This window comes from Vanessa cardui, chromosome 5, assembly GCF_905220365.1.
Source record: "Vanessa cardui chromosome 5, ilVanCard2.1, whole genome shotgun sequence".
Classification (NCBI taxonomy): domain Eukaryota; kingdom Metazoa; phylum Arthropoda; class Insecta; order Lepidoptera; family Nymphalidae; genus Vanessa; species Vanessa cardui.
In genome coordinates, this window is record NC_061127.1 from 6,825,351 (window position 1) to 6,946,035 (window position 120,685).

At 30.9% G+C, this 120,685-nt stretch overlaps 7 protein-coding genes across 9 annotated transcripts; 4 read left to right on the forward strand and 3 right to left on the reverse strand.

Moving 5' to 3' along the window:
- Nucleotides 1-37,188: 37,188 nt before the first annotated feature.
- On the forward strand, nucleotides 37,189-79,419 carry LOC124529637 (heme peroxidase 2). The gene is made up of 24 exons (XM_047103457.1): nucleotides 37,189-37,434; nucleotides 64,837-65,001; nucleotides 65,523-65,683; nucleotides 68,141-68,307; nucleotides 70,779-70,848; nucleotides 71,209-71,338; nucleotides 72,644-72,836; nucleotides 73,105-73,242; nucleotides 73,333-73,562; nucleotides 73,831-73,956; nucleotides 74,041-74,193; nucleotides 74,274-74,449; nucleotides 74,533-74,668; nucleotides 74,810-75,081; nucleotides 75,169-75,342; nucleotides 75,412-75,588; nucleotides 75,829-76,032; nucleotides 76,365-76,607; nucleotides 76,840-77,024; nucleotides 77,133-77,401; nucleotides 78,004-78,153; nucleotides 78,258-78,404; nucleotides 78,498-78,654; nucleotides 78,863-79,419. The coding sequence occupies exons 1-24, from the start codon at nucleotides 37,418-37,420 to the stop codon at nucleotides 79,046-79,048; spliced, it is 4,026 nt and encodes a 1,341-aa protein (XP_046959413.1). The 5' UTR covers nucleotides 37,189-37,417; the 3' UTR covers nucleotides 79,049-79,419.
- A 1,030-nt stretch (nucleotides 79,420-80,449) lies between these two features.
- Nucleotides 80,450-86,350, reverse strand: LOC124529638 (serine-threonine kinase receptor-associated protein). 2 transcript variants are annotated; one of them, XM_047103459.1, is made up of 8 exons: nucleotides 86,114-86,350; nucleotides 84,448-84,582; nucleotides 84,136-84,294; nucleotides 83,585-83,706; nucleotides 83,261-83,342; nucleotides 82,809-82,976; nucleotides 80,941-81,152; nucleotides 80,450-80,724 (listed from the first exon to the last, which is right to left on the reverse strand). In XM_047103459.1, the coding sequence occupies exons 1-7, from the start codon at nucleotides 86,226-86,228 to the stop codon at nucleotides 80,959-80,961; spliced, it is 975 nt and encodes a 324-aa protein (XP_046959415.1). In that variant the 5' UTR covers nucleotides 86,229-86,350; the 3' UTR covers nucleotides 80,450-80,724; nucleotides 80,941-80,958. The 2 variants fall into 2 exon arrangements, with proteins under 2 accessions (XP_046959415.1, XP_046959414.1); XM_047103458.1 differs by having other exon boundaries at nucleotides 80,450-80,727.
- A 607-nt stretch (nucleotides 86,351-86,957) lies between these two features.
- LOC124530104 (signal peptidase complex subunit 1) lies at nucleotides 86,958-87,402 on the forward strand. Its single transcript, XM_047104104.1, has one exon. It carries the CDS (start codon nucleotides 87,048-87,050, stop codon nucleotides 87,327-87,329), a length of 282 nt encoding a protein of 93 aa, XP_046960060.1. The 5' UTR covers nucleotides 86,958-87,047; the 3' UTR covers nucleotides 87,330-87,402.
- A 13-nt stretch (nucleotides 87,403-87,415) lies between these two features.
- On the reverse strand, nucleotides 87,416-107,015 carry LOC124530103 (GPI inositol-deacylase). Its single transcript, XM_047104103.1, has 17 exons — nucleotides 106,689-107,015; nucleotides 106,519-106,610; nucleotides 106,319-106,449; nucleotides 105,772-105,929; nucleotides 105,296-105,574; nucleotides 104,885-105,055; nucleotides 102,147-102,268; nucleotides 100,995-101,129; nucleotides 94,576-94,732; nucleotides 93,870-94,141; nucleotides 92,735-92,863; nucleotides 91,846-92,067; nucleotides 90,480-90,668; nucleotides 89,878-90,031; nucleotides 89,032-89,432; nucleotides 88,740-88,841; nucleotides 87,416-88,267 (listed from the first exon to the last, which is right to left on the reverse strand). Exons 1-17 carry the CDS (start codon nucleotides 106,839-106,841, stop codon nucleotides 87,841-87,843), a joined length of 3,294 nt encoding a protein of 1,097 aa, XP_046960059.1. The 5' UTR covers nucleotides 106,842-107,015; the 3' UTR covers nucleotides 87,416-87,840.
- A 424-nt stretch (nucleotides 107,016-107,439) lies between these two features.
- On the forward strand, nucleotides 107,440-109,802 carry LOC124530089 (UDP-N-acetylglucosamine transferase subunit ALG14 homolog). The gene has a single exon (XM_047104085.1). It carries the CDS (start codon nucleotides 107,799-107,801, stop codon nucleotides 108,432-108,434), a length of 636 nt encoding a protein of 211 aa, XP_046960041.1. The 5' UTR covers nucleotides 107,440-107,798; the 3' UTR covers nucleotides 108,435-109,802.
- A 79-nt stretch (nucleotides 109,803-109,881) lies between these two features.
- Nucleotides 109,882-111,674, reverse strand: LOC124530090. The gene is made up of 2 exons (XM_047104086.1): nucleotides 111,135-111,674; nucleotides 109,882-110,441 (listed from the first exon to the last, which is right to left on the reverse strand). Exons 1-2 carry the CDS (start codon nucleotides 111,468-111,470, stop codon nucleotides 110,166-110,168), a joined length of 612 nt encoding a protein of 203 aa, XP_046960042.1. The 5' UTR covers nucleotides 111,471-111,674; the 3' UTR covers nucleotides 109,882-110,165.
- A 411-nt stretch (nucleotides 111,675-112,085) lies between these two features.
- Nucleotides 112,086-119,222, forward strand: LOC124530088. Of its 2 annotated transcripts, none has more exons than XM_047104083.1 (7): nucleotides 112,086-112,329; nucleotides 112,457-112,605; nucleotides 112,804-112,957; nucleotides 115,340-115,930; nucleotides 116,589-116,879; nucleotides 117,129-117,234; nucleotides 118,368-119,222. In XM_047104083.1, the coding sequence occupies exons 1-7, from the start codon at nucleotides 112,281-112,283 to the stop codon at nucleotides 118,531-118,533; spliced, it is 1,506 nt and encodes a 501-aa protein (XP_046960039.1). In that variant the 5' UTR covers nucleotides 112,086-112,280; the 3' UTR covers nucleotides 118,534-119,222. The 2 variants fall into 2 exon arrangements, with proteins under 2 accessions (XP_046960039.1, XP_046960040.1); XM_047104084.1 differs by having other exon boundaries at nucleotides 112,087-112,329; nucleotides 112,460-112,605.
- Nucleotides 119,223-120,685: the final 1,463 nt, after the last annotated feature.

Sequence of the window (120,685 nt, forward strand, 5' to 3'; positions counted from 1 at the left end):
TTCTTTTCGTATATCTTTAAAATAAATTACATAAACACGTAGATAAGCGCACATTAGTCTTTCCAACGCTTAAAATTTTAAAGTTTCGAAACTATAGCAGTGAACAGACCGACATATACATCCTTATTGATGTAATAATAGTATTACTTGTAGTTTTTAATTTTAGATTCTTTACATTATTTACGTGGGCAAAACTAGTAAATGCATTTACGAATATAAATTTTATTTCTATAACGTATAATTTCCTGAAACTTTAAGAATACATTTGAATATTCTGCTGAAACCACTTAACTTATTTAAATTAATGCCTTTTGTCAAACGATTGACTAGTCGTAATATCTTAAATAAAATAAAGATTTATGATATTTATGTGAATAGTTCAAATGTGAACTGTCAATTAGTTGGCATACAGGTAATATTGACCAGCTTTATAATGATTAAACTGATTAAATATTATTGAAATAATTATATGGAATAATATGTATACAGACAAATCAAAAGAATAATAATTCAGTAAAATTTTGTAAAAATTAAATGATTTCCTGCCTGTCTTGCCTGTATAGTATATAAACTTTTTTGTAAAATTGTATTGAATTTCCAGTTACATAAAAAAATATTCTTAGGCAAATTAATTAATACAGTACTTCAGTATCTTTAAAAGGACATGCATGCTATGTGGAATATAATAAAAGAAAATAAACTCTTAAAAGTTTTATAATTCTGTAAAATGATGACTCAAAACCGCTGATATAAAGCCTACTTCAATCATTAAGTTTGATTTCGGTCGATGCACAGAAATCCAAATTTCATCGAACCTGATTATTTAACTAAACCAAAATTATCATATATAATAGATGTTAAACATAAAATAGCTATACATTAAGCATTTGATCGATTCAACAGGTTGATATCGCGATAGATTCTAAGCCGAGAAAGGTCTAAACCCGTTTTCGGTATTGTAGGCGGCTACAAATATTTGTATGCGGCTTGTGAATGGACCTCGAAGACTTTCTCTCGGACCGAGTCTAACACTCACACATGCAAACACTCCTGTAAACATTGTTAGTTGGTTGGTAAAATAAAAAAAGGTTTTATTTAAAATTTCCACATTGTAATAAAATAATATGGAATATAATTGATGTGAAATGTGGGTTAACGTCTCGTGCTCAAATAATTTGTATTAGATGTGGTAATTAAGCAGTTTCTGATAAACTTCATACATAATGATCACAGATTGTAATGCTCGTGTGTTCAGTTGGATACACGCCAGTGCACTGTGTATTAACAGTATTATTTCTGTTCAATCACGGTTCATTTGTTTAGTATTTCTTTGGAGTTAAATAAATCCTTTGTTGATATGGACATAATCTTTTTCCTTGAATTATTTTCAAAAGAGAAAGTTTTTTTTTTTATTTGAAGCATAGAATGTAATATTTTTTACCTTAACTTTTAGATTTAACTTGAAGGTAGTCAAATAAGAAAATACCTAATTTTCAAGTTGCACTACGTCGGTAAAGCGACGTCATATACCTACGTACAAAAGGAAACCGCGGATGCGTCGTAAGGTCAACGTATTTGCAATACGGTACGGTTACTCTAAATATTTGTGTTACTCATTAGACTTAGCTTGCCTTACACCTTTTCAAATTTACGTAAACTGTATTCATAATCATAGCTATTGAAATTATTTACATGGTGGTAGAGTTTTTTGCAATTCCGTCTGGTACCACTAAAACATCAGATAATAATCATAAACATCATGTATAAACGTGTACAAATAAACTGAAACTATAAAGATACTTGTTACGGTAAACAAATTTACTTTTTTTCTATTTCATTTTAGTCTTGTATTAGAAGTAAGTGGGAAAATACTCAGATCAAAAAACAATACAAAACCAGATGCCGACGCATTGGGTATTTTGTATGAAGTGCCTTGCGAATATCAACAAATTGAAATTTTATACGAATATTATGTTGCTTAAAAATATACTTAATTTCTTTAGAATATCGAATGAAATTTGCGGTTTTGAGATATTAAGGTACATTACGTTGATTTAACAGTGGTATCAACTATTAAATATACATTATCTAAAACAGCTTTCATAAACCCATTTGAAATAAAAGTCATTTCTGAGAAAGAAAGCCAACATAACATCGTCATACTTATGTAACCAAAAATATCTTAAAAGTAAAATTTCAAAAGACATAATATTCTCGATTCTTTCTTCGCGGATATTAAACGAAAGTCGTTCACGTTTCATTTATAATCTCGATGAAGAATTCGTTTTACTTTTTTTTTTTTTGATTTGAGACGCTTTTTCAATGTCAAAAAATATTTTCTTGAACAATCAGTTGAAGTTTTGAACTAAAGGAATGGTTGACGGACGAGCATATAGGCCACCTGATGGTAAGTGGTCACCATCACCCACAGCCAATGACGCTGTAAGAAATATTAACTATTCCTTACATCGTCAATGAGCCACCAACCTTGGGAACTAAGATGTTATGTCCTTGTGCCCGTAGTTACACTGGCTCACTGATGAATAGGTGTTACCTACCCAGACGGGCTTGCACGAAGCCCTACCACCAAGTAAACTGCTTAAAAATAAACTGCTTTATCTATAAATGTTGTTTAAGGGGTGATTATTTAAAAATGTCGTCTCATTCTTTGGAATATGAAATCAAGGATGTCAGAAAAGAGATAATTCAGTACTGATAAGCACCGTTTATGAATAATGTCTAATATAATACTAACTTTCATTGTAGCAATAAAACAGATGAGCATATGAGTCCTAGGGATAACGGTATCTTGTCTTGACATAGACTTTAGCGTATATTTCTTATACATTGTATGCTGCCGAGTTGCAAATCAAAATATACTAGAGATAATAAGCTTTTTAATGATTATTATCAAATGAAATAAAATATCAAGCTGCCAGTTGAATGAATATTACAATCAGATATTAGTAAATAATTTTTTTTCACTAGTCGAAATGCGTAGATATTATACAATTGAATTTACATATCATGCATGAAAATCTACGAATATGAGATTCGCCATCTATCATTCATGTATATATTTTATGTAATAATAAGCTTTGTCGGTTAATGTTTATGTATATATAAGCTTTCAATGTAAAATATTGCGAAATTTTTAAGAGATTTACTTGCTTTATTTTATTGTGTAGGTACTCAGTAATCAAAACAACCCAACTCTTGGATTCTTACATTCTATAGGACTTTTGGAGATTACAGCCAATGCTTGGTATTGAAAATCGAAAAAAACAATAATATCATAAGTAGGATTTTTTTTTTGTTTTTTTCAAGAACAATTTTATTGTAAATTGAATGATATCTATTGCAAGTGCCGTTTTCAGGCTAATGAGACCGATCTTTGCAGATTTGTTAACAATAAAGAATAATAAGTAGACATCAAATTATTGTATATTAAATGAATATAGTATATTATATGAATATAGTTTAGTTTATAGTATTGAAAATAATAAAACGATTTAATGAAATTGTTGTAATATAAATACAATTTTGTATAAAAAATATTATTTAATCAATATAAGAAAGATATACCGCTTTATTATTATTTATTCTCAGGAAATATAATGCATCTTTATGCATGTTAATTTATGATAAATTTATACAAAATATTATATTATCATTCCAATACACATATATGAATGTATTCAATGTACTTATGAGAAGCATGTATGCTGTATTCGAGTATATTTTGCATGCAAATCTTTAATGCTATTAAATAATAAAACACACACACACACACACAGAAATTATTTTTTCATAAATAAGTTAAAATTACATAAGCAAAAGCACGTTGAAAATCTAATATGATCATTCCAATATAAATATATGAATATATACTTGTGAGAAGCATGTAACATGTATTCGAGTATATTTTGCATGCAAATCTTAACAACAACAGCCTGTAAATTCCCACTGCTGGGCTAAAGGCCTCTTCTCCTTTTGAGGAGAAGGTTTGGAACATATTCCACCACGCTGTTCCAATGCGGGTTGGTGGAATACACATGTGGCTCAATTTCTATAAAATTTGTCACATGCTGGTTTCCTCACGATGTTTTCCTTCACCGCTGAGCACGAGATGAATTATAAAGACAAATTAAGCCCATGAAACAGCGGTGTTTGCCTGGGTTTGAACCCGCAATCATCGGTTAAGATGCACGCGTTCTAACCACTGGGCCATCTCGACTCTCGCAAATCTTAAATGCTATCATTATACAGTAAAACACACACAAAGAAATTACTATACACACAGATAAAATATTTTTTCATAAATAAGTTAAAATTACATAAGAAAAAGCACATTGAAAGTCAGTCTCTAATATGCGGTTATAAGTAGACCTCAAGTGAGACGTGTACTGTAATCTGTTATGTCAAACTAACGTCATGTATCATCAGAAACATGTGTCAGTTCAATTGTGGTCAAGTTAACTGTAACGCCGTCGACGCGACTCGATGTACCATCGCCGGTTGCAGTCACCCGGTTTAGTAATATGATTTCTAATATATATTCTCGTATAAAATACACGTTCTTGGTTTCTATTTAAAGAAAGCTTTCGCAAATTATGATTTGTGGCATATTCATCATTTTTGTTTATTTTATATAGCTGAATTGTTTCTGTCAAATTGTCTGTTCTAATAAATTAAATAAAAACTAACTCTAATAGGAAAAGCAATGTTGATATAACTTTGCTTGAGATTATTGTTTAGACAAAAAAGTACAAAATTAGAAATGCAGAATAGAATAGTTTATACTTTTTGGCTACTCCCAAAAGTAATGAAGTTGAGGATACTGTAAGTTAAAGAATAATATTGGATAATCGTGCAGATAGCGAATTCTCAACAGCATATCGAATACCAAAATAATAATCGTTAATACCAAATCATAATAAGTAATTCATCGTAATTAAAAAGATTGAAGACATTTTATATATAATAATTTTTTTATCAAATATTTCGATTTGCTTGGTTGATGATTTCTCAAAACTCTTAAAATATAAAATTAACCAACAGGAAAATCACATTTCAAGTTCCATGAAATCACAATGTTTTACTTTATTGAGGATTCAAAATAACAGATGTTTAGCACGTTATGAACTTATTCATAATTCTATATACTTAAGTCATTTTGATGTATATTCTGTTTCTCATTGTAAATATACATCATGAGTTATATATCTCATCATCAATATATACAAAATAGTATAAAGTTTGTTCGTTGGTATTTTGTACGACCTGATATTTCTGACTGACATGTATAAATGCGACCTTGATGTCAGGTACGTGAACTAACGGGGCCAAGAACTAGTATACCAAAGGCACAGACTATATGATGTGCATACTATATGGATATATGTTTTTTTTTTTCTATATAACATAAATGACTAAACTTTAATAAAAATTCTCTTGAGATTTTCTTAACTAAACCAGTTCTGGCATTATAAATAGTTTGAGGAAGGAGAAAATAATCAAGTTTTTTTCATACGATTTGATTTATTTATTTATGGTCCACAAAACAGATTATAACTAAAGACCCATTTAATATATAAGTAAACAATATAAGCAAGCTAAGTTATAACCCAACAACTATGTGAACACAGATTGTAGACGAAATATTTCATTTATAAAAATCAAATAACATCAGCACTTAAGAATACATTATATACATTACAAAAAAACGTTTACAATAAATGAAAAGAAAATATTATACAGAAAAATATGAACAAGTTATGACAGTGAAAAATAAAAGAAGTATAAAGTAATAAGTAAAAGTTTTAAAGAATAATTCATAATCAGAGGACTGAGGACTTTCAAAATCAAAAATTGATAAAATTTGTAAAAATTAAGACGTATGTTTACACAAATACACATTAAGTTCTCTTTTCATATTTCTACAGGATTTTTAATTTTAATGTTTTGCAAATATGTATATCCAAATCGGTTACATCTGTTTATATAAGTAAGTAATGATGACTTCGAAACAAAAAATAACAATAAACCGTTTAAAAATAAAATGGAAGTTATCGACACCAATTAGATATTTCTTCGGATCTTGAAGCATAATTAAAAAGTTTTCGAAATATTTTATACAATGAGTATTCGATTAAAGGTTTTCCTTCAGATATTTGATTTTTTTTTAAATAAATAAGCTGGATTTTTTAATCTGTGGTGACATTGGCGCGGACCTGCCGTTGGCCCACTAACGACCGGTTGTGAGTACTTTCTTTCTGGGCTTCTCACTTCCGCCTGCGCGCCTCCACGCGCAAGGACTTGACTCACACACCTATCATTTATATATGTTGGTAAAAATGTTAACTTCAGCTGACTGACTTTGTATGAACAAAAAAAAAATTTTGCGTAAATCTTTATTTACTACCATTTGACAAGCCTCAAGTCTTATCAAGACTAGATTTTATTATAAAAAATATTTAGATATACTTTTCAGATTATACTTTAAGAACATCACTATAAGTGATCATTTAAAAAAATACAAAACTTATACTTTTTCAATTCCAATGTTGGCCCAACATTAGACCCAATCTCAGTATACGGTAACTCCTAATACATTACGAGGTAAATAGGTTAATATGACATTGTTTCATACTTCTATGTTTGTCATTCACAGCCATACACAATTACAAGTTAACTGCACACATTATATTCATTGTTGAGTTACTTCTAAGCTAATAGCTATAAAGGATTAATATTATTAATCTATATACATAATGAACAATAATGCTTGTTATAATATAATTGAAAAAGTTTAATCATAAAAAGGAACCTAAAAATAATTTGAAAAATATCTTAATTTATTATTCACTAAATTTGTTAATTATGATTTTATCCAGAACTACCGCGTCTTTGAATTAATATAAAATTATAATAAGTTAAAGAATATTATAAGGTATTCATATTTTCATATTGTTTTATAAGATTTTAGAAAGAATAAGAAGATTATTATATAACTATCGAGATCGATTATTTTAAAATACATAATTTAAAAAGTTATAGGAAGAAATATAAATTCTAATTTCGAATTCTTATAAATATATATTTTACATCCAATATTTATAAGTATACCAACCTATAAATTCAATCTTAATATAAACGACATCTATCGGCATTTGTATGTAGCACTGTTAAAGCCTCCACTCAAGAATTTGGTAAGGTAAATCAATAATCTTTTACGGACTATCCAAAGGTAAAACGTCGTACGTAATTGTTTCGGTTGCCTATCACAGATGGCGCTGCACAGCTATGAATTATTTTAAGACAATTAAAAATTTAAATATAACTGATATATATTAAGTAATTAGTTTTAAATTGATATTCTATAATATCAAAAAATAATTAACATTATTTTTGGCACTGTTATTATTTTATCTCGATGTTCCATGATATCCGTAAGCTATTCGCCATAACCCGTAAAATATACAGGAAAGAATAATAAATTTAGAATACAAATATAAGAAACACACTCCATGTGCACTAGAACTAATTATATATTGAAAGTATAAGTATGTTAGTAACATTAGATGAAAATAAAGCAATAACAACTAGTTAATAAAAATAGGAACATAATCTGCAATAAAAATATCTAAATAAGTACGAATATGTGCTACAAGAAACGTAAATACAATCAAATTCCCTTATTTACACTTCGTGGGTGTACCAGTCACAATGATTGCAAAATTAAATAAAATTAATCCTTAAATATTTCTGAGAGCCTATTATCGAATACCATAAAAATCTTATGTACCTACATAATAAAATTTGAATTAATAATAATTATAACAAGGATATTTTTATGCCTATACTACTAAAACTTAAAATTTCAAAGACACAGGACCAACAGCAATAAGCAATCATTGCTAAAAAGTAAATATATCCAATAACTTAGATAGTAATTGGGCGCGTTTATTTAAAAAAATGTCTGTTAAACAAACGGTAAAATAGCCGAGACATACATATTTATACATATATTATTTACTCATCGGAAAACAATGACACCTCACGTAATAAAAACAAGGATGTGTGCCAATCTTTTTCATCGAGATTATCGGAATGTGGCGGTCGTTCCGAGTAATCGGAACAACATAAATATTTGTTAAGCGTCGCTAGGCTGAACTCATCCTTAATGTACCACTTGAATTGAACCTTATACCTTCCAAAATAAAACTGTTTAAATGGCCCATAGTATAGAGCGTGTGGTGTTTAACTAAACATCTTAAGTAATAAAAAATACGAATGACACAAAGAAAAACATACTGTTAACAGATATATAACTATTCAAAATACAAATACGGTATTAGTAGAAGTTTTCTTTGATAAAATAAAGTTGTAAGCCATGTACAGCAGTCGACCCGCCATTGGTAATACTGCATTGGATTAAAATGGATCAAGAGAGGGACCATTGCATGGCATATGACATTTACGGACTATTTCTTTTTTTTACTGCATCTGTACACAATACGCTCACTTCAATGAGTTCATAACATAAATAAAAGAAGTAACTCAAATCAATCAAAGAGTATTTCTTTGTATTTATGGCTATTTTACAATTACAAATGACTCAAGAAATAATACATATTTTTAATAAACTTTATATAATAGAATCGTAATTTATTAAGCTCTATCTCAAGTTAGACGAGGAAACATTAGCACACAGTAGCTTATCTAAATCTTTAATTATTGTTATAAGAATACAACGATTTGGAAGCATTCTAGCGGATCAAATCTGTATAAACCTCCAGCTCATGTGATTTAGTCATGTGACGGCGAGACAATGACAACCTTGACATTTTCAAAGAGGACGATACCGAGCTTAAAGTTATTGCTGAGCCTCATCAAAATAACTAGTAGCCCTTAACCATATAATAATAAAGTCTACGTTTGCATAAAACTTTAATTTATACGTACTTTAGAAAAAAGTGTTGGTTACCTGTTCGTAATATTAAGAAAATCTTTTGTTTCCAAGTGAAGCGCCTGTGGATAAATGGGCTTACCTAAACACCTTATACATTTAATACCGGATCTGCCTCAAATAAATAATAAATATTTTGCCGCACATACATAACATTTTATTCGATACAGGATGGGTATTTATTCGATCAAGGATTTATGTAATTTAAATACAGCTACAAAAAAATACATTAGGTAGTAATATCGAATATTACTGAATTGAATTATATATTACATCCAAACATTGAATTAATAAATTTTTTTTTTCAACTCATATGACCTATAGGATCAAAAACGTAAAAACTCCATTGAAGGTTGTATATATGCGGGCAAATACTTCTAAGTTTTTTAATTCCTACATTCCAATTTAGATTTTTATTTCCTGCAAAGCAAGATTGTTGTACCTAAATTGTCATATCCTCCTCAGAAATGGAATATACCTTTACCTGACAATGATACTTTACTGACTTATGCACTCTTAAGATTTACATATAATGAATGTCATCGTCAAATTGTAAATACCGTTAGATTATAATCTATCTCGAGAGATTGTAAACCGTCGAAAGATTGTGAACCGCATATACGTATAACATACTGTTTACAATTTAACCCATTATGAACGAATTTAACGAACTATCAAAATTATAAGTGTTTTATTGTATGTTGTTTAAACGTTCACAATCTTACATTACATTACAACCTCACGAGATAGATTGTCATCTAACGATGTTTGTAATCTTACGGTGACATATACATATATACTTGTTCGATCGGGGTACAGAAATAATGCAGTACAGTACAAAATGCTTTTTAATAAAGTAACTGAGACCAGACTGCCCTACGCAGGACTCCATCACTAGTATTCCTTGTGCAATCATTAATAAACTATGTCAATGAAACTATTGTAACTTGTTTTTACAAATGACTTAGAATATATGCAACTTTATGTTAACGACATAAATAAAACATTTATCTTATTTAAAATTTCCTATTAATTTGTATTCTTAATGCTAATTTTGACTCCGTTTTCGAATATGATGTCAAAATTTTAAATGGGAATTTTTAAAGTTACTTAATTATAATTAGTAAGAAGCACAGTGATGGTGATACCTTGAACGATTTCGACCACGGCAGTCTTACTCAAGAAAGGCTAATCATCTGTGTATATATTACAGTGAACAATGTAAGCAGAAAGTTCACTTTCTATTATCCTGTAACACCCTGACTCTCACAATCAGATATTGAAGCAATCCAAGTCGACTGGAAATAAATCAGGACCTTCCAAAATATCGCTGCATAAAACATTTACAAGTATAATAATATTTAACATCTGGTTGGAGGGACCGCCCACTTATAATTTATTATTAATATTCATTTCTGGATTAAATAATAATTTAGACACACTAATAACCAGTACGAGGCATTCGTTAGCGGGGTTAATAACAGGCACAAGGGATATGAAAGTTGATAACAAAATCGACAGCAATTAAATGAATGGACTGTCTGTAATTATTTTCTAAAAGGAGGATATACGGCGACGTTATCATTGCTTTGTTGGACATTACCGATATATGTGCCACGCGGAACCCTCAAACCCTCCGGGTCCTGGAATTACGGAGAAAGTTCCACAGATCCGTTTAGCGTTTCCTCCCGTACCGATTAATCTTGACTACAGAAGGGCTTCAGCGATTTGTGGGTATTGTAGTGTAAAAGGATATTTTGCAAAATCAGTATGGCTCCCTTAGTATTGCTTTAGTTACTTAACATTCTTATGTTACTAAAAAACGTGTAATTTTTGACTTTAGAAAAAAGCTAATAAATCAAAATTCCGAGATAACTTTGTATATTTGTTCACTTGATTTCAATTTTTTTTAAGATATGTTATATATAATTTTATACACGTTGGCCTACTAACGCATTTTTTAAAGTTTTTCCAGCAAGAAATGCCGAGAAGGAATTAACCCAACGGTAATGAAGCTGTTTTGAGTACATCCATACCACAGGAAGTAATTTTTCGTATTTTTAGATACCTTTTGCTAATCCCCAAGTAAAATTAAAATATTGATTAAAAGTGCACAATAATAATAATTGTAATAATATAAAAAAAATCCTTGACTGATTTTACGTAATCAAAAAAGCAAATATTTTAATAGTAATTAATTATAGAGCAAATTATTTTAAATTATCATATATGTTAAATTGTGTCCCAAAAAATTTATATTGAGTTAAAAAGCAAAACCATCTTCAGTATCCTATCATTCTCGTGCCTTCGATGAATATGATGAGTATTTATTTATTGCATAATACGGACTTATGTCAAATGACTTTAATATTATGATATATTATATCTGTAATAGTAGTGAAATGTATTAATATTTTTTAGTTTTTCTCTATTGCAAAATATAGTTACCATTTTCTCAAACTATTAAAATTAGATTATAAATTAAAATATTTAAGAACTCACTAGTGCTTGCGTTTAACCTAAAAAACTTTAAACTTTTAAGTTGATTTCTATGTATTTTATTTATAACACATGTTAACAGAACAAAGAATTCCAATAAAATGTTTGTTTTTTGTTTAATAGAATGAATAGTATAATAAAATGAATAAATTAATCGGTTTCATCTCTATATTGGCTCTATGATTTTTTAGTCCCTATCACCGCATAGCAACAGCGTTGCGTGATCAACGCCTTAAATATGAGCATTTACTTAAACCAATTATATACGGTTCGTATTTCGTTTTTTACGTCTTCGGTAATTAAGAAAAAAACAACACACATTTTTTTTAAATAATTTATTAAAAATATTTTCATATATTTAAGATAGCATTAAGTCTTGTACACGCTACGTTATATTTTTTAATCATAAACTCTTACTAAATTAGCTTAAATAATTCAATGGAAATATAACTATACGTATATATTCCCTTAATCGGTTTACAATATTTTAATAAACATTACATTTTCAAAATTTAATTCCTGAATCATTTATTTTTATATAGCACTTAGCTTAAGAACATTCAATTATGTATGGTTAATTTTTGTTCTTAATAATTGCTTGCATTATTCGATACTTGTACCAATTCCTACTAATAAAATATTGTCACATTTGAAAATCCTGATGTGAAGACGCAGCTTTATGTATCTGCTACTTACTGAAAGACCTACTCATCTGTTAAAAATAAAGTTTGGTTCAAGTCATGCGGAAATATCTTAAACGTAACGGATTTTCCTGCTACAGGCGACGAGCCTCCTTCATACTAGAATGATGCAATAACACATACATTTGCAATAAATCTAATTATAATCGCGCATTAAACATAACTTAAAAAACATTAAAAAAAAGTCTCATTTTTACATATTATCATAAAAATAACTTTTAGCAAAATAAATTTATTGTGATTAATATATTTACAAAAAAGTGGCCCATGTCACAAATAGAGTTGTGATGTCACTAAGAAAGTATTTCATGAAAAGAAATTGTGTTTTATGGATTATAACATATAGAATACAACTTTAGGTACAATTTTAGGCTTTGTACAAAACAGTCGATAGTGCCCACTCATCATGCTAAGTATATATAATATATGTGTTCCAATTCCAAGGAAGAGCGGATCAATGTAACAGTAACAAAAGATATTGCACTTTAGATACCAAATATGACGATGCATTGTCGATGTAATTGAGTGGATAACTTGACATCTTTATAGCTTTCCATATCATACTACATACTCATTTAATAAGCAATCTACTACTAACATTATACGTTTTAATCATTTTTTTTGTAAAACAATATCAATAGACGGCGCATATAATTATTACATATAAATAAAAATTTTAACAAAAAGAAAAACCGACTTCAAACAAAACACTATTTTAAAACAAATGAATATACACGAAAAAGTAATAAAAATAATTGCGTATTCAACATATTTTTTAGAGTCCTCCTAAGTAAAATGAAATGAAAATTATTAGACTACTTAAAAGTCGATTTACGATTATATAACGTAGTTATAGTTATTGGTATATTTGGAGCCGGTGTCAGCTACGATGCCCTTGCCCCAACAATCAAAAGAAAGAAGCGATACGAGCCCCTTGATTGATCCAGTATATTATTGTGTAAAAGGTAATTTGTAAAAAACATATTTGTTAAAGTATTCTCGTATTGTTTTTGATAGATATACTGTAGGGATTTATTTGCTGACACCGACTCCAAATATAACAATAATTATAACTACATACAATCTCAAATGTAAAGAAGAATTTTCTGTCTCTCAGATAGGGTTCTTTTTTTTAATTTTACGGAAGTTTCGAACAAAGGACGTTCGCGGTCTAATCTCAATACCGCAGTTGTAACTGTGAGTGTGTAATCGCCCGTTTAAATATTTTTTTGTTTAAATACGCGTGATGCGGGTTCGTATCGTCAATTACAACAGTACTTAACTTAAACTATATTCAACAATTATAAAGAAGAATTGTTAAAAAAATTACCTCTAGTTACATTCTATAAAATCCAATAATAAATACATAGTAGTGTCTGGATTATAAAGTAATATATTTTTTCTTAATAATAATCAGTTGTTAAAGTTATTTATTACATAAGAGTTATTTATTAAATATCTATACATAGAAATCATCATATGTAATATCTTGTTAAATCAATTGCATTACAACAAACATCGTAGAATAAATAATAAAATTTATAAATATGCATATGAAATATGAAAATAAGACGATGCGCTCCAATTTCGTACAAAAGAGTTCAACGCGATCTCTACGAATTAAGCCAAAAAAATATTTGAATAAAGAATATCAATCAATATATCCAAGTTGTTTAACCATACGTTAATATTTAAAATATTAATAACATAAGAGATTTTTTTTATTATTAAACGTTTAATGTACATCATATAAACGCAGAGTCCACTTATAAGAAAAAAAAAACGAAAATTACGAATTTATGTTCTACCGAACAACTTTTGACTAATCCGCCTCGTTTTATTCATGTCGCTGCCTTTAATTATTAGACTTTTATTTTTTAATTTGAATCCTCGATAAACAAAAACAACGATATCCTCGACTGTACCTAACAGATTGATCCGGCTCGATTTGCACGTGCAAGGTATCCTCGACATTAACAGCACATGACTATACTTATCCAACGTGTATAAGTAATACAAGTTTATATTATGTAAAATATGTAATGCGTAAAATGATTACTAGACATGTTTCATCATGAATACGATCCCGGAAGAAGACTTGTATGTTTTTTTATGAATGAATCAAACTCATATCGTACTCGTTCTGCCATTCTTTGCTGCCTAATTCATTGAGTTGCTAATGTCAATATAATCGAGAATCTATTATTGCAAATGCCACGAACCGAATGAATAAACTAAGGCTTTATATAAAATTTTACAATGACAATACTAACTCTTTGAGGTATATTGTTTTAAATATTTATATATTGATTGTTAAACCAGATTATCGAAACAATAATCAAATAATGAGAATGAGAGAGCCGAGATGGCCCAGTGGTTAGAACGCGTGCATCTTAACCGATGATTTCGGGTTCAAACCCAGGCAAGCACCACTATATGTACTTAATTTGTGTTTATAATTTATCTCGTACTTATTTATCTCGTATTTTTTTAAGATTAAAATGTGTATATGATTATATAACTGCACCTAATTATTTATATATATATATATAGGTGTAGTTATATAAGAACCAATATTACGAAGGCAATAAAATTGGTGTTGCGCCAAGTGACATCGCCCGTGCACGTTTAGCAGAGTTAAATATATTAACTACGTACGCCTCTTGCATCTTTCCTCTGTATTCTTTCAGACATTACTTCGGTTTTAAAGATAATTTACCTTTGATTTCTTATATAGCTTTTTAAGTAAAATAAATAAATAATAAAAGTTGTGGCAACATTTGTTAGGAAAACACAATTTTAATTAATACTTGATTGATATAACGACTTGTTTTAACATATATGGATGTATGTAAAATATATATAAAAAATATTACGCTAAGTTTACAATTAATAATATTATTATATAATAATTTTGTAACAGGATAAAAATTTAATAACGTGAATTTTACTCTATAAGAAAAAACGTTATTCCGTGTCTTTTTCGATACAGTATAAAGCAATCTATTGATATGGAGACTGAACTCATATATAAAACAAATGAATGCATATTATGTTTATATATGTAATTTCCATATATACGTATAAATATAATTATATTGGAAATATGTAATTGTATTATGAATGCAAAGGGCAGGTGGTCCACCTTCAACTCTATCCGTAAGAATTAGAATAATATTATAACTATTTGCTTATTATACGGTCTCATACCCTGCGAACTATGGCATCTAATATATCCCATTTGCCTGTCTATTAGTTCACTCTATTTATCTGACAAGAATTTGGTCATCATCCTACCCTTATCCCCGTAATATTTGGAGTCGGTGTAGTATGTCTTCTCCTTCCATACTTCTCTGTCTGACGTCATATCACAAGAAATATTCTTTTCAGCCATATTCTTCCAGTCACATAACACATCCTTCGTTTTTGGTTGCCTTCCTCTACATTTAGCCACATTCATGCTCAACACTTTCCTCAAAATATCGTCTTCATTCCTCCGCCAAACATGCCCGTACCATGACAGGAACAGGGCTATGATAAGTATTGATTTTTTGCGATGCAATAAGTATAATGTGAGTAGCTAAAGCACTTGTGTTATGAAAAATCAGAAGTAATGGCGGTACCACAAAGACCCAGACCTAAGAATATATATAAAACTAATGATAATCTACATTGACTTGGCCGGGAATCGCACCCGGGACCGCGGAGTGGCGTACCCATGAAAACCATTGTACACACCACTCGACCACGAAGGTGGTCAATAAGTAATAAGATAATCGATGAAATGATTCCTTCCCAGATAGGTACCTACCGAAATACATATGCTTAACGTATATTTAACAGTCTGTTACTGTTTTAATAAATTAATACAACATTAATTAAAAAATATAACTTATTTACACTAAAATTTAATTTAATTTAAATTTAATTAATAAACATAATAAAAAAATAATATTAATATTAATAATTGCATGCACTTACACTACAAAACATACTAACATTTATACATATACACACATATACCGGCTTAGGTAATTTATTGCAACATTATAAACTTAACTTCCATATGAACAATATCCATCAATGCCACTTCTGGTACTTATTAATCTATGAAGTTAATAATTGAAACATGCATGTATACGGTGTTAATTTTTAAGATCTGTCTACCCTCTTTTGTGTGATATTTTATTTTATCTTTACTTTGTTATCTCTGTACGCTTCTTTTATAATTGTTTTATTTTATGTAGTTTCTCAGTAAGTGAAATATATGTATTTCTTTTGAGGAATTAATAAAGTTCTTAAACCATAATTCACAACAGAACTGAACTCTTACTCAATAAGGTCCTACCTCGTAAATTCGAAGGGCGAATATTAGACAACGTTATGTAAAAACTAAATACGTTCCTAAGCTACATTATTCTCATGAATGTAAACACTTTAATTAGTATTGTGAAACCGTTTTGTATGTCAATAAAGCACATGTTAGAAATACAAAATAACACGTAACTCGAACGTAACGTTAGCCCAGTTTACGTATAGTTTTCGCAAGAGTATACTACACGGGCGTTGTTAAAAAAACATGAAGTACACAGGAAAACGACACCTATTGTATTCATCGTAGGTGAAGGAAATGCTTGTACGTATTCTCAGTTTTTAGTAATCCGCCGTGTATACATGAGAAGCATTGTGTACCTCTCGCCCGCAGTCACATGAGCGGAGTCACATGCTCCCGCGCCGGTTGCATTTGCGGAAGCGACGACTTTCTCCCGCCATTTTACATATTTGAAGGCCCCCCGCTCCACGTAAAGGGCAAACGATTACACTGACAAAAATAACAATCGAATATATTTTATTTAAATGTGTTAGAATGACATCAGTATCGTGGATTATGATATTAACTCCCACGGAAACTAGTATTATTATTTTCACATTTATAAGATTCTTTGTCCGTCAGATTGGATATCGATGTTGTAAGCGATTCCTTTCTTCAAACTAAATTAGATTTACAAAAAAATATTACTTCAATAAATTACATAATAAGTATAAACCAGGGTTATCTTAAAATTTAGTACATCACATCTATACATTCTCGACGTTTGGGTCGGTTTTAATAAATACTCCGTCCCGATCTCCAGGAAAAATAGAATTTATGTCCCCTTCTATTTTATATTTCGAACCTAATAGTTTTAATTTTATTTATTTTATTTTTTAAAATTTTACTTTAACTATTTATTTACATTTTTCTTTCTTTTTTGATATTTTTTTTGTGTCTAAATATATTTTTCTTAAATTCATCAAATCAAAATTAAAAATAAATGATTACAGACCACTTTTCAATGTTGAGTTCACAGCAAATAATAATGATATATTGTGTTTTTTTTTTCTTGTTCAGTTCAATAAAGTAAAACGATCAAAGATACATATAACGTTTTTTATTCTATTCTTTATTATTATTAAAAATATCATTCTAAACTAATACAGATCATATTTGAACAGAAGAAAATAATCATAATTTTAAATCAACTTGTGAATAGTTTTATTGAAAGCCAATATTACGAATAACCTTTGCCCATAGTCACATTGCGAGAATCATAAACCACTCCTTATGCTGTCAACAACCTCTTTATCTGAACTCATATATTTCTTGTTTCTGAAATAATAGCTCATTTTTAAAACCGGAACAAAACAATAAAGTAACTATAAAAATATTTACCATCCAAAAAAATACGTGTAATTTTAAATTCTTCATGATTTGTAAAAGGCAGAATTTGATGAAATTTAGTATGAAGCAACATATAAAACTAACTAGGACATAGGCTTCTTTTACTTTCATTAACAATCGTTCAATCCCTGAAACGCGAACGAACGGTTCGGGTGACTACAAGTGATTATAATTCTGTTAACTGATACTAAAAGAGCCTATATCAAAACTTAGTAATCAGCATAAAAATAATAAACAGATAGGTGATTGTTTCATATAACTTATGCCGTTTTGCATTTGAGAATTTATTAGTAAGATTAAGCATTAAAATTTTTAGTAGTACATAATATATTTTTATAATTTTAAATGATTTTCTAAATGCTAATAAAATTGCACTGTATCCCTTTTAGCACCAGACCACGGATTTATTTTTAATGTTATCCAAACAAATTCTATATTTTTAAGAATAAAAATTTCAATCTTCTAAAGTATAATTCAATTATACGTTTAACAAGAATCATTGAGTTTTAATGAGTTTAGACCGATAGCATCTCTAACAATTCACACATACATACATAGAATGTGTTAAGATTAATAATAAACCTACTTACTTACTCGTCCGCGTCTCTTAATTGGTGTCTTAGCTTACGTCGTCTCGAATAATTTTATTACATGAAATTTGCATAGTCATGTGACTCGTTAAAACATTGCAGTTATTCTGAACCGCGTGGTCGAAGTTACGTAAGATGTTTTTATCACCTGGGAACCGGTCGAAGTAGGACTCGTACACATCATATTTGAAATATAATCTGCTTATTATTTACATCGATCAATATATATTCCGATATATAATTTTAATGTGTGTATTTTATCTCTATATTATAATCTATAACAAGAAAAGTAGCCGAAAACAAAAATAAATAATGGCTGCCGGAAAACGCTCTAGCTCAAAATATCTCAAACTCGAATCAATCAATATTTTTCTTGAAATAATTAACACAAATATATATAAGATTCTACTTAAACCTTGGATAGGCACGGGATTAAAGAAACTTATGAGTACGACATTTAAAACAGAGCGATACATTAAAAATTAAATTACAAATTATGCTCTTTGACGGTAGATTAAAAATGTTAAGTTCGATTTTTTGGCTGTAAAATAATCAAAAGGAGATTATTTTTAATTTTTTATACTGAGTATTAATGATTTTTTGGCTGTAAAATAATCAAAAGGGGATTATTTTTAATTTTTTTATACTGAGTATTAAAATTATTAAAAGTATTAAAATAACCTAGTTATACATTTGAATGTAAAACCGAGATTGCGGGCACAATTACTTGCCACTGATGTTTCTTGATTTTCATTTGTTTTTATAAACGATCTCGGGTTCGGTCCTGAAAGAAACCAGATGTTTAACCACAAATCTACATTGAACAGCGTATTGGAATTAGCTTCTCATCTTCCAATTAAAAAAGGCCTTAATGTAGCCATAAGATATTACATCAATGACCATCCGTTCTTCTCAATTTCACTATTGCTACTTATTACATTTGTCTGCCACCTAAGAATATTCTGTAACAATTTTTTCATATTGTTTTTATCATTATGTTGACAATTTAATTTCGTCAAACATTACGAAAACTTTGCGTAATTATTGTTCTTGTTTAGTCTTACTAAAGCATGACATTGTGTAGGAGACCTTATCGCGGTTCATAATGGAATCACATGACTTTGGGAGAGCCGTTGCAAATTTTCTAGTTATGAGATTCCGAAAAATTCAACGAAATATATTGCTAATATAAAACTCGTATCGGTCATCGATCGCTAGTGATTTTTTACCCGCTTAACATTATTATTAATAAACACAAATACCAGTATCATCACATGACGGGTTTATTAATAATAAGTAAAAAATCAAGTTTTAAACAAAAATAAGATGTTGTTGTAGGCGAAACATTTATTGTGTAATAAGAATGAAAAACATGTTTCATTATAAGTTTTAATACCTAATAGATATTATATTTTTTAAACTAGCTACCTGACGTGAATTCGCTCGGGTGTAATAAGAGTTCACAGACTACATAAAAGTATTTATTAAAATAAATTTGTTAATAATTAAGAAAAATGTGTTTTTGGGCATTCGCGTGCGTGTATAGAACTATTAACCAAAGTTTTTTAGGTTACTGCAAAGAGGACAAACACACAAGCATTCATTTTTTTTTATATTAGTAGATTATAATTATCACCTATTATTACAGTATGGACTATATGCTTTGTGTACTGATGATACTCTTCACACAGGAAGAATAGTGCACAAACACAGCTATGGAACGATTTATTATTATTTATTAAAGCAGATGTGCTGGGTTCGGGCACAGCATTGTCACCTTTACTTTCTGAAAAATAAGGTAACTTTTACCGAAAATTCCCCGTCAGAAAAACCAAATGACTTAATTGCTTGCGACCGGTGGTTTGAAGCCAGGACCTCGTGTTATACAACATATAAATAAATAGGATAGCCAACAAAACAGAGACAGACAAAGTCGTAGTAAATGTTATGTATTTTAACACTAAAAGCGTGTGATATTTTTGCAAAATGAAGGATCGGATTTGATCTGTGTTGACACAGCCAAAGCCTATGATTATAATTAAACAGGTATTATTTTATCTTAATACGATGGAAGCTGGATTTGCATCAATAAAACCTATTAATAAAAGTACCCCATAAATTTGTTACGTAATAAAGACTTCATTGTCAATATAATAATAATTAATACTTTAATCATAATGTACATAATGTTTCTAACACGAGATTTAAATTTATTAATTTGCAAAGCTTAAGGTGGCTGCATAATTTTATTATAGAAGCGAATACCAAGGTAATCGCTTCGGATGGTTGTATGTTAGAAGTTAAGCCCGTCCCACTGCTGGGCTAAATCTCTTCTCCCTTAGAGATTCTTCTCAAATTATCTTCTTCCTTTGAGGTTTCGGAGCTTCCAATGCAAGTTGGTGTATGCACGTGTAGCTGAATTTCATTCAAATTGGAAACATGTAGGTTTTTTCACGACGTTTTCTTCCACCGATCATAAGATGAATTAAAAACACAATTTAAGTACATGAAAATTCAGTGGTATTATTAGCCGGGATTTGAACTAACAATAATCGGTTGAGATGCACCCGTTCCAACCACTGGAACATCTCGACAAAATAAACACTATTATCGTGTATCTATATATGTATGTATGTATAATATTGTTACATTATATCGCAAAGGTAGTCTAAATGTTACTATAACAAAAAAAAAACAATATAAAGATATAAAAATTGTAACTTGTATAATATACAAATTCACGGGAGCGAAACTGTAGGTATAAAGTGGTAATAAATATAGTAAGTAAAAAACTTAGGTGGAATTTACAAGGAGAATCTGTATGACCTCTTTTAAATCTCTTTTAAATAAAACAAATGTACCTATCATCTGGATTTACATATTTATGGCAAATGAACTTAGTAGTAAATTAATAGTAATGTACATTATTATTTCAAAGGCGGCAAAACATTTGACGACAAAATTCAAAACATTGAGTAAGCTAAGAGAAGCGTCCATCCCTGTATGCCTATAAAGGCTTTACATTCTGGGTTGAAACAAATCGTCTTATGTGGGGATAGGGATGGCGGGTATTGAGTAATACCTCTACCGGTACTCTACTCTACCGTGTAGTGTGTACCCAGTCTGCTCTAGGCCAGGCAGGAATTACCAACACACAAAATTTAATAGCATAGGGCATTATCCTATAGACAGCGGAAATCTTACATGACCGAAGATAGAATAATTAATAACCAAACCCTTTCATTACAAAATACGTTGAAATTAAAAATAAATATATGATATAAATGTTATTTATTTATTTATTAAAGACCACCAACAGTCACTACACTACACATTCTATACATAAAACATATTTATACATAATTTAAAGTGTACGACTCTTTAAGACGGCCACAGCCTGCATTTTAAGGTACAATGTACAAGTATATTTTTTACTAAAAATAATTTTATACTACTAAAATAATAGAGATTGTGAATTGTATATTTCAAACTAAAAGCTAGGGATGATATTATCAGTAGTAATACAATGTTTGTTTACGGCGCGTTGTGAGTAAAAAATTTAATAATCTCATATTTTAATTACTCATGTAGACTTCAAAGAATGCGGATTAAAATTCCGGCAAACTCCATTCGGTTATGATAAGTTATTCTTGTTAATTATTATTATGAATTGTCTTATAAATTATTTTGTATTCGAGAGTGAACGAAAACAAAGGAAATCTGAGATATTAGAAGACACATTCCTTTCAAACCGTATTAGATCAGCTTGGTGGAATACACTTATACTGTACGAGGAGAAAGGCCACCTACATCACTATACTTTTACTTAAAGGACGTTCTAAACCAGACTTATAAACCTTTTCTGCTTAGTATCAAAAGGCTTTTATTATGTTTACTTACTACTACTTCCCACCAATACATAAGGCTCAAGACTGGGTTGTATATAATTATAATCTGAATATTTATAAGTTGAAAAGTTAATTACAGTTACGTCAACAGACTTGAAGATAAATTTAGTCTAAAAGTGTTACATAAACGCAAAAAATATTGAAAATAACATAAATTGCATACTTTTTTAAATGACTCCAATAATCAATGAAAAATAATTATGACTAAATCGGAAGGTCCTATTGTTATATATTTCGCTTCTTTTTTAATGTCATTTAAATCGTTTTTAAAATAAAATATATAAATTATGTAATACATTTTATGTTACATAAAGTTATAAAACCAGCATAAACAGTTAAAAAAAACTCATACATAAATCTTGATATAAATAGTAATAGAAATGTATTTTTTTATTAAATTTGATGTTTTATAGAACAACCATCTCGAAAGAGAATAAAATTCCAACAAAGAAGCTACATATAATAATATTTTTAAACGTAATCCTTGAATTTTATTACTGAAGACGGAAGCCTAAACGATGCTATCTCAGCAGCTGATTTCAAGCATTCCTTATTTTGGTAATAGTAAACGAAAAACATGATAGAACTCAAAGGACGTAAAAGATCCGGGTTGATGAACCCGGTATGATCGCTATAGTGAATGTTGTAAAATCATCAAAACTGGAATGTTTACTGAAGTAAAGAGAGTATCGAGGCCGACGTTAAAAAAAAAATAACAACTTAAAACAGACTCGGTAGTTACAATGTCAACATATAACACATTTTTTAATTAATATTCGAAAAAGAAGTGTTCAAGTGTTTCTTTTTCCTATAGCGAGGCTTTATTAATAACCCAACAATATTGTTATACCAAACAAGAATACTTTGAAATATAATATGCCAGAAATATTAAAGGTAAGGGACCTAGCATAATTACAGCAATGCATTAGATACTTTAGTCAGCGGATTATTAAATTATAAAACATTTCTCAGGGAGTATTCGCTGCGTATTGATAAATTATCAACACATTACATTTTTAAGAATGATTTATAGGGCCAGTACTAATTGATATCAAGGTTCATTTTGAACGTTGACGTCCTCAAATAATTTATACTTTTTATATAAATGTTACTACTTACAAACGAACTAACAATTTAGCGAATATTTAATAACACCTAAATCTCTAAAATAATATATCATAAACATGGCCTCGTCACAGTTACATTACAATTACAAATAAATTGAATTCGATATTAAAGATTATCTCAAACAATACATCAAACCCTTTATAATATCTTCGCCCATTAACACATCCCACATAATTACAAAGATACCAAAATGTCTACACCGCAATGAGCATTTACTACTGAGTATACATCAGTAAATCATTTAAGAGCATTGATGCTGCGGTCACGAATGCACGCATATCCTTCGTTATATAGCCCATTCTCCTGTTGCCTGACCCTGAAGTATTACTTATTGCCACTTTGTTTTTATTGCTAGGTCACAGATAAAGTACAATACACGAGTTCATCAACTTGAGGCCCTAGAAGTCTTTCTTTGTTCACAACTACATAGAGACATAAAATAAATCTATAAAAACGTAAGTAATTTCACAAATTTTATATATGAAATACTTCGATTCATTTTTTTTTAAACAATGACAACAACAGCCTGTAAATTTCCCGATGCTGGGCTAAGGCCACCTCTCCCTTTGAGGAGAAGGTTTGGAACATATTTCACCTCGCTGTTCCAATGCAGGTTAGTGGAATACACATGTGGCTAAATTTCTATGAAATTAGACACATGCAGGTTTCCTCACGATTTTTTCCTTCACCGTCGAACACGAGTTGAATTTTAAACACAAATTATGTTTATTTGTATAAAAATAATCGCAGCTAATAAAGCATGTGAATAAATTTAATTGATTGTTTTAAATATAACATGACCAAGACCAGTAGTCTGACTACCTGAATTTAATTACCTAGAACATTGCTGCTGATTATAAACCGATCACTGTCTTTTTATTTATTATTAACATCCTATTAAGATCATTATATTTTGAGCGAGCGAAGGGCAAAGTTTTCGAATTTAAGGACATTGTGATTGAGAGGTAACATAGTACGCATTTCTGTAATAATATTATTCGTTTCAATAACCTGTAGGCGATGCTCTATTCCGATTTTCAAGACAGTTCGTTTCATTTTTATTAATAACTAGGTTTCTCCTCTATCCAGTCTTGAATTTAGGTACCTTTACCTTTATATAGGTTTTTACCTTTATATAGGTACAATAATGATTTAATACCAATATATTACTTAATCGTCGTGATTTAAACATGAACTAGTCGATTTAAAATATAACAAGGTATACCTAAGTAATATGCAACATATTAACCTCTAATACAGCCTGTCTTAGAGTTCTGTTTTTAGTGCCTTGTTGTCTAAATTTTGAATGAAACCAAAATAATAAAAAAAAAGGTTATGATTTTTGTAATAGGTACAAATATATATATATAAATTACAATTGGAGCGACTTTTAAATATAGTACTACAATAATGTCATAGTCTTAATATATAAAATTAAATATTTAATGAATTAATTCATAATTAAAAATAAAACTGCAATAAAATGTTAACGTGTTAATTCACTGACTCTTTTTTAAATAGGGCTACATATTTTTATACATTAATTGTTAATACCATTTTAGGAACAAACAAATAGTAGATATAATCGATGTAAATAATACAATTAATTACATTATCTTACAAGTTGTTGGCGTTCCGCATAGCCTCACTTACGAAATCCGTGCTCTCACTTTAAAATATTAGTATGATAAGAAGATATCGGAACCAATTAATATAACATTCAAAACAAAAGGAAACTCAAAAATACATTAATACCTGGGCAGAAAGAAATAATATTTATCTAGTAATAAGTACGTTTAGTTTAGTTTATACAAAAATATACACTGATAGCCCAGTGGTTAGAACGCGTGCATCTTAACCGGTGATTGAATATGCATGTGCTTAATTATTGTCTATTATTCCTCTCGTACTGGGCGGATAAGGAACATCGTGAGGAAACCTGCATGTGTCTAATTTAGTCATAATTCTGCCACATGTGTATTCCATCAACCATCATTGGAGCGGAAATAGAGTGGAATATGATATAAAACCTCCTCAAAGGGAGAGGAGGCCAGCAGTGGTAAATTTACAGGCTGTTTTTGTTATATATATGTTGAGGAGTTCCCTTGTCAAGAGACACTCCTAGATATAGACTCAGCTTGCGCTTAGAATACCAATGCATTGTTTTCCAAACTGAACCATAAGTATAATTTCAACTTAGTAACATAACAGGAAACGGTTTCAATCACCTTTCAATTTGTCACAAAAAACCTATCAACCAAATATTTAAATTGATATAAAAGTTCAATAATAATAACAATGATACATTCTTTGATTATTTATACGTCTAGATAGACTGTCGAAGCTGAGAACGCGAAAAATAACAATTGGTCACTATGTAAACGCACACCAGTAATATGACGTTTCTCAAGTGTGTCTGTCACGCACACTAAGATAATAAGGCTGGCTCGTTTAACACCTTTTGTTTTGCGAAGCCATCTAGATATGTATATAAATATCAGTATGAATAAAAAAAAAAAAAAAGTCTGTGTGAAAAATATAATATGCACTTTTGAATCGTTATTTAACAACTATATTTAGTGATGCTACCACCGGTTCGAAAAGTATATTCTACCGAGAAGAACCAACAAGAAACTCAGTAGTTACTCTTTTTTAACATTTAAAAATTCAGTCATGTTAGTGAAATACAATTACATATATATGTATACAATATATCCTGCCTGGTAGTCAACACGTATTAATTCCCAGCTTTTTTATCGTCTGTATAATTTGTATTGAATCATATGCCTTCTTTAACAATGTATTTTTTACAATTATGCTTAAAGTATATATTTATTAAATTAACATTTAAATTTTTATTCTCGTATACATCCTTCAAATAATCGGATATAACATTTTAAATGCGGAAATGGCTATAATCAAACACGATTTATTACAACACAACCAGTAAACTATAATGTTATAAATACAGCGTGTTCGTAACGAGTTGTTTGATAACAGCTATTTTTTGTTCACAATCAAAAATATAATCCGTTTAAATTTGATGATTTATTGTATGCAAAGGTATAATTTGATATCCAGATTGCTCACGAAGGCGTATTTCAAAGATAAAGGAGCCTTAATTCCCTTTCACCGACCACGAGATACCTCGTAACTATGGCGCTTCCAGTTTTGTTATTCTTTAAAGGTTTATGCTCCGTTCACCTGAAAAAATTATATTGCAGGAATATTTATATCTCCATATATTACTAATAGTATAAAAATCTACATTATGTCTGCTGTGTCTTTCACAGGGTAATCACTGAACCGAACTTGTTCACTTTCTGTATGAAGCAAGCTTGAAACTTAAGGAAAGACAAAGAACAAACATACTTTTTGTACTTAACAACCAACCTATAAAGCCGCAGGTCACAAATAGTTCTTTTCAAATACACCACGTTTAAGATATATATGTACGTTTCAAATGTATTTATTTATAGCATTAATCTGATTGTTTTGAAGTTTTTTTTACAAGTAATGTGCTTTATTTGATTGAAAATTATTATATGTTACTACTTGAGTAACATATAGAACAACAACGACAGTCTGTAAATTCCCACTGCTGGGCTAAAAGGCTCCTCTCCCTTTGATGAGAAGGTTTTGAAAATATTCCACCACGCTGTTCTAACCACTGGGCCATCTCGACTCTTCGACGACGAGTAACATATAATAATTATCAAATAAATTAAAAAATATGTTATATGTTATTTTAAACACTGTTCTTAAAATAAAATCAATGTGCAAATTTTCGAAAATAGAATTTTAAGATTACGAAATTAATGCAACAATATAGAATATAAGATTTTAAATTAACATGGTTATTTTTATTATTACAGTTATTAACTATGGAATATTTACCATGTTTTTTACTACGAGACTAATCTCGTGAACAAGACATTCGTAGATAATGTCGAAATATCGAGCTCTAAGGTAAGATAGGTAACTCTAAGGATTAAAGATAAAAAACATGTTAAATATCCCGTAATTAATAACTGTAATAATATAAAATAATAAGTAAATAAGTAAAAGTCATATAAAACTATATCATAAAAAAAAAATATTAAAAAAAGTACGGGGAATAAACCATAATATTATTTATAGGAGGGTCAAGAATTTTAAAGATAATTGACTTTGTAATTTACCTGCCCACTATATTCGGAATGGACTATATTTATATTACTAGTTTAATAATGAATACTTAAGATGATGCAATGACTGTGTCGCTTATGAATAGATTTTTGATAACAGCTTAGAGAAAGAGAGTTGTTTTTATTATATAGGTAGGCGGACGGACAAATAGGCTACTTAGTGGTATGGCTTTGTACGAGGTCTGGGTCGGTACCACCAAACAACAGTGCTTAGTATTGCTATGTTCCGATGAAAAAGCCAGTGTAACTACAGGCACAAGGGACATCTTAGTTCCCAAGGTCGATGGTGCATTGGCGATGTAAGGAATGGTTAATAATTCTTACAGCGTTGTTGCCTATGGGCGGTGGCGACCACTTACTATCAGGTGATCCATATGCTCATCCGCCAACCTATAGCATAAAAGTGTTAACTACCGTCCATAAACACTAGGGTTATAAGAAATATCAACCACTCCTCAGAACAAATTGAGCTTAGCTCTTGTGCCTGTAGCTCACTCACTCCAAGCCGAAACAATAATACTAAGAGTACGTACGAGGGATCAGTCTGTATTATGTTGAGTAAAAAGGCCAGTTATTACTTCAAATACCAGTCTCCTACTTTCGAAGAAATTTTCGTCTGGGGAGCGCTCCCTTTGTTTTCACACACTTGAAGAACACAATCCAAGGAATATGTGAAGTAATAGGTGATGTTATCTGTAGGAAAAGAGAAGGTAACTTTTAAACGCGGTGCACTCACGACATATTACACAGAAGGGTACCTACATCACACGTCAAAATCGTACCATGGACAATTGTCAACGTTTCAATTAATACATTATTTCTAAGTGAGTGTCTAAGTTCTGACTGCTTGGCAATTGAATATATGATGAGTGAATACGTACCCATCCATAAGGGCTTGCTCAAACGTATACCACCAAGTAAAGATTAGTTACAAGTTATATTCCCATACTTTCTGAAATCACGTAAAGCCGTTAGTCCTAATATCTCTCTTATCGTTCCATGATCAGATTGTGATAGTGTGAGAAAAGAGAGTGCAGCTGTTTTTGTGTGTTTGTCTTTCACATTTGGTCACTATTGCTCCTGCGATGTTAAGTTTTTGCCGCAATACCGTAACGAGGTACAGTCAAGAGTACTTCAACTCGTAGCATTATAATAGTATTATAATTAAAGTAAAGTGAAGATGGCCTGTCTTTAATGAACGGTTCTAAAAGATTTATTCCTGTAGCAACCTTAAATGTTAATTTTATTAGAAAATCGTATGCATTTGTATATATAGATTACTTTTTTGATATTTATTTGTATGATTTTGTTTTAATGTATATATATGTTAACTAGTGACCATTGCTAATAAAAGATTAGATGTGTTAATTCGAAAGATACGAAGGAAAAATGAGGCTCAAACAGATAGAAGACAGCTTGTCTCTACTACAGTAAAAATAAAAAAATTAAATGCCATGCTGTCATTGGCAGTTTTAATGAAAAGTATGAATATATATAATATTACATAAATATTAAATATTATGTCGATAAACGTTTATGTTTGGGTTTAACTCATCGTTATGTAACACATATGTTTTTCTTTTAATTATTTTTATGTATTTCTAATGCAAAATTCATAAAAAAATATTAATTTTCTGTACTCTTACTCCACATAAACTTCCTTCCGCGGAATATATAAATTAACGCGTCAACTGTTACAAACATATAACTGTAGTAGATCGTTACGAATAAAATTAAAAATTAATTTGTTGGAACATATTTAAATTGCAAATATTATACTAGCAATATTAGTTTTCTAGGCTCCCATTGTATGTGAGTACCGCACCATGCCAAGTGTGCATCACCTGCGACTCTCAAGTTCCAAATACCGTTGATACATTAAGAATTAAAGAATTACTACATTGTATTCATATTAATTACTACTTGTCACTTCATTCGCGTTTTATGGGGTTGGTTGTCATGAGATAGTAAAAAAGTAGCCTATGTCCTTCCTCGTAGTTCAAGCTTGCTTGACAACAAATTTCATCAAATTCGGTTCATTGGTTTGGTTGAGAAAGAGCGACAGCAAGACAGACAGACAGACAGACAGACAAAAGTTACTATCACCCTTATAATATTAGGACAGATCATCATCAGCCCGTTTCTGTCCACTACTGGACATAGGCGTCTCCAAGTGCACGCCACTGTGGTCTTTCTCCGGCTACTCGCATCCAGCTCCTGCCAACGCCTTGCGTATATCGTCACTCCACCGTGCCCGAGGACGTCCTACACGACGTTTGCCGAGACGCGGTCTCCACTCTAGAACACGTTTTCCCCAACGGACAGATAGTACCGATTAATGTTCCTCATTTATACAATTTCAAAAAGCATCGACATTGAAATATTTAAATGAAACATTGAAAATATTTGAATAGACAAACTCTTGTTACGACGGAACATGATAATTCTCTCAAGGATACATGTACATATTTAGCTTGGAACGTGAAAATTAATAAAATAAATAATAAATGAACATTTCGAAATATTTATTTTAATATCGTTCTTGTAATACTTGTCAAGATTTTAGCTTTTTGTTGGTTTTAGTAGCCAGTACATTTATAAATAGCACTTTATTTCATACCAACATCGTATATGAATCGAACTATTACTGGGATTTTAAAACATTATTACCAACGTCGGAAAATTTACCTAAAATACGTAAAATGTTAAGGCCAATTAATGCGTGAAAACTCTTTTATAAAGAATGAATCGCTCTTTTATAATTAAAAGTTACAATAACAATAGTTTTGTATTTACCCTTCGAATTATAATTTATGGATTTTTGTATTGGTTAGTCAAAGCCAGGTAATTAATTCTATGTAAACGAACGCTTACTATAAAAGTATTAAAGTTTATGTTTACATACAATCACGAAAACAAAAGAAGGCTCTCACCCAAGTCAGTATTTATGACCTAATAATAATTATAATAGAATTTCTTCTTCCGTCTTCAATAAAATAATTATTTAGATTATTAAGAACGTTTATCTTATTTTTACATAACTGTGCAGATACTTTATATACATGTAAATATATAAAGAATTCTCACATTTCAAGAACTTATGAATGATATTCACAATGTTTGTCTTAATAACGTATATCAAATAAAATATTACAAACAACACATACTGGAAAGCGTACATACGTACGTACGTACTTTAATATTCTTTTGTCATAACATAAACAGAAAAGCTTAACGAATTTCTGAATAAGACGGTTGAAAGTGAAATTTTTGGTCAATATTTGACTTTAGTCCATACAACGATAATTATTTATTGAATATTAGGTTTTATGCAAAACTAATAAGGTTCAAAGTGTTAAGGAACAAAAAGTAACAAATGTACTTTTATGTTAGGAAGAATTGCAAAACAGCTTGTAATATATTTACTTAAACTTTAAACTCATTATGCTTTGCAATAAGAAAGTGCACATATTATACATTATTATATAATAATTGGGTCATTACCCATTTAATTTAGTAAATAGTCCCTTTGCTATAATTAGGCCTCTTTACCATTTCAGATGATGGTTGTTGCAGATTTTCATCAGAAACATACAAGAATACTCGATTATCCATAATACGCGAGCAATCTTGGGAACTGCTATGTTATATTCCTTGTACTTTTAGTTACACTAGCTAACTAAACCTTCATACCGAAACATAACAAATATAATAAATATCAAGCATTGCTATGTGACGGTACAAATAAGATACAAAGGTTTTCCTTCAGCCCACCACTAGATAAATTCAAATTTTAACTTTTATTAATTAAAAAATATTCTAAAATTACTACTAAGATATATATACTCAATAATATCTAATCGTTTTAGATCTTATTAATAACAAAAAAACATTTTAAAGCACATCGTAGGATCCACAAAAAGAATCACAAACAAAATAAATAAAAATCAAATATATACCCCACTTGTACATCTGGCAAGTGACAAGTGCACTTGCGTTGCCTACACGTGTGTGACAGGCATTATCGAAACGTCTTAATCACGTTTAGTATAAATTAAAAAAAAAAAATCATTACTATAAATCTCGTTAATAAATGACACATTGAATATCCCCATGCTTGAAATACCATAAGTAATTGACTTCGAGATTATATAATTTCGTAATTGTTATAAGCTAGTTGAGATGATACGATGTCGCCGGACTGGTTTGGAAGCAATCTCTACTTTCACTAGATGTTCATGTCACTTCGGTACTTGATTGTCTCAGGAACCTCATTATGGTATCCAGATTATCATTACTTAAGCTAAACTAAGGGCTCCCACAAACAAAAGACACTCTGTCTAATTAATAGTAATAGTCATTTAAGGTATTTTATGTGCTCCACATTATGTTGGTTTATTATGTCATATAACGAAAATTTAAGTTTACACACACAATTATGGTTACAATGAATTATTCAGATTTAAATATTGTATTATTTATAATAAGATTTGCAAGTTATTTTTATTTATTTTTTTCCTTTGAAGAGAAATCATTATAAATATTTTAAGCGTCTAAATTTCATACGCACAAAACTAATAATAGAAAAAATTATCGATATTCAATGGACTTACATACACATGACTAATTACGAAATAATCAAATAAAACATTGTTTTATACGTTAACAAATAGACACTCAAATATAATTAACAAAATAAATAGATAATATTTATTTAAAGTCTGTGTTTTGTCCTCGTCCTAATTCTTAAAGAATATTTGGAATAAGTTGACGTTGATACATTTTATAACACGTTTATGCATAAGTATGTCTGGTAATTTTAAGCTCAGTTGAAATCTTACCATCTGGAAGAACTTATCCATTTGAAGTCTTTTTTTATACTATTGCTAGTATCCGGATATGTCTTCGTGTGTTATCTCTACAAGTCCATTAAGGTAATTTGTGTGGTTGGATATTAGACATACCTTCAATAATATTAATGGTATGAATGGTATGTATTGGGTTTATATCAAGAAATACTCAATAAAAGGATGAGTTAAGAAAATAGAACTGTTTACAACGGCCTTCGGAAAATACGCAAAGCCATATAAGTGCATTTGTGTTTGCACTCCTACTTTGAACATCAGATCTATTTTATAATATAATATCGTCTGCATTCGTTTCAGGCGCTGTTGAGAATGTCTGACATAGTCGGACAGTCAAAATATATTTAAATTATAGATAGAAAAAATTAAACTCGACCACGTAGCCAGTTTTTTCAATGAATTGACGTAATGTGTTACTAAATGTTATTTAATGTATTAGAAAAGCAAAGCAAAAACGGGACTTAAACATTTTATAATATGATGTATGAGTAAGTCTTTTTTACGTAATACTATTTTTTATTGAATGTCAATAAAACCCGACACATTATCGTACACATGTCCTGCTACTGAGAACAGACAATCAGCTGACTTTTTTATTCTGTAATATATTAATGTATAGATAAGAATGTGCCCATGTGTGCGTGGGTGTATTATCACACATTTTCGCCATAGTTAATGTTATCATACCCGCGAAAGTGAAAGCGGACACCGTTCACAATCCAATAATATTTAACCCACGTGTTGCGTAATCGACGATCAACTTAATGACCGCTCTTTCTCCGATCCAATGTTTATATTTATAACGGACATGAGAACAATCTTTTTATTTTGTAACTTGATATTGAGCTATTCTGTATACTAGCTGTAACCCGACTTACATCGGAAGAGATAAAATGTTAGTAGAATTATGAATTACTGACATTATCCTTTATGTTATGGTTATATAATCGTGTAAGTGTGTGCGTGTGTGTGTTTGTATGTGTGTGTAATTGACATTTGTCAAGTTGTTTGTGAAGATTGAGTAAAATAGAGAAAAACAAAATTTCTGTTTATATTGGCTGTTTCGAGGGATTGTAGGACGGTTGTTGTAGTTGGCGGACGAGCATATAGGCCACCTGATGGTAAGTGGTCACCATCACCTATAGACAATGACGCTGTAAGAAATATTAACTATTCCTGACATCGTCAATGTGCCACCAGCCTTGGGAACTAAGATGTTATGTTCCTTGTACCTGTAGCTACACTGGCTCACTCACCCTTCAAACCGGAACAAAACAACACTGAGTACTGTTATTTGGCGGTAGAATTGATGAGTGGGTGGTACCTACCCAGACGGGCTTGCACAAAGCCCTACCACCAATTAGTCAAGCATATTCGATATTTATAATTTTAAATAAACGTTTTTGATAACAGCTGCATTGTGTCCTAGCGTTAAGTTATACAGCCTTAAAACTTCCTCAATAAACTGAATAAATTAAATAATTATTCAAATCAACCGAGTATTTCCGGAGATTAACGCGAGCAAACATTCAAACTCTCTATCTTTATAATATAAATATAAAGATAATTATTAATAATAATTTTCTGTAATTAAACGTGGCACAAATTAACTATTTAGTTAAAATATAACTATATATTTATAGAATATCGTGTTCAAAAATAAAAAAGGACTTCATATTTTTAAATTTAGAATTTCATTTAGTTACGTGATAATACGATCGACCCGAACCGTATAAGCGACCCGTTCTCAATTGGTAAAATTAAGGCTTTATCATTTGTAATGAATATTAGTAGCATACGGGCTTATGTAATTTCGTCTGATTAAATCGCACTCGAATTATATGTTCCTCTAGTTGAACGAGTGAGCCATTGTAACTACAGACGCAAGGGTCACAACATCTAAGTTCTAATGTTAAAGGCTTGGTGAAAATATGAGGAATTGTCGATAGTGATTCTCTATTAGCCAGTGCAGTTTTTTTATGGAATAGGTTGGTGGTCGAGATTATGGGCCACCTGATGGAAAGTGGTCACTATCACCCGTAGACAATGACGCTGTAAGAAATATTAACTATTCCTTACATCGTCAATGTGCCACCAACTTTGGGAACTAAGATGTTATGTCCCTTGTGCCTGTAGTTACACTGGCTCACTCACCCTTCAAACCGGAACACAACAATACTGATTACTGTTATTTGGCGGTAGAATAACTGATGAGTGGGTGGGACCTACCCAGACGGGCTTGCACTAAGCCCTACCATCAAGTGCAGCAGTTAGTCAAAATGTCAACTTTTACGCGTCTCAACCATACAATTAGTAAACATTTATAATTACACATAAGAAAAGAAGACGTCTGCTTCAATATAACTTAGACAGTAATCATTTACAAAGCACTCACTTCAAAAATTATCAAATCTTTTGTTGAAATTAAAAATTGAAAAATATGTCATATGTAATAGGTATGTATACTTTCTTTAATATAAACATAGGTATATATTTTTATCCTGAAACAATCGTACATGGAAGTTCCATATCAATTTGAATCTGGAAAAACTAATTTCTATAATCTCTATATCTCTATAAAAATTAGTTATGAGTCAAGGGACTTACTAATAATATTAGTTACGAATACATTCTGTTTCCTCTGGTTTACCCCCACGTGGTATTAATCTTATCTACTAATAATATAATCTATATGAATATATTGGTAAAAATAGGGAAGCCCCATAACAATCATTCGGTTATTAAGAATAACGGAAAATACAAATAAATATAAATTACATAGTATAAGTCAATTGTAAAACATACCTACATTTTATTAAAAATAGATCATATTAAATAATGTTAAGAAACTCTTATAATCTAATCCAACCATAAGACAACAAAATCTAAACAACATTTTACATCGAAGTGACGCCTCATTGCTGGTTTAGCTTGAATAATGTATTATATTAACTATGAAACGTTGACGAAACTGTTATCGAAAATTTTGAAATAAAATGAAAATAAAAGTCAGTATATAAGTGGAAACATTTTCTTATATACACTAATAAAGATACGTATATCACTTAAGACCTTTTTGCTAAGCTATTAACAAATCGCCTATAGGTAATACATTTTCAGATTTGGTTGTCTTCATTCATTTTTCGATTTCAGTAGCAAAATTTAAAATGTTGCGATTTATTCAATACAACAAAGTAAATTTTTAACATACTTATATTATATACAAAAAAAACAACAAATAATGTATTTAAAATTTTACTAGTAAAAATAATGATTCATAGCGGTTTTACCAACATTGGCATGAATAGTTTTAGTATTTATTAGGAGATTTAAGATTCTAAATAAATACAAATTCATTAAATTTAATAAAACTTTGTAAACATGACGAAAGCATGTTTTTGAAGGTTTAATTATCACGCATTCATAAAAAGGATTTTATTTAACAAACTGACACATTTATAAAATGTTACAAAACTAAGTTAAGTTTAGTAAAGTTAACAAAAAAAACTTGTATGTGTCCAATTTCAGAAAAATTTTGTCATATGTAAATCCACCAACCCGCATTAGAGCAGCGTGGTGAAATATGCTCTCTAAAACCTTTTCCTCCAAAGAAAAGGAGGCCTTACCTTAATGGAGAAATTTACAGGCCAGAATGTTTCAAAAAACATATACATTATGGCCTGATTTGCTATACACTTCTCCCAGTCCTTAAACAATTGCCAGGCAGACTATTAATAAGATTACAAACATACTACGCATTATATGCTGGTTATAGAAGAAAACCTACAGTCCTAAAATCTATTAAAATTTCATCTTGTTTAGTTTGCATACTTAAACCTAATACCGAAACCTAGTTAGACCTATACAAGCTGTAGTCTAATATTAATAATCTATAAATAATAAAATTAATAATCATCAAGTTATTTTTAAAATTTATTTTTACTAATACTTTTGGTTCTTAATACTTATCAATGGTTCGTAATGTCAGATGCCTTCTCAATTGTCTTTCTATTTTAATAGACACAAAATACGAATACGTATTGATTTCAAACGAATAGTTAACAGTTTTAAAACAACTAAATGTAATTCCATTTATTACCAAGGTGCAATAAATAACAATAATAAGCCTATTTCCAAACAAATAATTGAAAGTTGCTAAGATATCTCGAACAGGCTTACGTGCAATTATTCACGATGTCAATAAGTGTGGCTACCAATAACCGTATAATAAAATCAATACATCTAACTACATAATAAACAGACGTTTAAGGCTAACACAAGAACTAACATTTAATTGTTAATTGATATACCTTCTTTCCTCAATCAAGCAAAACATCCTGTTATTAATAAGATCACATGATCGTTCTCTTGCAATTTATTAATAACATCTATAGAATTTATTGAAATATAAAGTGAATTTTATATAGATTAGAGGTGAGATAATAGTAAACAAAACTAAAGTAGGGCTGTAAACGGCGTCAGTTCACCGTGTCAGTAGCGCGTAAATCTCTGGGACGCGAAAATTTAATTTGTCACCGAATACGCAATCGGTGAAGATAGCGTCATCGTTGAACGTAACCGCGAAGTTTGATAACTGCTAACTTTCTCTCTCAGCGGCTGTACAGTCGAAGGAAGGCTGCATCCAGCCTCACTCCGCGATAGTCGACGAGCCAGCACGTTCGTCGAGAGCGGCGCGCGCTCGCACCGAACGGAACGCGTTCTAAAATTCAAAATTAGGACATTGGTTCAAAAAAAAATAGTGACACATATTTTAAGCCAGTTTTGTTTTGTTTCTCATGATTCAATTTTAATATTTTAGTGAATGTTTATCGTTTTTTAAAGCGACATGGGATCCTTTAAAACGTAAGTATTTTTATATAATCGTATTTATAAAGTAAACATAATATTAGATATTTAAGATCGTCGTTTAATACACCTTTGTCGACACATAATATATCCTCTCATTTATAAATCTAGGACAATGCCAGATGCAAGTTCAAGTCATGTCAAGCTTTGTCTGAATAGCGTTTGATTATTTTAAACACATTACGAAACTTACAAAAGGAACGTTTTAAATATATTTTAACAATTGAGTTAAGTAGTCGCGGAAAGCAATCGACCTCGATGGAGTAACCTTCTAGACAAATATTCGTTTATTTTAGACACAGCAGGTAAAAGTTGAAGAGTTAAAATATGTGAAAACTTGAGGTCCTTGTTCATTTGCATTACACAGACAATATTGACCCAGTTTCTAAATTACATAATATTGCAACTTAAATCATGAGGTATTGCCTAAAATACAGGTTCTTGTTACGTCTTATCAGTGAGTTTATACATTCTTTTGTTTCGTTTCTCATTAATATATTTATTATTAATGTCCTATTTCGTCTCTATTGCTTTTCGGAACAAATTTAATTTTAAATTATGACCAAAAAAATACACAGCATAAAAATATGCAAATTCGTTTTATGTATATATAAGCGTCCAGTATAAAGCGTTATTATTTATTCAATTATTTTAACTACCTAATAACTATAATAACAATAATAAATAATGTTATTCCTCACAGTGGAATCAAAACAGGTTAAGGCTGTCAGTATAGAGAAAGAAAAATGCAAAGAACGTTCTTATCATCAAAAAAGTGATTTTCCAGACAACGCAGTTTTAATAAACAAATTTAATATCTAGAATTTTTTTTCGTTGAAACATTTAGAAGTAAGTACTAATTTCATTTTAAGATTATGTAAAGCCATTACTGCATAATTGTAATTCAACATAACAGACACGTCTAAACTATGATTATATCATCAACCGGACATTTCATGTTTCAGTGACAATTGACTCTTTTTGAGACGATTCAAATTAGGAAATTAAGAAATTGTATTCAAAAACTATAATTTGATGATAAATAAAAACTTTAACAAGGAACATTTTGATTGATTTTTTAATTTCAATTTGATATATCGTTATAATTTTAAATTTATTTGACAAGATCCTCGATTTTACTAATGTTCATTTTGGGAAAGAAATGATCGCCTACTGACTTCCTTATCATATAGAAAATTTAAAGAAATACTAAAGTCAAGTGGGGAATAGGTATCTCCAATTAGTATTTAGTACCTCTATTATATAAATACAAATCATAAAGACATGCTTCTACTTCTATTCAATAATACAGGTATTAATATTATAATTCCTATTTGTTGCATACGATAGTCATAAATAGTAGATTTTAAATAGATTAAAAAAAGCAATATAAGCAATTAGCATTAATAGTAAAGGTGTACTATGAAGTAAAAAGCAAAATCCTCTTGAAATAATATAACTTTGTAAGCGTAACGATTTAATTAATCACCTGTTATTAATTCAATAAACTCGAGGAATGACTAAGGAAAATGATTTTTCCGGTAACCTAACCGGCTAATGATACAAGTATTCTGCATATATATGCAATCGACTCTTAGTTTATATATAGAATTGCTTTTGATAACATCAATAGTATAAAGTATACATAACATAACTTAAGGTCATATTATAGATTAAGTTTTAACTATTAAGAACTATATTAGGCATACATATATGTTTGTTATCACAATAAGGGACTATTCTAGTTAATATTTTACGTATATACTCTATAGACTTAATATTAATATCGATATCTAAATTGTAATTGTACAGAAATAATAATACGTAATGTTTGGTATTTGTGACGAGGTCATATTTTAAAATTACCCCTTACATACGTAATATTATATACAATGTACCTCCAAGCTGTACCTTAACATAGAAGTACAATAAGTTACTATATTTAGAACAAAACAAGTCAAACTATTTTCTTAACTATATTTTTATTAATGATGGATGTTTGTCTCTTAGACAATCCAAGCTTGTTAATGGCAGCATTTGAAATTTCATATTACGTATATTCGCTGTCTCGACCAATATTAATCAATTGTCTAATTATTTATCATGTAATCAATCATGGAATGAACAAAGACAAATTCAAATTTCGTAATTACCTAAGCTAATGGATAAAGCGCTTGACCTGCGTTTTAAATCTAAGCGTTTTAGAGATAACTATTTGATTTAAATGACTCTGTGATATTTACAAATTTAAATTAACCATATCTTACATTCCATTGCCAAGCGATTTTAATCTATATCTGTACTTAAATGCTGTGCTTATTATTTCTATAACAGTGTGATGTCAATTTCGTTTACAAGATTTTATATACAACATGAATAATAATCACAAATTTTAATCCGAGTACTTATCATAAACCATCTCGTGCAATGTAATAAAAAACATCATGAGTGAAACTGCACGATTTCGATGCCTAAACATTCCCCGTAAGAGAAGACTTTTTGTCAGCAATAAAACTGAGATATGTACATATGATACTAAGATTACATTATTTGTTGTTACGACATTGTGCAAGGCGTCTGGGTAGGCACCCACTCTCAGAGGGTCACGGTAGCATGCGAAAGCGATCTGTGGCGCTCGCCAAAGATACGGTTAGGATGTCGCTTATTTTTAGTGGTTATTCCTGTATACCTGGGCACACTGGACGAATCCCACATACCCCACTACCACGTGGGAACGTTTTTCCAGCGATATAAATCACGTATTCTAACGACAAATGACAATACATAAGTTATCTGTGTTACGGTTTAATGCCAGTATAACCATAAGCACAAGGGATGTAGCATGTCAGTTTCCAAGGTTGGTAGTGCATTGTGGATGTACGAAGTGTTTAAGATTTCCTACACCGCCAATGTCAATGAACGTTGACCCAAACCGTTAATCAATTTTAAAATTCATATATATCTATAACTATATCCAAGTGTTATCTTTATCTTTTAATATGGTATACCACCTTTACTATCCATGGACTTTCCGAATACAGAGATTGTAATCTTCTATTATTTTCTATAGATAATAACAAAATAACCTTACAAGGAAATACTCGGAAATACAGATATGGATAAACCTGATATTATATATAACGCATCTATTCTATATTTATTTCTGATAAGTAAAAAGGAAATTTCATGAGAAGTTCATCTCTTCTATTTAGGATTTTCCATATGAGTAATAAATTTTAATTCCAATACAGTATACAATGTAGCATTACATTTTCTTATATAAAGAAATTTTATTAGATTTGACATAAATAAAATTTAACCACAAACATTAAGTTACATTCTACACGTTAAGTATCAATATTACTTAACGCCTAAATATGACTATCATATATAGGCTAATGCCCTGCTATGTCGAGCAAAATTTTTGGAGCTCATTTTATTAGGTGATGAGCGTGTTAGAACTTAGTTCGACACGTGAAGGTCTCCTCACGATGTTATCCTTAACCTTGACCACGTGATTAATAATAAACACCAATTAAGCACACGAAAACTCAATAATTTGAAAAATAATCACCGGATTTGAACCTGTAATCTTCAGCTAATAGGATTGTTTTATTTCCTTATGTGAGATGAATATGGTAAGAAGCCACTTGATGGTAAATGATCACCAATCATTAACATTGGCTCTATTTGAAATTTTGACCGTTCCAAACCTTGGCAATGTATTACCAACTTTGGGAGAGATTGGTGAACTGAGGTGTTAAATCTCTTGTATCGCTAATTACACTAGCTTACTTATCGTTGGAAGCCAACATTACTAAGAATTGAAATGATGTGATAAGTGGTTGTGTTACCCAGATGGTCTTGCCCTTCGACCAACTTCTGTCCAATGCACAATCTTGGCTCTTCTATCTATGGCTGTTCATCTCTCTCATTATTATCTATCATAAGTGAAATCCCTTGTATTAATAATTATACTGCTTTAAACTTCAACATGGAGTCCAACATTACTAAGTATTGCTGCGAGACGGTAATTATGTTACAAGTGTGTGTTACCCAGATAGTCTAGCAAAAGCCCTTCAAGCAAGTTCTATCCAACACACAATATTAGCTCTTCCATCTATATAGCTGCACATATAACCATAAATACCGTATAAGGAGGTACCAAATATTAAGTGAAAAAATGATTGAATAATATCATCCGATATCCGTATCCAATAGTTTCTTAGTAACACATTTTCAAATTAACTTGAAAAACAATGAGATAATATCAAAAAACAATAAAACGACTTAGTAATAATTAATCGTTGTTTATTGCATTACTATTACAAGAATTTGTGATTAAATTATGCAGATGTATAATTAGATGTGCAATTGATAAACTTCCTCATCGCTTCTTGCATAAACAATTATATAGATATAGGCATACATTATACATGAAAATCTGATAACGTATAATTATATGATGCTTATAATGTATTTATACAAGACTAGATACCCATCTCACTTCGTAAGCAAGAAATCTAAAATCTAAACGTAAACATGTTGATAGTGACGCGATTTTGATATCTTCAAAATTCGTAAAGAAATTGAATGAGTATTCATTAACCTGAATGAATTATTTTTTAGTATTTCACATATTTACCTATTGAATATGTCAGGTGTTTTTATTAATAATAATGATTTTGTAAGCGACGCGAACGTCCTTCTGTTTCTCAAATCATTAACCTAAAAAAAAACGAATATAATTGCTAATCTTATTAGGAAATTTCTCCTAAAATCCTATTTATTTTTTACAACAGTATTATGGCATCGCTAATCATTAATGAAATGCCACTATGGTATACTGTAAAAACATTCAATAATTATTAATACATTAGAGCATAGAAGCTAAAACACGTGAGTCCTAACCGGAGATTAATGTTCTAACCCAGACGAGCACCGCTGACTTTTCATGATAATTTCTGTTTATAATAATATTTAATTAATCTTTGGCGCGACGGCGATGAAAGATAAAGCAATTAAACTATATCCATCTCATTCTTGCACAGTCATTACTAAAATAGTAGTTATGACATTTAACATAGTAACATTTCATACATTATTTTAAATAGCAACACTAAAAATTAAAAAAAAAAAACAATAATAGAACATAACAAGAAAAAAATATTTGTATATACTAAACTGTAACATGTAGTTGAATGTCGCTAATTAAAGTATCGTTAAAATTTTAATGCAACTGCATTCAATTATCAGACAATTATAATTAATTTTGAATGCTAATTTTATCTTCTTGACGCTATTTTAATTCTGTATACGACTTGCAGAAATATTAAATTAAATTAACGTACGATGTTATTAACATTCATTAATAGCAAAATCATATTTAAATTAAAAGATGACTACATTGGATTCATTAATACCTGATGTTGCTTAAGACGAAATCGCTTTACTGGATACGTTAACCCTAATATGATGATTTAGTAATCCTGATGGACGAAAAGCTCTTCTCGTGTTAAAGAAAAATTCAAGAGCCTATTTCACACTGTGTAGCTAAACACATGTATAATAGCTGACTTTCATCCAACACGTTGTTGTCCTAAGTACTTGTTTATTTATTAAATCAAATCAAATCGGACTAATCACGACATTTCAGAAACTATAACACATACAAACTTGAAACTTGTCAGGTAAATCCTTAATAGCATATATACATCCAATAAGATGGGGATTTAAGAAACTTCTCTCCTAAGGCGGTAAATCCGCAAGTTTAGTTGTCAAAAGTTGAATTACAAACATAAATAAATCACTTGCAAACTCAACAATAATGAAATATTTATCTATTAGATTATCACTATGATTTTAATCAAAATCAAAATATACTTTATTCAAGTAGGCTTTTACAAGCACTTTTGAATTGTCATTTAACAACTATATTAAGTGAAGCTACCACCGATTCGGAAAGAAGATTCTACCAAGAAGAACCGGCAGGAAACTCAGGAGAAAAACAGGAGTACAGTCATGCTAATTACAATTATATATGCATGTAATTTATCCTGTCTTAAGCTATAATACAATTTTATAGAGTTCATATGATTGGAAATGACATAATATTTATGATCATCCATTGAATGAACTAATATTAATAGACCTAGATATCAGTGTCCAAACAGAACTGATGCAATAGCACTAAATTGGAATACAGGTCACCATTAAAACTTGAGGCACGTACCGGCGCCATCTTCGATGCGTCAAATCGCTTATTGCGTAAACGGTGGCTATTTGAATGGATTTTGCGTGACTTTATTTTTACTTTCCATGACCAAATGTAGCAATATTGTCATTTGTTATTTGTTAAGGTATACCTTAAGCCCAAATTCGAAGTACTTTAAGTCTTCACTGAACAAAAATAAGTGAAAAAGGGAACATAAAAAAAAATAATGTATTGTTCAAATCAAATCGGTTTTATTATAAATTGACTTTTTATCTCGAATTGAGATATATACATATGTAAGAGAGCAGCTTACATGCATTATCAGAATGTCAATCTTAAATAGTTTTTTAAACTGATTAAATAATGTCCATATATACCCACCCAGTTCATAGGAAAATAGACCTAACAGTTACTTTTACGGCCTATTATTTACATAGTCTTACTTAGCTATGCTTCTTTTAAGCGTAAATATAATACTTAATGTTGTATATGACTCTTTATCTACCTTCTCAGCTGATTCTTCCTTAAGTATATCTAAGACTGGCGAGAGAAGTTTCTTCTTAGGACAATTCTGCCTGAATACATTTTCATACATTTTCAGTTGTAATTATAATAAAATATAATACAATCGTTTATTATTATTTTATAAAACCTGTACTAAATACCTATTTCAAAAACTTTAATTAGTAAAAATTCAGTTGCTGTTACTATTTTTTTTATTCAGATAAATTAAATAATAATCAATACAGTAATTTAAATTATACATGTAAGATTTTCTTTTTTTTTAAATAAATTTAACAAATATAAAAACATAAAAATATTCCAAGTATTGAAATTAAATTGCATTCCTTAAATGTAAGTTTATTTACATATATAATATTTAGCATATAATATAAGTAAGGCTTACCGGTATATATATGAATTCGATTTCTTTTCTCTCTATACAAAACAAAAGGCATAAATACTTACGTTTTTAATAAAATCGAACCTCTAACTGCTATAAATAACTAATACATTTTATTTACGACGAAAATAATTTAACTTCTTATGTTACAACACAAGAATAACATGTTTAACATATTCAGATAATACTCATATAACTATAATGTATTGTTGGACTATAAAGTTTTTATATTTCACGTTCCAAAATTAAATTTCTTAGCAAACGGTGGGAAAATAGAAATCACTTCCGTCACGTGTACTTAGCGTTACGTTGCACGCGTTCTTTTTTTAAAATAATTGATTATCTGTTATGCTAAAACTAGAACGTGGTAGAATTAAATGTTTATACGAGCAAAGGACAATACCGAATATTATAATCTATAGTACAGGCTAGTCATTTATACTAATTTTATTAATGCAAATATAATTTTGTTAGTATGCTTGCTGCCCATACTCGACAAAAACAAGGGAAATGTATTTGCAAGAAAATTTGTTATGAAGTAATGAACTCTAAGAAAGGAAAGAGGCTATTTTTAATCGACTTCTAAAAAAGATGTATAGAATATTTATGCTTCCCAACACGTGTGCTTAATTTTGTAAGTGTATGTTTGTCCATGAATTTTTCTAAAACTAAATCGTATTGAGATGATCATTTTTATTTTCAACTAGGTACACTTAAACTTAGGGAGCAGTGTAAGTTTCATTAAAATCGTTCTAGCAATTTCATAGAATATATTTTTATTTTTCGTTCAAATTCAAAAGTCGGTTTTATTTTTTATAAATTATTATGTCTAAAACGCGAGCGTAGCCGCGGGCGACTACTAGTTTCCAAAGTCCATAAATAAATCAGATATGATTTCTTGTTTATGAACCGTTGAGGACGATTTTTTACCATCTTATATAAAGCTAAATAAATATGAACGCAATTATTGTAATTATAATCACAAGTCTGCCTTAAAACAGCAATAAATAATTTAGAATAATCTAAATAAAAACTCTATGTTAACCTTAGCGCATTTTTAATTAAACCTTAAGCACTAATTAGGAATTAAAAAAAAAAAGACATGTACCTACATATTTTAGTCATATACTCATTACATCTGTCCTGACCGGTAACACGAGTTTACGCAACATGGGACCTCTTTGCTTTCCGTTTACATAATACGTTTTCGATTTCTTCCACTGCCAGATTCACTTTCGTTAATGACATATGTAAATGAACGACGTCTTTTTTTATCATTGCTATGGTAAAAAGTTTTACATTTATTACCCACAAGTATTACATGTACATAAAATTATTTTTATGAACACCATATGTGATATTGAAATACGTTTGTTATGTAACACGCTGTATCTAGCGAGCAGTTGTTTATATTGTTTTTTATCTAAAAATGAATACAAGAAATATATTTCAGAAGTCACTTCACTTGTTTATGATATTTTTATGAGTTTATTATTTAATTTATAGGATAAGATTTTGTCTGATCGTGAGCAAAAAACATGATAAACTACCAAGTCCAAGTTACCTTTGTTTTCAATATTCAATGTTTATAACTTCATATCAAAAGTTATGAAGTTATTAAATAAAATAATATTGTTCTTAATATATCAAGCATTTTTTATGGTATAGGTTAGTGGACGAGCAGATGGGCCATCTGATGGTAAGTGGTCACCATCACCCATAGACGCTGTAAGAAATATTAACTATTCCTTACATCGTCAATGTGTCACCAACCTTGGGAACTAAGCTGTTATGTCCCTTTTGCCTGTACTTACACTGGCTCACTCACCCTTCAAACCAGAACACAACAATACTGAGTACTGTTATTTGGCGGTAGAATAACTGATGAGTGGGTGGTACCTACCCGGACGGGCTTACACAAAGCCCTACCACCAAGTAAATATATCCATATCATAAAACATCAAGCAGGTTCGTCAACGCAAATTCAAGAAGTAATTACAGACATACATGTACTTTGAAATATAACCTGTAACAAACCTCAGGTTACTTTTTTAATATATCAGTAAACGAATGCATGAGTTTAAACGGACAACAAAAATCGATCCTCATATCAATATTTACTATCTTCTAAATTATTGAAACTATACTTAATATAAGTTAATTACACAAAAATATAGAATATTTCTTATTTTCTCATTAAAATATGTAGTCTGATTGTTATATGGGTCATCGATAAGTAGTCACCACCGATAATCAGACTGGTGGTGGTGACCACCACTGTCTTAATGGAATAGTTATCTGTCTTAATAGAATATCTTAACCTTAGAATCTCAAATCTTATATTCTTTTACCCGTCGTTACACCGTCACTCTCATCCTTCAAGCTCCATCTTGAAGGGTGAGAGAACCATGAACTTGACTTCATATGACTTGCACAAATATTTAATTAATATAGAAGTAGGATATTTTAAAACTAGAGAATAAAAATCATGAAATACTTTAAAGTACCAAGCGCTTGTTATTACTAACATTATATGCTTTCATAAAATCACCTAAAACCGGTTATACAAAGAAACCGGCTAATAGGTACTTGGACAAATGTCAAAACTAAATGCATTCATAGCAGATACCTATGTTGAAAATTATTTTAATGCATAGTTAAAGGAAGTGCTTAAGGAACTAGTGCATGAAATTTGCCAACCGAAATTGTTCAAGGTTTTGTCATTAAGATAAAACTGGCAGACTTTTTCGTTTATCTATTTTTTGTACATTTTGAGTGTTACAACTTTCGTCACCTTGAAATAACAGTAATAATGTTGTGAATCTACATTAAAACAACAGTAATTATTACCAGACTTTAAAAAATAAGGAAATTACATTCATGTAAAAATATAATTGCATATTGTATAAGTGATTGCTACCAATAACCCAGCTCAAGGTTTTGTCAGATTTAAAGGCATATTTACAATTGGTTATCTATTACTAAATATATATGTGTGCTGTTACTGCCTCGTTGGTATAATAACTAGATATAAGGTCGAAAATAACTCGGTGCGTTGTAAGCCTAAGTCTGACCGATAAAAATAGAAGTTTGTCTGTAAGAAAATTAACAGCTGGAAGTCAAGAAGATGGAATTGTTTACATTCCCTTGTCTCGCAAAGCTCGAACAGGACTAATCCTGTGCCTGAAATGTTTCCAGTCGTATTGCATTTTCTGCCCCATGGGATTATGAGAGTAAGATTATGTATACAATGACCACAGACCAGCCAATTAAGTAAGACATATGGTGCCCAAGTTGACAGTTGACTATGACATGCCGTCTAGTCTGGTCTGGCCGGCCGGTCTTCTTAAAAATTGGTTGTCTTAACCAAAATCGGTTAGAATGATATTATTCTTACAACTTAATTTGGTTTGGATTATATTTGTCCTTATCGTACACAAACAAACTGCATTTAAATAAAAAGAGACCGACACAGTTTTCTAAAATTCTTGACATCCATGCTTCTGCTACGTTTAGTGTTATAATTGCGTTATTATTGTTTATGAAGTTATTTATAGCCCATAAATTTCATCAATATTTGTAATGTACCTAATTATTTTTGTAGTAAAATTATTTATTTTATTCGGAAGCCGACATTAATAGAAGAACTAATAAGAACTACAATTACTTAGTAACGTTTTATTACACCAATACATGCGAATTAATATTAAAACACCACACACAGCAAAATATAACACAGGATTTAAATAATAATTAAACAATTTAAAGAAACAATATCTTATACTGTATAATTGTTCGTTTCGTATTTCTAATAGCGATCAAACTTCGAAAGTATTGAATAAGTAGTTGATATTAACAAAATAAACATACGAATTGTACAAATTAATAATGTACACGTAAACAGTAATTTATGTACATGAATACAGACATTTGTTGTGGTTTTGAGTGGCTATTGACCTAATGTTACGAGCACGTAGTCTTAGGTAAGTCCGCGTGTTCAACATTACCGCATAACAACTGTTAATATTCTTCCTTCCTTGCCTATTACACAATATTTCACGCTATTACATTTGATAGCACTCGAACTCATTGTGTATATATCTGAATCGCAAATTACAATGCTAATTCACTTTGGTAACCGAGATAAATAATTTAACTATGTTTAAGACTGATTTATTACGTAAACTTTTATTCAATGAAGTAATTAGTTAAAGACTGGAGTTGGTTGCAAGTATCGGATATCCGAAATAAAAATCTATTCAGAAACATAACTGAATCCGATAAAAATGTTTATTACAATTTTCTTTTTTTTTCTTTGTTATTATGCCCAATACATGTGACAGCCTTAACAGAAAAAATCAGTGAGGTAAAATATTTTTCATAAATCCATATCGATAACCAGACCAAAATTTACATATACATAACACCCCTGGTGCTACTCTGTTCATATCCTATGCTGGACACAAGACTCCCCCATTTGAAGAACAATATTGAAAATGTCCTGATTCAGCTTAATCTGCCACCACCGACCGCAAAGCTTATTTGACCGCTCATTGTTGTTGCTAAATTGCAATTTCAAAGGTGAATGAATCAATATATACATCACATGTGCTATCATGCAGAGAGGTACATCTTCAGTCCCAAAGTTGGCGGTATATTGACCGTGTAAAGAATGATTTATTACAGTGCCAGTATAAAAGGGAGAACGTGACCCCTTACTTAGAGCTGGTCTATACGCCCGAAGACCGTGCCATGATAAATAAATAAATAAATATCAAATTAAATATTCAGCCTTACAATGTTATATGATATGCAAAGTTTGACATCTCACCTCGGTATGTATAAGCATAAAACAATTTGACAGAAATATCGTCTCGTAAAACGGGTTGGTACTATCTGACGGACAATTCTAGCACTGTCCCTTTTCATGAAATGATTGCCACAGAAACATGCCAATGCCACAGAAACGTGCCACATTTGCAGAAGCAAGAGGTAAGATATTAAACGTAAAAATGACTATTAAGATGTACCAGCAATATGATAAAGCTCTTAAATAAAGTATTGTATCCAATATAATTAACATGTATTAACAGTTTGGGAATCAGTAATCGTTTGATATGCTACTGCGGCTGACAGTTAATTAATTGATTATCATAATATACCAGCTGTATATTTGCTAAAGTCATAAATTACTTTAACAAATTTCATCACGACAAAAACATATAATATCATGGTAATCAGTTTTAATTAAAATAAAATGAATTAATAATCTTAAATCTAAAATAGTGACAATCGCATCAGCGATTGTCACTAATTTTGTGTCTAAAATTTTCTTTTTGTATTTATTTTTAATGTTCAATATTTAATGTAAAATGATTGCTTAACAAATCTGTCTGAAAATATTTTAATATGCCATACAATAAACGATGAATCGAATGAATTTCGCGTGTCCTACTCACTGTAGGACTTAGATCCTCTGATTGACGGTCTCTGGATAATAAACAAAACAGTTTATACATACAGCTAATTTTAGGTTACTTTATTTTTAGCATATATTGCTAAAATAAAATATCAAAAAAAATCATTCTGGAAAAACGGCAAGAATTTTTGCAGCTGTTTAGGTAACTTCTATGTGCACTTCCATATATGCCTTTGACTCAACGTTATGAACAAACCCTTTATATAATGTTATGTCCTATATAACAAAGTACGCGTTATTCAAGTCGTTATTTCTGAATTTATCATCATAACCGTTATATGACACGTAGTTACAGCTATTTTGTTGTCAATTTGCTTTGAAACTTTAACCTCAGTGATATACCGAAGGCTATCGAAGCGATTAGCCTAAAACTTGAAAACTTTATTTATTACCTCAAATCGAAATAGTTACGGTATGACTTTAGAATGACAAATAGGACAAAGGAAATACCTTAATCCTTATGACTCAAACGGATATGGATTTTGATAAAGTTCAACGACACTAGATGACAGATACCATTAAACATTTCAATTTATAATAATTACCATTTTATTGAGCAACGCTCAGACAATATTTACATTGTAAATATAACCGGTATAATTTAAGGAGTGACTTTGTACGTTAGTTTTATTTATGAGTATATGATACCTTCATGTTTCAGCATTCTTAATCTGTAATTGTAAATTTTGGTGCTACTGTATATGATTCATAAATTATAATATATTTGTTTAGTAGAAGTGGAATATGCTTTTATCTTTTAAAAATATTATAACGCAAACAATAAATAAATAAATAAGTTTTGTTATATACTCGGTAGTTCTAAAAATGAAATGAGTATTTAATGTATAAATTGTTAATGATAAAAATGTTGTTAAAAGCTTTGTTTTTAGTATTTTCATGTAATTGCAGTGTCCTCGAAGGAATATCCAATCGGAAAAAAAATAATCGTTGGTATTTTATTTAAAAAGTCTTAAGACCGAGTGTCATACTACAAAAAAAGTTTCCACTAAGAATTCCTATACATTCCTGACTGTGCGTTGTATACACATACATATATGACCTTCATAATTAAAATCAGTATTACCGACTTACATCGACATCCTTTTCTGACACTTATTCCGTTTCTTTTAAAAACTGTTATAGTAACTAACATATATAACTTTTTGACAATTCGTGATCATTATTGAAATACTCATTAAAAAAGTTCATCTAATTAATACTCAAAAACGAACGTTAATGCGAATCTAATATATTGTTGGTTTTCATACAATCAAGTATCAAGAATTAAATTGCTCAATAGGGTGCGAAGAAATTAAGACAAATAAAACTTAAAGCAACAAACAGCTAATACAATGAAACAATGCAATCGCCTGAGGATCTACTTAAGCAATACTACCGTTTTCTTTTCTCATTAACGTCTGTAGATTTATCTATTTTAAAATTTATTATTCATCGTAATTTAATAACGACATTAATTATTGTCTATAGTGAAGTCATTGGTGAGGTTAAAAATGCAAGCAAAAAGTTTAATTTTGAGTAATATGTAAGTAAGACTAAATATGATATTATGATAATGCATGGCTAGCTGTTTCTAACAAAAAGAGATTCGAGATAAAACAAATTTTAAAGTCATGTTTTTTATCTGTAATAAATAAATTAAGATATAAAATATATTAAAACTCTTTTTACGTTTATACTTTATTTTTATTCGCAAGAGATTACGATCTTATTTTGTGTAACACTTTGATCAACATTTAGATCATATTATAATATTATTTTTAAAATGTCCCAAAATAAATCTTAGCATTTTAGTACGTTCGAAAAATCACATCTATTGCTAAGATAATTTGTTAGTATTTTGTCATGTAGTTAATAATTACATTCCGTTCGATAAGAACTTAAAAAATATGCAAAGTTGTATTGAAATAATTAAATTGGATTCTCCTTGGTCATCTACTATCATATTTAACCTATAAGGCTACTTAACAGGGCTTTGTGCAAGCATAAAAATGACCGTGTTCCGGTATAAAAGGTTAAGGAGCCTATCTAATTACAGGTTAAGGCCAAGACTCATCATTATTGGGTTTTACAAAGATTAAGTGACCCATGTTTTCCTATATTTTATAAAAATACATATAATGACTCCATAGTTTTCATAGTTGTATTGACTCCAAGGCTTTAATGCCAAGAGTACCGTATTGTTTAAAGTTTGCCCAACATCGATTGGGCAATGTTTCCTAACCAACTCAATTATGTAAATTATTTTTAATCATATAAGACAGATATTTTCTATAGTAGTCTTTCGTACATTGATTGAACATTTAGATGGTTTGTAAAACAGCCTAAGTGCCGTAAAATAAAGACTTAAAAAAACCCTTTTAGACATTACAAGCATTGAATCACTTAATTGTCTCGATCTTTCCGAAGAGGCAGTATTAAAAAAAAAGCTCAAAGAATTAATGATTAATCGGAAATCATTTTCATATTTCGAATAACTCATAACGTTATACATTATTATAATAACATAATAGTTATAATGAGAAAATTATTAATAAATAACAGGAATATTTATTTTTTTATTTAAATTTTAATTATACTTCCACAGACTGTGTACCATTTATTGATGAGTTTTTTTTATGGTTTATGCGTCTTCGACCGCGAATCTCTAATACATGAACAATAATTTCAATATATATATATATATATATATATATGATCACGTCACGTCACGATATATTTATATACCTACATACATATATTTTAATAATTTAAAATATTTATGAGAAAAAAAAACTAAAGTCAATAAATAGTATCGATTCTTTCTCCAACGTTAATGATTCTATATTTTCAGATTTATTTTATTATATAAATGAATTTATACATTTACGTATTCCATATTTTCAATATGGAATCAATTAAATCAATAATGTATGCTTTCTAGCAAAAGCGAATGATACACGTACAAATATCGCTGAACTGTTTTAATATTATTCAATAATATTTCACTTCTAATATTACAACACTATACCCTTAACTTATTTTACCAACTTTAATTTAATTTCCAAAGTTCCGATAACAACTCCGTCGAGGTTCAGAATGCCATATTGTTGCGATCCCATATATGTATTTTATTTATTAAAGCTCTTGCTTTTTATTTGTCTTTTGCTCTATTGTGGTTGAAATATACTATATGTATTTATTTTTATAATAAAATAAATTAAAGTATAAACAGTGTTAGTCATATCTATACGTCAAGCAAAACAAAGGTACATGTTAAACCGCATTAATCAATAGTCAATTACCCTTATAAAAGATAATAGTTTTATTTTGTTAATGTTTTGCTATACAAAGTTCGACAGTGTTAAAATTTATTACATGTAATACTAATCGTCCGTTCGTACTGCTAACATTAATACCAAGTTACTCCACTCAAATTAAAGTTGTAATTACCAAAAATATTTTCTTAGTAAGTGTCTACGTCGCTAAAAGAATGTACTATGTGCAAGAATTGTCAGACAGATCTATAGTTTCGGTATCTCGTGTTGATTAAATCAATGGTATTTTGCTTATATATGTACATACAGTCTATGTAAAAGTTTGTTATTCATTTATATCCCTCTATCTCTAAGATTTATCAATACAATAATATTTTTATAACAAAGCGTGTAATTAAAATAACAAACATATTATTTGTTTGCAATATTCACATAAAAGGACCGTAAATGGTTATATATTGAAATAATAAATTAAAAAGTAACAATAAAATCAAGGACTACAACAGCTTTTACTTTAAAGCTATTTTTAGTACATAAAATAAATATTAAAGAAAATGTCTAAGAATTCGGTATGTAAATCTACAAAACATAATATGAGTTCACTTAGTATCTTCAAACATGGATATCAACACCATACAGATCGTGCGTACTATTCACATGTTAGGAAGTAATTAGAGGGCAATCAACCTATCTTAGGTATTGACAAGTTAATTGCGAAGTCACTATAAAAAATCACTAATAAAAAAAAACAAAGGAACGGAACCTACCTTGAATCATCACTTTCTGCACACTTAGCGTTAATTTTAGATAACTTCAAGCTTATTCTTAAAATCGGATTTGGAATCTTGTAAAAAAAAAAAAAACATTTTTTTTATTTTGTACATTGATATTATTTCGTGCAGGCCTTTCTGAACTTTGTTCTTTGTTAATTCTGTATTGCCGTATTCTTGTTCAAATATGAGTATGTATCTGGTACATAGTATTTTAAATCTTGTTATTGATGGTACGATGACACTGTAAGGGGTTCGTAGCTCTTACATATAGGATTAGGACAGCAGTCACCATACATCATTCTTTTTCTCGACTGTCAAATTTAAACAATAACACATTGACAAAAAATAAACCGAGTTTCTTTCATCGGTCCTTCTCAGGTCAGTGTATTTTCTATTCTGAACTGGATTCCAAATTGTATTTACTAAGTGTTATGCATCTAAATTAAATAAAGCAATTTGACATGATAAATAAAATGAATAAATAAGTTAAAAAAAAAATGAAATTTTATACTATTGTGTATAAACAACTTTAAAAGAACTCTAAAAAACTCGCACGATAGGTACGTTTTTATATTGTTGGTGTGTTATAAAAATTATCTTTAGTTTATACGTTTATTATCTATATTATTACCTTAATATATTACATGTGGTAACATGTAAATGTCTAATAATAAGCTTATATTACACACAGCATAAAACAAGCTGTTACATGAGGTAACGTTTTTCCCCGCGCCGATAGATTTTCGCAAGATACAGTTGCCTCATCTGAAGTCGCCGTGTTAATCTCCCAGAACAAAAGTTGTCGAATCATTATTCATTCCGTTGTTTAAAGATGGTCTTAAATTTTGTCGGGTTATACCGTCACGTGATTTGCAAACCTGCAATGGGTGAGCCAATCGAACATGACAAATCAGTAATTATCACCAGTTTACGTAGAAAATTCGATTTCGAATGCTGTTTTTTATACAAAAAAACGATCGTTTCGTTGTAACATCATACTTAAATCATGTATTACGTCATTGTATTTAGTTTTTTTAAAGTGCTGGTTTTCTGTCCTTGAAAAGGTAAAGTTAATCCACCACGTCCAAAGAGGTTTAGTTACTATGACAGATTATTATCCGACACAAGCAGGTTTCCTCAAAATGTGAGACGAATTAGAAAAATATAGTTATGACTTTTTAACTACTAAGCCATATTGAGTACTGTATATTGTTAACTTCAATTAAATTGGATATAATGTAGGAAAAAAAAAAACAAGAAAAATTAGTCAGCGTTTTGTAACACTTGCGCATGATATGTTTTATTTCCGAGTTCAGTTATTCTACTTATTGTTTATTACTATCGTGCTCGCATTCACCAATACAAGTGTAACTTAATAATTACTTATAAAAAACTAACTAGGTAATTAAAAATAATAATAAAGTAAAGTCAAATCTTTTATCAAACATTGCGTGCGAACTTCAATAAAAAACTCCATTCATTTTTTTCATCATTATCTAATTGTGTACTGATAGTTTTGAAAATAAGGATATATGAACAGTAACCATTTAATTTGCATATATTAGAACGTAAATGAATGTAATCTTAACCAATTAACATGAATACCATCATTTTACGTTTCGCAAGCAATTACTTTGCAATGCTTATGTATGTGATTTTTAATCAAAAAAAGTAGATAATAAATACATTATAGGAACTCTTATAGTTTTATTATCTGTATTTAGACTCTCCGATAAAAATCTCAGTTCAAAAAAGAAGTAAGAACCGATTTCCATCTAAAATGGGTGTAGAGTTTGGTTCAACAATGTGGGTTGGTGATTGCACATGAGTCAGATTTTCATCTCCAACTTGCAGGTTTTCTTACAAAGTTTTTCAACACTGCACAGATAACACACACTTAATAAGAACATGAGCATTTACTCGTGCTTGCACCGTTGCAGTTAATCTTTGGTTACGATCGATACTGTCAAGGCTGTTTTACGTTATATATGAAAAGAAAAAAAAAATTTATGGCATATTTTGACGGAAGAACATATGGGCCACCTGACGGTAAGAGAATCACCTCAGCCCATAGAAAATAGCACTAAGATGGTAAGAAATATTAACCATTCCTTACATCGCCAATGCGCCACCAAGCATGGGAACTAAGTTGTTATATCCCTTTTATGAGATACACCGGCTCATTCACCCTTTAAAACGGCTTTTCTTAAATAAGATGATTTCAGTGGTAAATATTATTGAATTCTTTAAACAAGAAACATACAGTGAATTAATCTTTAGTCCTAATTCACACATTCATAGCAACGAAAAACTGAGCAATTCTCATGTGTCTTTATAGACCTATTCACTAACGAAGTCGTGCCCTCTGTCTTAAATCATTATTGCATTAAGATGTGTGAGTGTCGCTCGTGCTTATTAGATGTCTTGGTGTGTGTGACACGACTGTGTTTTTATTGTAAAAACAAAAGAACTAAATACATTTTTTTTATGTTTGTGTAACTCATTTTATTAAAAAAATAATTAATACGTTAATATATAAATTTTACGTGAAGGGACATTCTTGAGCGAATAGATTTATTTCAAAGTTTAAATAACTAAGTATATTATTATTTTTAAATACTATTTAATTTAGAACTTAAACAATCCTTAGTAGAAGAAATAATTTCGCAGATATATATTCAGTTTGTATATTTCGATCTAAGCTTTTCAAATAAGTCCATTTTTATATACCTTTTATTAAAAAAAACTATTTATATAAGAATTATTTACATGTTGATCTTAAAAAATACATAAATATTGACAGTGTTTTCTTTACTGGTAGTCTAAATTGCCATCCTATAATGAGAAAAAAAATATAAATCATTCAAACGATCAGTCTATCAATCAAAGTCAGAATATAAAACTCTAACGATAATTGATAAATTATTGTATGTTTATTTAAATATATACAAATATTATGTTAATATGAATCAAATTTAATTAATCTTTTTGATCGTAAATGAATAATAGGGTAACAAAATGATTTTGTCAGGGAAGTAATAGATAATCATTAAAAAACAATAACCAATAATATTAATATTAAATCTTATATTTTATAAAATATGCTCATATTTAAATAAGTAACAATTTCAAGCAACTTGAAGTTAATTAAATAGATATTTAAAAAAAACAAATATTGGACAACATCACATACATTACTCCGATCCCAACGTAAGTAGCTAAGGCACTTGCGATATGGAAAAACAGAAGTCACAATAAACGACGGTACCACAAATCAGACCCAAGACAATATTGAAAACTAATGAAATTTTTCTACATATAATCGGCCGGGAATCGAACCCGGGACCTCGGAATGGAGTACCCATGAAAACCAGTGCACACATTAGTCGAAAAAAAAAGACACTATTTAATTATGAACTCATATTAAATATTATATAATATATCATTAATATTATATAATTGTTCTCACTAACATTGTAAAACGCTTACTATTTATTACCTTTGTATGTTCAACGGGAAAAATGAACGTAAATTTCACACGCAATTAATAAAATAGATTAAATTCAAGGAAATCACGCGTTTAAAAATAATACAATGCGTTCAGTAAATCATAAATAGAACATCATTCTTGTCCGTGCTGTGTGTGAACTGCATTAAAACCTCCTTGATAATAATTTTTCGGGGTTAGTTGAGACATACAAAATACCAACCGCTAATTGCAAGGTATCCTTATTCAACAATTTGTGAGCTATGAGCTTGATTAATCAAGAATCAAGACGATCAATTAAATTCTTTTTATCTATGGTAAAAACGAGTTGAGATGTCTACACTGCCGAAACCACGCGATTTTATAATACTAGCGACCTTCCCCGGCGTCTCACGTGTGCTGATACCTAATATACTACGGATTTTTTCTTGTTTCTTTACTATATTGTCCATGTATAATATACAAAAAAAACTTACTCTTGAATAACTCTATCTATTAAAAAAAACTGCATCAAAATGCGTTGCGTAATTTTAAAGATATAAGCATGCATAGACAGACAGCGGTAAGCGACTTTGTTTTATACTATGTAATAATCAAGAATGGGTAATTAATATTTATTACCTATGTATTTTTGGATCATTGCTTTTAATTGTTTTACTCGAGCGCGATGTTTACCACTAAATATTTATTATAATTCGTATTCCGCCTCACGACAGAGGTCGTCTGGTCCGGCGTGAGGTCATCACTACTTGATTGGATGGAGTTTTTTTTATTTCATCTCTACGCTTAAGGCGAATTGAGATCGTTTCTAAGTATCCTACGTTGATTTTCAACCGGACGTTGAATTGTTTATTCGTATCGCTATTGGTGAATTTCCAAATCGAGGATGCTTTTAGATTTGACGTTTTAATTTGGGAATTTTTAACGTCTAATTTAATTTAATGTAATATAAATGTCTATCACGAACTTATGAACGTTGTGAATAAATTTTACACCGTAAAAACCAGTAGGTACTCATCGTAATCAAATAGATACATAAAACGTTACATACGATTAAAATTTTCACCGAAAAATAGCCCCTATGTAATTAAGTCATAGAATATAAATTAGCTAACGCCTCAAAATTTGGAAATATGGATAAGATGTTCGCCGATAATTGGAGTTCTAAATCCAGGCAAAAAAATCAATGCAATTAATTGTGCGTGTATTGGATAATATTCTTCAACATGTATACTCATCGCCTTAACTTTTTACTTTAGAACAGCATACATTTTCATTCTCCAGCAATCTTGAAGAAACTCTTCATATACTACAATGGTTACGATAACAATATAACTTTAAATTGTATTGAAGTGTATGTAGTATGAAACCAAACGTCAATAAATCTAACAAAGGCACAATTCTGTGTAAATCATTTCTGTTTTTGTAACCTTTTCGAAATAACAAAAGGTTATCTTGAGAATCCTCGATCACGTTTACTTACGAACTACTTCGGAAAAGATTGCAATAAAGAAGTTATTTACTTTATAAATCAATTTAGATTTGAAAAGAAGATCATTAAATGCAATTTTGTGTGATTACAACCCTTGTCCGAATTGCAAATTCAAATATTTGACACATAGTCTTACTCGGTTATTTCAAAACAATGAAGGTATATATCCGTTGTGTTGTAATGAAGGTATATATTCGTGCATGTTTATACAAAACTGTTATAAAAATACTCCCTCCCACTAATTATAATTATTATACCTATTCTTGTCTAATTATGTGCTTGCACAAAAACATTACATATTTAATCTCATGAAGCAGAAAATTTCTAATAATATTAATTTGGTATGTATAAACTCTAAGGTATAGGCTAGTTTTTACACTTAACACCTAACGACTTACTCCTTAAACGCATCTGCGAGCGACAACTTTAAAAACGAGTTCGATTTATGTGGTTATAGGTTTTAAGGAATGTCAGGTATGTCATCTTTGTGTGAGCTATACTTTACCAATAGACAATGGTACTAGTCATTACTGCGTTGTAAGCGCTGCCAATCAGACGATATCTGTGACTGTACTTACACTGTCTCACCCTTCAAACCGATACATATCGGTACAAATTACGTCTGACTGAGCCGAGGTGGCCCCGTGGTTAGAATGCGTGCATCTTAAGCGATCATTGCGGGTTCAAACTCAATATTCGTGTGCTTAATTTCTGTTTATAATTCATCTCGTGCTCAGCGGTGAAGGAAAATATCGTGAGGAAACTTGCATGTGACAAATTTCATAGAAATTCTGCCACATGCGTATTCCATCAACCCGTATTGGAACGTAGTGGAATATGGTCCAAACCTTCTCCTCAACCGGAGAGGAGGCCTTAGCCCAGCAATGATAAATTTACAGGCTGTTGTGTTATGTCTGACTAATGGTAGAATAAATTAGTAGTTAATAATAGCCCCCTACCACGGGTAATGATAAAACATTAGAACGTTAATCGTCCGTTTTACGATGATTAGTAAAACATAGTCATCACAGTTATACAATCAGAATTTCCCCTTCGTTTCGTCACAGTGACCTTGCTCAATACATTTTTATCCTATGGTATTCTCACTACGGTCACGTATTGTTGGCGAATAAAACGTACTTTCGTTTCGCGTTTTATCAATCGAGGCTACTTATTCATTTCTGTTGCGTTTTTGACATTGGCACTATACTGTTAAGACATTCGGGTCAGTGCCGTAGACGTTTATAAGTAAGTTATTAGCTCTCTAAATGGTCATATATGTAAGTCTACTATGTGTATTAAGTGGTTCATTGAACTTCAAGATTGGACCATAAATAATGAATGAGTTCTATGTATCAGCTATGACGCAATTATTGAACATATCAGCTCCGCCTTTATCGAACCTGTGTCTGCAAGCTAAATATATTTATAGATACTTAATCACATTTTTAGAGATCGTTTTTTAAATATAATATAATATTGGACAACATCACATACATTACTCTGATCCCAATGTAAGTAGCTAAAACACTTGTGTTATGGAAAATCAGAAGTAACGACGGTACCACAAACACCCAGACCCAAGTCAACATAGAAAACTAATGAATTTTCTTCATCGACTTGGCCGGGGATCGAACCCATGAAATCCGGTGAACACACTACTCGATCACGGAGGTCGTCAAATAATATTTATTTTTATATATTATACTATAATAATGTCTATAACTGGATTTAAATTTAATAAATCAACTAAAGGCAGTAAAGGTTAACTGTTGGAATGATTAAATATAAATTATATGACATATTACATTAAGCTATGTGAAAGTCGTAGGGTGACATTGCGAATGTCGAGGCCCATGGACTGAGGTCTAGTCTTCAAGGATGTCTGTATGATCGCATTTTTCATAAATCTAAACCTATTTATTTAACATTTAAAAGATAGGAAGTTATTCCGAATATTTAAGAACTTAATATGATTGGCAGAAGTTTGTAACGCGCGGTATTCGATGCAATGTTTGACAGTATTATTCCTCTATTACATACAACAAACAACAACAACAACCTGTAAATTTCCACTGCTCGGCTAAAGGCCTCCTCTCCTTTTGATGAGTAGGTTTGGAACATATTCCACCACGCTGTTCCAATGCAGCTTGGTGGAATACACATGTGGCAGAATTTCTATGAAATTTGTCACATGCAGGTTTCCTCACGATGTTTTCCGTCACCGCCGAGCACGAGATGAATTATAAAGACAAATTAAGCACATGAATCAGCGGTGCTTGCCTGGGTTTGAACCCGCAATCATCGGTTAAGATGCACGCGTTCTAACCACTGGGCCATCTCGACCTCTATTACATGTATTTATTTTATGGTCCTATGCTACAAATGAAGACGAATACGTTTCAAAATATAAATATTATAAAAACAATGGAATATATCCAACAATTAAGATGCAAATGTTAACGAAATGGGGAAATCAGGAAAGTATTTACTTGTTATTCAAATTAGACGCTACCCATTTGCAATTGTTTTTAACTTTCTTTCGTTAAATAGTTAAAACATCTATTCTACTTTGAAATGGTTACAAATTCTTAAGAAAATAAATATTTCAATATTTCATTTCGTTCGTTATATTTATGCAATCTTCAATTATATAGGTAAGTATTTACAAATACGAATTAAAATAGTTTTGTTACCTTGACAAATATAACCATTGGAGGCTCAAGACCAAAAGTGTAGGTAGGTAAGAATTTAGAAGATATTATTGTTATTCTTAGCTTAACTTTTAATTGTGAAGGCGTTAAAACGACAGGCTGTTGGCAGTAGCCCACGTTACCGATACCTTGCGTCTCTTCTTAATTAGAAAACAAACAATCTCAACTGACGTATCGTGAGCGGGTGTAGATAAACACTATTTTTTCTATCATGCTTTGATTAATTATTTATAGTAAAAGTAGAGTTATATTTATTATCCCACTACGATTGTCTCTAGCTAAACGTTTAATAGTGTACGTGAAGTCAGTGACTAACAGGGCAACTATTTTTAGACATAAAAATAATCGAAGCTATAATGTTTGATTTGACATTCGAAAAAAGGGGAGACCTTTGAAGATACATTTTTTAAACCCAATTTCTTGATAAAAATAATACCGAAACCTTATCTCATTTAACAGGAACAGGCTGTAAATTTCTCAGTGTTCGACTAAAACCTCCTCTTCCTTTGAGGAGAAGATTAAGAAGAGGAGCTGGTTTCACATGTGGCAGATTGTCGTTGAAATTAGACACATTCAGGTTTCCTCACGATGATCCTTCAACGCAGAGCTTGAGATGAATTATAAACACATAATAAGGACGTGATAATTCAGTGATGCTTGCTAATTTTGAACCCGCGATCATCGGTTAAGACGCGCTCTATCCGCCATCTCTTTTATTTCAATTAAAATGAATTAATAGGAATACATCTTATAATGACAATAATACTATAAAACTCAAGAGTATTTATGTATAACTTTGCCTTAGATAGTCCGTTTATCATTAGGTCGTTGAGTCATATCAATTTATGACACAACACATTCTGGAAATGTCATGGAAAATTTGACATAAACTAAAATAAAAACATTCCAAACCACTGACGACCGCAGATTGTTATTATAATTAAATTAGAACAAAACTATGATTCTGAATGTCAAAGTGAGTTTATTTGCTTCAAGACTACGTAACTAATCTAGAAATTCTTCAGACGCAGGCAAAATCGCGAGCGAAATCTAGCATGTAATAATTGTGATAATGTTTCTTGTCAACATATAGATATAATTCTATTTTTGAGTCTAAAAGAACGTAAAGCAAGCACAGACACTAAGAAAATTAACGGTCGTGTTAATTTAAATTTATTTTAATTCATTATTTCGATATAAATAGTTAAGAATTTCGTCACATATTATCGTGATATGTATAATTTTCTCATATTAGCATATTTCGGAATTTCTTAGCATGGATTTATATTTAAAACCGGATTCAAATATGGATATGCTGTCTTATTACTTAACAAGCATTAATTAGTAACACTTTTATTTTTATTTTTAGTCAAAGGGGTCAGGATCGAACCAGCGACTTTCACATCGCTAGGCGACCTATAAATCGTTGCGCTGTTGGGGCTTAAAAACATGTTTTTTTTTTAATTAACATCGATAAAAACAATATCGAGTATCGAAATATCGAGTTTTTAGGAATAAGAAAAACAAATCTTCGACAGGTACACGAAATCGTTATTGAAGAAAAAAATATTATGTAACAAATTACTGGTATACATTATTGACGTAATAATTAAAATATATACGTTATAATGAAAAACTAATCTAAATTTTATTTATATAAAGGTGGTGCCAGTCAATTGTTTTGATATTATATTTAGGGTTTATTGCGTGGGTGAGTGTGGCGCGTGACTAACCAGTATTTTGTCACTTCCTGAAACAGAACCAGTCACGTGGATTAACGGCGATCAATCTTGTCGCAATTTAAATCGAACTCATAGTTTCATAGTCTCTTGCGCCAAGCCCTTAGTGCCGCTACGATTATGTATTAAACCAGTTGCAACCTGTGAAACTATAACAATATTTAAATAATTAATAAATATATATATTTAAGGTGATTTCTAATTATATTATTTAGTTATTTATATTTTATTATTTGTTCTTCACACCTAAATACATTTACAGTGATAGATAGACATATTTTATGATTTGTTTTTTAAGAAATCGTAAAGGAAAACCTAATAAATTGCAAACTATGATTAAGTCATGTTTCATTGTCAACTATTATTAATCCTTGTAAATAACATTTTTATTATTTTTATCCATTTTTGAGTTTTTTATTCAAATTTAGAAATACTTCTGCTTTACTATAAGTGGAGAATAATTTTATTGCTTAATTTTTAAACTAAATCCTATATCTGAAATTTGCATAAACAACTAAGAGTCCATTATGATATTAAATTTAAATAATTTATATTTTATTTATACGTATAGTAACGATGAATTTATAGCCTTATAGTATATCAATAAATAAGTACGTTAACCTGTAGAAAATAGCTTATAAATATCAAATAGAATCCTTAAACTTTAACATGAACTAAATAGAGTTTCACTTTTTGCTCGAGTCACTTACATTAGCATGACTTTGAACTAGGAAACTTTATATCAAGGTTTTGCGGCATACTTTTCCTTTAATCTAAGAGGTCATTCATCTAATCGTAATATGCTACATTAAAATTATTGTTCCGGTTAAAATTATTTACTAATTTACAATCTTATTTTATTAATAATTAAACGAATTATCATTTACATTTAAATAATATTTTGAAACGAATGGAACTGGTGATTATGTTAGTTTGCTTGTATGTTCAGCTGTGTGGCGTGTCGGGTTATTTTTTTCTATTTGTCATGTCAAATATACATTTATCTAGCTTGAAATAATTAATTAAAATTAAGAGGTGTCGTAAAACTAAGATAAGTTTTCCTATGCGTTGGCTATATGTGTCTACTTAGACTATTATATAATTATAATTTATCATATTAATATTATTATGTAATCCGGTTTAACAAGAGTTATTTATCGAGGAATGCATATCGTGTTTGGGACTTTCTTTCGACGTCATCATTTTCATAATATTCCTTAAGTATATCGAGGAATTTTCGATAAATAACGTTATTGATAAAGTTTTATAATATAATAAAATTATTTATCATTACTATTATAACAATAATATTTCTTTTGCAGGATATGGCGATGTCTTTTGCTTTTAGCAATTGTATCGATAGAGACACAAGCGCAGAAAACGAAGTCAGAAGACAACAGTGTCCAAGCGGTTCCGAGTGATCTACGAAGAGCTGTCAGCGAAGCCCTAGCCCTGGAAAGGCGATTCCTGCTGGGAGCTAATGACGCGTAAGTGTATTGTTATTACAATTAATAAATATATTTATTGAAAGGAAAGATTCATATATTATAGTTATACATGTATATTATTAGATATTTTTTATCATGAGACAGCTTACGCTAAATTTAATGTTGGAATTGATAAACGTAACTTAAAGAAGTAACAAGCTATAAATTTAATAATGTTCTACTGCTGGTCTAAGGCATCAATGCTTCTTGAGTTAGAAGAAGGTTTGAATCTGATTCCATCACGCGGCTATAATATGGATTGCCGATTTTGGATAACCATATATCGGAAGTTCAGCAATACATAATGTTTGAAATAAAACTGCTTGGTCACGTTTGAACCCATAATATTAGAAAAAAATATCATATTCAATCATTTATAGCTTGTGTTAAACATGAAATCTCGATAAGAACTTGCATTTCTTATATATTACTTTTTTCATAGAAACCTAAGTTAAATTACTTATATCATCACAGTGGAAAAGGATAGTTACAACCTATTGATGTAATTTGTATTTTCTCAGGCACAATTGTTCCGAATCTGAAGAAGACGACGTAGGCAACACACCGTGTCCCCCGAGCAAGTATCGCAGTGCGAGTGGAGAATGTAATAACGTTAGACATCGACCTTGGGGACGGCGAGGAGATGTGCTCCTCCGACTGTTACCACCAAACTATGCGGATGGTAAGTTATCATTGGAATTTAACTATCTATAATACACGTCGTACATTCACAGTGAATGCTACTTATTTCTAATGTATGAAATCGTGAATAAATATTTACTAATATTACTATATATTATAATATTATATACATAAGAAAAGTAAAGTAAAAGTGAGGAATGAGTACATAAGAGGAAGTTTGAAAGTGATACTGATAGCCGAGAAGTTATGTGGAAGGCGGCTATCATGGTATGGGCATGTAATGCGGAGGAATGAGGAACATATTGTGAGGCAGGCCTTGAGCATGGATGTGGATGGATATAGAGGTAGAGGACGACTAAGGAAAAGATGGATGGATTGTGTGAAAGACGATATGGTTAGAAAGAATGTTTCTTGTGAGATGACGTCTGACAGAGAAGTATAAAAGAGAAGATATGCTGCGCCGACCCCAAATAAAATTGGGATAAAGGCAGGAGGATGATGATTATGATATATACATAAAACAAAGGAATTGATGGCATTAAATGCTTAAATATATACAAATATGAATGACAAATAGTTGCCGTATAAATCTTGACCGTGTGGAATAGTGACGAGAATGCCAGCAGCTATCCTTTGAATCCTAATTAACAAATAACATTGAATAACAAAGATTGAATTTTTAAAACGAACGCAACTCTTAATTTTTTTAATCTGCATAGTATATTATTATTTACAGAAAATATTAATTCGTTTTTTTTTATTCTAATCATAAGTTATAACGTTCTTTTAATATAAATAATAAATCAATTATGTATCGTTAGACCGACAAGGTGATTAGTCAATTTTAAGATAAACTCATCGACGTAAGCGGATCTTAGGGTACGAGTATTAGAGTTCATTGCACTGTAATTGATTAACGAAGAATATTATGTTTTGATAATGAAATACTTCTAATGGAATTCCTTTACACGAATTAAACATTAAACATACTTTTCGTATTACACATGTGTTACACAACATGATACCCGCATTGTAAGTTGTATAATGTCACTAATTTCTTAATTCCAAGAAAGGACAGGCTACTTTGCCTAATACATAACAACCAACTCCCTAAAACGCGTGTGAAGCCGCGGGTGACTACTATTTTTTGAAATATTTAAGTCCTATCTTTAAAAATATAGTTAACGGATATCAAAACATACATATATAGCCACCAATATTACAACAACAACAACAGCCTGTAAATTCCCACTGCTGGGCTAAAGGCCTCCTCTCCCTTTGAGGAGAAGGTTTGGAACATATTCCACCACGCTGTTCCAATGCGGGTTGGTGGAATACACATGTGGCAGAATTTCTATGAAATTTGTCACATGCAGGTTTCCTCACGATGTTTTCCTTCACCGCCGAGCACGAGATGAATTATAAAGACAAAATAAGCACATGAATCATCGGTGCTTGCCTGGGTTTGAACCCGCAATCATCGGTTAAGAAGCACGCGTTCTAAACACTGGGCCATCTCGACTCGGCCACCAATATTAATTTCTATTGATTTTATTTAGTTTAAAGTATCTTCTGTTCAATCTAAGAGCTAACTTTTAGATTGATATATTCTGGTATTTAAAGTAAGCGATATTCATTTGACCTCTAAAGCCTTATCTACAAGTATTATCTTTATCCCGTATATCATTAAATGATTCATTACTATTTATTAATCGATAATTAAGAAATAGATACGTACATCACATATTTACTTTCTTACATTTACAGATTTTTATTAATAAATAAATAATAATAATTGTTTTAGTTGTAATATTAAATAACAATCTTTAAGCGGTTGCCAATATTCGATCTACTTCATTTTAATTTGCATATTAGATCGAGACTGAGAAATATGTAGGACAGTTGCAGGTCTTGAACTTTATTAACTATATTTTGTAATAAAATCGCAATGAAAGTGGTTGTGAATGCTGAATTTAATAGTATTATTACAAAACTGACACTCAATTTCTATAATATCTAGGTTTTAATATCATTGAGTTATTGAGCATTCAATATTTCAACAACGTTATTTAATTGTGTTTTATATACTACATAATGTAATAAAACTATAAATAAATATTTGAGATAGGTTAAACGAAAATATATTTATGAAATTAAGTAAAGTTTTAAATGATGTTTTAACGTGTAGGTTATATGTGTATGTATATTATTCAATAAAATCAATTATTAACTAGTTACCCGCTCGGGTGCAATACTGATACTGAATAAACTACAAAATTTGTTTATTTACGACATCACATTAGAAACTTTTAATTTTTTTTTACTATATTCTCCATGTATAATACATATACAAAAACCTTCCTTTTGAATCAATCTATCTATAGAAAAAACTGCATTAAAAACCGTTCTGTAATTTAAAAGATCTAAGCATTTATAGGGACAGCGGTAAGCGACTTTGTTTTATACTAAATAATGATATTAATGTTTATTTAATCAGGTATCTATCAACCACTCGCCCCTCCTCGTGTTCCCGAACCAGCACTCGCAGTCCAGGCAGTGTCACAACTGGCACTGCCTGTGGACCATGTCTACGTGACCAGCATGCTTGCAGCCTGGGGGCAGTTCCTTATGGATGACCTCATTGCAACTAATAATGGCAACAAAGTAAGGCATTTGATTATATATATAACCTTATATGTATTTACACTCTTAGTTTGGCTAAACCTTTGACCTAAACATAAATATGTATCTATACTTAATAATATCTTAAATGCGAAAGTAACTCTACTTGTCCTCATTACGATTACGAACTAAATCGACCCTAATGACATTTGTCATTGAAATGGCCTTGATTAGAACATTTAAGCAACACACATAAATAATACAAACATTTGAGAGATATCTTAACCGCTAAATACACTTATTATGTCGATGGAACTCAAATGGCAAATTAAACGTAACCTTAAAATCATACAATGAAAAGTACGCTGGTATTATATAAAATTTTGTACTTAATAGTCGTGGTAATCAATTATACGTCTTGTCGCATCGAGTTTCACACGTCGTGGGCAGCGGTGCGAAGGTCGGCGGACGTAGTTTTTGTTGGGTACGGCCTAAGTTATTGTGCACATGCATAGGTTACGAGTAATCATGCGGCTAATGATGCGAGCTTGTGTTTAGGCTTGAACTTGGCCGAAATTATAGCTAAGTATACTTAATTGTAATGTTCTATGTCCATGTGCGCACCTCGAAATCGTTTATTGAGATATAAATAGGATATTAACCTTGAAAACGCTGTTTGTCTAATTTTTTGTTAATGTAAAAAGTCACATGTATAAGGGAAATTATTTTATAAAACAATTGGTATTATAATTCTTTCAGAGTTGTTTTTAAATTGGATTTTTCGGTCAGAAGACAAAATAATTAGTCATTATTACTAGCTACCAATCTACACGGGTATATTGTTGATTTTTAAGAGGAATAAAATTGAAACATTTTTATTGATATTTCAATTTTAATGTCATTCTTCAACTTCGATAAGTTACGGCTTTCCAATACTCACCGAAAACTAAAAACGGTATATTATTTTAAAATAAAAACTTGTACATATTAAACGAAGAAGATTATAAAATTTTTCAACGAAATCAAGTTATATTTTCAAGTGACGTCTCTCGTTTCGTGATAGTTCGCGAGGTCACGTGGGGAAAGGTTATAAGTTATTACCTGTCAGTGAAAGCCGTGACGTAATCGTAATCGTAGTTCCTAATACCACGCCTCGTGTATGAAATAATCTCACTGACATCTAATCCGATCGGAGATCGGAAATAGGAACTATAGGTTCTTTCACACGTGGGTGTAGATATCACTTACTTTTCTATTAAATTACGTAAGTAGCGGAAAAATTTATCGATATTAGTGTTACTACAGACGATATCAATTTCATATTAAATATAATCTGTTATTTATATATTTATTGCATTTAAAGAACCGTCTTGATTTTATAGAACCTAGTCAAAAATTTTTATGATCTTACTATAAACGTTGAATAGTCAAACTCGCTTACAAAAGTTACACAATGATAAATGAAGATTACGTCTTCTTTATACATACATCGGTTGTGTGAAAGTTTAAACACGCCTTAAGACATTATTTAAGGTAATTCGATGAATGGACTTTTTGTAATACTCAAGCTTTCTTTGATGACACTCTCTGACAAGATGATTGTTTAACTCACATTCATTAGTTTTTTACGTGAGTCTTTCCGGTTTTGATATAATTATTTCTTTCGTAATAATAAACAGTGAACACTGTAATCACCGGAACCAAATTTTATGTCTCTTTATAAACTAGTTAATTAATTGTTATACTAAATAGGTATACGAATTTATATTTTTCTTGATCTCGTGGCTAGCTTATGTAGATCCCATGCTTCTGTTAATATATAACGCGTCTGGTCGGCTTTGTTATTAAAATTGGAGTTTTTTTTACTAAAAATGAGCCCCTTATAGAATAGAGCTTGCAAATTACTAGGATTGACACTCCAAAAGAATGTGCGCTATCATAGTTTTTTGCATTTCTTACAAAATTGGTCCTGAATTCTCCTGTCAGATGAGCTGAGATGGCTCATTGGTTAAAACGCGTGCATCTTAACCGATGATTGCGGGTTCAAGCCCAGGCAAGCACCACTATATATATGTGCTTAATTGTGTTTATAATTGTTATAACTCATACTCGGCGGTGAAGGAAAACATCGTGAGGAAACCTGCATGTGTCTAATTTCATCGAAATTCTGCCACATGTACATTACACCGCATTGAAACAGCGTGGTGGAATATGTTCCAAACCTTCTCCTTAGTGGGAGAGGAGGCCTTAGCCCAGCAGTGGGAAATTTACAGGCTGTTACTACTACTTCTTACTGTGTCAGATTGCCTATCGTTATGAGAGCGATAAAATAAAATTTACATATGCACAAGCAATGCACTTAGTTGTATACTAAAATATATCATGCACATTTAATTAATCAAATAGATTAAAATGTGACCAGAATCGGTCAGGGATGCATCATTCAATAGATCAAGCAATTTAAAAAAAAAATGCTTAATATTATAATTATTTTTAAACGTTTTTTTTTTCAGAAATGTGAAGGTTCACACTGCGAGTATATTCGTTCTGCACCGACGAGAAATATCGATAACTGTGGATTTGGTAAGTTTGACAAAATTTTTCGACTGAAAAATTTAACATTATCTTGTAGCCGAGGTTATGTGTAGAGTTAGGTTAAGGAAAGTACTTACTACCAAATAGTCCATTGGCCAAGTCAATATTTAATTGTTATCTAATACCTATAGAAATCATTGCTAAATTTTGTGTTTTAAGGGCCTTAGTCTTTTGAAACATTAAGAGCTTCCTCGAAAATGAAGTTTATGAAATCGTCATAATAAATATTATTTAAGTAGAGTTTTAAAGTAATAGTTATTTTTTTGTTTTTGATAAACTATAAGAGTGTGAGCTGTCGACTATAAAATGATGATTTCCTTTTAGTAATTAATTTTTTTTTCTCCACAGAATACCGCGATCAAATGAATTTAGCGACGTCTGTCCTTGACGGGTCCGCTCTTTACGGAAGCTCTGAAAAAGAATTGCGTTCACTTCGATTATATGATGCTGGGAAAATGGATGTTGCTTCCTGTCGCAAGTAAGTTGTTCGTGCTTGGAGTTTTTTATTAGCCGGATTGTTTTATGCACATAATGATTTTTAATTGAATTTAGTAATTTCATAGATAAGTTTTATTGTGTTTGAATGTTTGCTAGGTATATGTTTTCTATATTATTTTAAAAAGTTTATAAGACGATATTTATAAATAAATCTTGTATAGTATCTATCTAGTTCTTTTTAAACAAAAACGCCTGGAGTTAGGCTCGAGTTTCATCACAAGGCACTAATTATTGTAAAGAACAGCATTGTAGATCTGTTTGAAAAATCTGTTCTGTGTATCTGTGAAACGGTGGTATAAATATTTAATTATTTATCATTATCATACGATTCAAAAACGCTTTATTGTGAAGTTTACTCTAATTAAATTGATTTGATTTGACGACACATTATTTTATAAAATTGCATGTGTTACCGTATATATAAAACAATCTTCCATTTTATATATTTATAAAGAGCACTTGAATATCTTGCTTTTTAAAATAGTATATTATTATAATTTATATAAATTTAACAATAAATTGGGATAACGTAAAGTTTTAGGCAATTTTTCCGTTTTGAAATACACTAACTTATAGAAAATTACGTTACAAGACTCTTTTAGAATTAATTTCAAAGAACGACCGTGAACTTTAAGCCAAGGAAGTAGGTAAGTTGCAGCTTAGACGATCAACTAAACGACTGCTTCTATAAGATAATTACAATAGACTATGTTAGATGCGTTGCATTGACTATGACCAGAATCAATGATGAAACCAGATATCTTTGGTTAATTTAAATGATGGTAATGGAAGTAGAATTCCAACATGTCGTCACAGAAATGGATTGTATGCAAACAAGGGCACCCCACCCAACCTTCACATGATTTGCATTCCGCCATAGATTTTGATCTAACTCACGCATTGACTTATTGAGGAATACGAATCAAGAAATACTTGCAAAATGTTACCGATCTTTGATTTTCAAAATTTCGACAATATGTAACAAGTTTACATCCTGATGAAGATATTACCAGTGTACAATAATTGGTTTTTCCTTCAAAAACTTAACTCGGTAAAACTTGCCTAGGTATATAATATATACATCGTTAAACAGTTGTGAGTGAGCCAGTGTAAGTACTGACACAACGGACATAACATTTTAGCACTTAGGTTTGTATAACGTGTAAAAAATGGTTAATAGTTTGTGCAACTATATCATCAATTTGCCCAATAGCCTGTCCAACTAACTTTGGTGCAAAAGAGTATATTGTCTATTATCCTAATTCAATGTTTATTTCCTTTTTAGGTGCAATGATGGCTCTCCAACCGCTCCTGTATACAAAGCGTTATTAGCGGAACATAACCGAATTGCTGGTGAATTATACTCGATGAATCCTTTCTGGGAAGATAATGCACTTTTCTTGGAAGCCCGTCGAGCAATCGCTGCAGTTATCCAACACATCACATACAATGAATTTCTCCCAGTATTATTAGGAGAGGTAAGTTAAATACTCCAATTAACATCTGTAATTATTTTTAATAAGACAGATATTATAATGCTGGCTAACTTACTTTACCATGTACTTTACTTACTCTATGTTATACCTACTTTATTGTACACCACACAGAGAAAATAAATAAATACAACTTAGATTTAGCCTTAAAAGCGGCGTACAATTTTGAAAACCTTATCGCCACATAGCGATCTCTGCCAAATAACCAAAGTTAAGGCATATAGGTACATATATGTATATACTTTAATTTCAGGTTGGAATGGCTAAAGCTGAGTTAAAATTAACTACCCTCGGATTCTGGCGTGGATATTCCAGTTCTAATCGCGCTGGTGCATACGCCGAATTAGTATCAGTAGCACCAATTTTCGACGCTATGATGAACGAAAAACTAGTAAGATTTTAGCCCAATTATTATTTTTATCTTTTGAATTCATTCTTCCTTTATGGTATTATATTTTTGAACATGTTATCTCTTGTTTAGATAAACACAACGGTAACTCTAAATGACCTTGTTAAAACAAGTGCACACCAAGTCTCCAAATTTACGCCATCAGCACAATGGCATCTCAACCGAGCTCGTGATCATGGTGTGCCATCTTATTTAAAAGTTCTACGTATGTGTGATCCAATGGCTAACATTAAGTCATACGCTGACTTCGAAAAACTTGGCTTCGATAGGACTCATCAAGAAATGATGGCTGATATGTACAGGTATGAGCTTTTTAATTTTTTTAGTAAATTATGATTTGGTTACCTCTACTTAACTATAAAAATTAGCTAGAATCAATTTGGAGCGTAAGTTGGAAAGTTTCATTCAAGGCACCAAAGACATAGCATCCTAGTTTCCATGGTTGATGGTTTTTTGACAATGGTTGATATTTCAGTGACAATATCAGGTGAACAGTCAACATTTTTGGCTCAACTGCCAGTATCCCTAACTTTTAAAATAGGATAAAAAACCTACTTTCGATCTTTTCAGGAATGCGGACGATATTGAGCTGATGGTAGCAGGAGCTATGGAAAAACCAGCATCTGGAGCTGTGATTGGATCTACTCTAGCATGTGTTCTAGCAATGCAGTTTGCTAACCTAAAAAAAAGTGACCGGTAATTATACTTTCTTTTGTGTTTTTTTTTTTAAACAATCTTACGTGACATGATATTAAATTTATAATATATTGATTTTATCAGGTTTTGGTACGAAAATGATTTGCCTCCATCATCGTTCGCCCCTGAACAACTAGCAGCAATCAGGAAGGTGTCCCTGTCTGGACTTTTATGTGCCGCCGATGATTCCCTCGACAACGTTCAACCTAAAGCATTTGTCAAAGAAGATCCCTATTTGTGAGTTTTCTAAGTTTAAGCGACATAAACATTTTCATTAGTTATCATATCGAATAGTGTTTTACAAATGTATTTCTTAGGAACGCTGCCCAACAATGTTCGCAACATAGTCGCCTCGAATTATCAGCATGGCGCGATGAGAACGGTGCAAAAGCAGCAGAACGGCTCTCACAGGATATGCTTGCTGCTGCTCTGCACAAGGCCAAGCAGGAAATGGCTGATAGAAAGAAACTCGAGTACATGTTATGGGAAGCCCGTGAGTATAATTTCCCCAGTTAATAATAATTATTTTACACCTTGTAGTTCAAGTATTTCTACTATTTAATAAACGATTTACAGATGGAGGAGCTGATCCTAAATCTCCAGTTGGTACTGCGGCATCCTTTTCAAAAGCAAATAAATACGCTTTGAAACTTGCCAATACTTCGCTATTCTTTGAATTCGCTACAAATGAACTTCTTAATTCTGTTAATGGGTAAGAAAACATTATAACCTACCATTATCATTCATCAATATTTGTATTGTGATACATATCATTATTATAATAATAATTATTATTTAACCACAAAATAAAAGTAAAACTACTATTATAAAGAATAAATAATTTGTTTGTCAGGCGTCGTCGCAAGCGTCAAATATTCGACGATTCACTTGGTTTCGGTACCTCCAATGAGTTTGTGGATTCTTTACAATCAGTCGATGTGAGCAGCTTCCTTGGTCAGGACCAAGTTGGACCAATTATTGAACCTCAGTGTGACGATAACGGCAACTGTGATCCAGACAGTCCATTCAGAACTTATACAGGATATTGTAACAATCTACGTAATCCTAATTTAGGCAAAAGTTTGACAACTTTCGCAAGATTACTGCCACCAGTTTATGAAGATGGTAATTATATTAACATAGAATTATACTGAACATTATGAATATTCTAATTGACAGACAATACAAACCGCTTATTTTTATTTATTAAAGGTGTTAGCCGTCCTCGTATCAATTCCGTAACTGGAACACCGCTGCCCTCTCCTCGTATCGTGTCAACGGTCATTCATCCAGACATTTCAAACTTACACACACGTTACACATTAATGGTTATGCAGTTCGCACAGTTCCTCGATCACGAACTCACTATGACACCTATTCATAAAGGTAATTATTTTTCTTATTCTAGCATAAAAAGGTGGGAAAGCACATAATAATAATACCTTATATTTTCAGGTTTCCACGAATCTATACCAGACTGCAGATCGTGTGACTCTCCACGCACAGTTCACCCCGAATGCAACCCGTTCCCTGTGCCGCGTGGTGATCACTACTACCCCGAAGTAAACATAACCTCAGGCGAGCGTCTCTGCTTCCCATTCATGAGGAGTTTGCCAGGACAACAGCAATTGGGTAAGAATTTAAAAATATAATAACTGTAACCCCAGGACTAGTGAAATTTATAAATTTGAGCGTGATTTTTCCAAATAAGACTCATCAACGGAATATAATAGCTAGTCGGTCAATATTTATTATTCTTGACCTCACATCAATTTCCATTATAACATTTGACAAAATTGTATTACAACTGTGAATGTTTCACTCTTCAATTACGAAGTGCAATAAACAATTTGTTTTTTTTGTCTTATCTAGGACCTCGTGAACAAGTTAATCAAAATACTGCTTTCCTTGATGCTTCGGTCATCTACGGAGAAAATCCTTGTATTGTACGCAAGCTTCGAGGCTTCAACGGCCGACTGAACGCTACCGCCAACCCCCTGAATGGCAGAGATTTATTGCCACGTTCCGACAGCCATCCCGAGTGTAAAGCAGCAAGTGGTTTTTGTTTCATTGCTGGTAAGTCTGACTTCAACTTATGTGTAAAATAATACCAAACTTAATTTGTGCCTAACAAATATATAAAATTCACTGGAATAACCACTCGATTCAATGTTTTGTTATTCATTACAATCATATTTACCAATTTTGAGCAAGATATCTGATGCTAAGAATAACAATTAAATCTGTATAATAACCACATAAGTACAAAATATAAAAAACAATCAAGATTTCTTATAAAAAAATTTATATACATATATCCTTCCTATCTGGTGCAGTTATTGTGAACAGAACTTTACAATTAAAAATTATTATATATTTAATATAAAATTGACCAATTATTTTCTTAGGTGACGGCAGGGCATCTGAACAGCCTGGTCTAACTGCAATTCACACTATCTTCCTTCGTGAACACAACCGTCTGGTCGAAGGTTTGCGTGGAGTTAACCCCCACTGGGATGCCGACTTACTATTCGAACACGCTCGTCGTATTCTTGCTGCGGAGTTCACACACATTATCTACAACGAATTTCTTCCACGACTGTTATCTTGGAATGCCGTTAATCTTTATGGGCTAAAATTATTGCCTTCAGGTAAATCTACTTATTTTATTATTTGGTGGTAGGGTTTCGTACAATCCTATCTGTGTAGATACCATTCAGACGTCGTCAGCTTTTCTACCACCAAACAGTAATACTTAGTTAGTATTGTTCAGATTCGATTTGGAGGTATGAGCCTTTAATAATTCTTATCAAATGTGCAATTTCCTAATTATGTAATGTTTTTTTAATGATTCAAATAATATCTAACAAATTCATATTCCAGGTTACTATAAAGAATACTCCCCCACATGCAATCCTGCTATTGTAACCGAGTTTGCTGCGGCTGCATTCCGATTTGGTCATTCACTATTGAGGCCACATTTGCCACGTCTTTCACCAACTTACCAACCCGTTGATCCGCCAATTCTACTCAGAGATGGATTCTTTAGACCCGACATGTTTATGAACGTAAGTATTTCTAATGAAATCTTCCAATTAATTTGTATTATACGGTAATTATTCTTAGTTTAAATATTTAAATTGATATTCCATAATAATATAATGTGTCTGTTTTAGCACCCACCAATGGTAGACGAGCTCATGCGTGGTCTAGCATCCACACCAATGGAAACACTCGATCAATTCATCACCGGTGAAGTCACAAACCACCTGTTTGAAGATCGTCGTATACCCTTTTCTGGAATTGATTTAGTTGCTCTTAACGTCCAAAGAGCAAGAGACCACGGTATCCCAAGCTATAACAACTACAGAGCCTTATGTAATCTTAAGAGAGCTACTACTTTCGAAGATTTGGCTAGAGAAATCCCAGATGAAGTTATTGCGAGGTAATTATTTGAAAGAGAAAGCAAACAATGATTGCTAGGTCTTGAGTGATATTGTTCGTAACTATAATTCCTAACTGTATGTAGAGATACAATGTGCTATTTTACTAGCATGAAAGAGAACGTTGGGAGTGATCGTATATAGAAAGTGTTTTTTGTTTTGTTTGTTTTTGAAAGTTTTACACGGATGCAATGCTGTTTCTAAATAAACTACAGAATTTTCCTTGTTCCTTTACTAAATTGCACATGTATTACACAAACAACTTCCTCTAGAATCACTCTATCTATTAAAACCGCATCAAAATTATTTGCGTAATTTAAAAGATAAGCCTACATAGGGACAATCGCTTATCGCTGTTTGTCCCTATGTATGGTCCCTTTGTTTTATTTTACGTAACGATATTTTTTAATATTTATATTAATATTAAAATACGTACATTTTAAATAAACCTTATTACTTGCTTTATAAGTTATAGTGTTATTTTAACCATAACAGTGTTGGTTCTTTATAAAGTTATCAGATAGACCCATAAAATGACCTCGCAAATTCTTTGCTTATTGAATAATTTCATAGGATGTTATAAAATTCCTTTTTATTATTTCAGGTTCAAGAGGATATATGCAACTGTAGACGACATTGATCTTTTCCCTGGTGGTATGAGCGAGCGTCCTCTGCAAGGAGGTCTCGTCGGTCCTACATTCGCTTGCATCATCGCTATCCAGTTCAGACAACTCAGAAAATGTGATCGTTTCTGGTAAGTGTTCTATTTACGTTTCTTTATGAAATAGAACTTTACAATCATTGATTTTGATTATTAAGAAAATTAATATATTTTAACTGTTTCTTTGTTTATTAAAGGTACGAAAACGATAATAGAGCGGCGCGGTTTACGGAACAACAGCTCTCGGAAATCCGCAAATCGACACTCTCCAAGGTGCTCTGCGATAACTTTGACATTGCGAGTGATATTCAACGTGCCTCTTTCGACCTTCCCAGCAATTTCCTGTAAGTGATACAACATTATAACCAGTCATTAGTCCAGTAAAGAGGAACCAATCGAGAATAAATTTGAATTATAATCTATGTCCTCTTTTACAGGAACCCCCGTGTGCCTTGTGCATCGTTACCGAAGTTAGATTTATCAGCGTGGCGTGAGAGCTCAACTCAAGGTTGTCTGATCGCAGGCCGCTCTGTACCACTCAGTGATTCAGCCTTCCCGTCTCCTTGTACTTCTTGTATCTGTACCGTCGAAGGGGTAAGATTTTGTAAACTATATTTAGTTATGTTGGACCAATATAGATGGATATTTGTTTTGGCTACTTATGCCCTGTACTGTGTAAAATATTAAATGCGTGTATTTTTTGAGACTGGGTATCGTGACTAAAATGTGGTAAAAACATCAATAATAATAATTGATATATATTTAAAATATTAGTGTGATTATTTTAATTTTTAAAATTTAGGCTCAGTGCGCATCCCTCCGTATAACGGACTGCGCGCAGTTGTGGCGCGAATGGCCGCGCGAGGCGGTATTACGCGATGACGTCTGCACGGCGCAGTGCGGAGCCGCGCCGACACAGCCGCGCGCACCAAGAAGACCGCACCTCAACTTCAAGTTCCCGGACTTAACACCTTTTATCGCCAAGTGAGACGATTTAAACGCGGCAAATGTGAAAAGTGATGTGACTTATAAACCCAGTGATGTGAGTGAATGAAAACTTACAATTAATAATGCATAATGATCCAATATCGATACAAACAATGCAGTTTCAGATGTAATAATAATAATTGTAATCCATCGTATAAACTTAAAGCCAAGTTACATACTTACAACGTAAAGAAACAAACTCGAATACTTTGTATTTTACTGAATAATGTGAATTGCAAGGGTTTATATGAAACGCCCAATGACATTTTTATTTTTATAAGTGGTCATAAATGAATTGCTTGCGCGTACATAACTAGTATCATATACTTTACATTTCTATCATAATACAAATGTAATATATATCTTTTTAATATCGACAATAAAACATCGGTAACTCAAGTTACTATTTAAAAAATAAACAGTCATTTGAACAAGGTCACATAAATAAACGTGATGTGACAATGCGCATTTACGGCCATCTTAAGCTTTAATTTAAAAAAATGAAACGATACAAAATAATTTAAGATTACTATATAAGTCTCAAATATCACAACCACCAATATATTGTTACTATTAACTGAATTTTACCATTCATGTTACCATTAAACGTACAAGAATAATAGGGGTCAATTAAAAATTAATTTAATAAAAATAGTCCTTTGTAAAATAATAAAACTTCTCACTGCCTAGGTTTCTGTCTAATGTTAAGTTTATGTAAATTATTTTTGTAAAATATTGGCATAATTATTTTTTTACTTAGTCTTAATTTTTACAAAGTAATATTAAGGGAATAAAAAATCAAAAATAGTCATACAAGTGTTTCATTCAACATCACAATATCGATTTATTTTATTCGTAACAAATTACGATTATACATTTGCACACCTGTTTCAGCATTTAATCTATATTACTTTAAGTAAAAAAACAAATTCTTATAATTCATATGCTTTATAAAAAAGTCAATAACGGTTCATAATTGGCTCAATTAGGGAAGCAAAGAATCGGAAAACATAATTTTTCCGATTACTAAATAGTCTAAATATCATAATTTTCGTAAGCATTTACAAGATGATATAGATTTTATGATAACAAATTATAAAAGTATGTATAACTTGATTAAAATATTATTCGTGAATTTTACAAAATCAATATTTATTAAATTACTCAAACATATATAGAATGTGTTCCCAACACCTTCATGATCAAATGAATGAAGTTACTTTAAAGTAGTATGAAATTTTGATAAAACTGTCATTTATATGCCATACTGATTGATTTGATTAACATCATGATGTTCTTCTATTTATTTATAAAGTGTGTCATTCATCATTATCAGCTGATATATGTCAGGAAAGCATTCTCTCGGGACTTTAATATAATAAAACAAATAAAAGTGCAAATATTATTTACAAATCACTTTATTTCGTTTCATAATATTATCAAGTCTATTTAAGTTTCTTTTTACAATAAATACATTGCATTTGAGTATAAAAAGTAGTGTTGCTGTATAAAATAAACAACACAAACACTGGACAATCGTTAAAGTCTTGATTTATACGTCCCGCACATATTGTATGTACATCAAACACTTGGCCTGGTGACTGCTACCGTCACGTTCGTGGTTCGTCGTAACCACCAAGCGCTCAATTTTGATTGCACATTGTCTTCTTCTCTTCACTTCTGAAAGATTTATAACCAAATATTAAACATTGTTACCGTTACTCCAAAAGGTTGTATGTAAAACATTGATATGGAAGATTGTGGCTTTAAAATATGTGCAAACTATGTGTCGAAGTAACATGGATCACTAAGGTCCAAACATTTTCCTCAAGAAGAGAGTTCATACTTCATACCCAACTGTGGATCCCACCAAATTGTTTGTCGAACACTCACGGGTAAGTCTGGGTAGTGTCAGTTCGCGGCGACCTCTTTGAAGCCGTTGGCAATGGGCTGATGCTCGTTGCTACGACGCCACAGCCCATACACGCGACCCGGAACCGCCTGCCACAGCCGCACCGTGCCGTCCTCCGAGCCCGTTGCATACAGCTCGCCGTCGGGCGACCAGCGCACACAGTGCACCGGGCCGAAGTGTCCTTTGTTTGATTCTGAAATTATACAATAAACACGTTGGGATTTATGTTTGTTTTCGAATAAATTAACGGAAGCTTGAGACCATGCTTTTCATTTCATTTAAGTGTTTTATACTAAAGATCGAGCAACTTTGTCGTGTTGCTTACAAAGGCATTTCATACGGGCTGCATCAGCCGTAAAGGGACCACAAGATTTTTATTTTTATTTTATTATTGATTTGTTTTTGACGGCTGCAAAAATTACGAGGAAAATTCGAGAGGCAATTAGCGAACTATTAGACAAAAACAAATCAATAACAAACTCCTGTCAATTGGCACGAGCAGGTTATGGCTGGTACGTCCCGAGAGCCGTGAGAGAGAATAGAATATACTGACTACTGAGAAGAGAGATTCGCTGGGTTGACGGAGCCGCGTGAACATAGCCACTAACCAGATCACATTCCGCAATATTGCTCGCATCGAGTTTTTGTGATAAAACTATTATTTCGCAAATTATTTTAACCTTGGACACGCCTTTCCCAAATGATTTCCCGTTGATTTGGGCGAAAAACAACTAAATTTCCAATAATTTTCTGCTAACTATACGCTGAACCTATTTTAATTTGTTATTAACAAAATATAATGTCATAAATTATAATAATAGTGGCATTAAATTGCGTAAATAATTAAATGTAACAGCAATAATAAATAATAATTGTTAAATTTATCTGCTAACTATACAGAACTTGACTTGTGTGTAAGCAAGTTAAAAATGTATGTTTGCACCATAAACAAAATAATAGATCTATTATATTGTTTATGGTGCAAAATGCTATCGGCAAACACATATTCAATGAGGTAATTCTAATTAAAGTAAACTATAATAAAGGAACTGAACAATGATTAAAATAGAGTTAAGGTTGGTGCTAATTATTATTCTTTTCCTTCCTTCTTAATCAATAAAAAATCACGACATTATAACAATCTATCTTATGTATGTAACAGAATGCCTATATTTGGTCATGAATCTCAATAACTTACTGCTAGTGATTGTAATAATAATTAAGTCAACTTCCTGATACAATTTCCTTATTTTTTATTTCTATATCAAGACAAAAGAAAAATGAGATTAATTTATTTTTACATTATACAATATAAATATTTATTCTTATTGTGGATAGAACAATGGAATTTTAATGACAGATTGCACATTCTAACTCCAACAAGCTCCACAAAGTTTTTATATCTTTAATTTATGATTATAATTAATTTCACACTTGTTGTAGTCGAGATGGCCCAGTGGTTAGAACATGTGCATCTTAACCGATGATTGCGGGTTCAAACCCAGGCAAGCACCGCTGATTCATGTGCTTAATTTGTGTTTATAATTGATCTCGTGCTCAGCGGTGAAGGAAAACATCCTGAATGTGATAAATTTCATAGAAATTCTGCCACATGTGTATTCCACCAACCCGAATTGGAACAGTGTGGTGGAATATGTTCCAAACCTTCTCGTCAAAGGGAGAGGAGGCCTTTAGCCGAGCAGTGGGAATTTACAGGCTGTTGTTGTTTTTGTTTGTTGTTTGGTAGAAGAAAATTGTGTTAGGATAACTGCATGAATCAAATGAATACCAGCCTGTATTGGAACAGGAAACAGTTTGGAATTAATTTAGTTATGTTCATATTGCTCACCAAGTTCAGTGCCAGTATTGTAGTCAAACTTGTACACCTTGAGATCCTCCCCGCCGCATACAAATGTGGCTCGACTTGGGGCAAGTGAGGCAGAGAAACATTTAGTCGGCACGGGGAACTCGCGCATCTTACGCATCGTGTCTGACGAGTAGAATGAGACATTGGTACCTGAAATTAAAAAATAAAACAAACATATTCAATTACTAAGTTAATTACACATGTCCTGTTAATTCACCTATGTTTTTGGAGTATACATTTTTATTTATTGTTTTCAAACAAATATACATTCACAGTTTTTTAAATCATATGTGCATATGGCCAAATGGGCTATTAGAACATTGGTACTATAAGAAAAATAACCACGGACTATAATAAACAAACTGAGGCATATTTAAATCGTACTGGTAGTCCGTAAGATTGCTATATTCAAACATACAAGTATAGACTCTCACCATGTGCTACGGTCAATACTGCTCCATCTCTTGATAATTCTAAACTGTTAGGTATTGTTGTAAATTCGATTTTGTGGACCTCCTGAAAATTTAAAAACATGTAAAATATAAGTATTGCTAGTAGTGGTGACAAATTGGAAAAATTACATTCAATTTATTTGCTATCAATAATGTTTTGCTAGATAGCAGCATTCAAAATATTAACATACATAGTCTGTCTTAACTAAAACTAAAACTAAATTAATTTATAACTACAATACCAATTGGATTAAATTTTTGCATGACAATAATATTAGTATTAAAATGAATAATATAAAACCTCACCTGGCCGCTTGTGCGATCCCAGACGCGCATCGTAAGGTCATCACTAACACTCACTATACGCGAGTTGTGCAAAAAGACAGCATGCCTTATGCTGCTTGTGTGCGCACTTATTTTTTCAAGGGCTACAAATTACAAGAGTTTGACATTTAGCTTTTTTCATGGCTTTTATTTGTGTAATAGGGCACAAGGTAACCAATTACAGTATAATTTTTGTAAGAAATGATCGTAATGAATCCAAATAAGACTGAATTGTTAATACAATTGCGTCAACAGCCCTGTCTTAAACAAAACAACCGTCCGAATATCTCTCGCTTCTACAACCTGCATACGAAAGATTTTTGAGAGAGCTGAGGTGCCACAGGCTGTATACAATCATTAAAGAATTGCATTTTTTTTCGCACCCCGCATTGATTAAGACGGGACCTTGCTTTCAAAGAAGTCACAATCACATGCAATGCATTTACATATAACCATAAAAGGTCTAAATTCGAACTTGTTTTGATTTAAAATTTTATCTTTTAGGAATTAAAATTAATATATAAAATTCTTACATCCTGCATCTGGCTTGTTAAGATCAAATACTCGTATTATCTTCTCATTGCTAGCAGTCAGCAGAAGAGTGTCATCAGCATTAAAGTTGACGCTTTTCACTATGTGTTCGTGATCAAACGTATGCACCACTTCACCATATCGCGCGTCCCATAATTTAGCTGTAAAACAAATTTATGTGTAAAAAACAAAGTGTTTCATAACAAACATGTAATATAAATTATTTATTCATGTAGATTATAAAAATTATTAAGACTGTTTAACTAAGAGCTTATTAATTTTGTTAACATAAATTTACTTAAAATAAAAATAACCTGTAAAATCAGCTGCTCCACTAGCGGCTAAATTTGCATTTTGTGTTAAAGCTACCCCCCACACTGCACCTTTGTGGCCCTCAAATGTTCCAATCCAATCTCCAGTTTCACCTTGTCTCAGCATAGGCTTGCCATCTACAGGGGAACAAATTATGTGTAACATATGCATTATGTATAGATAGTGACTTTGAAACATAGTGAAGGCAATTTGTTACTATAAACAAGGTTATTGTGATTGGACACAAGAAAATTATAGGTATTGATTCTAAATATATTGAAAGTGGATATAGCATTTTTATTAATAATCATGTTACTTAATACATTATGGCTACTGGTACATCTGTTGGTATTTTGTTTGCTAAGTTTGCTGGTTTTGGAAAAAAATGATATACAGTTGAACTTCTGTAAGTTCAATGACAAGGGAGATGTCAAAACTTTGTGTTATTAAGTTTTCAATCCCTATATAAATAGGGTTTCACTTAGCTAGATTTTGTAAGAACATTCGACTTTTAGATTAATTACAGCTAATTTTAAGTTATTGATTATTTTAGTATCAAGAGAGTTTAGATTTTAAGAAACCTCTGAAATATACACTGAGGCTTGAAGTTCCCTTCAAAAAATGCCCATGAAATGTCATATTCACTTGACTTATTCATTAGTTAGTCTTACAAAAGTTTTTTAAAAGTCCACAAAGATTGATTGAACCAAAAAATTTATAATCACTAGAATATTATTAAAAAAAATAAAGAATAAAGAGTAAAAATTACAAAACATAATATAGTAAATGATGATCTATACAGGATCAAATCATAATGTTTTTGTTTAAATGTTTATATTACTAGTTAGACACAAATAATAAAAGTATGTTAATTTTTGGCATAAATGAAAAGATAATTAAAACAACAATCTCCTCAAACTAGATTCTAATCAGAATATAATACTAGAAAGGTATGTATGCGGTCTTTTCGATCCATCATTCCTATATATTCAGCAACATAACGTAAAATTTTATATCCTCTACATAATCTTTATCTTTATTTACACAAATAACAAGTTTAACAGATGGTAGCCCTCATATTATGAGTTAAGGTCAACCATAGTAACAAAAGCAATGAAACAATTTTTAAACCATGACAAATATTTTAAAGTCTTTCCTTGTATGCTACAATGAAAGTAACTAATGTTTACTTAACATTCTATGCTGTAAACATTAATGTCAAGATTTGTTTTATACCTTGAAGAAATACAAGGTGACCCAGAATATATAGAAGAAATGTCAACAAGCTTTATGTAAAAGAAATAAAGGCTTGACCCTAGAGATTTTGTATTTGCAATAAGAATGTAAGTCATGTCCAAGCCACAAGAATAAAAAGCACAACTTGTCTATCAAGGTAAGCTACCGCCGCGAGGAAATACACGAACGGAAACTCAAGGCACTTCCTGCAAGTCCGGAAAGAGAAGGTCATTACAGCCTTAGCAGAAATTACATTTCACGAACTGACTTACACAAAACAAAAAAAATGAAGGCCTTTCGAATATCTCTTTACGCCTAACATCTGTCGCGTGAATCCCAAACAAATACGCCCAAACACACTTGCAAGTCTTCCACCTACATGTAGGCCAAGGCAAAAGGGCACCCCGAGTGCAAAGCAATAATTAAACTTACCTTTACAGGCCGAAATCAAAAAATATCCATCTTTTGTAACGTCACTGAAGTCCAAATGTACAACTGGTCTAGTATGGCCACCACATGTGAGAGGAACTTGTTTGAAAGTTGTCATTTTTTGTTTGAAATTTTTAGTTTGTTGTACTTTTGTAAAATAAAACTAGTTACTTTAAAAATTAACCTAATGAGTCTGATCGTTCTGAATGTTGACAATCGACTGACGGCAAAATGCATTGAGGTGTTGCTACAGGTGTCTACATTATTTGCAAATCACAACTTTTTTTATATTCTTTATTTTTTTTATATAAGCACCTACCTACACAAACAATTACATTTTAGAGTGCTAATCTCATTGATAAATTATTCATATTTTTCGATTTAAATATCCACCAAACAAAGTACAACAAAGAATAGATTTTTACACTATAATATACGAAAAAGTGATATTGATTTATCTTACAAATACGTTAAAAAAATAAATTTAAATTTTGGAATTATTTGTGTATAGAGATATAAAATATTAAGATTAATATAAATTTTACTGATTATTTATTCTTCTATTATAATTGTTTTAATTAATTTATTATATTATACATCCCTATATTATTATAAAGTATTAACAAAACGATATATAGATTCTCATAACAAAATCATCAATTTGTTTTATAAAGGGTAATGAATTTCAAAAAACGAATGAAATTTTAAACATTACGGCTTAATTTACTTTTGTATTATTCTTATACACATTAGCGATTTATTTAAAAAATAATACTTTTCTTGTTGGTAATACTACGATTATATCTTATGCTTATCTATATTTTTCGCTAGAATAGTATTATTGACGTGTTGTTTCATGTTTGTCTACGTCGCCTTGTCAAGAGTAAATTTAGTGTCAAGATATTAACTAAACAAATCAGTTTTCTAGACTTATAAAATGGATATTTTTACGTCTATCCCAACCCATATAGACTACGTTGGACAAGCAAAAGCAGAAAAACTTTACAGAGCTATTATAACATTATTCAGTATCGTCGGTTTTATTTGGGGTTATATTGTCCAACAATTTTCTCAGTCTGTCTACATTTTGGGTGCAGGATTTATACTAGCTGCAATTTTAACTTTACCACCATGGCCGATGTATCGCAGAAACCCTCTGAATTGGCAAAACCCTAGAAATACTGATGAGAAATCTTCTGGCAAGAAAGGAAAAAAGTAACATGAAGCATTTAAATGACGTGTCGCTATTATTGATCTTATTTGTAATAAATAAATAGCTTTTAAGGTAAAAATCTTTTATTTTTCAGTAAAATTAATATCGGTTTATAGTTTAAAACAGGAAATTTGTCATATAAAATATAAGCACAAAATTTAGGCCATATTTTTTACAAATTTACATACTTTTTTGAGATGTTTTACAATATTCTTACACAAGTGGCTAAAGATGAAATGCACACATAAGACAATTACTAGATTCTATGCCTCATGATTCTGTGACAAACATGAAAATCAAAACTATTTAAATTAATCATATTTTGAAATGTAACTGTGTAGAACTGACTATGACAATTTTATTAATCCAGTGTATATTTTTGATTTACCTTCACTGGTAAAGTATTTGTGAACTATCTATATTAAAATCTCTATTATAATACTCAGTGTATTAAATAAGTGTCAAAATTCACTAGGATCTAAATAATAATTTCCAAAAAGAAACTATCACTTTACTATCAATGTTCTAAACTATCATTGAAACTAAACTTTTCTCTGAGATTTTTGAATATATTGTAAATCCTATTTTCATTGCACACATCACATTCACTGGTATTTTCATCATTTTCATTGGCCTTTTCATTTGCTATATTTTCACTTTTTGGGTCTGTATTAGAATCAGATTTATTGCCTTCTGTTTTAGACTCCGTTTCCAGATCCATTTTACTGCTTGTCTTTTCATCACTAGCATTATCAATTTTACTTTTCAAATGCTCTTCAGAAGTTACTTCAGTGGATTCTTCTTTGTCATACAATTGTTGTAATGTTATAATTGTAAACATAAATGTTACACCATAGTTGACAATAGACAGGGAAAATGGTCCTAAGGCCAAAATAAATATTGCCATTGTGTACAGCAAAGCAGCTACTGCATCATAATGCCTCCTAAAACAAAAATAAAGAAAATGTTAAACCTTTTATTTGGACAAAAAGAAACAGCATTTGTTTAAAATTCAATTAGTTGTCAGGTGTATATAAAATTAGTAGAATATATTAAAAAGTAATAAAATTGTCCATATCCAAATATTATTATTTTTGATTTCTTCTATACTATCTATTACATTTAACAGAACACCAGATGACTATGTATGAGTATAGTCTAATGCCGATCTTACTGTTATAGTAATTAGAAGTTAAATAAGTTGATAGCCTAATAGTGATACTAAAAAAGTCCTATAATACATTTTTTATAGAGTAACAATAATTTAAACCAATTTGTAAGCATATACAAATGCTGCAAAGCTGCATATTTTATTGCAAGAATAAAATGTTTTAGGACAGTTTTAAAGTACATTGGCACAATGCAATTATAAAAAAATATCTGAGGTATAAGGAAAACAATTTCAAATATACTAACAAATTCTTCTTTGGTCCATCCATCTGCCAAATAATAGCAGAACATGCTGACATCACAAAACCAGTGTGGTAGGATGTATCCGGTTTCAAAACCATACTATATCTGAAAATTAAATTATATAAATAATTTTGTAAACCGAAAATTAGAATAATTGAGTTATGTATTTCTTGTTTGTTCTAAAACATTAAAAGAGTAGTCAATGAGAATAGACTATCAAAGCATTACTAAAATATTTCTTAGTTAGTACTAATATACAAGAGAATTCATGGCTATTTATAAACAAAATATTTACTTGAAATTTCGAGCCCAAGTCAATAGAGCGGGTATATTAACAATCGTCACTGCCATCCACAAGAAAAATAGCATCATGTGAAAGTTTATATTATTTAAATCCTCGTCCACATGCTCAGCTTCGTTTGCGTCACATTTATCTTTTTTTTCATCTGTGACCTTAGGTAATAATGCCTTTGAAGTGTCATTATTCTCTGTATTCATTGATTTATCATCTGTTGATGTATTATCACTCTCATCTAAAGAATCTTTTTTATCTGCAGCCGTGACATTATCTGTCGAACATGATTTTGTGGCGCGTTTAGTTTCTTTGGATTTAAACATACGACATATCCTGCTTGCTATTTTGGACATTAGCTTATAAACAAAATCTTCAAGATATTCTTCGTACATTTTAGATAGCTGGAAGTAATTAAGTATTATTTTTATGTTATCTCCAAATTACAGAGGTTATAGATGTAGCATGTATAGTAAGACACAAATTAGATGTAGCATCGGAAAATGCAATGTAATGAAAATAAAACCGATTACTGCCGATTTACACAACCAATGGAAATAGCTCCCTATCGCGCCATTCGACGCTATTCGTCGCTATAGATTTACGCGTCAGAGAAAGCAAGTGCATGTAAATCGACGTGTCCAATTGACGAATATATTAGGTCATATGATATTACAAGTTATTATGTTTATGCAAAGGTCATATTCGCGTGAGAAATAAATATTGATAATTTGGGATAGCGTACTTAATTCGGATGTGATCGGTTTTACGAATTTTGCCGATGCGACATCTAAGTTGTGACGTACTATACACTGTAAAAATATATACGTTTATTTTTGTATAACTGACCATGAATGCATAGAATGCGGCACCAGCGGCTAATGACGCAGCACCACATGAGAGTGGAACCGCACATACAAGAGCCGCACTCATTATCATGGGCACTTTTTGTAGCCCTGCTGCCATCTTCTCAGCCAGTCCTGTACCACCGCGCCATACTATCCTAATAAGTAAAAAGTAAGAAATTTGCATCAACAACATGAAACATACATTATTTCTTAATCCCAAAATATATACAACAACAACAACAACAGCCTGTAAATTCCCACTGCTGGGCTAAAGGCCTCCTCTCCGTTTGAGGAGAAGGTTTGGAACATATTCCACCACGCTGTTCCAATGCAGGTTGGTGGAATACACATGTGGCAGAATTTCTATGAAATTTGTCACATGCAGGTTTCCTCACGATGTTTTCCTTCACCGCTGAGCACGAGATGAATTATAAAGATAAATTAAGAAACACATGAATCAGCGGTGCCTGCCTGGGTTTGAACCCGCAATCATCGGTTAAGATGCACGCGTTCTAACCACAGGGCCATCTGGACTCAAAACATATAATATGTAGTCTAATTAAAAGTGTAAATAAAATATTTTTATAATATTTTCTAACAAACCTAAATAGCAATCGATGTGCCAATTGAGATGAAAATACCATCACAATCAGTACAGCTGCGGCGACCACATTCAATATACCCAAAGCCGTCATATAAGCTGGCAACACTAGCAGTGAACGTGTGAAATATTGTAACTCGAGATTTTTCCAACTTGCGTTTTCTAAAAGAAATGCCAAAAACGGTACTGACCTGGAACAAGAAACAATTTTACTTTCACTTACTATAACATTTCTACTAAATTTCTAAAATAGAAAAAACTCACTAAACAAGCAAGAAAATCAAAAGATGTGACAAAAATAACTTTACGTCATATTGTAATAAATGGCGCCAAAATAGCTGAAGCTTCAACAGATTACGACAAATTATGATTGAATATTAAGATAACGGTTTTATGCAATTATTTAAAATAAGAACACTTATAAAAAAAAAAATACCCTGTAAAACATATTTGTTACAAGAATCCACAATATAAGTAATACGAGACTATCCGTCAATCTTTACACGCATTGAGGGTTAAATCCAATTGTATCAATTAAGGTTAATGGACTAGATTTTCTCGAGTACTTTCAACTTATTTACTGAACTTCTTTTTTATTTATAATAACAGAGTGAGGACTGACATATTTTTTACTATATTCTTATGTAACATATACGAGTAAAGATACAAAACAACATTGATCTTGAACATAAAATTATTGGTCAAGATGTGACATACCAACCTATAATATATAACATAAAATCACAGAGTGCATCTTTTATTTTTGAGTAAATTAATAAAGATTAAACAAAATTATCATGCCAATTATTATGATGGCAATTCTAGTGGTAACCACTGTTTGTAGACATTAGCACTATAGGATATACATATAAGTCACCTCTTAAATTGTCAAGGTAACAATTACTATGAAAACTTAGTTGTTATGTCCTTCCTGTATAAAGTAAACAGACTCATCCTGTAAAATGAAACACAAATATTGCTGTTTTGTAGTAGAATGAGTCGCCAGTGCCGTATTTAGGGAAGGGCAACCGGGGCAACTGCCCTGGGGCCTCCACATGAGAGGGGGCCACAGTTTTCAGCAAGTTAACAAATACTGAATTAGTCAAATTATAATAATGTTACCATTTAATATTTTAAAAGTTACCGATACAAATACGAAACCATTCATAGCTTACTGATTGAAATAAAAAAAAAATCAATTCATAATAATATAATTATTCGGGTGTTCACGCTTCTGTTTGTCTAGGGCCCTCACTGCTTTGTGGCCCCGGGGCCTCCACACCTTTAAATCCAACTCTGTGAGTCGCTGGTACATACATACATATATTTATTACGATATGCTTGTAAATTATTATAAAATAAACTTACATCAAAGTCATACTTCCTAATCTTCCAAACACCAATGCGTAATACGGCTTCACGCCTTCGCTCATCAGAGCACTGTGTATCGATATACACGAACCGCGTTCTTTCAAGCTCAGTATATTACTTCTAGCTGCGAGTAATACAATAGCCACTACATAAGGCACTAATACTGGGGTGTAGTTACGTGAGAGTTGTGCTAAGCGATGGTACCACGACGTTGAGATACTGAAATGTTTTTTTTTATATAAATTAATTGTTGACAAAGAATTATATCTTAATTTTCTCGACGCGTGACGTTAAATTATAATGACATGTTCACACTATCGGGATTATGTGAATGTTCCTGTTGTTAGAATGTGCCAGAACTTTTAATGACAGCAGACAATGACAATGACCCCATTGTGTATGGGGTCATTGTCATTGTCTGTCTTGACAGTTTTCGAAGTGAAAATTAAAAAGTTTCAAGTGCATGGAACTTTTAGACTACCAACACAGCTTAATAAAAAATAAAAAAAAAACTAGATGTCATATTTGACGACATAAAATTAAAAAAATATCCGTAATAACGATTAGGACGATTTATCGCTCCTATCTGGTTTTCAATCAAATACAAGAAGTGATAATTTAATTAAAAAACTTTTTAACAAAACACAACTCATGCCCAAATCATAATCAATCATTCATCAATTATCAGATATTTTGACATGAATGCGTTGAGTTAATTATGAATTAAAGATTTTAACTTTTTTATGGTTTTTATTGAATCCAGAATTTCGGAACATGCATTCGGATAAGCTAGCCACTAGATCAAAAAGCGGTTACTTTTCATATCGAATTAATAAAACTCGACGCCTTTTATTGAACTATTAAACAAGTAGCATTAAGTACTTACCTAATCCTAAATGTGCATTTTGGATCTAATAAAAGAGTTATCTTAACTTTCTCGACGGCCTCTAAGCCTAATGTTACATTAGGGTTGCTTTTAAATAAGCGTAATTTCATGGGCGTATTTTTCAAATGCCTGAAAAAAATAGCTAAATTAACTTAAAATAAACAATAATGAAACACAATACGTTAGTTACTACAGTCATTTTTAAGCATCACAGAATCTATATAATAGGTAATACCATACACTATTGTGTGAGTGCAATTGTCGATTTTTATATATTCAACTTTGTTAAATTTCTAAAAAACGTAGACCGTTTTTCTAGTTTATCTAATTTTTCTGTTGTATGTTGAACATTTCTGTGAAAAACATTGATAAATACGACGTTGTATTAAAAGAAACCTAGACTTAAATAGTCTTAAAAGGTTTCTTTGTCGATCAGCAATCTAGTGACGTATCGAAATCTCTCCGAATAAATTTTATTCCATGATTTACGAAATACCATTAAGGAAGTCGAAATCGAGACGAGGGCGAAAGACTTGACACCAATCTCCCCTCCCCGAGAGATTTTTACTGTTTACCTCATTACTTAGATAAATCACAAGATCTAAAAATTATAATTATCAAGTCAAGAAGCTCCTTCTGTAATTATTTAGTACTAAAACTTCCAAACGCGTCACATTTCTTGACGCAAGTTCTATGTCCCTAATCCCTATATTGTCAAATCAGAAAATATCAGCTAGGAATTTTAAAAAAAATAACATATAGTACGACACAACTTAGATGTCGCATCGGCAAAATTCGTAAAACCGATCACATCCGAATTGAGTACGCCATCCCAAATTATCAATATTTATTTCTCATGCGAATATGATCTTTGCACAAACGTAATAACTTGTAATATCATATGACCTAATATATTCGTCAATTGGACACGTCGATTTACATGCACTCGCCTTCTCTGACGCGGGAATCTATAGCGACGAATAGCGTCGAATGGCGCGATAGGGAGCTATTTCTATTGGTTGTGTAAATCGGCAGTAATCGGTTTTATTTTCATTCCATTGCATTTTCCGATGCTACATCTAATTTGTGTCGTTCTATACACAGCTAGCTGAGCATAGACAATAAGATAACTTACGTAAAATAATGAAACGATTCATGATTCTTCGCCCATGGTACGTGCAATTCCGCTGACACGTGATACTGTGTCGTTTGACAGGTACTCGACGGCTCCACGTATAACAAGTACGCTTGGTGGATCACATTCAAGTCGGAGAGAATCAATTCATAATAAAAACTGTTCGCTTCGGTTTCATCTTTTATTACATTTTTACCGAATGAAAAATCTGAGGGTAGTTTAACATCGATCTCCCTTGAGGCGTGATCATTTATGTCCACATTTAGTACTATCTGTGAAAACAAAAATTTAATTAAGTACACTTCTAATTCTAATAGCGACCAGCCTCGGCAGAATTTGTTTAATTAAACAATCTTCCTTGCGAATCACTCTATCTACAAAACAAAATCGATCGCGTCATTTTAAAGATCTAAGCTTACATAGGGACAGACAGCGGTAAGCGACTTTGTAATGATAATGATACAGCACTTTGTACAGGGTACAAAAAATAAGTTATTAACATGTAGATAAAATGTTACGTATTGAAATGAAAGTGTTATATCATTATATAAGATATTAATTAATTGATATTGTTACTAAAAAATGGAGCAATACTAGTTATGGCTTTTTGGAGAACGCAGTATTTTGCTACTCATTCTTAAAAAAACCGCATATATGTCGGTTAGTTACAAATAGTTCCATATTATATATAAAGAAAATAACCTACCGGCTTTTTAGTAGGCGATACTTTAACAATAACGTGCGTCCAGTCCGGTTCGATTTCCATCAGTTTATGTAAATGTACCGTCGCCAGCTTTCTCTTGCCGAAGTTTGTAGCCGCGCCGGTCCAGCGACTCAGTTCGCTCAGCGAGGTTGCTTCTTTGCTAGAAATTCAAATCAGATAATTATAACTTAAGTCTCATTGAAATAAAACTACTTTTAACGGATATAAATCGCGTATATTACGACGTTTCGAGCACTTTACAGCGTTCGTGGTCATGGGTAAACTGTCTATCCGTGACCACGAACGCTGTAAAGTCGGAATGATAAAAATAATTAATATACGCGATTTAAATCCGTTAAAACTAGTTTTATTTCAATGTGTAATAATCGCGAAAATCTAAGACAACATTAACTTAAGAATCATTTATATGTCACCGTAAGATTCCAAAAATCGTTAGATTACAATCTGACGGGACAGATTGTAATTACAATATAGCGATAAATAATACGTTAAATTGCAATCATATTTCACGGTTCACAATATTCTGACAGATAACATTCTTCTCGTCAGTTTGTAATCTAACGATTTTTGTAATCTTACGGTGACATATTTAACCCAAAGTTTCACTCGCGTTATAGGGGTTAGTCATCCGGCAAAAAAATAAGTCTTTTTGGACTTCAAACTTGTTTCTTACCAAATTTTAACAACTTTATTTCAATGATGTATACAAACAGACTAAGTAACTAAAACTTTCAAATCAGATAGGTTCCACCCACTCATCTTAAATATTCTACTATCAAATACAGTAATCAGTATTGTTGTGTATCGGTTCGAAGGTACCAAGTGAAGCTAGTATTGTACAATAAGTATTATATATATATATATATATATATATATATATATATATATATATATTTATATATCTAATAAATAAATTAAAACTGTTAATACCATAACAGGTTATACTTATAACTCTGACTGACATTTTATCGAAAACATTCAAAATAATAAGTGTAAATAATAATAATAATAATAAGCCTTTTATTTCATTCCCTTAGTTAATAATACATTTCATTTAACAATATAATATAATTCAATTGATTATAGCACTATTATTGTATCAATTATTGTAATATAATATTCAAATATTCAAACATGCATTACACAGTTGTAAATTATAAAATGATTAATTTAAAAAAATACATTTAATTGTTTATATTATTATTCTATTAAATTTATTTAGTTTATTCCAACATGCACTACACAATTTTAAGTTAATAAAATGTTTCATGTTTATTTATATATTAAGTTAACTTATAATAAAATTACACTAAATTACACTCATTTAAAGGGAACTCCCGTGCGGGTAAAGGCCTCCTCCAGACTAGACCATTTTTCTCTTTCTTGAGCTACCTTCATCCAGCTCTCTCCAGCGACAGCTCGTATGTCATCCGCCCAGCGCTTGAGCGGGCGGCCCACACGTCGCTTGCCCGTACTGGGACCTCTCCACTTGGTTATTCTCTTTGTCCATCTGCCATCCTCATAACGAGACAGGTGGCCCGCCCATTTCCATTTCAGCTTTCTAACATGGGTTATTGCGTCTGAGACCTGTGTTCGTTTGCGAATTTCAGTGTTCTTTACCTTATCCGAAAGCTTAAGGTTCAGTATACTTCTTTCCATCGCTCTTTGACAGACTGAAATTTTGCTAGCCGTTTTTTCTGTTAGACACCATGTTTGGCAGCCATATGTGAGGCAGGGTAGTACACAAGAATCTAGTACTTTCTTTTTGAGTTTGGTGGGCAACTTAGATTTCAGAATGTGTTTCAAGGACCAGTAACGTTTCCATGCTGATGCAATCCTTCTCTCCACCTCTTCCTTGTCTGTCTCTCTAAAGGACAGTTGCTTGCCCAGGTATATGTAGTCATTGACATAATCTACATTTTTGCCGTTAATTTTAATAGGTGTTAAGGTATTGTTAGTCATTATTTTTGTTTTGTCAAAATTTATTTCCAGTCCGACTTTAATGCTTTGTAAATGTAGGGTTGTTAGCATGTCATTTAGTTCTTCAGCGGTGCTAGCTAGTAATGCAATATCGTCCGCAAATCGCAGATGGCTCAAGTATTTGTCGTCTATTTTTATACCTTTGTTGCTCCAACTTGAATCTTTAAGAATGAGTTCTAAAACAGCTATGAAAATTTTCGGTGACAAAGGATCTCCCTGGCGGACGCCGCGTTCTATTTTGAAAGTTGGTCCGGTTCTCTCCAGTCTGACTTTACTTTTGCAGTTCTCGTATATGTTGCTAATGATGTCTATGTACGTTGTCTCTACTTCGTGGTATTCTAGAGCTTCTTTGATGGACGCATGTGAGATAGAGTCAAAGGCTTTTCGGTAGTCCACGAAGGCTATGTAGAGTGGGGAATTAAATTCTTTAAATTTTTCTATCACTTGGCTGAGAACGTGAATGTGGTCTATTGTAGAGTATTTAGTCCTAAAACCGGCTTGCTCTATGGGTTGTTTCGCATCTATATTTGTTCCAATTCTTTTCAGCAGACATTGGGAGAACAATTTATACAAACTAGCCATGAGACTAATCGGTCTGTAATTGGAGACTTCTGATGGATCTCCTTTCTTGTAAATAAGTATGATTTCAGATACCGTCCATTGCTCTGGCACTTTCCGTTCTTTCAGGATTCTGTTGAATAGTATGGTAATTAAGGCGGAAATAATTTTTTCGCCTATTTTCAGTGCTTCATTAATAATAGAATCCGGGCCTGGGCTTTTTCGATTATTTAGGTTTCTGATACCCCATACAATTTCCGTTAAGGAGAAGTCTTTCACTTCGGCTTCAACATTCAGTTCTTTAGAAATTCTGTTTATTGATACATCTTTAGAGGGTCTCTTTCTATAGAGTTCTCTGTAAAAATTTGTGGCCAACAAAACTAAGTCATTTCTGTTCTCCGAACTGCCTTCCGAGGTATTAATCTTTGGTATCCACATTTTACACTGACGTAGTGACTTATTCGCCGATTTTATACTACCTGTTCTATGTAACCAACTTTCATAGATATCTAGCTTGTAATTTTCGTATTCTTTATAAATAACCTTAGTGATAGTTTTGTACAGACTTTTTAGCTCAATTTTTTCTTCTTTGCTTTTATTATTTTTTAGTTGTAATGTATGCCTTTTCTTAATTAAATCTCTAGTTTCCTTTGATAAATTAAAGCACTTTTTTAATTTCTCATTAGATCTTGCTTGTTTCAGGCTCTCTATGATGCTTATTTCTAAGTAGTCATACAAACACTGAGTAGACATATTTTTGTAGGATTTGCCTTCAAGGGCTTTTTTCAAGGTATCCAAAAATCTTAGTTGTTCTTTTTCTGTTCTCAGCAAAGAGTTATGTTGTGAGAACTTTTTGCGACATTTTTTGTAGTTTTTTATCCTTAATGTACCTCTTATTAATCTGTGGTCTGAAGGAAATGAAATTTTTCTTAGCACCTCGAAATTAATAAAATAATCTCTTGAGTTTGTTAACAGATAGTCGATCTCGTTTTTAGTTGTATTATTAGGTGACATCCATGTCCATCTTTGGCTAAGTTTTTTCTTGTATAAAGTGTTCAGTATGACCATTTCCTCTTCTAAACAGAATTCAGTTAGTCTTTCTCCTCGTTCGTTGCCGGTACCTAGGCCATAGGGTCCGATTATAGGTTCTATAGGTACTTTAGGGATACCTATTTTGGCGTTGAAGTCGCCTATAATGATTATGTTCTGTCCTGAATTTTCCATTGCTTTTTTTACATCAGAATAGAAAAGTTCTAGGTTTTCTTCAGACGAACTTTCAGTAGGGGCGTATACTTGTATTACTGATAGTTCTGTTTTATGAATGCTAATATTGAGCAAAGCTACTCTGTCCGAAAATCCACTGAATTTCTGTATATTTCTTTTATGTGCTTTTTTTACTAAAAATCCAACTCCTCTATGCCCTTTTGTCTGACCAAAATAGTAAAAGATACACCAGTCTCTCTCTTCAATTCCATATCCTTCCTTTCTTATTTCTGATATACCAATTACGTCCCATTTTACTTTTTTAAGAGCAGACTCTAGTTCAATCATACGCGACTCATCTCTGAGAGATCTCACGTTGTATGAGCAAATATAAATATCTTGACAGCGTTTTTCATATGAGTTGATTTTTAATTGCTTAGTTATATCTGGAGGGTTGCGGTCATTTTCTCCCACGGTGACCAACCGGCTTGGGAGAATCAGAGGGGACCTTTTTGATTGCTATTCCTTGTTGTTGTTGTTGTTGCGATTTACAAAGCTTCTTATGTCATGTTTATTTTTCTTAGGAGGGTGTTTGGGGGTTTTGTTTAAAATTTCGTCTTCGTTTTTAGACCCAACAGCTATGTACTCAGGTGATTGTGATTGGTTTCTCTTGTTATTCGAGTTGGAGCGGTCTTTATTCTCTTTCTGTTTCGGATAAATGATTCTATCGAAGCGCAGTACAGCATTGATTCCTTTTTTTCTCTCTATGTTGACTATTTCTTGCAGTTCTTTCCTTTTTTGTACTAATTTTGGTGGAAAGTCTTCCTTGATATAGTATCCACAGTTGAGCTCTTTTAGATATTTTTTACTCTTCAGAACTTGAATTTTTTTTTCCGAGCGTGCTAAACGTAACTATGACTGGCCGGGGGTTATGTCCTTTCTTTCCTATGCGTGTTACGCTTTCGATTTCCCATCTTTTACAAGAAGTTGTTAAAAGGTTGTTTGTAACATCTAAAATAGCGTCTTCCAACTCTTGATATGATTTTTCTTTTTCTTCGAGACCAAAAAATATTAAATTTTTCTTCCTTAGTTTGTTGTCTATTATATCTATGTACTTCTCTTGTTCTTCAACTTTTTTTTCTAGATTCTCAAATCTTTTATCTAATTTTTGGAACTGTAAATTGATGTTTTCATTTATTGATGTTGTGATAGTTTCCTGCATATTCTTCATGTCAGTTTTCTGCTGTTGTAAGTCTTTTTGAATGCTTTGTAATATTTTTGTAATATTTTCCATTGTATATATTCGATGGTTGATAAAAAGTTTTAATGTTTAATGCACAATTTTAATATAGCTCCACCTGTCGTGTAGTAGTGGAAACACGATGACCTCGAGGTCCCGAATGCGCTTGCGACTTGGACCTTGTTGTGAAGTCGTTATTCACCAATAGATGGCGCTTTTCCTGCTTTTAGTAAATAAATAGTACCGCAGAATGAGTGATGATTTGCAAATTTACATGTTATGTAAGAATACAAAAACTTGTCTTCATGGTTTTCTTGTCTTGGAAATTGCTTATTTATTCACTTTGGCTACTTTCATCAACGTCTAAGTCTTTTGTCTTCACGGGCGGTATCAATTTCATGAAAATAAACACAATTTAGATCACGATTGTTTCACACTTTTTTTTGCACTTTTACGTCTCGAATGAGTTAGTTCTTCATTTCACTCGCAGGTACTATGCATTTGTCTTGCTAGATTATTAATCCTCACTTGCATTTGGTGGTTAAAACTATTTATCACAACAAAAATTGACGGAGCTACTCTTAACGTTCGCACTGGTGGCGCCCTCCTCCCATTGAGCCCTCATTCAAAATAATAAGTGTAGACTAACTTTATTATTGCTTTATTCATGATGTATACACTAAATATAAACGATGAAACGCAATCGACACTGAGACTGCATTACTTTAAATGTACATACATACATACTCTCATCACACCTATCATATCCCCTCTTTTTATTCTTTCAATGATTATTTATATTATTTTATTTTATGGAATAGGTTGGCGGAGCATATGGGCCACTTGATGGTAACTGGTCACCATCACCCATAAACAATGAAGCCGTAAGAAATGTTAACTATTCCTTACATCGTCAATGTGCCACCAACCTTGGGAACTAAGATGTTATGTCCCTTGTGCTAGTAGTTACACTGGCTCACTCACTCTTCAAACCGGAACACAACAATACTGAGTACTGTTATTTGGCGGTAGAATAACTGATGAGTGGGTGGTACCTAACCAGGCGGGCTTGCACTGAGCCCTACCACCAAGTAACGAGAGTAATAACTAACAACTAGTAGTCGCCGACGGCTTCGCTCGCGTTTTTGTTGTCATGTGTTAGGCAAAATAGTAACGATTGTCCTTTATTGGAGTTCAAGTTTGCTTACCAAATTTCATCAAAATCGATTCAGCGGTTTAGTCGTGAAACAGCGACAGACAGACAGACAGATACAGTTACTTTCACATTCATAATATAATAAAAATCAAGTAGATAATAAATAAGTGTTGCCAGGGTGCAAAAAAAACTGCAATTTTCGATTAAAATTCACGTATTAATACATGTGGGTTGTTAAACAATTCTCTTGTCTTATTTTCTTACCAGTATCTGTACGAATTGTAAACATTCTTCGCATTGCATCCAAATATCCAATCTCTATCGTCTACGTTCACCGCTTCGACGGCTACAAATCGATTTTGTGGGAAACTGACAAGTCTTATCATCAAGTGTGTTGTCCTAAAAATAAACAAAAAAGTATTTACACGAAATTAAACTCTATCGTAAAGAAATATGGTATACATTGTAATATGAAACAATATTAACATTAAACCATATTGATTTAGGTAAAAGTTCTTCATTTGTATTGAGATTACTAACTAAAGGAAAGTATTAGAATGTACATTCTCTCAATAAAAATCGTACTAATTTATTAATAAAAAAAATGCGTGAAGATCATCAAATATCGTATATTGGTATTTATAATAAATAAATAAAATATTAAAGCCCTTTTATTTCTCACCAAGTGAATTTTTCATTACATATTTAATCATTTAATAAATTAAACATATACTCTCTTAAATAAGCAATAATATTAATATATATATATATATATATATATATATATATATATATATATATATATATATATATATATATATATATATATATATATATATATATATATAATCAAATAAATCAATATATCATCGATAACAACATATTGAACAATAAACCTAAAAAAATATAGACTCATATTATTAAGAAAAATTCTTACTATTCTGAGATATGGGTGCAAAATATTAAAAAGAGCGTATTTCAACAATGTTTCACGTATAGTCTGCAAAATAATGTTATTGTCGTTGCTCGATTGAATTAAGAAAATACGTTAAAGAAGATGACGTAAGCTTGTGGTGTAATAATAATTATTTCGAGGTCTGGAAAAATGCCAGCAATGTGCTGTATTTGTTACCGGACTCAATCAATGTGATAAATATAACAATTTCATTTTCCTCTTAAAATGCAACAATTTCATTATTTATATTTAAATTCATTTTCAAACCCAACCGTATCTTTAACCCAATTCTATTGAAACGCGTTTACAGTACGATATCTTGGAAGTGAAGATAACGATTTACTAAATTACATGGAACATTTTTATCAAATAGATCAGATCTATCAGCATTCTTAGATAAAAAAAATATTGGTTATCCCAGTACATATATAGTTATATAAAGTAAATTTTATACAAGTTACCTCTCGATCTCCGGCCGTGAAATTTGATAAATTCGCCTGTTATCTTCGTACCAGAACGCATCACCTTGCATTGTCACGTTGTGTCGTATTATTAATGGGTTTAATATCATAGATCGATTCGCCTATAAAGTAAAATAATATATATAAAAAAGCTGTAACCAGATAATTTGCTATACAATAGAATTTGGCCAGTCGAATTAGTAATGTGATGGTACATTGTGATCTTCAATTATAGACATTGACACAATGAGAAATCTTCCTAACATAATAAAACTAAAAACCCTTATGGATTTAAGACATTTTATGTTTTAAGCGTTTTTAAAACAGTAATTTATTCTTCAAGCCGGAAACATCATAAAGTGGTAATGTTTATAAGTAGAACTGATGAGTAATACTGTGACAATCGTACATATTTATAATCATTTAAAAGGAAATGCTCTATACCACGCAGATAAAATAATTACAATACTTTAATTGCATCACAAGAGGTCTGCATTAAGAGACATGCAATATGTTTATGTTACTTCCAATACATATTATCAGAGTCACCTAGCCACTTTTGTCCATCTGTTTGTGTACGATAAATTCTATAATAATGGCATTTCATGGAATTTTCACCAATATAAGATAGTTATTAATGAAAAAGATAAGCTTATATATCGATACTGATGAATGTATGACAATGATAGTAGATTTGAACTTTGCTGGCCTACACCGAATAAAACAATATTAATTTTTATTGTAATTCCTATTTAGCCCTCGATCTGAGCTTAAAACGTCTGTTAGCAGAGGGGACAACCATAGCTGAGGAATCAGATTCCTGTAACTTTGTACTAGGCTAGGGGGTCCGTAAGCCATTGTACTCTTGACGTTTTAAATTTAAAATATATTACGATGCAAACTTTTTATAGATATTACTATTTAACCTGTGCGTAACCGGGGCGGCTAGCTAGTAAAAATTATTAACAATAACAAGTCAGAAATTGTCCTATTAAAATAATTACATACACAGGGCCGTATTTAGGGGAGGGCAACCGGGGCAACTGCCCTGGGGCCTCCACATAAGGCACAGTTTTTAGCAAGTTAACAAATACCGAGATATAGTCAAATTATAATAATGTTATTATTTAATATTTTAAAAGTTACCAATACAAGTTAATAAATCATAGCTTACTGATTGAAATAAAAAAGTTTGTCTAGGGCCCCCACTGCTTCGTGGCCCGGGGGCCTCCAGACCTTTAAATCCGGCTCTGTACATACAAACAATAAATACAAAGAACGTACTTAATAACGTACTAAAGAGCCGGCCCGGCTTCGAACGAGTGCAATGCTGTCACTGTTCCGCCTCTGTTTCACAGAGGTGTATTCATAATAATGCGCTTAGCAACATAATATTTAATGTTTATCTATATTATGGATGAAGGAAGCTAGACATTAGAAGTGTCTAGTTCTAAGTTTAGCCGTTGTGTACAAAATGTATTTAATTATACATACAAACTTTCCTCGTTTACCAACAATTTTATTTGTGAAAACCGCATCGAAATCATTGAGTGATTCAGAAGAGGAATCAGAGAAAGAAAGAGAAAGCTATAGTACGACACAAATTAGATGTAGCATCGGAAAATGCAATGGAATGAAAATAAAACCGATTACTGCCGATTTACACAACCAATAGAAATAGCTCCCTATCGCGGCATTCGACGCTATTCGTCGCTATAGATTCTCGCGTCAGAGAAAGCAAGTGCATGTAAATCGACGTGTCAAATTGACGAATGTATTAGGTCATATGATATTACCAGTTATTACGTTTTTGCAAAGATCATATTCGCATGAGAAATAAATATTCATAATTTGGGATAGCGTACTCAATACGGATGTGATCTCATATTGATTAAAATTTGTTAAATGGCTCAATCTTGCAAGTCCATCTGGGCAAGTACCATATATTTGCCAGATAATCTACCGGCACACATTGAAGGGTGAGCGAGTCGATGGAACTATACTCTGTTCCAATATAACAAGAAAAAAAGCCAAATAAACAACATCTGACGGCAAAATTGACGCGAAATCATTAGTTCAGAGCTTGATCAATTTAGCATATTCACTATTATTTGCGATTGGCGTTTTCCACGAAACTGTTATCGGAATTTTGGAAGTTAAATTAAAGTGGAAATAAGTAGTGTAAGAATGTTGCATTACAAATAAAGATATATTGATCATACTTTCTTAATAGTGCACAAAATAGATGAGTTTTTAGTAAGTCGCAGAAAAATCTTATATTTAAAGTTTGTATAGCTTTTTTCCTACTTCAATTGGAATAAGCTATACATAGAAGGGACATAAAGTCTAGTATGAATTCTCAAGGTCGAGTGACAAATTGACGATTTGAGAATGCATAATATGTATATAGTGGCATCAGGCGAACTATTTGCCAGTGTGTCTACCAATTTTAAATAAAAATAAAATATATATAAAACACGGTTCTGTAGTCGAAATTTACAAAATAAAAGAGTCTTTAATGTAAAAAAAAAAACATTTGAAACAAAAACTATAAGGTGTTACTATCAAGGACTCTCACACTTAGATGAGATTAGATAAAAATAATAAAAGATTATCTTTGACAAACAACTAAACATTATTAATGAGAATTTCACAGGTATTTTTAAAAATAAAATACTAGGAACAGTAGTCTATTAATAGGAAATTTTTATCAATAAAAAATTAATTAATATAAATACCTCAAAATATTGTCTGGCACTAGCTGCTATTTTCTGATTATTCTCTGTAATTTGTTTAGTATGTGGATCAATAATGCTGAAGAGGAAACGATTGACTATCATCACAAGCTGCTTACACCACACCATGCTGACATGATCTGGTGTTACCCATACACCGGGAATAGCTGTGGCCTGTTAAAACCAAACAATTTAATTATTAATGAAATATAAATATGTACCATTGATTGGACTTTTTTCAATTTTTTTTTTTAATTCAAATAAACAATACTCTGTATGATATGTTTCAAGTTTTATATTGCTGCTATTGTTTAACTTATAGTTTTGATAAAGGATCAAATTGTATGATCTTATTGAAGTTTAATTTTATCTATATACCAAACAACGTTCATAAACAATATATATGGAATGTACCAAAGCACTAGTGTGACTGTCGTTTGAAGAGGTCAGTCCAGCTGGAACCAGTACATCACGTGGTCCACTTCCAATGCTTATTAGAAACTTTTTATCCTCAACCTCCTTATATCTTTTAACATAGGCTTCCCATTCTAAGTTCATAAGCATGTAATAATCATTTATTACTGAATCAAAGTTAATAACTGGAGCCTCGAGTGGTGTTGCCAGTGTAATTGCAATATTAGTAGTATTGATTGTACTTGGATATGCCAAGAGACGTTTTGCTATAAGTCCTCCCTGAAATAAGAAATATATTAAGATTTCTTTTTATACACCATGGTTATAAATCTTGAGATAACTATCTCATTTATGGCAGTAAAACTGACTTTTATAAATTATATGGATTTTTCTGCAGTATGTTTTGTTACCTTGTTCAATATGATAAAAAAAAAAAACAGGAAAATAATCAGTCTAAATGAATAATGGCTTCTTACCATTGAATGTCCGATAAGTATTATGGAAGTAGGAACTGTCTTTGTATATCTATTGCTTTTATAAAGGCTCAATATTTTTGTTACACAAGCCGCAGCAAACTGTGTCTGGCTCTGTAGTACACCACCATACAAACCAGAGAGCTCTTCATTATAACTTACTAAAAAATTATAAACACAGTGAACTTTTGGTATCTTTTGGATAAAGTAGATTAAATATGTAATAAAGACATGACATAGATCCCTAAAACATAAATACACTTTACTAGAAAAATAATTTTAGATAAACTGCTTGGAATAATAATTTACTGACTTATATTTCTATTTTTTTTGTTATTATAACTATAGCATTTCAATTACAAAATAAAACAAAGAAAAATTGAGAAACAAAGAAGAAAAAATTAACTTTTTGTTTTTACATATTTAATATTTAAATAATAGTGTAATATAAATATATTATATGTATGAGTATGTTTGTTGGTAAATACTTAATTTGGATAATAATGGTAATTGATCTATTTGATAATAGTTAAATTTATCATTTGCTTACTTGTAAAATAATCAAAATGGTATTCATATTTTGGTGATAATGCTTTTCTCAAGGCCACAGATGCTAATGATCTAGCCTGCATATGACTGCCTGAATTCCCCGGCAGAAAAAGAACGGGTACACCATCAAACCTTAAAAAAAAATACGGTAAAAATCTAAAAATTTTACGAAACGAATTTTACTAAACAATTTTCTCTTACCACATTTTTCTAGCTCTCTCAGTAAATCTTCCTTCACTATATGCATATAGACCATATTGTGGAAATATTTTATTTTCATCTAGAGTTATACGCTGAAAGTGTACGAAAATATGTTGTATAGAAATCAAATATTTAATGAAAATGTTAATTAATTATATATCAAAACTCACCACAAACTGAGGATACTCAAACATATAAGTCATAGCACAATAATTATTTTTGTCACTAAAATAATTATTCAATATACCGAAAAAATAACCCACAACGAAAATAAATGATATAACTTGAAAGGCACTAAGGCCAATAATATTTAAAATTTTCATTATGATTACGTTTACTATATGAATAGTTAATAAATAAGTATTATTAAATTATTTGTACACTAAATTCATTGAAAAGAAAATATATTTATATTATAAATTTCATATCGCGGCATATTATTTAAATTAATTTGATAAATCACATATTAACCACAAACAAAACATCACACCTGACAATAATAGACTAAGAATAAAAATAGAAAAATAATAAAATGACATTTTGAGAACATAGTTGCCAGCACCTAAAATCTTTTACTTATCGTACTATAATATTAGGGTTTCTAATCTAATATTGCTGAAACTTTATTTTTGCACTAATTGAATATTGTATTATATAGTTGTCTCATTCTTCATCATTATTTGTAATGATTGATTAGCTAAGCAAGCCCAAACGCATTCTTACGTTTATGTAGGTTCATCTTTAATATTCCGATTTTTCCCGAATCATTAATATCCTGATTACTTTTTTTACTACGAAAAGTTCAATTTTAATTAGTTAATTTCTATCCATAATTATATAGAAACTAAAATTTTCAAACGTTAACATGGTTTCCGCGCGGTCTAAAGCTGAAAGCGCGGTCCGCTGATGAGCATTGAGCAACTATAATTCTTATTCTTTATTAAAGGACCTCCAAAACTCCAATGTTACATGAAGTTAGGTTCTACAACAAAATAAAGAAAGTATTTTCATTTAAAATATCAACTTCATTAACTGTTTTATTAGGATAATACTTTAAATGTTTCTATAGGGAGAAACTAAGTAAAAAAGGGCTGCCTACCGTGTGTGTACTGCATTAAGAGTGTTAATATTTGCTGTCACTGTCACTTCAAATTTGTTTTGAGGAGTTGTATTTTTAAATTGAACACTACACCTACAGCACTACTTACTTTTTGTTAAATAAGAAGCGAATTTTTTCATAGCTGATTTACTCATGAACATTTATCGAATTAACAGTCAATATGGGTGTTATCTTATACTTAGCAATAAGTTTAATTGCGGCGTTCATCATGAGAGTGTTCTTTCTATTTTATAAAATATTAAAAAGTGATTGCCAATTAATAAGTCCAAATACTTGTTTAAGAACAATTTATTGCATCGGGTCTGGTGGGCATACGACGGAATTGTTGAGACTCATGTCTCATTTAGACTCTAAGAAGTTTCAGCCACGACTATTTATTCTGGCAAAAAATGATATCAGTAGTGAAGTAAAAATACAAGAAGCGGTGGATGGATCTGATGATTATACCTTATATAGAATACCCAGAAGTAGAAATGTTAAGCAATCATATATGACATCTGTGTTCACAACCATTTATGCAACCCTTTCTACAATACCTATTTTATACAAATTTAAGCCTGATGTTATATTTTGTAACGGTCCAGGAACATGTATTCCTGTTTGTTTGGTTTCTTTTTTGATGAGATGTTTTTTTATTTTAGATTGTAGAATAGTATTTATTGAAAGTCTCTGTCGTGTCCAGACACTGTCTTTATCGGGCATTATATTACAGTTTTTTGCTGATATATTTATAATACAATGGCCACAGTTGAGACATGTATGCTTCAGAGCTAAATACTTTGGTAGATTAACATAGATTATATTTATAAACTTTAATAGAATACTAAATCCATTGAATATTGCAAAATAAATACCTATTTACATCAATAATAATATGTTTAAGATTCTTGTTCGCAGTTTTGAAACAATTAAAGAACATATTTTGTAAAAAACATTTATTTTGTATTTATGAAATAAACATTGTAAATCAAAAGCCTCATACATATGTAAATGTATTGTTTCTTTTTGTAGAAATTCCTTATACATAATGATATATAACATTATGAAAATATACAAAACAGAAATTTTAAACTCATAACTTATCCTAAATTAAATAGTAAATCGAAAAAAGAAATCACAATGAAAATAATTTGTTTCATATAAATATAGATCTACTTTGAAGTAATATCTATGTCAGATCAACACTAATCTATCTATAAAATACAATAAATGTAATGATTCCTTTATAAATTGCCAACAATGTAAAGTGTAAATCCTTCAGTCTTCACAATAAGTATGTGCATATCGATCACCAATTTCAACAGTCAAAGGGGATATAATAATCTCCTTTCGATACTAAAAATAATGAAAACTGCATAAATATTTTTGATTCATAATATTGGTGAATCGTAAATGTTTCTATGATACAATAAATCAAAATTAATTTGCACATATAGGAACCTATTAGTAACTATTAACATAGCTGCTGTTAAGCTTGTATTGTCACAGGAAAATGACATAACAGTGACAATTTTGTCTTTAAAATGCAACATTCTGCAATAATTGCGATTTTTTAATAGCTATAATTTAAATATTTATATCAGAGATTCCAACCCTTTTCGCATTAAACCTCCTAAGAATATAAAATTACTTTCAATCATTTTTACATTTGTATAATACAAATAAATTACATAGATATTGATCACTGCACTTATATGTAAATATATATCCATATATGAAAACATTGCAACATGTCCCCTTGAATAACTATGTCGTCTGCTACTCCACAACCCTTAGGAAGGTTCACTGGATGGAAACTTCTGATTAAATTTAAAATGCATAAAGTGTACACAAACTTTTTTTACAATGAAATAATATATACCATATTAAGAAAAATAATTATTGGCATTGATCACATTTTCCTTTCTTTTCCACTGGATATTTGTTGACTTCATTATGACTATTAACTTTATACATATATACGTAATATTATATAGTATTTGTGTTTTCCTTTTAATATTTGATGTTAAAAATTGTAATTAGTATAATAAATTGACTGTACTTACAACATTATAATTACAAACTCCTATTCATTAACTCAACAGTGGCTGGATAAAGATTTTTCCTAATTTAATATTTTTGTATTGGTACACAAATTATAAAATAAAAAATAATTGAAATGTTATTGTTCATTTAGTCCTTTAAAAATACATTAATAAAAATAATATTCGAATGAAAAGTCTTCAATAAAATTTAGAGTAAAAGTAAAGTATATCTTATTGAAACTTAAGATTATTGAATTAGTCACACAGTAAAGTACAAACCAATGAACATTGGCCGAAATAAATTGTTAAAATCACAAATACACCTTAGTCTAGATTAAATTACAATTGTAAATAAAAGACACCTCATAACAATATCGCCCACAAGTCAATATTTAGGCACATCAGAGAATACTAGAAAATTGGTGACTTAAGTAAAATCATAAGTACAAACGGAAGAATTAAGTTTTGCTTACATATCTAAGTTCAAAATATAATACAAGTTCTTAGGGTTTATTGACATCATTGTTTGAATCAGTTTGGTTACTAGTTTCCTGTTTTGCGCTGTTTACATTTTTCTGATCTAAATGATATTTTTCTTCATCAATTAAATACATTGCTTCATCATATGTTGGTGGTGGAGGTTCTGAACTAGAAGGCTGTGGTTTGCTAATTGAAGCACTTGATATTAGGGCATCATAGGATGGTGGTAAAGTTGCACTTGATGCTGTTCGAGGTACTTGGCCTCCATAGGCCTGTTCAGCTTGTACACTTGCCATATCCTAAAATAAAATATTCTTTACTTAAGAAATATGTATAAGTGTCTTCGTAAAAAAACCTTAGGTGTCAGGCTGCCTATGTTTATTTATTATGAAACTAATAAACTAAAGAAAATTTATAAATTTATATATTGTCATTCTTTTATAAAAAATACTTATAAATAATTAATTTCAGTAATTATAAAATAATAGTGTCAATATTGCTGTACAACAGCTGTTAATCCTTAGTTTTATTTTACTTTACTTTCAAATTTATGTTCCCATCTGTAATGCTCATGATATTAAGTTTTAATCAATATATAAATATACTTTGTGGAATGAGTTCATTAATTACTAAATTAGAAAGTATAGTAAAGCTTTTTTGTTATTAATCAAGTGAATGGTCAAAGTTGTAACTTGTATACAAAAAAAATGTAGTTAACATTATGAGAAAAATACTTTTACTTTTATGTTATTTTTAGGAATGATAATTTTGCATAAGTCAATAAGATATATCTGTTTGTATTCAAATTGATAAAATTAAATGGATTTTTGGGTTAAGGTTACAGAACATTTACTTTTGGTGATAAATAGAAAATACAGTTTATACACAAAACAGTTATCAATGGCCCCTATTTATTTTATCAATTTGCATGCTAACGTAGGAAAGTCAATGTAAAGCTGTTTATATAGAAAACAGACTTTCGCACAACTTACCCTAATAATTGCTCGTTGATGTAAAAGCATTTGAATAACACTTTTTCTCCTCAAATATAACATGCTTTTAACAGCCACCATCATTCCAGAGCATATAAATATAGGCCCCACCAGCCACATGTGTCCCAAATTGCTCAGTATATATCCATCAGCATCTCCCAATGCTAATACTGTGATAACGGTACCCACTGAAAATAACACCATGGACAGCACAAAATAGGAATAACTCGTACAATCACATCGTCCAAATCTTTGATCTTCCTCTAAATCGAAATCACGGTGCCGCAAACGATGCAAACGTTGTCGAATGAAAGGACTATCGAAAACGGTAGCCATTTTTCTATAAAATTCTTTACACGAGTCAATAAAATTAAATATTTTATTTTCAAAACAAAAACATATTTGGAAATGCTAAAGGAATTGTTTAGATAAGTGTTAAAAAAAATAACAAGTACAACTAACACAAGAAGTAACTTTTGCTTTTCTTGCCCTTCAGGCACAGATTAAAATAACAATAATTCAAAACTATTACAATCTGATGAGAAAATGTTTGTTTATCTATTGTAGTGTTACCATAGTGTAAAAATATGTAAAATATATTGCACTACACGTTCGACCAATAATATTAGGACTAGGTAACAAAAATTCATACAGTAATCAATTTATATATCAGCATGTAGACTATAATAAATGATACAGATATTATACTGACTTATATACACAGAACATATTTTTATATAAACATTTTTTAATGTTATAATCTATGAGGAGGTATTACTTTTATTTCATTACACTGTAAGCAATTAATTTTACTATACTATAGATGTGAAACGGTCATTTTTACATTATGATTCTTTACACTATCAATTTAAGCTTGCTCAACTTACATACTCAATGTTTACATTTCAGTTCAAAATGTCAATTTCAATTGTCATATATGTCAAATTTTAGACAAGTTGTTAAATGGTGTAAAAGTGTGTAGAATAGATGATGACGCAAAATCTTTTATTCATTAAATATTTATTATAGTTTACTTAATAAATAATTTCATTTTTAATAAATTTAAAGTGATAAGAAATTTATCTGAGTTCATATTTTAGTGCAATTTATAAGTGCTTTAAATCTCTTTTTTGTGCTAAATAGATCATGGCTCGTTTCTTACTGCTGTTTTGTTTAATGTTTATTTTTGAGAAAGGTATAATGATTTTACATTATTTCATATTCTATAAACGTCTTACATAGTTTAATTTTATGTAATCCAAAAAAATTGTATGTTGCTCTTCCCTGAGATTGATATTAAATAAAAAACGATTTATTTTCAGCAGTATCGGGATTAAAACTAACTATTGTAAGCGACGGTCCTGCTGTACGTGGCTCCAATGTCACATTTACAGCAACTGTGAAGGATTATGAGGGAGAGAGTCTCAAATTTGTGTTCTGGGATGATGCACAACCCCAACATACTGCTGAGGTGATAACTATTGCGTACATAGCTAATAAAAATTATACATCGAATTAACAAATGAATTCTACATAATATAAAACCTGTTTTGAATTAATTAGACAAGACTTGATTAAGCATATAATTTTATTAATAGAAATAGGTTGTTATTCTATGATTATTATTCTATATTAAATTTACAATGGCATAATTTGTGTTTTGTTTCAGTTTATTGAGACAGCAAATACTTCCAAGTGGGTAGTTGAGTATCCCCGAGATCTTTATGAGCCTGGAGATTATACTGTCAAAGTGAACCTTATGAAGAGCTTTTATGGGATATGGTATTTGGTCGTAACATCCAGTACATCATTCAAATTAACAGGTAAACCTTACTTGCCTTACTGAAATATTTTGAAACATTAAAATAGTTACTTAGTTAGGATTTGTTAAACCCTACTTGGGTACCACCCTGTTGTCATTCTTTCTGCTAGAGAGCAATACTACTTAGTATTGTTATTGTCTGGTTTAAAAGGTGTCTGAATTATTGTTGTTACAAGTATATAGAGATATTACTTCTAGGTTCACAAGGTTAGTACTCATTGGCAAAGTTAGTTCGTAAAGCACCAATGTCCATAGATGGCAGTGCCCCATTGCTTAGGACATCTACCTTTACAAAAAATAAGAATGAATATATATTATTATTATGATGACATACATAATACTAAGCAAGCTCAATATAAAAATACAGATCTATAAGGCAGTGCATGTATTATGTAAGAAATTACTAAAAATATCTCTTACTATACATAATATTACAATACATTGCTACATAACATTCATCAATTATCATTATATAAGCAATTACCTAATTTGCATTAAAATTTGATTAGTGAAATGAAAAATGAAAGTAAGCATTTTTATCATATGAAATTTAACTTTTATATTAATAAATTGTTTAAAAATTTGTATTAAAGAAAAAACTTACAGTATATATTCTGTGTTATTCATACATATTTTTTCATAATTTTAATAACTCAGGTCTCTTTTTTTTTGTATGTTGACATAATAAGCTGATTTTCAACACACACATGTGAAATGTGATATACTAAATAATATACACCATGGTAGAGGCTAACTTTGTTCTTCTTGGTTTAGTATTTAGAATCTCTTTTTTATTAAACTGCCTTCGCGCTTTTACCCCTCATGGTGTTTATGTGGGTCTCCTACCACGAAGGCAGAACCCCAGCCGACGAATTTTGATCTGCATATTTTAATTAATATTTAAAGATTATTACAATTATATTTATATTTAGCACAACTGTCAAGGTTATAATGATTCATGTGTATTTTATTTTCGTGCGTTATTTGAAAACATAGTTTGCAGATGTAAATTTTTCTCGTTGTATGTGTCACAGTGCAATACTTATAGATTTTGTACTTTGTTTGATTGTGTATTTCTATATCGACGTAATTAGGAGAATTAAAATAAAAGCGATAACGCTTCGCGAACATGTTAAGCCAAGTAAAATATCGCGTTTCAAAGATTAGTCGTCATAAGCATGTGTAGTCGTTCGTTGTATCGTGTATCATTAAAACAGAACCGTGTATTTGTATACTCATCTATAATACTATAAAAATGAATAGTCTTGTATTGCGACGTTCGTTTGAATGATGAAATGGAGGAAATTGTTCTTTTCTTTCCCAGTCTGTTTATTAGATATTTAATTTGACATGGTTTTGTTAGCATGGTAGTATATGTCACCGTAAGATTACAAAATTCGTAAGATTACAATTTGATTAGGCAGACTTTAATGTCGAAATATTGTGAACTGATAAATATGATTTGCAAATTAACGTATTAATTTTCGCTATATTGTAATCTTACTACTACAAATACTACTCAAGTTCTCTTAACCCGGTCTTGAATCTCGACGATATTTATAGAAGTCGGCTTTGCTTTTATTGTATGGGGCACCTCGAAAGACAATTTTGAAAAATCATAAAATTAGTTTAACGCCTTTAAAAAACCTTAATTAATATCCTTAACGCTTAAGAGTGAATGTCGTTGAACTTGCTGATAAATATGTCGGAAACCCCACATCCAATGTGCCCTGTATTTGCAACTTTGCAGTGTAAAGTGCCACATGCCCATTCAGCACAACGTTTCTATCTTCACGAATAATTGATAAATTAGACGACAGACTGGATTCTCAAAAATAAGCCAGAGAATCCGTTACTGTTTTATTTAATACTCAATTGAAAAAAAAAACCTCAAGATAGAACTTTGCATATCTATGTCTTATTTTTTTTTAATTTTTGATTGATTGTTCATTGTGTATGTGAACATATACATATCTTTAACATATTTTCCGGTATAAATGTAAAAAATAAACAATGAAAATATATACATTTAAATAAATCAAATGCTTATTTGAATACAGGATAGGTAGCAATTTGTAACAATGATCGAATTTGATGTTCAAACGTCTAGCTTGTCGGTCTTTCATATCGCGCTAACGCAATCTGCTTCCTATTTCAAACGGAGCTTCCTTCCTCTGCTTTATTGTGAGAGCACGGCGCTCTCTACCTTTTTCTATTACTCTTGAGCAACATCAAAGTTAATTACGACACTAATTAAATAAATTTTAATAAAACAATCAACTTGCTATTTTTTTTAAAAATGACTAAAAAGGAAAATATTACATCCATATATTTATGCTTAAAAATAGTACACATTGAAATGTATTTATTTTCCTTCTTTCAGATTCATTAAACGGCAATTTAGTACTTAACCAGAATGATATGGACAGACCTAATAAATTCGTTGCCGTCAATAAAACTGTACATCATTACATTAAATTACCAGAAAACGAGATACAATTTCTCAAGAAGAATGCTTCAACTGTCATCACTTATTGGTTCATTGATTGCCAGTACATTGATCAAACAGCAGATTTTTCACTAAATTATACATACCAGGATGTTATGAGTGATCATTACATTGATGCATTGGTTGTTGCGAATAATCAACCACTGCCACCGATTACTACTACAACCACAACAACAACGACGACAACAACTACGACAACAACAACGACTACAACTACTACGACTACCACGACAACAACTCCTAAACCGGCAACTGTTGTACCATCGAGCACAGTACCACCTACAACTATTGAAGATAGTGTGGCAAGTGGAAATGTTACGCATAAATTGTATAAGAGGGCGCTGTCAAACAAAACCACGAAAAAGAAGAGTGCTATAAAAGATTTCATATGCCATAATTCAAGCATCGTACCAATTGGTGATACTTACACATATGGCCATTATCAAGAAACTATCAGCATTAGAGGTATTTTGATTTTAGAAGTTTTATTTTTTTTAAAGGTATTGCAGGTGTTATCACTTGGCACTGAGGCTTTGATCAAGCCCATCTGGGTAGGTTTACATCCACAATATGTATCTTTATATACAGTGGAACCCCGGTAAACCGATAAACATTTAACAGGGCAGTCGGACTATCCAATTTGTCTGATTAAAGAGTGCTCTCTAAGCACGCGTTTAGTCTGGATTTTTTACAAAAGAATATCTTGTAATCCGAAAAATTGCATATCCAATAATAAAATTCTATTTATACCCTGAAGTTCCAATAGTACCTCTTACTAATCTACTATCACTTATGGTCAAATTTAAAGTAAGCAATCAAAATCAAAACAATAAAACGCGTCAAGAACAATAGTGATGGCGTTTACAAGTTGTAACCCGCTCGATCATACATTGTCTGTACTAGCGAAGATTGTCGAAAAATATCGGATTCCAGGCGATGCGGATTAGCCAGGGACCGGATTAATTTAGCCTAGTGATCCCAATGTCTGCTACATTTGAATATAAGTTGAGAAGTATATACTATACTTCTCTATAGGCAATATGAAGTCTTCCTTAATTACAGTAATCGAACATTAAATAAAATGTTTAACTTTGTTGATTTATATAATTGACTGAAATTTCAGAGTCCATATCAGTAGTAAATATAACTGGATTGAACTGGCTACAGCATGGAGACTTACTTAATTTACAAGTGAAGTACACAGGCTCTCCTCCGTTCGACTACTGCGCTATATACAAACTGGGACAATACAATGTAACGGGAAATGAGACCTGTTCTTACAATACAAGGACATCGTCGAATGCCTTCCCGTTAGTCCATTACTTCTCTGATAGCGACCAGCACACTGTCGTCGTTGTGATTGAGAACGATTTGGGTAAAACAGTCTCGAGGGCAACCATCAACATTTATAAAGGTAACCAACTTTTAATTTTTATAAATTATTAAAATAAGGTTTTACTACTCAATTTCATTAAAAAAAATCCGCGTTTAGATGTACTCAAAAAATGCTATAAAACAGATTGTATAATAATAAAAACCTAAACATTATTTTTTTTTTGTTGACCTTACTGTTAATACAGATAGAAGAACTTAAGGTTTTTAAATATATTTTTTCTAAGTGTGATAGTTATGCCGTAAAACTAATAAATATATTGTTTCTTAGCTTCGGTACATGCACAGCTGTCGGTGATAGTGGTGCCTGTGGTATTCTGTCTGGTTGCTGTTATTTTAGTAGTATTCGGCATCGCGTACTATCAACATCGGTCCAGGTTCGTACTATATTTATATGAGGTTTTAGTGAATCAGTGTAAGACTGACTGCGGCATGCCTATTCCAATTGAATAAGGAATAAAGAAAAATAAATCTTACATTTACATACTTCATGATTTTCGCCTTTGTCGCCTTTCTAAACGTCATTTGTTCATGTTTATTTATCGTTGCGGGTTCAAACCCCTGGAAGCACCACTGAATTTTCGTTTGCTTAATTTGTGTTTATAATTTATCCGTGGTGATGGAAAACATCGTGAGGAAACCTGCATATGACTAATTTTATGTAATTGCACATATACACAAAAATAGCACAAATAACTAACAAAACCAAGCACTGATATGTATGATATCATATAAATAACATCAATGAAAAAGTCATTTCGGAAAATATGCTATGTAAGTAACATTGTTATAATTTAAATAATGCAAATAAGAATTTATAATTCACAATTAAATAAAAGTAATTTCAATAATGTGTCCTAATAACGTAGTTGTAGAGTACATATTACATAATTTGATTAACTTGAACTATCTCTTGATAAAATAAGCATACTTGTTATATTAAGAAGTATTAATTTACTGTATAACTATGAAATTTATTTAAATGTTTATTAAGTAATTTCTGATCTAGGATTATTTCTGATATAATCTACATTCCAAACTGGTGGTACCAATAAATTAACATTATCTGTGTATAATGATACTTTAAATGTATTATAATAACTATATATTATAGAAAAACTCTTTTTGATTTTCAATAGAAAAAGATAACGTGCTTTAAAATTAGTCAGTTTGAAATATTTTGTATATTCTTTTAAAACTGTGAAGTCTTTGTCCTTTAATCTAATCTTTAAGCAAAAAAAAAAACAACAATGATAACTTTATAAACGACCTAGAAAACAAAACGGTTTGTTTTCAATTTTACGATATCTTTTTTTACGTGTCTTAATATTTATAACAAACTAGTGTTCCTACCAATCACCAATATTTCATTATTATATTCTTGTCTATTATTTATGACGTCATCAATTAATTTATGTAAGCCTCTTTCCTCTTATAGTATTATAAAAATAAGGATGATTACCGATGCCCACATATTCATTTAATTAATGTAAATTTTTAATATTCTCAGATACACAGTTGAAGTTGCCGATTTCGATTTCGGACAGCAGGCCAATCTGGACTACAAAACGTTTACCGAGCGTCTCAGAGCCAGCTTCCGTAACGCGTTAAACTTTAGACAACGCGACGATACTGAACCACTAACATCAGATACTAGATACGACTCGATGACATAAAAGTGAGTATTGTATGAATGGTATTGTACATATAAGGTTTAAAATTCACGTGAAACCTTTTGAATTTAACCGACCAATCAGCATTGAGATCGAATTAAAAAATTCAAATTTGGATCTTTTTTCGTTGAGTCCATTGGTCAAAATTGTATTGTATATCGAATTGCTTTTGTTTAGAAAAATGCTTTGATTGGTTTGATTTTATTGACGTTTTTATGTTATTAGTCAATGATTTGTCGGTTAATCGAATAGGTTCAGGATTTCAAGATAATTTATCCTCTTTCCATGTTTGCTCAGAAATTGACTTATATTTGGCACTTCTTATTAGACGTTCGTTATTTTTTTTGTTATGTTTATATTAAAAAAAAAAAATCATTCCATTACGACTATGATATGTGATTGCAATTTGTAAAGATAAATTTATCGCACGACGGAAAGCTTAATCCAGTACATTGTTATAGTTCCTAACCCTAGTGCTAGCGTTTTTAGGAGTAGTTTCAAAATAATAAATTAGTATTGACTTAAAGCGATTGCGATTAATAAACATGTTGGTAATTTAAAAATCAATTTATAAATTAGCCTTTACTATATAATTTCTTTCAATAAAATAACAAATTTGCAAAAATATTTCAAAATATTTATAAGCAAGATTATCGTCGCGTTGTTTTTACATTCATATGTATTTGAACCTAATTATTGAACCTAATTATGTATTTGAACTTAATTATTTTACCCCATATTCATTTATTAAATAGTTCTGCAGTTTATATAATTTTGGTTGTATATTTATGTATGTTAATAAAATTGAATGCGTTAAAGATTATTATTTATGATAACACGTAATATTATAGTGGTGTTATATAAATAATAATAAAATAATTATTTTTCATAAACCATGTATACGTATTTGTGACGTAGCGAGCAATATTTGCAATTCGCCAATCAACAATTGTTTCTTCTAAACTGATTTAATCTTTATCACGATTGCAATAAAACACACAATCGTGACGAAATATACTTTTGTATTTGAATGTTCAAAGCATTTAACAATTAGTTGTATAATCTTAACCATAGACAATTTTTTAAAATGGGTATAGCCTCATGTAATTGATTGTCCTTTTCTATAACACAGCCCGCTAATCGCTGTATCGCTTTGTTTCTCTCACACGTTTACATATAACATTTTAAAAGCTATTGGAACGTTCAATTTTATTATTTTTGTCTATGAGTATAACTGATGGTAGGTTGTCTATTGATTGTGACAGTTTAATACACGGTCTTGATTCTCGATTGAGTGAATGACAATTAACAAGTTGTATACAAATTATTGTCGTCTTGGTAAAACAAAAGGCCAAATTTAGTTCATATGATTCAGATTTTATGTAAAGAAAATAATGTAATATTCGTAATCAAATAGGATTTATTATCTGTCCTTGTAAATGAAATAAAAAAACCTATTCATAAGAAATACGTTTTGTAATTTTCATAATTAAATCAAGCTTTATTGTAGGTATTATATATAAATAAGCTTTATATTATAGACTGATATATGCTGGCATATGTACGCATTACTATTATATTTTTTTTAGGTATGTAACTTTGACATAGGTTAAAAACGAGTTATAAAAAAAAACACATTCTTACGTGCAACAAACAGACGTGAAAATCTTTAGTTTTAATCATCTGTATTTCAAAATATAAGTAATAATTATTATCTGTGGTAATTTTATTGCCAAATGCATGCAAAATTGATTTAAATTAATATTGTATCAATACTATGAACGACATGTATTCAAAAATAATTCTAATCTTCATATAAATAAAGATCAAAATATGATGTTACAATATAATGTGTTATTGTTGTTCACTGTATTGATGAAATATTAACAAAGTGATCAGTCATGTTTTGTGATATTATAGGTTAAATTAAATAGATTTACTTGTATTTATATATTAGTTCTAGAATATTATGTATAAACCATGTGTCTGTATTTTAGAAGCAAAGTACCTTATAAATCTTATATATATATTATATTTCCTTAAAAACTATTAATGAATTACCGGTGCCATATAATTGTAAAAAAATTAAAAGAAATGTATCTCAGTCCAGCCTGATTAATAAACTAATATTTGAACATAAATTTACATAAGTTTA

Bases quoted from the DNA above. Each gene is read 5' to 3' on its own strand.
- LOC124529637 (XM_047103457.1), top strand. The intron at 65,002-65,522 runs GTAAGTGTATTG...GTATTTTCTCAG, and splicing joins CTGCTGGGAGCTAATGACGC to GCACAATTGTTCCGAATCTG. The intron at 74,669-74,809 runs GTAAGAAAACAT...TTTGTTTGTCAG, and splicing joins CTTCTTAATTCTGTTAATGG to GCGTCGTCGCAAGCGTCAAA.
- LOC124529638 (XM_047103459.1), bottom strand. From the start codon at position 86,228: ATGACAACTTTCAAACAAGTTCCTCTCACATGTGGTGGCCATACTAGA. The intron at 83,707-84,135 runs GTAAGAATTTTA...TGTAATTTGTAG, and splicing joins TAACAAGCCAGATGCAGGAT to CCCTTGAAAAAATAAGTGCG. The intron at 82,977-83,260 runs GTGAGAGTCTAT...TTTTAATTTCAG, and splicing joins AGTATTGACCGTAGCACATG to GTACCAATGTCTCATTCTAC.
- LOC124530104 (XM_047104104.1), top strand. From the start codon at position 87,048: ATGGATATTTTTACGTCTATCCCAACCCATATAGACTACGTTGGACAA.
- LOC124530103 (XM_047104103.1), bottom strand. From the start codon at position 106,841: ATGAAAATTTTAAATATTATTGGCCTTAGTGCCTTTCAAGTTATATCA. The intron at 101,130-102,146 runs GTAACTTGTATA...GTTTATTTTTAG, and splicing joins TCACGGCCGGAGATCGAGAG to GACAACACACTTGATGATAA. The intron at 88,842-89,031 runs GTAAATATTTTG...TTTAATTTTCAG, and splicing joins ACTTGGGCTCGAAATTTCAA to ATATAGTATGGTTTTGAAAC.
- LOC124530089 (XM_047104085.1), top strand. From the start codon at position 107,799: ATGGGTGTTATCTTATACTTAGCAATAAGTTTAATTGCGGCGTTCATC.
- LOC124530090 (XM_047104086.1), bottom strand. From the start codon at position 111,470: ATGGCTACCGTTTTCGATAGTCCTTTCATTCGACAACGTTTGCATCGT. The intron at 110,442-111,134 runs GTAAGTTGTGCG...ATTTTATTTTAG, and splicing joins ATCAACGAGCAATTATTAGG to GATATGGCAAGTGTACAAGC.
- LOC124530088 (XM_047104083.1), top strand. From the start codon at position 112,281: ATGGCTCGTTTCTTACTGCTGTTTTGTTTAATGTTTATTTTTGAGAAA. The intron at 112,330-112,456 runs GTATAATGATTT...ATTTATTTTCAG, and splicing joins AATGTTTATTTTTGAGAAAG to CAGTATCGGGATTAAAACTA. The intron at 115,931-116,588 runs GTATTTTGATTT...CTGAAATTTCAG, and splicing joins AGAAACTATCAGCATTAGAG to AGTCCATATCAGTAGTAAAT.